The 118,600-nt window shown below is 41.0% G+C and overlaps 6 protein-coding genes across 10 annotated transcripts in view; all 6 read left to right on the forward strand.

Moving 5' to 3' along the window:
- Positions 1-2,848, forward strand: part of dlec1 (DLEC1 cilia and flagella associated protein) — an 11,169-nt gene extending 8,321 nt beyond the window's left edge. For all 3 annotated transcript variants that reach the window (XM_026179634.1, XM_026179636.1, XM_026179637.1), the window contains 10 exons: positions 369-586; positions 714-875; positions 957-1,079; positions 1,180-1,274; positions 1,435-1,522; positions 1,639-1,836; positions 1,925-2,086; positions 2,171-2,321; positions 2,437-2,554; positions 2,664-2,848. In XM_026179634.1, coding sequence (XP_026035419.1) covers positions 369-586; positions 714-875; positions 957-1,079; positions 1,180-1,274; positions 1,435-1,522; positions 1,639-1,836; positions 1,925-2,086; positions 2,171-2,321; positions 2,437-2,554; positions 2,664-2,778 — 1,430 coding nt within the window. In that variant the 3' untranslated portion in view covers positions 2,779-2,848. The remainder of the gene's footprint in view (positions 1-368; positions 587-713; positions 876-956; positions 1,080-1,179; positions 1,275-1,434; positions 1,523-1,638; positions 1,837-1,924; positions 2,087-2,170; positions 2,322-2,436; positions 2,555-2,663) is intronic.
- A 3,269-nt stretch (positions 2,849-6,117) lies between these two features.
- Positions 6,118-48,946, forward strand: map3k22 (mitogen-activated protein kinase kinase kinase 22). Of its 3 annotated transcripts, none has more exons than XM_026179638.1 (18): positions 6,118-6,597; positions 20,083-20,166; positions 22,145-22,189; positions 27,798-27,907; positions 31,369-31,406; positions 35,256-35,355; positions 35,634-35,750; positions 35,961-36,075; positions 37,499-37,632; positions 38,187-38,260; positions 39,849-39,910; positions 41,317-41,388; positions 41,915-42,067; positions 43,235-43,383; positions 43,489-43,620; positions 44,588-44,717; positions 45,974-46,151; positions 46,779-48,946. In XM_026179638.1, the coding sequence occupies exons 2-18, from the start codon at positions 20,148-20,150 to the stop codon at positions 47,005-47,007; spliced, it is 1,857 nt and encodes a 618-aa protein (XP_026035423.1). In that variant the 5' UTR covers positions 6,118-6,597; positions 20,083-20,147; the 3' UTR covers positions 47,008-48,946. The 3 variants fall into 3 exon arrangements, with proteins under 3 accessions (XP_026035423.1, XP_026035425.1, XP_026035424.1); XM_026179640.1 differs by having other exon boundaries at positions 37,514-37,632; XM_026179639.1 differs by lacking the exon at positions 6,118-6,597 and adding an exon at positions 18,270-18,654.
- Positions 48,947-50,634: 1,688 nt separating this feature from the next.
- Positions 50,635-56,162, forward strand: cry-dash (cryptochrome DASH). Its single transcript, XM_026180178.1, has 14 exons — positions 50,635-50,965; positions 52,176-52,348; positions 52,718-52,811; positions 52,896-53,026; positions 53,120-53,268; positions 53,379-53,467; positions 53,572-53,645; positions 53,759-53,848; positions 53,938-54,017; positions 54,111-54,170; positions 54,274-54,431; positions 54,544-54,663; positions 54,853-55,029; positions 55,656-56,162. The coding sequence occupies exons 1-14, from the start codon at positions 50,903-50,905 to the stop codon at positions 55,761-55,763; spliced, it is 1,566 nt and encodes a 521-aa protein (XP_026035963.1). The 5' UTR covers positions 50,635-50,902; the 3' UTR covers positions 55,764-56,162.
- A 66-nt stretch (positions 56,163-56,228) lies between these two features.
- On the forward strand, positions 56,229-59,834 carry myd88 (MYD88 innate immune signal transduction adaptor). Its single transcript, XM_026180179.1, has 5 exons — positions 56,229-56,901; positions 57,311-57,442; positions 58,170-58,347; positions 58,895-58,986; positions 59,095-59,834. The coding sequence occupies exons 1-5, from the start codon at positions 56,592-56,594 to the stop codon at positions 59,247-59,249; spliced, it is 867 nt and encodes a 288-aa protein (XP_026035964.1). The 5' UTR covers positions 56,229-56,591; the 3' UTR covers positions 59,250-59,834.
- Positions 59,835-60,337: 503 nt separating this feature from the next.
- oxsr1b (oxidative stress responsive kinase 1b) lies at positions 60,338-103,826 on the forward strand. The gene is made up of 18 exons (XM_026179642.1): positions 60,338-60,716; positions 69,318-69,430; positions 75,574-75,682; positions 82,332-82,473; positions 89,609-89,664; positions 89,892-90,001; positions 90,340-90,441; positions 90,533-90,666; positions 90,967-91,015; positions 92,337-92,402; positions 92,481-92,603; positions 95,375-95,410; positions 98,946-99,122; positions 99,288-99,343; positions 99,433-99,485; positions 99,867-99,935; positions 100,840-100,904; positions 101,457-103,826. Exons 1-18 carry the CDS (start codon positions 60,647-60,649, stop codon positions 101,529-101,531), a joined length of 1,605 nt encoding a protein of 534 aa, XP_026035427.1. The 5' UTR covers positions 60,338-60,646; the 3' UTR covers positions 101,532-103,826.
- Positions 103,827-104,127: 301 nt separating this feature from the next.
- slc22a13b (solute carrier family 22 member 13b) lies at positions 104,128-109,104 on the forward strand. The gene is made up of 10 exons (XM_026179641.1): positions 104,128-105,835; positions 106,054-106,157; positions 106,593-106,747; positions 107,275-107,446; positions 107,539-107,659; positions 107,741-107,835; positions 107,923-108,137; positions 108,284-108,392; positions 108,482-108,676; positions 108,755-109,104. Exons 1-10 carry the CDS (start codon positions 105,461-105,463, stop codon positions 108,828-108,830), a joined length of 1,617 nt encoding a protein of 538 aa, XP_026035426.1. The 5' UTR covers positions 104,128-105,460; the 3' UTR covers positions 108,831-109,104.
- The last annotated feature ends 9,496 nt before the right edge of the window (positions 109,105-118,600 follow it).

Genomic DNA, 118,600 nt, shown 5'->3' on the forward strand with positions numbered 1-118,600 from the left:
GTGTGCTGGAAAAGGACTTAATGACCCTGTCGTTTCCTGTCTGAGGGACTAACTGCATTCCAGCTTATTACTGGAATAAAAAATATCAAATGGGATTTATAATAGAGCTTAATAGATCAATATATATATATAATATATGTATATAAACAGAGCTTCGGCTTTACTGGTAGCTGCTGTTTTGGCGCTTTTAGGTGTTTTCGAGTGGCTTTCGGTGCTTTTGAGAGTGCTGTCCTTGCCATTGTGAAATCCTATTATCTGCTCATCAGTCAACTGGAAAGCACTTTGAATTGCACTTGCCCGTAGGACATAAATACAGCTTGAAGAAATAAGTTCTAAATGATATAATGTAAATGTCGGCTCGGTGACAGATATTCGTTTGGACTGGGAGACTTACAACGTAGATCAGAACGACGGTAAACTGCTGGACTTTGTGGTGGTGTTTGGAGACGCTTTCCCCCTTAAAGATGCTGATGGCAACGAGGTGCTGAGCAGCGCGCTGAGGCTTTCTAGCTTCAATGAAACAGCATGGGAAAAAACACGCACCACAGTTTCTGAGGAAACAAGTGCTTCTCTCCAAAGCTTGACTGTGAGTATATATTGAACACCATGATGCAGATGCTTAAAGATTTTACCACACATCCTGTGGGAAAACCTCATGAACGCACATTTTCTTCTTTGAATGGCTCGACCTAGCTTTCCTGTATTGATTTCAGGATGTGGAAGAGGAAGAATATATGTCTGAAGATGAGCGTGGGGAAGAAGAGGAGACTTGTCTTTATCCCTCTCTTGGAAAGAAAAAACTCATATCTGTCCACATCAGGCCTCACATGGGCAACCTCTCAGATTACCCCTTCTGCATCACACCGCAACAAATAGTACGGTCGGAGGATTTTAGCCACGTGCTTGTTGTCTGTTATTTCATCTGAGTAATGATGCTTTTCTTTGTAAATCTCAAGGTGATTCCAGCAAAGAGCAGCAGAGCCATCCATGTGTCTTTTACTCCTTTGACCCTTTCTGGGGCTGCTCGTAAGTCCAGATGTGTCGGCTTGGCTCTGGGTTTTATGAACCTAGACTCCGAGGTAAGCTGTTGTGATTCGATGTTAAATCCTGGGAAATGCAAACAGTAGATAACTGTGATCCAGCCTAAATCCTTATACTTTATTGTTGTGTGTAATTCAGCTGGCTGCTTGTGTTCCCGGTAAAGTTGGGAGGGCTCAGGGTTTGGATTTAGAGCCCGTCAGAGTGGATCTACTAGCAGCCGTTCAGACTGCAGCGTAAGCAATTATATTCCTGCTATTTATCCCCACCCGGACACGTAATGCATCCTGCTCGATTTATGTTTCTTAAATTAAAATAAGCTGAGGTTAGGTAAAAGCAGCTCAGAGGTGGTCTGATTAAGTTGCATATCTTCCTCTTGACTTCCTGTCGCTGCAGGCTTTTAGTGCAGGCGGAGGAGGACGATGGGGTGCTGGAGTTTTGTGCTTCGGCCGGTGATTTACTGATGGCAAACTCAAACAACGAGGTAGGTCTGAGAAGTGTACAACACTAATCACCAGTGCTCTGACATGCAAGTGCACACATGAGATGTTTGTCCCAAGTTAATTTTGAACAGTCTATTTTTCTTTTTTTTTTTTGCAGATAGTAGTGCGTGAATTTGACATCACACAAAGCTTCCAGCTGAAAAACACTTCAGAGATGCCCCTGCACTTCAGCCTGGGGACTCAGCCTCCGTTTTCAGTGGTCAAACCAAAACCCAGAGGCCCGACCAGCACCTCCAGGAATCCTCCGTCTGGGGACAATCAGTCTTTAGTGCTTAAGCCACAACACAGCATGCGGGTGAGATGAGTCATGGATGCAGCAGCATCATTAGAATTTGATTTACACAATTATTTGTAAGTGTTGCCCTCTTTTGTTTAAATACTAGGTGAAAGTGGCCTTCCACTGTTCCCTGCCTCTTCTGGACCATGTGGAACAGACAGATGAGGAAATCCCTCCTGGGGTGAAGCTGATCCACGGTGCAAACGGGCAGATGAAGCTGAGGTTCGAGCAGAATCTCCTGATTCACTACAGCAACAACACCCTGCAGGTTAGGGACATCTGTTCAATGCGTGTATAACAGCTCGGTTGGGAGCTGCTATATGACCTCACATAGTCTATTTGCTCTGTGCAGACGGTGCCACTCTGCGCTCATCTGGATCTTCCAACACTGCGTTTATCTGCTGTCAGCGTCGACTTTGGGCTCTGCTATGTGGGCCAGACGCAAACCAGAGAAGTAAATCTGTACAGCTGTGGAGCCCACATGTTCTGGAAATCTATTACAAGTAATCACAAATCAATCAGTGACCTCTATGTTGCCTAGAAATCTATCTTTCTATGTGAAGCCCAAATTGCTTTGCATAGCATGTCAGCCCTACTCGTGTCATTCACCCTGTGCAGAGTCAGTTGAAGGGGACTCCCATGTGTTCGGAGTAACACCTGACTTTGGACTGCTCGGGTCCAAGGAGCACCGCGTCACCAGCAGCAGCCAGTGTCTTCAGATCAGCTTCACTCCCGGGTAATGCAGCAAACCATTGAAAGAATTTTTACTATTGAAATCGTAAACAGTAAAAAATACCCAGCTAGCTTTACGTAACGCGTTCAAAGTGTGGTTATGTGTGTTTCAGTGACGACAGAGAGTTCAGCACTCTCCTGGTTATCCGGTCTCCTCTCATAAAGACGTCTGTCACGCTGCAGCTCCGGGGAACAGGATCCTTTGATGAAATGTCCAGGTCGAGCTAAATAAGCTAAAGGTGTTGAATCTCTTTATTTATAGTTGATCTGTAAGAATATAAATAAATATAAAAGGTCATTTCTGCTCTTCTTTTATTCTTTATGTACAGCGGCATTAAAGTGCTTGCAGCGAACACTAAGTCATGACTGTTTTCATAAAGACATTTAATTACGAAAAGATACAGACAGAAAGATGCAGCATGTTAAGACTCGCAGTAGCAAACTCCAACTTCCTGTGTTTAAATATTAATTAGTGATTTATCCAGTAAAACAGCAATGTGGCTTCTGTTGGCACATAGCCTTGAGGCCACTTCATTGTGAAATAGCTATATAATAGCTACATTCACATGTATCATACAACTCCAATTTTAAAAAAAGTTAGTAAACTTCAAAATCTAAATAAAAGGAGAATTCAGTAGTTTGCAAATGTTCGAACCCATATTTTAATCACAACAGATCATAGAACAGTTATGAAATGTTTAAAACTGCAGCAATCCACAATTTTAAGAAAAATATTGGCTCATTTTGAATCTGATGTTAGCGACACACCTCCAAAAAGCTTGGACAGTGCCGACAAAAGGCTGAAGAATTAAGTGATTCTAAAAAGAAACAGCTGGAGAAACATTTTACAGTTAATTCGGTGCATTTACAGCAGGTCAGTATCGTGACTGGGTATAAAAAGAACATTTCCCAAAAGCCTTTCAAGAAAAACCACTAAACAAATTGCATCTACAAATTCTGAACACATTTCAGAATAATATTGCTCAACTTAAAATTGTGAAAATTTTGAAAATCTCATCATCTACAGTAACATAATATCATCAAAAGATTAAGAGAATCTGAAGAAATCTCTTCTGTGTTTTTTTTAGATGTCTTATGCAGTCTGGAAAATTTGAGGCAGCAGCTAACCCTCCATTTTAGTCCCAGTGGACCTAAAAACCATGCAAAATGCCCAAGAGACAGTAGCCAGAGCAGAAAACTGCCAAAGACACTAGAAAAGCTTTGAACATTGCTTTAAAAAAAGACTTTCCCAGTATTTTAAGGGTTCCCTGAGGTGCTCCTCTTACTGACAGAGAGGCCTCATTGATTCCCAACAAATCGATATCAGCCACAGTTTGCATGTGCATTTTTTCCATTTTTCTAGGAGACCACTTAGCAAAATGTAAAAGCTAGAAGGATAAGCGCCAGTATGTAAACATGTTCATTAAACATATACTCTATTCTAACTGGTTTTCCCAGCACTCGTAAAGGCAAAGGTTCAATACTCAGCAATCAGTTTAAAATTCATTCTGCATGGTTTTTTACACATGAGACACATGAATATTAGTATGATTTTAATATTTCTGCAGATGGCCAATAGACAAAGGTTATGTTATATACTATGACCTATATGTAAGCGTATATGACTCAAGTATATAATGGTATAGTATGTGGTTTGTCTCTGGGGAACCCTCCTGATCTCCAAAATTCTCTCAGGTGATGCTAGAAAAAACCCCAAAACAAATAAAAAACATGTGAACTCCCCCACACTCACAGGCTGTGAGTGTTCATAACAGCTGCATGCCGTGTTCATCTGCAGCACAGTTTAGCATCTACAAGCACTCAAATCCATAGAGAGATGCAAATGTCCAATTGATATTCATTGCACTGAAGCAGTCTTACAGAGAGCAAGGGCATGTCTGATCACAATAAAACACTGCTGTTTGGAACTAATCTGATGCTGGGCCCAAGGTCAGTTAAGCATTCGTCATTCTGATTGTCTCCCTCCGGGTTTTGTTTTTATGCCCATTGTAAATAATTTTTGGTACACAGGTAGCCTTTTTCCCCCCAAGATACAAATGAAATGCACAATGCAAATGCTCAGCAATCAAATGAGAGGCAAACATAGTCAGTGATGTGTGGTTAAGTAGAGCATTTGATCATTTAGTGAGGTGTAATACTTATAATACAGTTAGCAATGTGCTGCCATGTGTGTGTGCTCCTATTAGCTGACATGCAGGGAAAAGATACAGATTATTATTCATGCTAATGGTAAAATAGTATCACAGTGTTTGCAGATGCAAGTGTTCGTGCTCTTTATCTGACAATTTAAAATGCTCAAATGGAGCTATGATGACAGTCAACAGGCACTGTCAACCCACTGAGATCAAGTGAGGGGAGTTAGAAACACTTCAGCTGCACTGATGAAGCAGGCATGTGTGGAGAACTGATCACTGCCCCACCACCACCAAAAAAACAAAAAAAACAAAACCAAACCTTTGCCAGATTGATCTTGAAAATGAGCGTTTTATTCTCAGTGGGATTTTTACCTGGATATGAAATAGTTCATATCATCCCAAATATCAGTGTTTTCCAAGTCTGGATGGATAGAAAAAAAGACTTCTAACAGCTTAGTATGGATACAATGAGACAAACACTGCTGGCCTGTCTGCACACCAGATGTGGAGTCCTGACAGAGCAGCATGATATGAAAATTTGACATATATCTAATCAGACTCATGCTTGCTCATCTTGCATAACCTTTAAAGTGGCAATCCTCAACCCATCAACAGCTGTGTCACGATTTTTGTCCTTTCTACCGCATGCTATGTATCGACATACGGATACAATTAAAATCACACACTGTAGTTAATTAAAGGAAACAAACAGGAGGGGAAAAAGCATAAATACTTCCCCCAAAAAACAATGACATTTGGATTTTAGCTCGTCTTCCTTTGGTTGGGATGGTTGAAGTTTGTCCAATCTGATTATGCCTAATGCCAACTTCATAACCTGCTATGTCCACCATATTGCTCACTACATGTATGAATCAATACCAAGGCTGGTATTGGTATCTGACTCAGTAGGATTGATACTTTGTTTCTATCGTCTAAGTTCAGCATGTAGCTTTAATTATGTCACAGTTATAGCGCAACAACACACAGCAACAGAAGAGGACCCACAGTGCTTTAGAGACAGGCAAAATTTAAAAACTATGTAAAATTCAGTGTTTTAGTGGTAATTAAAAATGTCTCAATTTGCAAATCGATGATGATTAATCTCACAAGTCATAAACACTGCCCTCCCCTACACAAGCTGCTTTTATACGTTAGGTTGGTATCAGATCAATACCAAAAACTTGCAGTATCTCCCAGCATTAATGTAAGGTCAGCTGCCTTTATAAGTTAAAAGTATTGAGATTGCTATCATCACTGTAAATGTGTTTACTTGGCATTGGATCGATAGTAGTATTTGCAGTATAGCACAGCACCTCCGTCCACCTGAACTTTGCGACACAGAGCGTAGGAGCACAGGAAAATACGTATTTGCCCCTGATGTCCACGGTGTGGCGGTACTCTCTGAGGTTTGAAGCCGCTGCCGTGGAAACGCACCACCGGACAGCGTCACCACTTCCTGGAGCTCACGTTGTTGCTGACATCAGAGGCGCAGCTCCGGGGTGAAACTCGGCTCTCTCGCTCCTCTCCGTAGTGTGTGTTGAGACAAGCAAAGCGCAGGGCGAAGAAGAAGAAGAAAAAAAACTTTACTCTGAAACACATCGGCCACTGCAGGTTATTCCCCTCTGTCCACTCCACTCTGGATTTATGCACCTCTGAAAGAAGAAGAATATCTTTGCGCCTGAGTGCAGCTAGTTCTTGTTGTTATTTCTGCGCTTAGTCCAGAGCGCAGTTTCCGGATATCAGCTCACTGTTTTTGGAAGATTTTCTCCGCATCTGTTAGGATTTTTCCGCTCTTCCTGTCGCGTGTCTGTGATAACTTACAGCCCACAATCAGTTCATTTTCAAAAATCCTGCAGCCGCAACTGGATCATGGACACACACAGATAACAAGGTAAGAACCACTGTGGGGTTTTCCCCCTTATTTGGGAGCACCGCTTGTTACTATTATTTCTCATTTATAGGAAATAAAACTCCACGACAGTACAGTAAACTTGCAGATATTAATTATGTTATTATGGGTTCTTTTTAAGTGAGTGCTCGTAACACAAATCACGTGCAGTGCATTTACAGGTAGGCCTTCCTGCAAGTGGAAAGTGTTAGTTGGAGAGCTTTCAGGTGATTTCAGTGCGGCTGTTATGATGCTGAATTTGGATTTGGACAAGGAAAGAGACACGATAAAGTTTTAAAGACACAACAAACTGTTTCTGTTGCAACAAAAAGAAAATAGTGGGGAGGGGGGAAGTTTGCTTTTTGCTAAGTGGTCGTTTCCAGTGCACAGCACAGCATCTAAAGACATCTAAATTGCATGTCTTTAGATGTGACTGATTGCTGGAAAGTCAGTGCCATCATATGTGATTGTAGAGTCATTCATAGCCCGTGTCCTTCCCCTCTCTCTGCTGTCAGTTTTCCAGTCCTCTGTGATTCACTGTGGTTACTTTAGCTGGTGTTTTTCTTGAAAAGAGGAAACCTCAGTGTTCTTGTCCTGAAAAGTCCTTCGTGTGTTACTTTTTTTTGTTTCCTGTCCTTTTGTTTTCGGTTTCGAAGAGATTTTTCTGCCTTCCTGAGGCGGTGAGAAAGCGACGAGGATGCAGGTGAGCTTCATCCAGAGATGGCAGAGCTCTGAGATGATGCGCTAAATTAGATCTAATGAGGCCACCGTCTTCATCAAATCAAATCAATTGGAAGTGCACTCACGAGAAGGAGCCTGAGCGGCACCCTGATGGATGAGTTCATCATCGCTGTGGCGTGCCCTGGAGCTCAGGAATAGCCTTAAACTGAGAGTCAAACTGTCAAGTGGAAACCACCCACAGATATGGCTGGCGTGCCTCTAGCAAAACAAACCACTGTGCTGATAAGAGGACAGAATCCCACAGTGAATGGTGCCAGACACAAACGTGCTGGGTTATTAATTGCATTTTGATGGGACTAATGAGGACAAAGGTCAGGGAGGAGGAAAAAAAACAGGTAGAAAGTCTGTTAAGCAGAGTTTCACAGCGTCCCATTTAATCTGAAAAACCTTTGAGAACTGCATGGGAGTATGTCATGTGCAACAGAGTTTGCTCATGCAGATTGTATTATTATTAATATTAAGACCCCCCCCCCCCCCTGCAGTTTACTTATGAGAAAGTTATGTTCACTCCTTTTAACATCATGGTGTCACCTCTTAGTGTCACACGGGAGGCTTTGCCGGTCATTAGTTCAGCATCACGGCCTCCTTTACCCCACGCTGTCCGCTCCACGATGACCATAAACCCGTGCTATCATATGCTAAATTCACGGGAGCTTCACTGCTTTCCAGATGCCCACTGAGGAAAAGCTGGCCTTTCAAAGATTACTGTGAGAGAGATGACAGAGTACAGAGAGATGGGAGGATTGGTTTCTCTTGAATCCTTGTTTTTTTTAATATATTTTTTTAATATTGCTTGATTACCAGCTGTGATAATATGGCTGCTGTTGTTTTCACCGAGTGTTCATGCATGTGCTATCGAGGCAATGTTGTCCCAGTGGCACCGAGTGTGGCGGGAACCTACTAGAGCAAAATGGCCTGTCAGGGATTTATTGGTATTTTCTTAGGTGTTTCTAACAAGACAACTTTTCCCTTTGCAGACCATAATGCAGAAACTGATGCTTGTCGTGACAATCACATAGTTTATCCAGCAGAGCTGCTCAGAATCCTGTGTCAGTAATACTCTACAGTAGGGCTGTTCGATATAACGATACATATCGGATCAGTTTACGCTATCGTTTGTTTCGTTGTGTCGCAAAATAAACTGTTTACAGCAACATTTTTTCATCGTTTTGATGGTCACTGTAGTGGCTATATTCATTTCTTAAAGTTATCTCTTTCTCTTATATTTAATATAACCACACTAAGGACGGACAAGCGCCTGTTTTTATGCGTAGCAACAACGACGGTAAAACCATCACGTGTCCGCTTGTTTATTTTCCACATAAACCTTTCACAATAAAGCTCAAGATCCTGTTGAGACTTTTCAAAATAAACTGAATCACGTGAAAGAGTATGTAGATTATTTATGGATGAAAAGCAAAAAAGAGCCGTCAGGTGCTAAAAAATAAACCTTAGACTCAAACGTTAGAACAGGCTTTTCCCCGCAGCACGCCGTGTAATAAATACTCACAAAGAAACGGCGGCCGTTACAACTTATGTCTAAAATGTATCGTTTCATGCATCAGTTAAAACACTTGACTCCAGGTACACGACGCCCAGCTGGAAACACTTCACACAAGTCGAGCTGCCAGAGGTTCACAGAATTTACAGAAAATGTTAAATTTTTGTGATTTATATCGTTATCGGGACAGTAGATGTCTTCTATCGGGATATGATATTTTGGTCATATCGCACAGCCCTACTCTGCAGTGAGTCCTGCAGCACATGTTGCAGAGTAGCGTCACAGCTGAGCAGACAGTGCAAAGTCAAACTGTCTTCATAGTGAATCGCAATCTATTTTGTGAAGTGCAGTGCTGCAAAGTTAATAGACAATAACTCCATTATTTGTTCCTATTTCTATACAACTCTTTTATACTGTATGTACAGTACTGTGCAAAAATCTTGAGCTACCCCTAATTTCTTGATATTTTGCAATGAAAGTGCGGCGGGGCAGCAATCTATTAAAATGCGCAAACATGCAAAAAAGTACTGTAAATAGTCACTGTTGTACCTGTGTCCTGGCCCCCTCTCTACATATTGACAGTTTGAACCAGAGCTTTCAAATTTGGATTCATCACTCCATCAGACCTGTTGCCACTGATTTTTCAGTCCATTTCTTGTGTAACATAGCCTCTCCTCTCCGTTTACCTTCCTTAAGAATGGTTTCTTGACAGCCAGTCTTCCACTGAGGCCATTTCTGATGAGGCTTCAGCAAACCGTAGATGGATCTGCTCAAGGTCCAGATGCATCTCTGAGGTCACGCGTCAGGTTCTTTGATGGATTTGTTAAAGACGTGACTTCCCGGTCATTTTCATCTGCTGTAGATTGTTTTTACTTCTGCCGCTTCTTGTTTTGTCCTCTTGTTGTCCAGTTTTGTCAAAAATGTTTAAGAACAAACTGCGCAACATCCTGAATTATGCCAAGTTTTCAGCAAATGACTCATTTGGAATCATTTTCTTGGTGCCAAAATACTATTTTACGCCTGTCACACTGTGTTATCTTTGGCATTTTATTGTGAATTCAGCTAAAGAAAGGGGAACAAATTATGTTTTTCCAGTGTGCTGGTAGTAACAAAGTAACAGAAGATACCATTTTAAAATGTTTTTCAGTTATCTGTTATACTGCATGTATACAGAGTGATTCATAGGTCAGCGTTAAGTGATGTAACAAACAAAAAAAAAATCTTCAAGTACAAGGACTGGACTGAAAATCTGTGAAAAAGCACCAATGTCGAAAGAAAAACTTTAAAAAGGCCTCCAGAAAGCCTGGAGAACTGTTGCTCAAGACCACTTAAAAATTACAAGAAAGCCTTCAAAGCAAAATATAAAGAAATAAGGGGTATTTTGTGCAGCACTGTTTAAATCTATAAACACCAGATGTAAACAGATCAGTTTCAGATGTGTTTCTCAAAAATCTGGTTTGACTACAAAAACCAACCTTTGGTTTGGCAGCTTTTATAATATACATTTAAACTTTGAATGTATGAAGTCAGAGTTTGACGAAGGTTGTAGTCTAAGACATGGATACTGTGTGAAGACTGATGGACCAAAAGAGAAGACAAAGAAAACCTTTTTCAGTTCAGTTAATGGAAAGGTGCAGTTTAAAAATGTGGAATTGAGCTTCGGCTATAGTTTTGTCCTTTTGATTTCCATCATTCTTTAATAGACTCCCCATAAAATCTGAGCTGAGTCCATGTCTGTCAGATTCACTTGAAAGCCAAAATCCTGGCTTTGATGCGCAGAGCAGAGAGAAAGTTTTCAGGAGCACTGCAGTTTTTATTTAAGGCTCATAATAAAAATGTTTAAATACCAACACTGTGACTCTTTCTAAAGAAGTTTAAGTGAACTTGTTGGTCATGTTGGTGCTGTGAAGTGCAAGTCACCATGCTCTGCCAGGTCTTTCTAGTAGATTGGTGAAAGACATCATTCAAAAGTAAAAGACTCATAAAAGCGTTTCAGGCTTTGATGAATCAGTCTGAGGTTGAATGAAACAAAGACTGTGTCGTCTGGTGTGACTAAAAAAGGGCATTGGCCTGATTTCTATGTACTGTATTTGCAAAGTGAAATAAAAGCCACATGGATTTCGCCAACTCTACGGCAAAGCCTGATAGTGGCAGTAACATATTTCCACAGCAGGAACTCGGAAGCAGATCCAAACCAAAGCAGCATATATTCAAATATACAAAGAGATCATGCTTAAGGAAAAATATACAGCCTCAGTGGAAAGATTGACTAAAAATGCTTTAGTGGTTTTGAGACTATTTTCTGTCTTTACCCAGCCAAACCCAGACATCCATGAAAAATCTGTAAATCGACTTCAAGATAACAGTTGTTGCACAGCTCGTGTTAACACGTCATGTTTAAAGAACACAGATTGACGCTGGACAAATACAGGTGTGTAGTGCTTCCTTTGCCACACATTGCTAAGAGTAGCATTACCATTACGTGCTGCTAGTTTGCATAGATAAATTTAAGCCTCTTTTCATTCATCTCGGACACAGTTGCAACATGTTAGGACATGTTCTGTCACGATGTAGTTGCGCGGGGGGGGGGGCAAAAATACGACTCTGATCGAATATAAAGTGAGCCTACGACAAGCAGATATATGGACAAAGTGGAAGGACTTAGTCTGGGTCAGCTTACTTTATCTGTGAAAGTGCAGTAAGGTCCGGCCCCCGCTGCTCCAGAAACCAAGAGGAAGTTGTCCTGATTGAGCTTTGTCTGCACGGCTTTTTTGACCGTAAGGACGATGCCGTCAGCAGCAGCAGAGCCCGAAGCTGCAAGGACAGGCGGCCAGAGAGCAGAAAGTCTACATACTAAGTCATACATGTTGAGGCTTGTGTGTACACAGTTATATAAAATGCTACACAAGGCAGGTGTCATTCTTTACCATGTATAATGGTTTATCCCTATAAACAGAAGTGAGGCCAGTTTGCAGTTTGTTGCAGAGACTTTAAATAAAAATGACTCGGGAGACTCTTGGAACTTAATTATCACTTTGCTTTTGGATTCTTCACTGTCGCACTTATTTAGCCTCTGTGAGCATCAAATGCCCAGAAACGAGACGCTCTTCATGGATAAACAGCTTGCTGGCAAAGCCGAAACGCTTCCTTTAGTCTTCCTGAACCACAGCTGTTTGACATTCTGTCTCGTGAAATGGGTTTAAGTCCACGAGCTGTCTCTGCATGACTGCCTGTGGGTGGAGAAACACAATGAATCAATGTGCTTGTAACAGCATGCCACCTCGTAACGGAAAATACAGCTTACTTTACAGATCGTACAGATTTCTCTCGGGTGGTGAGTAGGGGTCTGGTGATCCAGGGAGTGGATGCATTGTGGATGGCAGGAGAAACCACTCTTTCTTTTGGCTATTTTTAGCCACTGCTGTGCGGTTGATGATAATGGAGGGCAGATCTACTTATCTCCTAGCTAACAGAGCCATCACTATCAATGAGGAAGATCATCTTACGCTGGAATCTGATTGGTAGCACTGGACTGAGTGAAGATAAAACACTGAGCTCCAGTTCATACACCTCTTTAGGTTCTGGTTACACGCCTTTCTCCCAACATTTGTACCGTCTTCTCAGATTGCCGCAAACAGAAGTGATGAAATGAAAGTTTAAACTTTCAAGCCAGCGTTCGACCCGGCAAACATGCTAAACCTTGATTGGTTCCAGATTTATAAAGCCTGACGTTTGCTGGTAATGTCTCTTTTATACCATTGGAAACTGACAGTGTTAAGAAATTTGACTTCAGGAAATTGATATAATGTTGACCTTGCATGCTGAAAATGGTATGCTAGCTTTCGGTGGTTAACCGATCATTTTAACCATGCACATCATCTGTTACCTGTTGCGTTACATCAGTTTTCCCCAAGTTGTATGTTCCAAGATGGTGTGATAAAGGGCTGCATGACTTTAGAACAGTGATATTCATTCATACAATGAAAATCTATTGGTTCTTCTGGAACAAAGTGAGCCATTGCATAACTGAAGTAGAATAAACAAAGATGACGATATCAACGTTGGCCGTTGGCCAGATTTCTATTTTTAAGCTTCGGTGTTTGCCTAGAATTTCGCAATCAGTGCATTCCTATGTAGGATGAAGGGAAAGCTGTTGGGTTTTGCAGCTTAAATGAAACTTTTAAATGGTTGTGCTGCATAAAATCTGCTTGTTTTGGACGTCCTTTTTTATAGTGTCGATGTAAACGTTTCAGTCTCCATCTTAGTTGCTTAAAATCGTGTGCAATATGAAGCAGTGGGTCTGAATGTGAGACTACAAGCTCCTTGGCTAAGCACTTAAGTTAGGCTTAAGTTAGCCACCGATCATTTGGTTTCACACCATAATAATCCTTCGTTTTATAGTCATATGGTATGACCAAGATTTATTAAAAAAAACAACTTTTTGACCCAAAATGAGCAACTGGTAAGGTTCATACTTGGTGATTTCCCCCTACATTTTCCCTCTTAATAAACCTTCTATCGCACTCATTTGTGCAAAGAGATAAGTTTAGTCATTGACCTTCTAGTGCAGCGTCTCTAACTGAACATGCATTTGACGTAGAGCTGGGCGATATGAGATTTCTTCATATCACGATATGTTTTTTTCATTTCAGGCGATAACTATATCTATCACGATATAAGCCAAATAACTATATTTGTAAGATTTAAATGTGCCGTTGCTCACAAGTAAAATGTGAAATAATCAGCAGCTTGTTTTTATTTAAATATTTATTTCCCATAATAAGTTCAACAGGGTAGATGTACTTAAGGAACATGAGACTTTTTCAGATAAATAAAGGCAAATATTGCAAACTACACAAAAGGCAGCCGCTAAAGCGTTTAAGTTTCAAAATAGAACAAACAAAACAGACTAAATTGTCAATTCCACTTAGAAACAAAATATTAATTCTAAAAATAAATCTTAGTTTGTTTTACAGAAGAACAGACAAAACTGACTAACTTTTGTCAATATCAAATAAACTGAGAAGTAAAAGGAAATTCTCAATCTCTCCTTGTTGTATAGCTTAGCTTTTCAAACAGTTTTAACAGTTACATTAGTCTGACAAAAGCCGAATGACGAATTAGCGCTTCCAGTCAGAGACTGAGGCTACGTCCACACGTACACGAGTAGTTTTGAAAACGGAGATTTTCCGTTTCAGTTTTAAAAAATAATCCCGTCCACACATAAAGGCAGAAATGAAGGAAAAGGCTGCTATGAACATGCCAAAGCAGCAGGTGGCGCTAGATTCCTAACCGTGCAGAAATGTTGGCCAATCAGAAGTCTAGAAGCCTCGGTGGGAAAAAGTAAACAAAGCTGGGGCATAGAAGCAGAACAGAGTCGTATGTGTGGACGGACAGTAACTGTGTGTATATGTAAGCATTTAAACACTGCAGAGAGTAGAATTAACAGTAACAGTATTGTAGAAATTCATTTCACCGAAACAATAACGTAGCGCACAGTGTGACGCATGCACCAGTTTATTGTATTTCCAGACTTGCTTTTGGCACAATTTACAGTGCACGCTACTCTGTTTTTTGTCAGACTTGAAATAGCCGAAATACCTTCACACTACGGAACTTCTATGGCTCTTCCGTTCGACAATCTCTCCGGCATTGGAACCATCATCTGTTTTCTCTTCGGTCACGCTCGGTTGATTTTTCTAGTCGGCACACTCATTTCCTCCATTATGTGCTGGCTCCATTACCCGCTGGCTGCTTCCCAAACAAACACACGCGCGGCTTGGCACTTGTGCTGTAAGTAACAAGTCACGCGACGTGACGCTGCGGCTGTGATTGGTTCGGCTCTGCGCTACTTAATTTGGATTGGCTGACCTTTTTTTTTTTTTTTTTTTTTTAAGAGGACAAGAGCGGCGAGGTCTATCGCGATAGAGAAATTAAGCTATCGAGTAAAAGTTATATCGCGATACTTATCGTTCTATCGCCCAGCTCTAATTTGACGTATAAATAATGGCTTCACATCCAACGGGAAATTTCCTTTATTTGAAATACACCGTAGATTTAGTGCTGGAGGACAGGAAAAATCCTCTTCATGTGCTGTAGGACACAATCATTAAGCCTGTTGTTCCACTAAAGGGCTTAGATCTCTTCTCAGCAATAACTCTCCTGAGACAAAGAAAGGGGAACCAAGGTTATGATAAAGCGCTTAGGCCCCACACAGAATGACATTCTCCCACCCACACGTGTCTTCCACCACCCAGAGGTCCTCAACTGTGTCCCTGCATAGAAATCCCTCAGTGGGCTTATTGAGCAATAGGACATAAGGTATTGTCTTACTTCCCAGAATCAGCAAGCATAACCCTCTGACTCATGCGGGGTGGCCACAACACAATCTTGGCAAGCGTTTAGCAGACAGGACACCCCTGCTGCTGACCTTTTTAAAAAGCGTAAGTCACCTAAATAGCCACGTCTCGCTTAATCACCCTGCACTTCCTGCGGGAGTTGCAATTCAGACAGTCCACCGGGTATTATGATGTCAGGCTTGCGATGCATTGTGCGGTTTCATTAACAGTAAAAGATGTTTGTTTTAACCTTATTTTGGATACAGCGACCTCCATTACGACCTTTGCTTTTGTTATAACAGGTAGTACTGTTGCTACACTGTAACAGGACCTTGGATGTATTTTGTCCACTGTTGCAGATCTGTTGGCTTCCAATAACTCCCACATGATTTGGAAATCATTTAGCAGACTCCTGAAACTTGAATGTGTAATTCATCACTGCCTGTAACATCTTGCCTGGATTAGCTGGTGTCACTTTGATTACTTGCACAACATAGGCGGTTTCACGTGTTTCATATCAAGCGTTGTTGGAACTGAAGGAAAAAAAACGGAAACTGTGGAGGTATTTGGGTTTAACGGTGTGTGTTATCGTTGGATGTCTCTTTCTCCCTGTTTCCATTCTTCAATCTGAACTGAGATGACCGTATGATGAGAAATATTACAGGAAGAATAAAAGGGACCAGAATAGCCTGGTGCTTTGCATATCTTCCACAGGTATACTGCCACAACATTCCTTTATCTCATCACTGATCACTTCCTCTTCTGATGTCTGTGGATCAATTTCTTGTTCTGTGATTGTTGGAGAGGGGAAACCCAGCACCCAACCCCGTCAAATAAGAAAAAAATATATCTAGAGGTTGACCTCTGAAATGGTGATTTCTCTGGGACTCCATGTCAAGAGTGATGTCACATATGAGATCATGCTGCTTTGGCTATCAGGCAGCTGGAGGACAGACCTCCCACTTTCTCTAGTCTAAATTAGGAGGGTGTTTCCCTCAGAGATGTGGCCCACTTAGTTACTTAGTTGGAGAGTGATGTATAGACCTGTAGAAGGTTAGTGTACAGGCGTGTGGTTGAAGAGTTTAGCTCTCCTTTGTTATTTCTCTATAAAGCGCCGTTCTCTTATGTAGTGACAAAGGAGAGGTATCTAACAGTGAAACATTAGCCTGCCTGACTGCTGACTTTTCCCTCCATATCTTGACGGTGGAGTGCGTCACAGTGTTTCAGACACTTCTGGAGCATTTGCAGGCTCAATGCATGCTTTTCCTCATAGACCATCTAGCGCACAGACTTGACAGTCCCCTCTCGTAAGACACGTGGCTGCTGAGCAACAAGAGCGAGCGGCGATTAGCATTTGATCTTCAACAAGCGGGGCTGTCACATTACCCGCCTGCCAAGAAGTGTGTGGAGAACTGGGCTTGCGATCAGTGGGTACCACTAGCCTGGCATCATGCTGGGCAGAGGAGGGAAGCAGATGGCCCATCTGGTGACTTGCTGGCATAAAACAGAGGCTGTTCTGTTCCTGTGTGCGTGCGTGCATTTGTGTGTGGCATCAACAGACTGGGCGACGTGGTGTTAGGAGACCACCTGTCTCGTGGCTCATCGTCTCTTTCATGTGTGGTCAACGGCACCGTACAGGCGGAGCTTTGCTCGTATTCCCTTTCCTAATAACGTCCTGGTCTTTACACCAGATGTACCGAACACACTGAATTAGAGCTGGGCGATATGAGATTTTTTCATATCACGATATGTTTTTTTCATTTCAGGCGATAACTATATCTATCACAATATAAGCCAAATAACTATATTTGTAAGATTTAAATGTGCCGTTGCTCACAAGTAAAATGTGAAATAATCAGCAGCTTGTTTTTATTTAAATATTTATTTCCCATAATAAGTTCAACAGGGTAGATGTACTTAAGGAACATGAGACTTTTTCAGATAAATAAAGGCAAATATTGCAAACTACACAAAAGGCAGCCGCTAAAGCGTTTAAGTTTCAAAATAGAACAAACGAAACAGACTAAATTGTCAATTCCACTTAGAAACAAAATATTAATTCTAAAAATAAATCTTAGTTTGTTTTACAGAAGAACAGACAAAACTGACTAACTTTTGTCAATATCAAATAAACTGAGAACTAAAAGGAAATTCTCAATCTCTCCTTGTTGTATAGCTGAGCTTTTCAAACAGTTTTAACAGTTACTTTAGTCTGACAAAAGCCGAATGACGAATTAGCGCTTCCAGTCAGAGACTGAGGCTACGTCCACACGTACACGGGTATTTTTGAAAACGGAGATTTTCCGTTTCCGTTTTAAAAAATAATCCCGTCCACACATAAAGGCAGAAATGAAGGAAAAGGCTGCTATGAACATGCCAAAGCAGCGGGTGGCGCTAGATTCCTAACCGTGCAGAAATGTTGGCCAATCAGAAGTCTAGAAGCCTCGGTGGGAAAAAGTAAACAAAGCTGGGGCATAGAAGCAGAACAGAGTCGTATGTGTGGAGGGACAGTAACTGTGTGTATATGTAAGCATTTAAACACTGCAGAGAGTAGAATTAACAGTAACAGTATTGTAGAAATTCATTTCACCGAAACAATAACGTGGCGCACAGTGTGACGCATGCACCAGTTTATTGTATTTCCAGACTTGCTTTCGGCACAATTTACAGTGCATGCTACTCTGTTTTTTGTCAGACTTGAAATAGCCGAAATACCTTCACACTACGGAACTTCTATGGCTCTTCCGTTCGACAATCTCTCCGGCATTGGAACCATCGTCTGTTTTCTCTTCGGTCACGCTCGGTTGACTTTTCTAGTCGGCACACTCATTTCCTCCATTACGCGCTGGCTCCATTACCCGCTGGCTGCTTCCCAAACAAACACACGTGCGGCTTGGCACTTGTGCTGTAAGTAACAAGTCACGCGACGTGACGCTGCGGCTGTGATTGGTTCGGCTCTGTGCTACTTAATTTGGATTGGCTGACCTTTTTATTTTTTTATTTTTATTTTTATTTTTTTTTTAAGAGGACAAGAGCGGCGAGGTCTATCGCGATAGCTTAATTTCTCTATCGAGTAAAAGTTATATCGCGATACATATCGTTATCGTTCTATCGCCCAGCTCTACACTGAATATATTAGTTCTTTGCAATCGTATTATCCGGTGAATTCAGCCAAATTTAACGCTGGTATCACGACACATTTAGAGCACCCTTGCTCTTCCACATTTCCTTTAAGTTTCAGCTTTCCAGCTTTTTAGCTTGTGTGATGCCAGTGCACTGACAGCAGTACCCTGTCTGTTCCCTTGTTCAAACTCTGTTGGCACTCTGTGACTCTACCCCTCAGGCTGTAAATTGCTCCAGTGGCCGCTTTTTATTGCTTTTATGAAAAGTTTTCTGGCTGACACAAAGAGAAAGTGTTTGTGTCTCTGCAGGCACGCCGGAGCATTTATCTGGGCTCAGTGGGGTAACACAGACTTTGGCGTAGGTGAAAACACACAAACTGGATTTCTTTTGTGTTTTAATTTCCTTTTGTGGCTTGCGTTTGCTATTTTGTTTTCCGTATTAGCGCTTCTCTTCACTGTGGTGTTCTGACTTTGAGCTGGACCGTCCAGTTAACCATGCGATTGCGGAGTTTACGGCAAGGAATTAGAGCAGCATTACTCAGGGATTTTAGCCAAAACTGACATCAAGTGTGTCACCGGTGACTCTGCTAGTGTCAGACTGTAGCCACTGACAACAGTAGCTGTGATTTTTGTGTTGTCTGTGTGTAGCAACGAGCAGCCATTAGCAGCTAGGCCTCTGATTGCTCAGCCAAAAGAACCTTTTAACCCTCTACTGCAAGAAGAACTTGTGTAACTAAAATGTAGTTTTGCTTCATCTAAATACCCAGAGCTGCTAGGTAATATGTGGCTAACATTAGCAATCTGAGCTTCAATTAAGATTGAATTTCCCATGTAGCTAGCAATCACTCATAGCTAGAAGTGTATTTTAGCATTTACTAAAAATAATATCGCGTTACGTTTGAGCTCAATTGCTTTTCTTCAAGCTGCTTCAAGCTGTCTTTAAATGGATGTAAACATAGGTTTAAAAAGGTCTTGACCTTTTTTGGATTTCTGAAGTGTGCACAATACCTTCTATGGCTCTGTGATTGATGCTGTAATGGGGAACACACTGAAGTCCCAACCACTGCAAATATTCAAATACCACAACACCGTTTGGAGCAGCTGAGGCACTAGTTCTTGTTCCTCTTTTTTTTTTTTTTTTGTTGTTGCATAGACTGCATTCAAAGAACAAACAAATGCTTCCTGCAGTCTTTGCGTGAGAAATATGTGCACGTTGGCCTGTTTAAGGGGAACGCTTCAGTGGCCGTAAGCATGAAGTGGTGATGCACGAATACTGTGAGATGGATGTATTTGGCTTGAGATCTACCATAAGCATGCATTTTCACTCACTGTGCTGACTGCAACACAAAATACGGATGCGAGTACAGATTCTCCGCTACTTTGTTTTGGAAATTCTCATGGTCTTTACTTGCGGCAGGTGTTCGGGCAAACCCCCATGCCCGCCTTCACTGATGCCGTCTTGCGGTTTTTGTGGTGGCAGTAAACACACACCGGGGGCATTCACAGGACTATGACTAATGGCTTTCATGCTATTTTTCAGAGTAGAGGATATGTCAATCTCAAGAGACTAGTTTAAATAAAAAAATAAATAAAAAAAAAAGAACAAATAAAAAACACAAGCAGTCACACCGTTGTGGAAAAATAACGCGCTGTGTTGATACTACCACCTGCGTCCTGTTTTGTCTTTGTTTTTGTGCACTCTCAGAAATAATGCTCGCCTCGCTGAAAGAAAATGGCACAGTTCTTGGATGTTGAAACCTTGTTGTTTTTTTTGCCTCACTCTCAGGGTGAAGTCTTCAGCAGCAGAGAGAAGTTGAGCTCCGTGCTCTAGTTCAACAGGGCCACTTCCTGATGATGACAGTAAACATGGGTGAGTAGCGTTTGAAAGCGAGTTGCTTTAGGCTGCACTGTGTACGTACAGAAACATGCTTGCTTACTGGGAATATACACACCTCTCGCTCTTCCTCTGGCAGGAACAGTGCAGAGAAAAACAACACATGTAAAAGCACAGTGTTTTAAAAAAAAAAAAAAAAAAAGAGGGAAAGAAAAGACAGTTATTTTCAGATTTTGCATTGTTTTTTTTTTTTCTGTTGTTCCTCATTTTTAAACCTTTCCTCAGATATGAAGTCTTGATTTTGGCAACTTGAAGGTTGTAGAAGAGAAAAATAACGCCTTAATACCTGTAACAACAGTGTGCATGTTTCCAGTGTACTGTGTTTATTTATCTCCTGCAAAATAAACTGTATAAGAATGTCTCTGAATGCACTCATGCATGCCTAAATTATGCAAAAAAAAAAATTGCTAGCTGTGGACGCAGTGCTGTAAAAAAGTATCCGCACCCTTCCTGATTTTTTTTTTAGTTATTTTGCATATTTGTCACAATCGCATGTTTCAGACAAAGTAAATTTCATGTAAATAATATTAGACATGAATAAATACAACATGCAGTTAATGAAGAAATGAAATGACCATTTTATTTACTAAGGGAAATAAGTCATCCAAACCTATCTGACCCTGTGTGGAAAAAGTAATTGTCCCCACAACCTGAGGAGTGTTTGTGCCACCCTTGGCAGCAAGAACTGCAATCAAGTGTTTGCGATAACTGGAATGAAGTGTTTTACATCATAGAGGAGGAACTTTGGCCCACTATTCTTGGGTTCCTGCTTCCAGAACAAAATGCTTGGATGTGCATTAGAAGTTAGTGAGGGTGATCTCTGCCTATGCAGCTTACTAGGGCTACCCTTGGAAAAAAACCCTGATCTGGTGGTTGTCACACCACATCCTTTTTGACACACATTGAGGTCTCAAAACACATTACAGGAGGTTTTCAAATGCTATCATTATGGGGGAGAAATTAAGGTTCAGCAAAAGCATTGCAATCAAATTTGAGTGTGGACTTTGACTAGGCCACTCCAAAACCTTTATGCTGGTTTTTTATTGTTTGTTTTTTTATTGTTTTTTTTTTGCGTCATTCAGAGGTGGACTTGCTGGTGTTTTTTGGATCATTGTCCTTCTGCATAACCCAACTTGAGCTTTAGAACACAAACTGATCGCCCGACAGTCTCGTTCAGGATTTTCTGGTAGAGAGACGAATTCATGGTTCCATCAATTACGACAAGTCGTCCAGGTCCTGACGCAGCAAAGCAGCCACAGACCATCGCACTACCATCATTATGTTTGACTGTTGGCTTGATGTTCTTTGGTCAGCAGTGTTTTTTTCCTTTGAACTCTCCCATGGAGGCCATTTTTGCCCATTGTCTTTCTTGTTGTTGAATCCTGAACTTTGACCTTAACTGATGCGAGGCTTTCAGTTCCTTAGATGTTGTTCTGAATTGTTTTATGACAACCTGGATGAGTCATTGATCTGCTCTGGGGAGTAATTTGGTAGGTTGGCCACTCACCACTGTGCCAAGTTTTCTTCATTTGTGGATAATGGCTCTCACCGTGGTTCACTGGAATCCCAAAGCCTTAGAAATGGCTTTGTAACACTTAACAGACTGACAGATGTCCATGACGTTGTTACTCAGCTGGTTCTTTAGCTCAAGATCTTTTAGCTTACTTCACTTTTGTCACACGGGTTCTTTTGGGGTTATAGGGTTTTTTTCCCCCAAAAAATGAAATCATCATTTAAAAATTTATTTTTTTTTAATTTGCATTTACACATAAGTGTGACAAATATGCAAAAAATGTGGATGGGGATGAATGCTTTTCACAGCACTGCATGTTGTTGTTTCTCAACAGTAGATTCTCTGAACTCAAAGTATCAGCAGCCAGCATATGCTGTCAATTGTTTTATTTTGGACCTGCTTTCACTGTGATCCAAAATGATGATGTTTTTTTTTCCACAGATGACGGTCTCCAAAATGGATCTGGACAGCACAGAAACTCACAAGGTAAACACCCAGCCTTGATGGAGCTACAGGAATTGTATGACATACTAGGCCTGTTCTGTAAATGTATGTAATGCTTTCTGGACAAAAGAAGAAATCATCCCCACAGTCACGTCAGTGTGTTACGTAAGGTTTTCCACCTGACATAAATGTTGCTGCATGTGGTTGTTCTTGGCATTGGGCTTGGCGTGTCCATGCATCAGTGCAACAACGCGAATGGCTGGAAGCGTTTCCTGATCCAGGTGTTATAAAGATGATTTAAGTTTTGGAAACGGGAGCAGGAATTGTGCGATGCAACCTCTACCCTCTGGCGTTATGGAATTCTCCTGTAGATTTTTTCCTGCTCTTTTAGACAGTGTGCGTCTCTTATTTTAGCGTGGCTTCGTATAAAGTCTTTCAGCTCTGTCGAGAGTTCAGTAAATAGAGCTGCAGCAAATTTCCTAGCTGATTGTGAGCTTTGAAAAAAAAAAAGAACTCTGAAATTCTGAATTTTGCAAAATGTACATAATGCTAAAAACTACTCCCCATATTCAACACACATTAGACTGCTATTAATAGCTCTCCTCAAATAATTGCTTAACAGATCTTTCCAGATCTGTAACAGTAGTGGTGACACGGCTAAGCCAAGCTGACGCAGGCTGAGAGAGGAATGCCACGGCCTGCAGATACTGAATGGGCATATTTGCAAACATTGTCCAGTGAAAAGCCTTTAGCACAGACCTTGTACAAACATTAATTGCACAACCACTGTTGCACACCCACCTACATTACATCAGGGTCATTATTCTTGGTGAAAGATTAACTTCTGAGGTTTAAACATTACATCCATTAGGTGTCCAATTATATCTGCCACGGTTTCGATAAACAGCGAGGTGAGAGCTGGGAAGCCCGCCTTGCTTGTTATGGCTGACTTGTGTGTGTGTGCATGTGCTTGTGTGCTTGTTGTGCGTCAGAGCTCGAACCGTAGTGCTGCAGAGTGAGGACACGTTTGGCTCCAGCCGCTAATCCTGCCGGACGCCTTTGGCATGATGCGTCTCTCGGCACCAGGAAATCCCCTCAATGTCTTCATTCAGGCAGCCTGCATCTCTCACTCTCACACACACGCACACAGACGCTCTGCCTCGCTGGTCCTTAAATACTTTTGGCTTGCAGAAGTCGTATCCTCTCGTAGCTTGTTCTATTTTGTAAGCAACTTTAGGGTTTGGGGGAGTTGTCTCGCTCTACCTTCATCTCCCAGCTTCTGCTCTGCTTTCATAAAACACTCAGCTCGAGCAGCAGTTACGAGAAGACGTCTCCTTTTTATTGTCACCCATCCTGAAGCAAAGTTCTTGCTTTATTTCGTCCACTGCCACTTTCGCAGTTCCCAGAGTTAGCCCGTGACGAGACGAAAGATGCTGGGCGATGATGCAATGGGCAGCAACCGGTCGACATTGTGTAATGTTGCTCGCTCTGCCCGGCTTCCTGGAATTCCCCCTTTTTCTTATGCGTGTCACATTTTGCGCAACACACAATGAGAGCAGATGGGGGGGAGCTGAAGGTAGCCCAATTTATCAACCCTCCCCTCCTCTTCTCAAAACATTTGCAACTATTCTGGGTCACACGTTGCCATGGGGTTCCTGAAGCAGTCACTGAGGCTACTTCTGGCGGTGATGTGTGTTTGGTGTATGTGGCAGTTGCTTTCCACTGTGCTGGTGGTTAGCCTTGGCTGGCCTCAGCCTGGCAGTGGCCGTGGATCAGTTGGGAGTGATGTAATAACTTCACTTATAGGCAGCCATCAGAGCCAGCTCTGTGCACCACCACACATTTCTCACATGCTCTCACTGCCCCCACCCCTGTTCCAATGAACCCTCTCACACTCGTTTCTCCGCTATTATCCATAGGCTACAGAGAGCACAAACACACACACACATATGCGCACACACACACACACACACACACATACACATACACATGCTGGCCTCTGTTTGTTTTGTATCCTTGACTGCAAGTGCACAGGGTAGTCTGGAGCTGTAAGCCTGTAGAGGCTGGACTCAAACAGCAGATTTCACAAGAGAGAAGCAGTGCAAATGAGAAACAATGACAGAGGTAATATTTGCAAGAGTTAGATTGTGAGATTAGTATTTGGATATTTAACAGTTTACATATTTATTTATGTATTGTGACTCATTTTCTCTATTTTAACAGAATATTGTTGGATTTGAGGGATTTTGTGCAAAAATTAGCTTATTCAGCAAATTAATTGATAATGGAAAACATTATCACGAGCTGCAGCCTTGCTCTCATGTAAAATCCTGTCACTACAGAAGGAAAAATAAATATTTTTGCATGCTTAATTTATTTTTTTGTCATATTCAGAGTTTTTTCCCTTGTGAGTCAGTCAAAAAATACATGAATATCCTGATGTGGAACAACATGGTTAGCACAGCTCCGCGTTCAGAACTTAAGACAGTGATTCAGTTCCTTCCTGTTCCGAGAGGACATGCCTGGTCGAACGGTTAGTCAGCCACCGCTGCTGACAGCATACGTCATAAGTACCCGGGTCTCCTATCGTCTTCTCAGGGCAGTTTACAGCACTTTGCATGCGTTTGTGTGATGGTGGCAGGACACATTGTGTTGTTTTACAAGGTTATTTACATAAATAGGTGTTATTTCATCTGTCTTATCTCTAGAATCTCCTTAAGGGAGAAAACTACCAGAAATGACTCAGCTGCCTCATAGTTACTGTCCTTTTCTCAAAAAATAAATAAATAAATAAATTCACCCACACAGGTATTCATAAAGTTGTTAGAACATAAAGGAATATATATTTTTGCCTGATTTCCTGTTGGATATACTGACTTTGCAGTCATTTTAGTGCTTTCAGACACTACGCGATCCAATGTGCAGTCTGGACCATGCAAGAGTACTTCTTATACTGTTGTTGTTGTTTGCTCTGTGGGCGCAGTTTTTTTTGTAGGTGGAATTTTTCTTATCAGTTGACATTATTTAGTTTCTTTTTAAGTGGAGGGACTGGACCACACAGCAAAGAAGAGAAACATGTCATTCACACTTCACTCATGTGGCTAATTTGGAAGTGTCCGCTGAAACTTAATGCAACTAAGTGGCAGATGATGGACTAGGGGTAAACATAAGTGGATAATGAGAGAGCTGCTGGAGCAAATGAGCTCTGGTTGAAATGAAGAATACTTTAAATTCAGGTCAGTTTTGTTTACATAGCGCCTAATCACAACAACAGCTGTCTTAAGGCGCTTTAGATTATAAGGTAAAGACCCTTGACGTCCTGTGAGCAAGCAACAGTGGGAATAAAAAAAAACCCCTCTCTTTTAGCGGGAAGAAACCTCTAGCAGAACCAGGCTCCGGGAGCGGCAGCCATCTTTTCAGACCAGCTAGGGCAGGGGTGTCAAACTCAAATACACAGTGGGCCAAAATTCAAAACTGGAACAAATTCGCGGACTAACTTTAATATTTATTGAAATATATTTATTCCTCCAGATATAAGAATGAATCTTTTCTTATGGACTCAAACACATTTTGCTAAAAAACTGAATATGGAACAAGCAAAGCTTAATACTAAACAATATATATATTAGCTGTATAATACCAGTAGGCCAGCTCTGATAGTAATTTGGTATGGTATGGCCCGCGGGCCAAATTTGGCCCGCAGCCTAATTACATTTGGCCCGCGGGCCAGAGTTTGACACCTATGAGCTAGGGTAAAGAGATGGAAGAAAATAGTCAAGTTGAGAGAAAATAAAAAAAAAAAAGAGATAAAACACACTTTTAATACATTCTTAACTCTGATATTTGGTTGATACAGACTGTGTCATCTGTTTTCACCATTAGCTTTTCCTGGCTAACATTAGCTAAAATTAGCTAGCTGCGTGTTTAGCGTCAATGAGCCCAGTTTGTGATTGAATATCTTGTCTACTTGGTTTGCATTTTAATAATATCCCACTACTGTTACCTTGTTTCATTTTAAAGAGCTGGTTGGTCGATACATCTTCCCTGTTCTCTCCCACTTGTCCAGGAGTCAGTAGGCGAGCTTCGTGCCATTGGGGTTTGTGTAGGTTTTATTGGTTAGTCTCTGTGAGCAACTACCTATGCAAATAGATACAACTGCAGCACCACAAAACCAGCATTAGTCAGTAGAGTTGGTCTGTCACGCTTCATAACTGACACTACAAGCCATAGGAGAAATAAATAGGCCCGTATATGTTGGGAAAGATAGCATGTCATTAAAGGTGCCATTAGTATTAATGGCTGTTGCTTTGTACTCATGTAATATGAACCATGAGAAAATTTACCGTACAGTAAGGTATACCAATTTGAATAAGAGTTACAGAGCGCTCGGTATGAGAGGAAAAACGAAAGGTAGTCTGACAGTGACGTGTAAACTGATGTTTATGCATGAGTGCATCCTGACCTCTGAGTGAACCTGGTGTACTGGCCTACTGTCTGAGAACAGCTGGCCACAAGAGCCGTACAGTAGGAGCAAGATCAAATGCCATCCCAGACCCCATCTGCTCCGTGTGTTACTATGACTCTAGCTTTCATTCCCTGTGGTCTTTTACACACACATATAGACATCTATTCTATTAAAGAATGCGGTTTTTCCTGCAGGTGCTGTTTGTATTGCACTGCACACACCCAGCACAGGTGTGTGTGTGTGCCTGCGTGTGCATTTTTTAAAAATTATTATCATGACTAGACCTTGGATATATCTGAGAGACAGGAAGAAGCTGAGGTCAGCGACCTCTTTCTTATACTGTAATCACCCAACTCGGATTCCATTAAAGGCTTTTAATGGTAAAAGATGACCGGATGCCCTTTTTTGTGAGCACATCAAAAAAGGTGAAGTGAGGAGTAGAAAACTGAGAATTGTTGGCTTTAATACCTTAAAGGTTATTTTAATGACACAAACGGATGTGGCACTTTAGTCCCAAAATATTTCATATTGAAACGTTTTCGACTTTCTCTTTTACCGCGCAGTCGCTTTTTTATAACATTTGTAACTGAAGAAAGGCAGCCTTTATCTGAATTATGCTCCTGAAATATCTCCACTGATATATATGTATTAGACTGCTTAATAAACAAGCTGCAGGTGACCACGTCGCCCTTTTTGACAGGCGTGCATGAAGCCCATACACGTGTTCCATTATTAAAACAACTTTATCTTTTGTGGCTTTTCTATGCTTAAGTATAGCATTAAAGAATGGCCTGCATTGTTATGTTTACCCATATCATCAAAGCGAAAGACTTGAGTCACACATATCTCAGAGAAATATTAGGCAATATTTTTGTTTGTTTGTTTGTTTTATAGAGAGATAATTCTACCCTTATTAGGTATGTACCGAACATAAACTAGATTCTTCTCCATTAATGGAAACTCACACATGAAAACAGGAAGAGGCATGCCAGATGTTGCCTCACTGGCTCTTCTGAGCCGGTACAAACTAAAAACTAAGGTCATGCTAAATGTCAAAGAGCACTCGTGTGTGGCCAGTAAAGTCACCAATAAAGTGAGGTCATTTGAAACAGATAAGGTATTTCTGCTGTACTTCCTACATTTAAGCGCAGAGTGTAGCTGACACATTTCTTCTTTCTTCCTTAGACGACGAGGAGGCACTTAACTCCATCATGAAGGACTTAGCAGCCTTGGGCCGTTGTTACACCCAGCACAACAGCCACAAGCCCAAGAACCGAACCTTACTCTACAAACAGGTACTCGTCGCATCCACATGTGCTGTTTCTCCTTTTATACATTCAAAATTGTTGAAGTGCTGATTTGAATCTATAAGAACTTTTAAAATTGGCTGTAAAATGTGTCTAAATATCAATTTTTTTGTTTTTATTTTGATTGCTCTGTTGCCTGTGTAGTATGGGAATCAGTTTGCTTAGCCATATTTTAGTTAAAGAGCTGAGAGGATGTATAATGCTGCAGTATTTCTTTGGTTTAAAGCTGCCACACATCCTGCTTAGTTACACTACTTTAACCTTATCTGTCACTCTGTTTTTACTCAATACCTCAGCCCTGCTTCCTTTTTTTATTTTATTCACTGGAGTTTGAAGGTTGTGATCTAGTTTTGGAGATGATGAAACAAAAAAGCAGCATATTCACCGCCACAGCATGGTGCAAAAGTCTCGAGCCACTCCTCATTTCTTCATATTTTGCTTCCAAGGAGCCAGTCTTTGGATATCAGCTGCTTATTAAAAAAAAACCAAAAAAAAACCACAACTCCTTTTCAGTCCAGTGCATGACACTTTTCAGAGATTTGTTGTTTGTTTGTTCAGATATTAAACGCTGACCTGTGAGTCATTCAAGCATAAAAAAAACGATGCCTAAGTCGAGGGATGACATCTTAGCGAAGGACTAATTTTAAATTGTGTCTTTAAGCGCTTTGTTATTTAAAGCCTGCCACACAAACACATTATTTGTTCACATTTCTTTAGTTGAATCTATGAAAAATGTCAAAGATGATGCAGTTTGGCAGACATAAAAAAATGATATTTTTCCAGAAACAACATGATCTCTGCATGGTGTGCAGCCTGTCCTTATAATAAATAGTCTTCTCAGAACTGATGGAACATATGAAGGCAGAAGAGTAATGTCAGATCCCTTTGCAGTTGCATCAGAAAGGGCATCAAGCATAAAAACTGTCAAATCAAACATGCAAAGCTGCCTGCTGTGGTGAACCCCTGTGAATAAGTGAGCAGCTAAAAGTAGCTTCTAGATTTTGATACTCTGTGCAGTGTTATCTGGAAAGCATCTGATTCTCAACAGCCAGGGAAGTGCCTAGAGGGGGACCCGGGGAGGCCTGAGCACTGCTAATCTTACAATACCCAACACTGTTGGGTTAGAGCATGGCCAGGATCACTAGTAATGTAGTTGAGTATATTTACATGTTAGTACATGTTTAATATACGTGCACTTAATTGAAATATTTCTATTTCATGTCACTTTCTGTTTTTACTCTTTAATTCCATTAACCCTTTACAGCTGATCGGAGCGGGCACGCTCTGTTTTGCGTAACTATTTTTAAATCCCAGTAGCACTGCAACCACGTAAGCTAGCGCAAAAATTTTTTTTGCATATGAAACCGGAGGAGTTGTACTTACATCTTATGCCATCAGCTTGTCCTAGGTCACGGTTTCCTTCCACATAAAGCTTTGCAAAAACTGCATAAAAAGCGCTTGCAGGAACAAAAACATAATATTCCAGAAACACGCTGTGCCGGTCCGATCAGCTGTTCATAACACTTCCTACGTTGGAATAGACGTCAGCGCGAACTTTTGCATTTCCGCCATTACCTGCCCGAAACCGGAAGTGACGTCATTTTCCCGGAAATGTAGTCTTTTTTACTATCAGGCCCTCAGAGCCTATACTCGTCTTTTTAAAAGTTATCTTTGACTTTATGACTTTCTGTGTCGTTTTTGGGATGCTTAGGACTCATATTGCACTGCTGGAAATAGTTTATTTTGATGCATATGCTGCTTTTTTGCAAATTTGCAGTATAATATTTATTTTCGTTTTTCCTGCAGTGTATAAAAATTGGTGTATTTCAAAAATAAAACTATGAAGACACTCAAAATAAATTTCCTGTGGTGGGAAACTATTTTGTGCAACTTTTTTGTATTTACAGTTTTGAGGGATAAGCCTCTTAAATTTCTCTAACTAGAAATATATGTTAAAAAAGCAAAAACGATTTTCAATTTTTTTTGTAGTTTATTGCACTTTTTTGCAATTTATGTAATTACTATGCACTTAATGAATACATATTATTAAAATCTGGGCTATAATGGTTGTATTGATGTATAGCAACTTGAAATGCTCCCAAAAATGGCTCCACAGCAGGTAAAAATATAATATAAGCTCTGGCGGACTTGGTTCTATGGTAGGTCTTAAAGGGTTAATTTCACTGTTAATTTTTCACAGTTTTTATTATTTTTCTAGTCTGATTTCTTCTGGCCCCTCCCTTCTTTGTTCTTAGTTAAAAGCATACCTGGATAGAAAAAACACACAACAAATAAGAGTCATGGATTGGCCTCCCCAGAGCCTATACGTCAACATTATTGAAGCACTGTGGGATGATATTGAGAGAGGCAGCAAACATCCAAACAAGAGCTTTAAATGTCCTTCAAGAAGCCTGGAGAACTATTCCTGAAAACTACTTCAAGAAATTATATCAAAACTTGACTAAGAGAGTTCAGGCTGTGTTGAAGAATAAATGAGGTCGTACCAAATATTGATTTTTAAGCCCATTAGAAATGTATAAACTCTTATTTTTGCCTCATATAATATATTTCCATATATGCTGACATGTGAATAATGAAATTGCTGGACTAATCACGTTTTCCTAGCAGAACAAAAAGAAAGGAGGTTTGGCTCAAGACTTGTGCACAGCATTGTCTTTCAAGCGTCTTACAGACACCGTCCGTCAGATTGACAAAATCCTTTCCTGATGCTTGGTGGGCTTTTTATATATCTATCTATCTCTCTATCTATATATATCTATATAGAGATAGAGATAGTATTCCGTATTGGAGTATTCCATTCCAATAGTTTCCGGTATTATGTACATTTATGGCAGTTTAGAAACTAAACCAACACATTTTGGACAGCTTATCGTTCCCTTCAGTCACCTTGTGCCTCTCTGAAGTCGTTTCCTCGTGTATCTTTGCGTGTCTGTGGAATGATAATTGGCGAATCCTCTTAAAGCAGCAATGTTTATGATGAGACATAAACAAACAGCGAGGAGCAGAGAGGGTTTCCGGCCGTCACGGTGCTGCTTTCCTCTGCGAGTTGTTGGGGTAAACCCTTACGTTTTTTCTTCCGCACCGATGTGATGACAGCGTTAGTGTAACACCGTTACCTCATGCAGACATGCAGGCTCCTCCAGATTCCTGCTCCCATTGGCAATGACTACGAATAGAAAACAAAGATTTGTCGGGCCATCGTCAGTGTTGAAGGATAATGTTGTCTTTGTGCTGTAGAACAAAATCCGCAGCAAATCCAGCAACGTGGATATAAAACATGTATCATCATAATGCTTTTTGTCACCTCAATTCCTGGTCCAGCTTATCGTTTTCATTTATTAGGCAGGCCAAATCCCACAGACAACTATGAATCATTTTAACTTTCCACTTCCATAACTCCCCTCTGTTGTTATTTTTCCTCTCAACAGGATTTAAGAGTCAAGCTGGAGCATGAGAGAGAAAAACGGTATGTTTGAACCTCTGTATTGTTTTTTCTGCTCTTCTGTCCAAGCCTTTACTCTGTGCTTCGGATCTTTTTTGTGTGTTATGCTTTGCCATGCCTGGGACTTTGTGTCTAGAGGAAATCACAGTTACATGCCAGAGGAGCATAAAGAGAGGGAAAATTTCTACTTTGACATTTAGCCGAGGCCTTATGTTTCAGGCTCGGATGGGCTGTTTAAGAGGGAGGAGAGGGGGGAAAAAGAGAAGAGGGTCAGAGAGAGAGGGAGATCAAAAAGATGCAGCGAGAGCCAAACGTTTGAGTACAATGCGCAGACTTCCAGGCACACCCCAAATTAATGCTTCATCTTGCGCGTTTTCTCCTGCTTTCCCTCCACATTTTTCAGTCACGAGACATTTGTACTCGCTCACACGGCCAGCTTTTCACTTACTCAAGAGGCAGAGCTGGTTACTCAAACTGTTTGGAGACAGTCTAGCAAGCAGTTTTTTGTTTTTTTTGCCTCATAGTTTGTTTACCCAATGGGATGTTTAAAAAAGAGAGAGAGAGAGAATTTCTGACACTTAACTTGGTGTTGGTCTTCATTTTGTCCGCACTGGGATCCCAGCTCTGTCATGCCACGCACGGATGCTAAGTTGGGTCTCGCAGCTCTGGAGGAGGTCCACTGGTTCCACTGGCAGACTCTGACACTCTAAAACAGGGGTCCCCAATCCCAGTCCACGAGGGCTGGTGTCCCTGCAGGTTTTAGATGTGTTCTTGATCCATCACAGCTGATTTAAATGGATAAATTACCGTCTCAACTGTCTTGAAGTTCTCCAGAAGCCTGGTAATGAACTAATCATGTGATTCAGGTGTGTTGACATCTAAAACCTGCAGGGACACCGGCCCTCGTGGACTGGGATTCTGGACCCCTGGTCTAAAACTTTACTCAGGAGCCCGCAGAGACTGAACTGAAGTGACAAACACGATATGTTCTGTTAACACTGGAGGGAAACTGACCAGAACCTACTGCAATAATTGCCTCGATTCATCAGAATATAGACGAGGGGAACGGGCATCGGTTCAGCGATACTGTGATAAGAAAGCCACAGGCTCAGAGGAGTGGGAAAGAGAAGGAAAGCGGCGTGCTCGGCCAGCAGAGCACTGATTCACACTGGGCCTTTTCACTTTTTCACAGCCCTAATTGGCTACTGCTGAGGAAGAGACGAGTTTTTCATGTTCCTGTCTCTGTGTTTCTGCGCCCCCCCCTCCGCCTCGTCTCGCAGTCTTCCCTTTCTCACGAGCTCCCTTCACTCCACACTGCTCTCTCAGAAAAGACAGCCAACAGCTCACTTTAGAAGATGCCATTCATAGACTTGAAAGGAAAATCTCTTTTTTATTTAATGATTTTTTTCTTTCATCCGCTTTGTCGATTCACACCCTCGTCGACCTCTTTCCAGAACAGAAAAGGATCGAAATCACATTAAAACCTGTGTAACTTAAATATTTATTTAACGCAGCTTTAATCAATATTTCTGTATATTAACAGGGGATCGGGTAACTCGAGGTATGCGACAGTGAAAAGGGTCACTCGGAGAGACAAACCCTCTGAGAATTATTAACAGGCTACAGTCAACACCAGCTCTGCAGAGCGTTGCAGGATCTTTCAGCTCACTGTTTTGGTTTTCCACATCAGGTGGTCTTAAAAGCATGACTCGATGAAAGCTAATGTTGCGTTTATGACTAATAGCTGTGGGTTTTTTATTTAAATAAAATAAAAAAGCAGTTTTGCGATTGTGAACTGATTATTTAAAGTAGGGATGTCAAAGTCATTTTACATTGTAATTCATGTACATCCTACTTTGATTTTAAGAGGGCGGGATCAATGAAACAAAGTGATAAATGTGTGATAAAACTGTCTCTGGAGTCACTGTAGAAAAAAATATATATAAAAGCTGTAAATATTTTTTTTTCATTTAATTGCTACTTAATTATTGTGGTGTAATATGAATTGCAGTAGGAGATTTGTATTATAAGAGTAGGTGTAAAACTGTTAAAAGTTCTTATATTCCAGAAGGACGGATTGAAGTCTCTTTTTGGAACGATTGTGGCCCTCGGGCCTCATGTTGAATACCCCTGGTTTAGAGTTAGCAAAACCTTTTTTTCCTTAGTTTAAGCCTCTAAACGGGGCTTAAACTGCAAATACTCTCAGCTAAGTAAGAAAGCAAAGCCTAAAAAAAAATATAACCCTCATAAAAAATTCAGTGAATGGAAACTGAACTGCATTTCTTCGATCTCGATCTAAAATCTCTTTCAGCACAGACCCTACGAGCCGGCTTATTAGATTAGAAGAAGAAAGAAAATAATCTGAACTTCCTTTCATACTCGAGCAGCTACTATCAAGACGATCTGACTGCACAGATCTAATCCCAGGCTGTGCGGTGAATAGCATTATATTTGAGGGTCCTCTACCTAACTCGAGGTATCAGGAGTCCCTGAGTCAGGATGATCGTGTTGTCCGTCCACAGTGGAATCGGATCTGATGGTCTCTCTCTCTCTTTTCATTGGCAAGCACTGAAGGTTTGGGGCAGGAAATAAGAGCTGTAGAGCGACTCGCTCTCCCCCCTACCTCAAGGTCTACAGCCAGAGAGAGAGAGCGGGAACAGAGCCAAACCTTTTTTTTTCTCTTAGTGTTTATATTATTGTGATTTTTTTTTTTTTTTTTCTCCACGAGACAAAAGGGAAAGAGAGTGCGCTGGGACGTGTGAAAGCATTCTTCCAACTCTGCAAACCTCTGCGACTGAGTGTGTCCGCATGCAGAGGAAGAAAAGCCATATCTTTTGGAGCCGCATCCTTGTACAAGCCCCCCAAACCCCCGTCCCCACATCCCTCCAGCTCTTTATCGCACACATCATCACCAAATCTAAACAGAGACGAGGAGTGTTTAGCTGTGCCGCCGCTTGCCTCTGATCTGCAGCCTCCCCCCTTTTCCCAGAATCCATCCAAATGAGGGAACCAATGAGCGGTCATTAAGATAGGCAAAGCTTTGGCCTCTGATGAGGAAGTGATGGGATAAAAACAAGTCCCTTTTATCAGGATACTATAAAGAGATAGTAGCGCTGCAGATTCTTCAGAAGCAGAGAGTGAGGTGGGGGTAGATGGTGGTGTTGGGGGGAGGACAGGACAGGAGTCTCTCTGCTTCTCTCTCTGCTTTATTTTCTCAGGCTGCCTCCCCCTTTATTTTCTCTCACAGACGTCTGTAAATATCTCCATGTCTCTGTATCTTTCACTCTGTCACTCTTTAAAAGACGAGGGAAAGACACACATCCTGCTGCTTTTGCTGCCGCTCCAGATTTTTCCCCCCCTTTCCTCTCAGGAAGTTTCCCATCTGCCTTTGTGCTGGCTTAGCGGAGAGGCCCAATGGTGTTGAAACAGTGGCTGATGCACACACTGATTGGGAAGCACACTCATGCATGTAAAGTTTTACAAACACACATGCGTCTCATATACACACTCACAACAAGACTTTTGCTGATAAGGTCGGTCTCGGACGGGAATACACGTAAGCATACAGTAGATAAGCACAGACATGCAAGTGGAGAGTATGTCTGCACTTTCTGTTTTCACTGCACTGATTAATGCCCTCTTAGCATCTCGGTGGCTCGGCTCACTCCTCTCCTCGACCCTGCTGACCCCCCGTCCGTTTATCTTCTGTTTCCCGCTGCTGTAAAGTAAATGAAAACGGGTTCTTAGAGATTTATCAGGTGCAAGCTAATGCTACAAACCAGTAGCCAGCAGGCTGTCAGCTCAGCTGCAGCCAGACACAACATGACCGTCTTTCTCCCACCTCTGACCCGGCTGGCCTTCTCCTTTTTCCAGAATCATCCTGTTTCAGAGGCCGCTGAAGATCAAAGAGCTGCTGCAGAAAGTGACCGAGGCCTTTGGCCAGCAGATGGACATGTTCTTCATGGAGAAAGAGGTAAGAGAATGACTCGTGTAGCTGGCGTGTTACAGTTTTATCTGTTGTTTTTCGTGACAATCCTCCAGTATGCACTGCAGTACGCGTGTCCTCGAAGTGGCGTTACGTTTGTTTTCTCAAGCTGTCAAGATCCAAGAAAAGCTTTGTTTATTTACATGTTTTTTGTTTTTTATTGTGAAACCCTTGATGTCATACATGTGCTGCTGCATTCACGTGCTCTTGTTGCTGAACAATAGAGAATTGAAGCTCATGTGCTGTGTGCTTTCTTGTCCTATCAGCTGCTGCTGCCCCTGAAGACGCAGGAGGACCTGGATCAGGCGGTGCTGACGCTGGGCTGCAGTTCGGGGACCAATGGGCTGCTCAGGATACTGCTAAAGACTCCTAAAAACAACCATGTGAGTTTTTAAGATGCTCACTTTTGGGCAGTTAGTGGGAACAAAGGTGAATGAAGTCATCCTTTTTAGTTTTTTGTTTTTTTTGCAAAATGAGGAAACAAACTGCTTCCACACACGGTGATGTAACTGAACAATGAGGTAATGCTGTCCTCTCTTCCTCTGCTGAGCCGATTCCCTTTTTTCACTCTCTCCTACTTCCTGTGTTTCCAGTACCTACAGGTGAACAGCAGGGACAAACAGAGCGAGATGAAGTCATCGAGGTCACTGGGAGATTTGAAGGGCTCCTTGCTAAAGGGCTCAGAGAGGGTGCGCAAACACTCAACAGGTGAGCTTCCATGTTTTAAAAAAAGTGTTTTTATGCTGTTTTTATTAGTTGTTAAATGTGAGAGGAGGCAGAAAAGCACTCTGCTGATGCAAAGGTTTCTCAGTCATGTGCTAAAGCCTCAAGGATGACGTATCAGTGTCACCTGACGATGCAGACGGCCGTCAAAGTCGCAGGAATGTTAATGGAAAAGATGGGGCGCATGCTTTATCGGAGTAGAAAATGCAAACCGGAGGTGAAAGCAGCCAAGGACTTGTCATGTCAAAGCAAGGACAAACTCCTGCACTCATGCTAAGCAACTGTCTGGCCGCTGTCTTTGGCCTGTTAGCTTTTTGTCATGTTAACTGTGACCATACTTGGATGTAATATGTATAAATATATAGTAGCTTTAGTATTCAAAGCACATGCATGAGAGCAGTTTCTGTCTTCTCATCTAAAACTGTGCACAAAAAAAAAACCTTTTCTTGTCACGTCACACTTTGTAGTCCCCCCCCTCCTCGTCCCCAGGCATGTTTGGTTTATTTTAATATCAGCTCTGTCCAGAAAGGTCAGCGTCTCGGTCGTATCTCGGCCTCAGACACGCTCAGAATCAAACCGGTGCTCGCTCCTGCCATCACGTTTGCATCTTTGCATAGCAGCTGTGATCGCTCTTGCGAGCCTATCTTCGTCATGTGGCCGCAAGCGCATAAATCGTCCAGAATTATCGGCCCTCCATCAGTTTTTCTCCCTGCCAGCGAGGCACGAGTGCGAGACGAGGCGAGCGGGCCGAGATAGGAGCGCGGGGAGTAGCGGCAGATGAGAGGTGACGGGAGAACGGTCACGGTGTACGGCTGAGTGAAGACGAGATGTGAACCCGGGTACCTCGATGACGTATGGGAGCAGACTGTGGCGTCAGGGGGAAAGAGGCAGAAAAGCTGAACAGTCGAGACAAAGCGGTTGTAATTTGCAGCCTTCAGTCAAACAACAAGACTTTGATCGTATTTCCAACGCTTCTATTCGTCTTAGTGCCTTTTAGCCTCTCTGCGCTGTTTCAGTATTCCTGTCAGCCCAGTCTGCGATAGTTTCAGTAGATCTTTTTACCGTGACAAGGACGAGCGCTCAGTCTCCGCCGCAGCTCAGCCAGGAGAGCATTCGTCACAGTAATTGAGGTTAGAGGTGGCGGCAGTGTAGTTTAGTAAATCATTTCTCGCAGTCCTGGCACTGCTGAACTCGTTCCCATGAATAACACTGTGACGCCGTTTTCTCCCCTCTGTCCCTCGTTCCCATCTCTTCATCTTCCCGCACTCCCTCCACTTCTCAATTTCTCCTCTCGCTCTCATTTACCTCCCCCCTTCCACCTTTTGCATTACTCATCCGCTCAACTTTAATTGTTTCATTCCCCTCTCTTTTATTGGCCGCCCCTGGTGCTTCTTTTCGTCACTTTCAGGTTCCCTCCACACAGGTCGGACGTCCCCGCCGCCAGGCAGCGTCCCTGAGGAGCAGCAGCAGATCGCCCGCCAGGGCTCCTACACCAGCATCCACAGTGAAGGGGAGTTCATCCCAGAAAACCCAGACCAAAGTGTAAGAGTCCATCAGCCGAATAAATGCTTTATGCATTGTTGCTTCTTGAAAAAGTTTGAATAGACTTCAGAAAAAAGATCTTTTTGATGTCTTTGGCAGGTTGACATTTATTCAACCAAATGTAGTTAATTTATTGTAGTTAATGCACTGAAATGGCCAATATTGGCTGTTTTCATAGATTCTTTTCCCATATAATATTTTGAGTTCTTGACTGGAAGGCTGAACTCTTGGGCAGAACTGTGTTTTTGTCGAGATTTAATCGTCTGAACAGTCTTCGGTGATTCATTGTTTACTCTGCTCGTATACTGGATTGCCCTGTATTGTTAGCAGCAGCAGAAGTACTAGCACTAATTTGATTTTACAAGGCTATATAGCCACATATAACATTTCTGTGCAGTATTTAAAGAGGATGTCAGACATTATTCAAACCCCTTCAAATTCTTAAGACGTGAGACGTAACAAGCACAACTCCACCCGCACTGCTTGGTATGCTCTCTCCTGTATGATTGCATGCTCCGTGACCCTCGGTCTCCTTGTGTTATTGTATCTGTCAGATGTTGGATCCCTTTGGGAGTGCAGACAACTCGCTGTCGAGCAGCTGTCAGTCAATAGATCAAGCACTGGACAGGTGAGTCATCATGGAGCGGGTGATTTATAGCCCTCGTCGTTGTGGATTTATACAGTGGCTACTCAAGAACGTGCACTGTTTTCAGCCGATATAGCTGATAGCAGGCTTGAATTCTTTCTTCTTCTTTAATTTTTTTTTGTTTGTTTTAAACCAGTGTGCTCAAAGTTTACTGCAGCTTTTTTTTTTTCTCATGTGGTTTGTCATCCATGTGCATTACTAGAGTCACACATTTAAGAAAATGCATGACTTGTCATGCACATTGGGGAGTGTGTGTGATAAAGGTTATTTTCTGTAGCAGCACTAAACATATTGTTACGATAAACACCTCATTTGTGGGTTATGTGTTGATGTCAGAGGCTTAAAAGTGTTCCCCAGATGTCTGCAGAAAGTCGGTAGATTCTTTAAGTTCCTGCTGTTCCCTAAACGTCTTAAGTTCAGGCTATCAGTAGGAGCTGCAATTTATTGATGTTGCCTAAATGGCTCACATGCTGGTGATTGGTGTGATCAGCTGTTAAGTAGATGGGACGAGGTTGTCAGCCACACATAAACTGACAGATACGGATTCCTTCATTAATCTGTAATATATATATATGTGTACACGTCCTTGTGAGACATGGTTTGTATCACAGAGTGCTTGTGTACACACTTGGATGTGAGCGCCTGTGTTGCAACAGCCAGAGGCTTTTAGCAAAGTTTGTAAATGTGCTAAAGACCAGCGTAGCTTCCCTGCGACCCTTCCTCCGCTTGTCTGTGTGGAAAAGGAATCGGGTCACTTTGCTGTTGCCATAGCGACAGAACTCTTATCTGGACGCCTGGATTCCTCCGTTATCACGAGAGAGAGTGCGTGAGAGACAGACAGAAACAGAGACTGAGTGGGAGATGTGAGAGAGTGAGCAAGCAACATGCTGGAAAAACTGAGCCAGAAAATGAAAAGTGGCGAAAGAGTGAGAGTAGAGTGGGAAAGGCTGAGGAGAGAAAAGAGTGAATTTGAATCAAAGGGAGAATAAAAGCGAGCAAGCGTGGAGCTGACAGAGAGAGAGCAGGACGGAAACAGTTCTACCTGCACGAGGCTTATCAGGGCTCCAGGCTGCAGAACAATGGCAGGAAACGAGTGCATGGAACTTTTCCCTGCGAACGGGCATGCGTGCCCCTTATCCAGGGGTCTCGTGGCCCCGCGCCGCCCTGCGGTCAACAGAGACGTCACTCTCTGTCGGTTCGTCGGGACGGGGCTTGTTGGAAATGTCCAGGGAGGGAGAGAGGTTGGATGCACATACAGACATTTAGTGACATATGTTATATTGCTGCTAGTTCAGTGGCGAGCAGTTTGACTTTGTGAGTCCACAAATCTTCCTAGAGCTCAACTTTTCAAATTTTGCCACTTTGTTGTTTTACATCAGCTGTGAGTGACAGGAAGATAGTTTGAATACTAAAGCCATTCCCTGCGTTTTGTGCCGCTTTGCAGTCGAGCCCCATTCTGATGTATCAGGCCAGCAGCTGTAGCCAGACTTTGTTTGAAGATAAGGGGAAATTAGCAACTAAAAGAGCAAAAAAAATTTCAACTTTCCCTTCATGCTTTCTGTCATTTCAGCCCTCCTTACTCACAGAACACCCGTGACAATAATTACCTGAACCTTAACTTCGAATACAAAGGTAAGAGGGGACAAATCTTGCAGCAGTTTCTCTCCAATTCTAAAAATGTCTTTTTCTCAGCCCCCAGCTGCCAAACAAAGAGAGGTGTAAAAAGCGTGTTCGTTATTTGGAGGCTTTGTCTGTTCTTACTTTTTGCTGTGGTTCTTATAGCTCCACATTCAGTTTTACAGGAGAGGCTCTTGCTTATCTAGAGTGTTTCCCCTTGAAGAGAATGCTAATGAAAGTGGAGATTATATTATTTTAGGGCTGTATCTGTAAAATGAACAATGGGTTGTGGTGAATCTCGGCTGTGTTTCTTAAGTTTGATGAGGCGGTGAAGTAAGATAGTCTCTTCCTTTGCTATCTTCCATACACTCCCCCTGTACAGACCCCTTTATTCACTGCCTTTTTCTGTTTTACCTCATCCCATCTTAATAGATGTTGCTGCCCTGCCGCAGCATGATCACTTCCCCTCTCTTCTCAATGGCCCCCTGCTCATCTCGTCTCTGTCCCTGGGGTCCCGGTCTGTCCTCTTTTCCTTCAGAAGGCAGATCAAATGAAGCAGGATGAGAGATAAAGCCAAACTAGCCTCCGTGAACAGAGAAGCTGCATTGGCTCTCTCAATCTGGCCATTTCTCTTTCCCCTTTCAGCTCCCCCCATGCTGTAAATGAAAAAAAGAGAGTTCTGCACATTGTCTGTGCCGATGAGGGAACGTCATACTGTAGCTGCAGCAGAACTTGAAGACCCACTTGGGTACACAAGCACGTGCTTGCACACACACGCACCACCCTCCCAGATGTAAAGCTGTGTGGCCCTTCTGCTGAGGGCTACAGTATTTGTTTACCATTCCCTGTGAGTAGATTTTTCCTCTCCATCCCACTCTGCCAAACACAAAAAATAACTCCGGTATCCATGGGATACAGCCACAAAAACAGCATGAGGGGAGGCAGTCATCTGACAGAACAGCTGCTTTCAATTCCAAGTGGCTCCGCTCCTCTCCGTTTATTGTGTGTTTGCTGTGTGAGGGGGGAGAGTGTCAGTGCTCTCATGCGTCAGCCCCCCCACACCCCGCCTTTAGTTACTGCTCCACTGTTCAGAGCTAATGCTAAGCTAGCGCACGCAAGCTGCTTTCAGTTTCCGCATTGGCTGCAGGGAGGCGGCCCCGTTCAGCGTGCAAAGAGCCGCGTTCCATTCTGCTGCTTCACAGCTGGATTTGACACATCAGGGATGAGCAAAAATGGGAATGCAGTGTCTTGAGTGCCCGTCCAAGCATTTAAACCGCCATTATTAGACTTAAAAAGTGGATAAACGCATAACTGTGAATCCAGAAGCATTGTTTCTGTCATTTGGGTGCAATGCGAGACTAATTGTTGAGGCTTTATTTTACTTGCTGACACCTCTCTCTGCCTCAATCCTCTCTTTTCAGGTCGTCATGGAAAAGGAGGGACTTTCCCACGCCAGTTCCAATTGCCAAATCGCAGCAAGGATTACGGAGATAGTAAGAAACCAGCTTTGCTTAAACAATTACAACAGCGCTGTTACACAGAAATAACAACAGAACATGTCTATAGAACAACACGGACACAGACCACTCTTTGTCCTGCAGTGTGGTCACAGTCTTCTAACTTCAGATGCATATTTCTTACTTTCAAACAAGATATTTTGAAATATTATCCTCTTTTAGAGAGTTTCTTTGCACCTCGTGGAGATTTATTACACTGCTGGCTCGCTGTTTCAGGCAGCTGCTAGTAATTGCTTACTCAGAGGCTAACCTTGGCTAGCAGTGATTTACGTTTCCCTGCGGTGAACCCAAGCTTGTATAAAAACACAGTGCCCTGCTTCCTGTCTGAAGGGAAGTGGGATGGAGTGGTGAAAGGCAGTCTGCTCTGGCTGGCCTCACGTTTCGGCCAAGAGCAGACTTTATGCACTGCACCTGTGAAGTTAACTGTGTGAAAACAGATTCACAATGCAATCAAGAGTAAAGTGTATGACAAGTCTGATTATGTTCGTTTATGTGTTTTCAGGACGTAGGACACTTCCGCGGAGCTTCATGCCGCAGGAGAATCTTTTTCAGCTGGTTCCCTCCAGCCGCACTCGAAGCTATAATGGAGACAGCACGCTGCAGTACAGCGATCTGCGCTCACTGGGCAAAAGCTCCCAGCGAGGTACAGCCAAGTGTAAGTGATTCACTTGAAATCTTTTGAAACAGGGGGAACGTGTGCTCGACACTGTAAAATAATCTGTAATAGTTGTGTGTTTGGCTCATGTGACCAATTGCTATCGATGACCTCAATATAAATACAAAAAATGGACACGGGCAATCCAACTGTTAGTGGACATGTGCTGATCATTCGCTTGATTAAATATTAGGCATTTAATCTTTGAAAACTAAGCAGCTACTTAAAAAAAAAAATACTGTACTTGCATTCTCGATCGCATAAAACAGAGAAAAGCAGAAACTCCTCACAGCAGAGAGGCTGAAACTGGAGTATTTTAGTGTGAAAGTGACTGAAAAATGTGAGAAAAATAGCTTCCACATAATTATGTGTTGACTAAACTGTTGATTTGCGGTGTTGTTCACTTCCACTTTGATCAGATGGTTCCTAATTTAAACAGAGGAATGACTGATTTCAATGATTCAAGATAAAACTTTTGCAGTTCCACTATTTCAGGGTTGTATCTTCCTTATACAGATGCATTGTAATGTATAATATATATCAATGAGGATAGATGTAATGCACAGTCGTACTGTATGTCACAGGCAGAATTCCCCCCTCATCGTCCAAATTAAGCCGTTTTACGGGCTCACTAATCACATCTGTCCTCATTTAGTCTATACATCCTGCCCAGAAACTGTCTTCATCATAATACCAAAGCTTGGCTCATAAGTCTGTGGTCGATGTGTCCGTCTCTGGTGTCCGTCTCACCCACGCGCGACCAAACAGTCTAACGCAGCCACAGAGAAGCCTGCTGGTTCCAAAACAAAGTCCCGGAGTCTGAGCCTGAGAACGTGGGAGCCGCGCAGATGAGCTTTCTAGGCTTTCACAGTTTGTGTGTCTGTTGGTGGGTTGCGGTTCCACTGCTTGACTGTGATATCTGGGGTTTCCCCAGTCTAAGAAGGGTCTGCAATGGGAGTGATTTAACAAATTGCGGTGTGCTTAACGTCTGGTCTCGGTGAAGTTGATGTGTGATCAGTGGAGTTTGACGTTTGCTTTAGTTTTTTTTATTTTTATAAACATGCTCTCAGATCCGTATATCATAGAGAAGCTGGCTGTCATAGGAGGCTTAGCAACACAATTAATTACTGAGGGGGGGACTCATAGTCTGGCGTTTCATTTCTGCAGCACCACGGGCGCCAGTCAACTGGAGACAGGGAAAGCTGCTGGGACGAGGAGCGTTCGGGGAGGTCTACCTCTGCTACGATGCCGACACAGGCCGCGAGCTGGCCGCCAAGCAGGTGCCGTTTGATCCTGACTGTCAAGAAACCAGCAAGGTGAGGGGAAATATATCAAAACTGTTTGGATTTGCATGAAGTTGATGGCATACGATGGGCTTTTTTAATAAATTGAAGACTCTAACTTTGGTTTTTCTGCTGCAGGAAGTGAATGCTCTGGAGTGTGAGATTCAGCTGCTGAAGAATCTGCGTCACGAGAGGATTGTGCAGTACTACGGCTGCCTTCGAGACCTCGACCAGAGAAAACTCACCATTTTTGTCGAGTTCATGCCCGGGGTGTGTATTCTGCGGGACATTTTAAGTAAATTTAATCACACTCGAGCAGCCCTTAAATTTCGAAAGAACAATTAACGTCTGAGAATGTGCGCGCCGGACTTGGTTTGGCTATAAAGATAGGTACTGAGACATTTTAACACAAACATTAAAATCAAACCCTTACCAGCCACATCTGCTAGAATCTATTTAGAAATGTCACCAGCTGTCAACAAACATGTCCTCCACGCAGTTGATGTCAGCAGAACAGCTCATTTTATGAGATCATATTCTCCCTAAATGAGCAACTTTTTAATGAGCTACTGTCGCCTGCGGACCCTGTCCCCGAGCCTGCTTTTAATATTTCCTGAGCTATTTTTTTTTTAAATTTCCCAGAGACGCTGAGTGTCTTAGTCACACATTGTCTGGAAATTGGAAATGTTTACGTTTCGCCAGAGTTGGCAGAAGCAAGACAGGAGGTGACAGAGCCAAGCTTTTGTGTGGCTGCGTGGCACGGCTTCACTGCTGCGCCTGACCGATAACACTTTAATGGCCCGAGGGAGGGAGGGCCGTGTGTCCCTCGGAGAGACCCCGAGAGCTCCTAAGGTGTCCCGTTGACAGCTGAAAGTGAGGAGGCAGAGGTTTTGTTTTCACCGCAAGTCCTAAAGTGCGTCACAGGTGTTACAGGATCAGGTCTTAGCTCCTGCCGTGTCCCCAGGAGGAGCGGAAAACAGGAAATTGAAGGAAATGCAGCTCACTGGTGCAGTTTGGACTCAAAGTCAGTCAACAGACTTCTGTCAGCACGTTATATGCTTACATTCTTGGTTTTTGGCCTTGAGAATTGGCTGCTTTCACAAATAAACCCCAAACAAATTAGCTGGAACACCCACGTTTTCCAGAAAAATAAGTGTATGTAGATTTTTCTCTAATTTCGCATGCGTGTCCGTCCCATCCATTCATTCGCTCACAGGCTTTCTGTTTGTCTCTGTAGGGCTCGATAAAAGACCAGCTAAAAGCCTACGGAGCCCTGACGGAGAAGGTGACGAAGAGATACACCAGGCAGATCCTCCAAGGAGTCTCCTACCTGCACAGCAACATGATTGTACACCGGGACATCAAAGGTAAATGAAGCCGCAAGCTCGAAAAAGGCCAAGGTTGGATTTTAATTGGATTTGTAACCGGCAAACACTCACACTTGGAAATGCTTTTTTCAATGGGGTCCTATAGCAGTAGCTGCTGCAATAGGCGGGGGGTCAAAACTACAGATTCATTCATTTTCATTCGGGTTGACATTTCCTCATTTGGTCATTCGTCGTCTGCAGAACGTGCCTGGAAAAATGTGCTATTTTCAACTCCCCTTTGAGATATATTAGGCTTCGTGCTGGTGAAACTGGCTGTTCTAAAAATGCTCAGCACCGGACGGAAAGGTTTTGGTTTGGCTGCCCACAGCTTTGGGAGTTACTGGGTCGTTAAGCGGCGGCCAAGAAAGAGGGGAATATACTGTCTGGTGGGGGAAAAAGATAGTCGGTCTCACAGGACCAGGCAGGGCTCTATGAAGAGCACATGTGGGTGTGATCTTTCCACTCAAAAAGGCTCTGCACGTGTAATATACGGTGTGTTCATCTCACCACAGAACATTTCTGTTTTTGCAGTAAAAAAAAAAAGGGACTTAAGCTTGGCACCACACGCACGTCCACATTCACTCCGGACCAGCTGGAAGTTTCTCTGAATTTATTTGCAAAGGCTGGAATTATCAGAGAACCTGTTGTCCTACGTACAGGAAACGTGCAGGCAGTGGAAGAAGCAGCTCGGGGCTGTAAAAAGTAAAGGTTATAGTTTGAGCCTCCAAGTTTCTTCTTTTGCAGCCTGCCAGTTCTTTGGTGGGGGTGGAGGGTGAGTGGCAAGTGGTGCACATTAGTCACTGATCAAACAAGCGGCGTGGCTGAAGGAAATGGGATAGACAGAGCTACATTCGGAAAATTACTAAGATAGGAGGAGAAAGGGTGTTGAGGTTCGACGTGTCTCTTGTGGAGCAGACAGTTTATTTAGTATTTCATTTTCTGAACCCAACGAGGCTTTTTCCTCAGTGTGAGAAAAGTGAAAGAAAGATAAACTTCCCTGTTTGGCGTAGCTGACTAAACGCAGGATTTGTATAAAGACTGCTGAAAGATATGCTTTTTAAAAATAAGTCTGCCAGTATTCAGTTACCCAAACAGTCAAGACCTTTTGCCTTCTTCCGTCAGCTTGAATTGCTGGCACCAATCACTTTTTGCCCATAACAATAATTGCAACTCCAAATTGTCAGCGTCCCTTTGCGTCTGACAGCTCTCGGGAGAGTCCTGAATACTTTCAAGCTCGTTTTGTTTCGATCCACCAGGTGCTAACATCCTGAGAGACTCCTCGGGAAACGTGAAGCTGGGAGACTTTGGAGCCAGCAAACGTATCCAGACCATCTGCATGTCTGGTACAGGCATCAAGTCTGTCACTGGCACCCCCTACTGGATGAGCCCTGAAGTCATCAACGGGGAGGGATATGGGAGGAAAGCTGATGTGTGGTAAGGAAATTATTAGATAGAACTGTATTGATTGAAGGGGCGAACAATATCAGATTGCTGCCGTCGCTGTAAAAGCAAAAGCAATAAAATGACCTTGAGCAATAAATGATATTGTTATCAGTTGCTGCGATATGCACTCTGTTTACTAATACTGTTGATATTTAACACACTGAGGCGTTGAAATTAGAAATGCAGTCGAGTAATAAATGGAATAAATGAACTTTTTTAGTTACACGCTACTTCAGAAACTCACATAAATATGAACTTTAAATAAGGGCTGTATGTGCCGATAGATTAGAGCACTTTATACAGTTTTCTAAGAGAGCGCGCTTACTTAAAGACTTGATAAGAAGCCAGATATACTAACGTATCATTGCATTGCCAAACAGTGTTAACTGTAGATTTTTGTGAGATTCAGCAGTTTTTGGGCCCATTGTTCTAGGGTGTAATTGGTTGCTCCAAGCTTTAGAGAAAGAGTACAATACTGGAATAAGTTTGTTTGGATTTGCGCTCGTGTCATAGGGTTAACTCTGGTATTTGACACAACAGTTGGAGGTGCAAGGTAGACAATAGACACAAGCCGAGCTCCATTCAAATCATTTTTCCTGTTGTGCTGTTTTCCTTCAGGAGTGTCGCCTGCACCGTTGTTGAGATGTTGACCCAGAAACCCCCGTGGGCCGAGTACGAAGCCATGGCAGCCATTTTTAAGATCGCCACCCAGCCTACAAAGCCCACGCTTCCCGAGGGTGTGTCCGACGCTTGCAGGGACTTCCTGCGGCAGGTGTTTGTGGAGGAGAAGTGGAGGCCCACTGCAGACTTTCTGCTCAGCCACCCATTCGTTCAGGGCAGCTTCTGAGCTCCTGTGGATCCCCTTCCCCTTCCCTGCCTGTGAGGCCTCCGTGGCCCCGGTGCATCCCCTCCTCTCCGGCCCGTCCCATCCCCAGGGCCCCCTCCCCTCGTCACCAAGCTCCAGGGCTCAGTACCACTCCCAACTTCCTGTTATCCACCACTAGTGTCTGCCTTGTCGAGACTCCTGCATCCTACTAGCTCCACCTGGACTATTCCCTGAGAGGGAAGGGTGACTGCTGTTAAGACCTCCAGAGTCCTCTGAGGTTTTGCATGGTGTTCCCTCAGGAGGGCACTAACAAGAAGGCAGTCTCACAAGCTCCAGACTGCTGTCCTTTTAACAAGCGCAGGAAAAGTGACCAAGGTTAGAGCAAAGTGTCGCGTCTCAACCTTTAGGTATCACTTTACACCCACTTACTGCTGCAGAACAGCGTCTCGGGATCGAGGAGACGTAATTGTGATTACATTGATCACACGTGACCGTACTGTAAGTTTCTTATCAGCCTAAAGAAAGCTGTGGGCAGAATTTAAGATGGTAAAATATTTTTCTATGATGCATATAAAGTCATCCTAGCAGATGAGATGTCTATTGTCATTCTAGAAAAACAAAATGTAAATGTATTTTTTGCCAACGCCTTACAATAAGAATTTGTAAGTAAGAATGTCTTTTATAACGTCTGCGAGGGTCAGCAGTACCCTGCTTTCATAAGCACTCACAAAAACAAGCCCATTTTAGGAAGGATTGTCAATGTTGCACTTTTTGATATCATGCATTGAAACATTTCCGACGTGCAGGATAATCAGCCGAGGAGATATTTTTCTATTTGATGCATTTTTTTTTTATATATTATTGAGAATTGTGTTTCAGTGTAAAAGAAGAAAAAGAAAAAGCGAACTGTTTTTGCGCATTCGTGTGCAATGTCTCTTAAGCAATACCAACACTACTGTTGTCATTCCATCCTCCCATGCAGCGAGCCTTGTTCCATTCAGAAGTGGCCAAAGAAACGTTGCAGAGACTGAAACCTTTCGATAACTTTTAGAAAACGTGCAGTATTAGTCATGTCTGACTTTTTTTGCCACCTCAGAGCCCCATATAGCCTTTCCTGTGTTATGGCAGCTTTGTGCACAGACCAAATCGGACGCATTAACGTCACTTTTTTTTTTTATAATTTTTTTTAAAGATTGTGAAATTAGACCGAAGGAAGCGTCTTGTTTATATTTTTGCTGTAACTTCACCCCACGCCTTTATTTAGCTTTCCACGCCATCTCGAATGGGTCTCTTAATGACTTTGACGGCACACCGTGGTCTCTGTGACGTCATGTGAGGCGGAGCTTATTATTACAAGTTGCCAAAAAAAACAAAACATTGAGTTGAAAGGATGGAGTGGAATGATGTGTTCTTTAAAGTGGAGATGAAATGAAAGTTTAACTGTGGGGTGGGGGGGTCGATGTCGGAGGTGTCGTGACTTGCTGTAACACACAGGCACTTAAAAGAATGACGATCCAATCTTTTCAACCCTTAGTGCCTTACCTGAGTGTGCTTGCAAACACAAACGTTCACTGCCAAAGCAGAGAGCTTCCTTGTAAGGCGAGCGGCTGTTTAGTAGAAAGCACACGCAGGATTAGCTGAAAATCTTTTATATGGAAAAACCAACAAAAGATTATACTGTACATACATATTGTTCTGCACTTTTGTATGAAATTTCTTTTTACATTATAAACAAAATCTATTTGAAATAGCTACGTTATACAGTAGATTGTACTGTGATTTAGACAGGAGAATGAATGGTTGCCTCTTTTAAGAGAAGGTAGGCAGGATGAACAGACTGGGAGGCTTTCGAATGGGACGGAGTTTGTTTGGTCTGAATGACAAAGCCTTGAAACATGAAATGTATCAAGTCATTGAACTTTTGTACATTTAACTTAATAAATTGAAGGTCTTAAGACTATGTTTCACAATGATTTTTTTATAATTTGCAAATTGAATTAAAAGTTGACTTTTATGACACTTTTTTCCCCCATTAATGTATGTATTTATAGTTGTGATCTCATGATTGATAGATGGATGGTTGAATGCTGAAATTGATATTTTCTTTTGGACTCTACCAACAACTTTCTTATTGGGCTTATGATTTGGCAGCTGTACCTCCATGGTGGGAATCTCCTGTTTCACCACATCCCAAAGGTGCTCTATTGGATTGTGATATGATGATTGTGGAGGCCATTTGGGTACAGTGAACTCATTGTCATGTTAGAGAAACCAGGCTGAGATGATCTGAGGTTTGTGACATGCTGTGTTATCCTGTTGGAAGTAGCCATCAGAAGATGAGTACACTGTGGTCATAAAGGCATGGACATGGTCAGCAGTAATACTCTGGTATCTAAACAATTCTTAAAAAGGCCAAAAGTGTATCAAAAAAAATCCCCCACACCATTACACCACGACTGCGCTTAACTGCTGGGCAGGTTCGATCCATGTTTTCATGCTGTTTACACCAAATTGTGACCCTGTCATCAAAATATCAACAGAAATTGAGGCACATAAGACCAAGAAATATTTTTCTAATCTGTTCTGTTTCAGTGTGCCTGTGTGAACTGCAGGTTCAATTTGCTGTTCTTTTTCGACAAGAGTAGCACTCAGCATGGTCTTCCATAACTGTAAACAGTAGGGATGGTTGTGTGGAAAAATCCCAGTAGATTAGCAGTTTCTGAAATACTCAGACCAGCTTGTCGGGCACCAACAACCATGCCACGTTCAAATAATTTAAACAGCCTTTCTTCCCCATTCTGATGCTCAGTTTGAACTCCTGCAGGTATTCTTGACCATCCTTAAATGAATAACAGCCACATAGCTGATTATATGTTTCCATTCCAAGCAGCTGGACAGGAATAAAGTGGCCATGAGTGTGCATTTTATTTCACCCACTTGCTTAATTCTTTTCTATTTAGATCACAGGTTCTCAAATTTTTCTGAATCTCTTACAGAGAAGAAAATTCTCCATGGATCCCTTCATAATCGTAACGTTAAGGGTATTACGCTTATTACTATTTGTGCTGTTTACATATGTATTCTTACTGGGCACATGTGATGTGACCTATCAAAATCAAAAGTTTCTTTTGGCACCAAGATAAAGTGGATGGGAGTAAAGGACACAGCATGATTGTTTTTGTCATAGATGATCTCCAGCTGTTGATATGTACTTTTATATATTACAGAACAGCTTTATAAATTATTTTGTGGACCTAATGGCTATGGGTGTAGACACATGGGGGTTTTGTGACGTCATTTGTAAGAGGCTCGGTTAAATGACTGAACCTTTTGTAATTGTGCCTTACGTTTTTATTACTTTGTTGTTTTTATATGTCAGTCTAACTGAATAATAGTTAATAGTTATAACAGACACATCCCTATTACATGGTAACTCTGTTTTAAAGAAAAAATGGGATGTAATTTAAAATTGTGTATGTATATTCAATTCAATTAAGACTCAATAAAATAGCTTTTCTTCAACTCTGCAAACTCATGGTTAGGACCATATTTTCATAAGACGGTATAAGAAAAGGCAACACACAAACACACTACTTAGTTATCCAAAGACAATACGAAATATGATTTATTTTTTTAAATGCCAGTATAAAGCCTAATTTGAAAATAACACAATATAAATAGTTAGATAATTTTGACTAAAAACGATTAACACCAACACTGTCGGAGCAGCTGTTAGAAAACCACCTTACAAAACCTGCCGTTTTGTAACGTCGTGTCTGAAAACGTGACTGCCAGAGAGGAGCCGCCGAAGAGACAACTGACGCTAACCCGGGAGGTACAACTCTCTGACACCGAGGTCTCTCTTCCTCAGTGCTTAAAACAAGACTATTGCTGCTGTGGTGGAAACAAAGCAAACATGTCTTCCTCCCGTACAGTAATATGTTTGCTAAGAAACGACTTGCGTCTCCACGACAACGAGGTAAGAACATGAGTTTGTAGAAAAAAGTGCGACGTTGTTAAACTTAAATGTTTTGTTTTTAAAAAAAACACGATTACTTCGCATGTTAATTATTTGATTTGTTGACGACATTAAAGAAATTGTTTAAACATGTTAACGTCGACATTAAAATTACAATAACTCCAATATAGCCTGCAGCCACGTTACAGCGGTATTACTACCGGTACAAGACCTCCAGAATAAAAGCATGTTCCCCAAAGCTAATGATTACACACTTTTAATTTTTAAACTGGACTGCTTTTTAACCCCTATCCTGTTTTAAGTATCTAACACAGTGGTTCATAACCTTTTTGGAGGTACCGAACCCCACCAGTTTCATATGCGCATTCACTGAACCCCTCTTTAGTGAAAATAAAATAAGATTTTTTTCAAATTCAAGACATACATATGTTTTTTACTGGTGCACAAAATGAGCCGTGCATGTCACGGCGGAGGCTCTGCCGAACCCCTGAGACCGACTCACCGAACCGCTAGAGTTCGATCGAACCCAGGTTAAGAACCACTGATCTAACACTATCGAAGGTTATTTTCGTAGCTGCAAAAATTGCATAAATAAATCAAAATTTCGAGTTAGTATCTTGACTTAATAGCCTAAAATTTCGAGTTACGTATCTCGAAACTTCGACTTACTCGAAAATAAATTCCAAATTTTGACTCTGCCCAATGACTGTAGAAAACATTGGTTCTGCCTGGCATTTCCCCCCGGGTGGTGGAAACAAGCTTCCACAAACTTGTGACATCTAGTTACAATTTAAAAAAAAAAGAAAAAAAGAAATATATATAAAACTGAGCCAAAAACCCCCCAAAACAAAAGCATTGAGCATGCTTGCTAACTTTCAGGGAATTTTAAATATTAAATTCAATTTTCGTTTATTAGGTTTTCTTTTCTTTTCTTTTCTTTTTTTTTTATAAAGTAAACCATATCTAGGGTGGTACTGAGTGGTTAAATGTACAGCAACTTAAGAAAGCAACAGCAAATAGAAAAAAAATGCAAAAGCACACAAAATGTATTTATTTAACACAATTCAGTGAGTCACATACTCTACTTGGAGGACAGAAACAAGCCCACCTCTACCATCCATATCAATAGTCAAAGGTGTTTCTATCATAAAATCAAATGTGCTGTTTCACATAATTGCTGCAGTATGTTTATTGTATGCTCGATATGCAGCTTTTCCACTGGGCCCAAAGAAACGCTGAACACATAGTCCCGCTGTACTGCTTCGACCCCAGACACTATGTGGGCACTTACAACTACAGCTTACCAAAGACTGGGCCTTTCCGTCTGCGCTTCTTACTGGAGAGTATCAGAGACCTCAGAAACACACTGATCAGCAAAGGCAGGTAATAAAACTATCACTCACAAGATTTTTCTTTACCTAACCCCACTGTCAAGTTTCGCCTTTGCTACACTGTCGCTAACTCACAGTCTCTATGAAAGGTTTATAAGAGATCAGTTTACTTTTCTATCATGTTATTGTTAACTCAGTGAAGACACTGGCCTTGGCTTTCTAGGATTGAATTGATACGTGTAACAGGATCAGGACGCACCTGGACTTACAGCGGTTATGTTTATATTAGCATTGCTTCTGCACACACTGTTCCCATCACTTTTTCCTGTCAACTAGCACTCTACCCAGGATGCAGCTTGCCTGGCATGGAATGAGGCTTATATATGTGTCTCTGTGTTTATTTTGTGTGTGTGTTTGACAGCAATCTCGTGGTGAGACGGGGTAAGCCAGAGGAAGTAGTTGCAGACCTCGTCAGGCAACTGGGCTCTGTCAGTAGTGTGGCTTTCCATGAAGAGGTGCTCTCTCATATTACAGATAACAGCAAAAGTGCTGTCTGGCCATTGGAGCGTGGTTTTCACCATCATGTGCTTTTTCTACAGGTTACCTCAGAAGAGCTGAATGTGGAGAAAAGGGTAAAAGATGTGTGTGCACAGATGAAGGTCAAAGTTCATACCTGCTGGGGCTCTACATTGTACCACAGAGATGATCTTCCATTCCCCCACATGTCCAGGTGTGAAAGCAGATACAGAGAGGAAGCTACCCTTTTTGTAAAAGATACACTGCAGGTTAAGAAGTGCCTTGTAATATTTCCCTCTGTTTTTAGGCTTCCTGATGTGTACACTCAGTTCAGAAAGGCAGTGGAGAGCGAGGGCAGGGTGAGGCCGGTCTTCTCAACCCCAGAGAAGCTAAATCCCCTTCCTCCAGGCCTCGAGGAAGGAGCCATTCCTACAGCAGAGGACCTGCAACAGACAGGTGAACAATCCACCAAGACACATGTCCGCGCATTTATTCTATGTGTTTATGATTCAGGATGTTTATTATGTCTAAAGAAGCCTAATCATGAAACACTTTTCCCCTTCCAGAGCCTGTGATTGATCCTCGCTCAGCCTTCCCCTGCAGTGGTGGGGAGAGTCACGCCCTGGCCAGACTTAAACACTATTTCTGGGACACTGTGAGTGCAAAATGTGTTTTACATTAGCTGCTGTTTAGAGAACTATGGAGAAAAAAAAATCCCAGATGATCTATTAAAGATCCTCCATGATGTCTGTTTTAAAGGATGCAGTTGCAACGTACAAAGAGACTCGTAACGGTTTAATCGGTGTGGATTATTCCACCAAGTTTTCACCTTGGTGAGTACAAATGTATCACTGCCTCTCTGCTCCACTTTGCTACATGGAGTTTAATGTTTCATTGAGGTAATTCCCGTGATTCTGTCTAATGGTGCGGCTTTGGTATCCTGCAGGCTGGCAATGGGTTGCATTTCACCCAGATATATTTATCATCAGATCAAGCAGTACGAGAAGGAGCGGACAGCTAATCAGAGCACATATTGGTGAGCACACAGGCTGGTGATATGTGAAAATCTATATTTGTCATATTTTATTTTTTCCCTATCTGATGAGCTTCCCTGCTGTCCTACAGGGTAATTTTTGAGCTTTTGTGGAGGGACTACTTCAGGTTTGTGAGTGTGAAGTACGGAAATAGGATTTTTCAGGTCAAAGGTACAGTAAGTTGATGTTTTTATGTTACTTTTATTATTATTGTTGTTGTCTGCATGAAAAGGTATATTTCATGTCACTGTGACTTCAACTCAGGACTTCAAGACAAATCTGTGCCATGGAAAAAGGACATGAAGCTATTTGATGCATGGAAAGGTTTGTGCTCTTCACTCATCCTGCATGAATTATTCTTTGAACTGAAACAGTACGTATAGTATATGAATATAAAGGTGAATTTATGTGCAACTGGAACGTACAGAGGGACGCACCGGAGTGCCTTTTGTTGACGCCAACATGAGGGAGTTGGCAGCGACCGGCTTTATGTCCAACAGGGGGCGTCAAAATGTCGCTAGCTTCCTCACAAAGGATCTGGGCCTTGACTGGAGGATGGGAGCTGAGTGGTTTGAGTCCCTTCTGGTAAGCAGTAGTTGTTTATTATCTTTATAAATTATTTCAAAGCTTAGTTGTTTAAGAATATAATATTCAGATATTAATACAAAACTCATCTTTTTAAATGTTCCTTACAAAGATCGACCACGATGTCTGCAGCAATTATGGTAACTGGCTGTACAGCGCTGGGATTGGAAATGACCCCAGAGAGAACAGGAAGTTCAACATGATCAAACAAGGCCTCGACTATGACAATAATGTACGTTTGACAAAGTAAACACCGTTTCATTTCCTTTTGACATTTGTCTAAAACTTTACCTTTTGCGCTTCAAGACAAAACTGCTGAGTCACCTGTTGTGCAGGCTTTGCTGTTTTATTATTGAGATTAAAAATAGGGCAAAATGTGAGGAAATCAGTTTTGACTCATCGGTTTGCGTTTGTCTTTCAGGGAGATTACGTCCGACAGTGGGTTCCAGAGTTGCAGAATATCAGAGGAGGTGATGTGCACACACCATGGTCACTCAGCAACGCTGCGCTGGCCCACGCTCATGTGACCCTCGGCGACACCTATCCCGCTCCCATTGTTACGGCACCTGAATGGAGCAGACACATTAACAAGAAAGCGGTGGGTGTCTGGGGGAAGGGAAGTAGTTAGTGTGATTGTGTAGTGCTGCTATATTAGTGTTTAATCCATAACTGCTGCAAATAAAAGCGCTTAGATATAAATAGACTTACTCCACTATTGTTTGTACGTTCTAGTTCTTGTACTTCTTATCTACTACAGCTCTAAGGCCTAATTGCACTTTTAACCCACTACATGTATCTGGCAGATATTACTACATGTTACTCTTCAGCTTTATCTAAACTTAAACTAAACTTTCCATAAATAATAATATACACTTATATCTCAGTAAATAGAAAAGCGTCTGCTGCTCCAGTCTATTTTGGGGCCCCTTGTCACGTTGTCACCAGTTCCACAACAAGAGAAACACTTCCCCTTAAAGTGTTTCATTTATTAAAATCAGAAGAGGTCGACACTTTCATTGTGTTGTTTTAGAAAATAAAAAAATGTTAATATAATTTGTGACATAACATTGTTTTTGTGTCTTTTCTACCCAGTGAAATATCTTGCCATCCCTCAGATGTATTTGAAAACAAATTCTACATTTCTTTCCTTATTTTATTTTTAATTGTGTGTATTTTCTTTTATGCAGTTTTAAAAAAGTTTTTTTCTTTCTTTCTTTTCTTCAGGGTGGCACAGGACCTTCACCAAGAGGAAAGAAAGGCCCGTCTCACACCCCCAAACAGCATCGGGACAGAGGCATCGACTTCTACTTCTCCAGAAGCAAGAACCTGTGAACACGTGGACGCTCCACTGATTTAATCTTGAACTGTTTCCATGAAAATCTGTCTGGCACGTTGATGTATTGATTCAGGGAAGCTGAAGAATGAGGATTTGAGGAAGCACATGTTACGGTGCTTTAACTTCACTGATCAGGCCATCAGTTCTGTAGAAAATTGCCACATCAAGGGCCTTCTATGGATCCTTCGCTGTGTTTCCGGCTATGCAGCGACTGTGAAAAACCACAATGTGGTTTTTTTATGATTCAGAATCACCTGTAATGACCTCATATGATGTTTTGAACAGATTACTGTTACTTTGTTCTTGCAGGTTTTCTGTGCATTTATACTTTGTTTTTGCTTTATGTGTGATGGTTACAAAACGGCTATATTAAAGTTGCTATCTGATGCACTAAATCTTGACCTCCATTTATCAGAGCAAGGAAGTCAGTCCGCTCTTTCTGAGCAGCTATACAGATGAGAGTAAACGGGAACAGAAAACGTGCGTGTCTATTTATTTTCAGTGGAGCTCGCTCCTGTGAGAACTTTCATTTATCCTTGACAAGCTCTCTTCTCTTGTGGAGTAATAGTAATAACAATAATGTCGGTGTTTTAAAAATAAAAAAAGAATCGCACTTTGGGTTGTTAGCTCCACTTGGTACATAACACATCTCCTCCCCCCGTCTGTGACGCACTCCGGCGCAAAGACTTCACTTCCTCAGTCAGGTAGGTTGTGTTGTAGACTTCCGACACAACACAGCATTTCAATCACGTCTATCTTTATAATGTTTAGTCTTTCTTACTTATACAAAAAACTCCGTTAACTTAACCGGAAACTTTTGGAACATGGCTTGCGCCGACTCGAAAGTTGACTTGGAGAAGATTCCTCTCGTTGCGCTAAACATGAGCGTGAGGAAAAAGCTGGGACTTTATCTGAACCCCAAGCACACGGTAGCAGCGGACTGGATGGCGCTCGCAGAGGCCATGGGCTTCAACTACCTGGAAATAAAGAACTACGAAGTGTCCAAAAACCCAACCTGTACGGTTCTGGAGAACTGGCAGGCCCGGAGCACAGACACGTCAGTGGGGAAGTTGTTGTCAATGCTCTCGGAGCTGGACAGAGAAGACATCGTGGAGGATCTGCGACCACTGATAAGTGCGTTACTGCCATTCCACTTAGATCCACTTGTCTTTAATAAATAAATGCCTGTCGTCGATTAGGATTGATTTTTTTTTTTTGCATTGATTAGGACCGGTCATAACTTCTGCTTATTCTTAATGCATGCTTGCTTTTGTACCCCACCTTGCCCCTGTCGCCTGGTTCAGGAAATTATTAACAATGAATTCCAATGTTGCTTAAATAGATCTTACACTCTTGACTAAGAGAGTGTCTTTCGCAATATTTGCCCAAATGCGTAAGCGTTAGTGTAATAACCGAGTTTAAACACAGCTATATGTCCATCACATGGAGTCTGCTGCGTTTGTACCTACATTCCCAAGGCATCTCCCTGAACTGACTGCATGTTTGCGCTCATGTGTGCCGTTTTGCGCCGTTTTGTTCCCAGATGAGGATGTCCGGAAGTACTGTGAGAATCTTAAAAAGAAAGCTGAACCCCCGCTCCAGGTTCCTGAGGTCGACAGCTGTGTCCCTCGCACCCCTGAGAGGTCTGGGATCACTGTGGATGATGACCCTGAAGGTGAGCATTTGTATGAACTTACAATAATATATATGCATACACATATGCTCACATTATGTCGAAATATTTTATAAAGTACCTCCCATTAGCATTAACAATAGCGCTTCAAAGACAGCGTAAATGACTCAGCACATGTCCTCTAATCTGCTCATCTTCAGCATCGGTGCAGTATTACTGCCACTGTCACTGAAAAGCTCTCTTTGCTACATTTGGCTGATATGGTTAAGTTCTGCAGCCCTATATGCATTAGTTTTAACTGATTGCAGCTTAACCAGCTACATAACTGTGTTTGCATAATGATTTCCTTCACTTTGTAAATGTAGGCTTCCTTCGAAATTCACAATACTTATTAATATCAACTTATTATAGTTTTTTTCCTTAATAAACAGCACAGACTCATCTGTTATATATTCGAAACTTCGAGACTTTGTAGCTGTTTGTTTTTTTGGGTGTTTTCTGTGGTAAACTATCACAGGGGAAAAAACACTCCTACTTGTCACTTGTCTCTTCATCTGACCATTTATCTGAAGCACTAATCGTGCACTGCTACACGGCCTCGCTGCTCCTGTTTCCTCCGCAGCCTTGTGGTTTTCTTATTATTCTTATGTACTTCGCTCTAGGAGTTTTATGTTGTGTCAGTGATGTCAGTTTCTGATTAATGGCCCTCTGTGTGTGTGTTTGTGTGAAACTTTAACCATTGAGTTGAATCGAGATGTTTTGAATCCAGGGGTTCCCGAGATGTTTGATGCCTTCATCTGCTACTGCCAGAGCGACTTTGCGTTCGTCCACGAAATGATCCGTGAGCTGGAGCAGACGGACTACAAGCTGAAACTGTGTGTGTTCGACAGAGACGTCCTCCCGGGCTCCTGCGTGTGGACCATCACTAGTGAACTCATCGAGAAGAGGTGGGACACTGACACATTTACTAACCTGGTTTTTGTTTGGTCTTTTCAGTTTTTTTGTTTTGTTCTAATTTTAACTTGAAAAAGTGATTAAGCGAATAACGTTATGGGGCCAGGTGTGAGTCTGAAACTCCAAGTAGGTCATTATGGTCCAAAAAAAGCAGTTTACATGATACTGATTTACAGTTTGTTTGTTTTTTTTTGTTTTTTTTGCAATTCAATTTTGCATTTGTTAGTCAGATGCAACACGAATTCCAACAGGCGCAGCCATCAAGCATGCACTAGCGCAGGATGTGGTTCAGACTTGTTTGCCGTTTGGTTAATAATCTGTGTATTCGTGCCTGTGTGTGTCGATAAAATGTAGAAATGGAAAGTTCAGAGATGGTTTAGAAAGCCAGACATAACTAACGTCAGTTTCATCTGAAATTCAGATATTGAAAGTCACCTGACAGAAGAAATCCAATTCTCAGCCAGTCATGTTTCCTGAAATCTCTGTTTTCTTGCTCTCACAGTTTTTGCAACTGACTATAACATGTGACCTTGCACGCAGGTGTAAACGGATGGTGGTGGTGATTTCTGATGAATATCTCGACAGCGATGCCTGTGACTTTCAGACCAAGTTTGCTCTCAGCCTTTGTCCTGGTAATGCACACACACATATATAAATATTTTATATTAAACAACCCTGGTTTAATTTTTCTGGCTTATGCGTGCAGCTTAATCATTTATATTCTTTTTTTTCTATTTCAGGAGCTCGAAGTAAACGCCTCATTCCAGTGATCTACAAGCCGATGACAAAGCCCTTCCCCAGCATTTTACGCTTCCTCACCATTTGTGACTACACCCGGCCTTGCACGCAGGCCTGGTTCTGGACTCGGCTTGCCAAAGCTCTGTCGCTGCCATAACTGTGGAGCAGGTGGTTAATCATATTTCAAAGTGCCTTTTTGTTATTCCATTAAAAGATTATGTTGGACAGTGGCCAAATGCAACATTGGAGGAATCTCATGATTACACTGTATGTATATATTTTACTGCTTCAAATTGCACTTCCTTTGGAGACGATACAGATTCCTGCACACTGTCATTATGAAAGTGAGACTGGACAGTAGTATCCAACGCCAGCAAAGTTCTCAGTGCACAGAGTCATTATCATATTATGAGATTTCCTCTTCTAACAGGGGTTTTGTGTGGCCCTATTTTGTGTTTTATGTGTGTTGCATTGAAAAGAAGGGTACATTCTTTTGCCACTTCCTCTTTTGAGCAAACTTGTTCATGAAATTGAAGCTTAAAGAGGAAGAACTGTTTTGGCTCTGATACTTTCACAAGTTCAGTTCTACTGACAGCTGACACCTGCCTTTTTGTGCAGCAATTCTGTTACTGTGGGATATCTTCTTTTGAGTTTGTGTTTTTAAAATGCTCTTTTTAGACCAATTAAAATAATGTTGTTTTTTTAAATAAACGAATAAAGTTAACGTGGTGTATTATTCAAAGTCTTTGTTTGTTTGTTTTTTTTTAATAAAAAATTAATAATATGGAACTATAAAATTAAATATACCTTTAGTTTCCCTGCATTTGTTGCGACTGTGCAAATCCTGTATGGTATAAAATAAACCACCAGAGGTCTCTAATTTAATGCGGTAAGGAAAACTGTGGTCTACGCTTTACAGTAAACGCACGAACACCCAATCAGAAAGCAGTATACGTGGTTCTGTCCAATCAGAGGCAGGCTCTTGCTGGAGAAACATGCCTCCTCTCACAGACTGCTCTTTGAGAATGTTAATCCCTGACTTTTCCCTGTCAGGTGTTTCAGTTGCCTAGCTTGGTGGTTTGATGTTTTCACATTGTACGCCATTCAAACTATATTATATGATGAATCAGTAGAAGCATAATGTGCTAATTTTAGTGGAAAAGAAGTGGTTTATATTGAGGTAATAAGTTGAACCTAAACCTGTAAGGGCACACTCTGGGGCGATGTCGCGTGGGATCCGCCATTAAAAGTGTGGCGGAAGCACTCGGCTTGTTTCGGCAGTTTTCCGAACCGCAGCACTCAGCGTCGATAGTGTGCCACACTCAATATGTCCGCCAGGAAGGGTCACATTTTCTCAGTAGGAATGCGGTAGGCGGGGCTGCTAGGCTAGTGTCAAACTTTGGGAATGACAGGAGTGCTGCAGGATTCGCAAAGAAGGGGAAGTGTCGCTCTTGTTAGTCCTGTTTGGATTACTTTGACTAATTTTTACGCCCGCTTTTTGGATTCACCACCTTTCTACACACAGAGAGTCCTGCCCCAGCGGATCCCTCAGCCATGTCGGAGGACCTGAGCTCCCAACCCTGGTCCATCAACAAAGATGATTACGAGCTACACGAGGTGATTGGTATGTGATCCTTAGCTTGTTAGCTACGTGTAAACCGTCAGTTTGAATTTCCCCGTGAGCTCTCTCTGAACGCAGGGGTTAGGACGATGAACACAAGCTCGTACCATTCAGATGTTAACCGAACAGAAAGAAGGCATCCTCCTTCTCCTGAGCTGCGTTGAGTTCTTCGCCTTTGGTAAATTGGCCAATTCTAGCCGGGCGGTGTTGTGACTTGGGCAGTCAGAGGAATGCCTCCCCCGAGAGCGATGACCCCGTCCGCTGGGGCTATGACGAAGTCGTAAACGAACGTTAATAACGTTATAGTCTACGTTCTGGAAAATAACTGCTTTCATTGAGCAGCTCTTCATACATGTGAACAGCTAGCTTGATACTTTCATAAATGGACTTTAGCTAGAGGACGCCGTATCTGTGGATAGCAATAGTATTAATTGTGTCACATTTAACCTGCACGATTTATTTATTTCTTTTTTAATAGAAGTGACAAAGTTATTTTTTGGAGGGGGTGGGGCAACTAAAAGTAACCCATGTAAAGATACTGTAGCTAGGCTAAAACTTAAACCCACTGTGTTATTATTCACTCCTATCTCATTTTGTAATACACTAAACACAGGAGCTAAAAGCCCCCCTCCTCAAAAAAAAAAAATAAAAAAAAATACATAAAATAATAATAATGATGACAGGGCAGAATTTGCAGGCTGTAGTCCTCAAAGTTGGGTCAATTCACTGCAAGAGCGTTTACTGAGGACCAATCAGTATTAGAGGGCTTCACAATACTAATCTCATGGCTAACATAAGCAATAATCTTTTAATATTTGCTCTTGTTCCTCTGATACTATTCTAAAGTTTAAAAAAAAAAAGATTCCTGGAGGCTTGTTTCACCTTTCCTTGCAGCGTTAAGAGGATGACTTAATGAGGAGCTTTCACTTGTGTAGTTATGAAAAGTCCAGCCCCACAAATAGATGACCTGTCCTACCTTTGGGCTGGCTTTGTTTAAAAAAAAAAAAAAAAAAAATCTCAAAGGGAGAAGGTGAGGAGAAGAGTGTGAAGAATATAAGCAAAGTATTGTTCCCCCAGACTGGTTCATTTGTGCCTCTGGTTCACTTTTGCCCAGGCAGTGCATGCTTCCTCTACAGGGAATCTGTATGTTTACAGAGGGTCAATTTTACAAGCCCTAAAGCACCCTTTTTTGTATTTTTAAAAGAGCTGAAATTAACTTTGACCCAGTTGTGCCCTCCCCAGTTTCTTGGAAAATTTGTACCGGGTCACCACGCAAGATAACGCCCTGAAATTTGGCATGCCCACAAAGATAAAGCCCTTCTTGTACAGCAATCAGCTCTGCTGTATTTTCCTATGAAGTGTTTTTAACACAAAATTGCTCACAAAAGTTTGAAACTAGTGAGACTGTTTCATTGTTGAACCGATTATTAACTTGGCCTCAGAAAGCGGTTGTACAGTGAGCCTTAGTTTTGTCCCCTCAGATTATTTTCAGGTTGTGTCCCTTAAATCTGAACATGCTGGTTTACTTTGCATGTCATCGAGTTTAAGGAGATAACCATCCGTGTGAGGCTGCATCCTCGGGCTCACACTTTAAACAAGAATATTCCTGTTCCTCCTCAGCTTCAAAATTACAGTCCCCTCTCTCTCTCTTTCTCTTTTAAAAGTTGAAGGAAAGATCTAAGATGCTGCAATTTCCTCTCTTGAGACCAACCATGAGAAGAGCTATTGGTTTCTTTTAAAAAAGCTAAATTTCCCTTTCTATTCTCAAAGCTTGTATGTTCTTCTTTAGTCCACGATTACGCTCTTAAAGACTTCTTATGTTCTTAGCACAAGTGGGAATCACATTAAAGCAAAGTCACACAGTCTTGCCCTCGGGAGTTACATATACGTTTTCATGTCATTGTGAAATAACTTGCTGAGTGTCTTCTTTATCATTTGTTTCATAAAACGTCAGGCAGGAAATACAGAAAAATCCTCATGACACCAACTTAAATCTTAAGGTTGTTTGTTTTGAGACAAAACCAAAGCGACTTGCTATTGCAATTACAAGGTTGAAAATGGAAAATCACAGGCCTTTTTCTTTAAGAACCTCATCTCACTTTCTTTTTAATTTAATAAAATAGACGCTGACTTCTTCGCTGCTGATGGACTTTCAATAGACGGACCAATTGGCTTGGCTTTTCTTTAGTTTGTAGCGCTCAGGTATTCATTAGTGGAGCTAAATTACTACTGCAGATAAGAGCAGGAGCAAGCCCGGCTCCCCTCTGAACCCTCCTCTAGTCCTCATCCTAGCAGAAAGTGTTGCATAGATACTGTATAAATGGTCTCTTTTCATGGAGATGCTGCACAGCTCTCTGCTCGGCTGAGAGGCTCCTGCGTCGAGGATGGCTCTGTATACACAGCGTGCCCATCGAAGCTATTGTTTTCTGTAACTTCCCTGGGGAAAGAGGACTTGCGATTACATGGTTCACACCCACTCTCTCCCTCTGTTAAGGATTGGATCATACTGGACATGGTCCATAGGAAAATAATACAGCTCTCTCTCCGATCCTGGATCATAATTTGGATCATTCATGTTGGCAAATCTAGACTGGAAACTTTCTGCTTCCAGTGTTTGTATCCACCAGCAACCATGTTTCCTCCCTAATGCTTGCTCTGTCCCTTAGATGGCTTTAAAAAAACCTTCAGTAGATACCACAACAGGATCCAACCTCAGGCTAAGATATCTGTAATTTAATGCCATTTTAAGGCTTTAAGATTTAGTTTTTAAAGTAGTTCAAGCTGGAAGATGAACATGGAAGAGGAATATGCACTAAAAGGCTGTAAGTGCTGGACCGGTGCAGTTTCTAGTCATGTGTGACATTTCTCGTTGTACCTTTGAATAACTTGTGGAATGTCAGCCAGGTATGCAGAAGAAATGTAATAAAAGACAACTGACGTCAGGCACTGAAATGGCCTGGTGAGAGCAGGAAAGATATGGTGAGAGAGCCGCTGTCACATTGCAGGCCACAGCTGAAAAGGGGAGACATTGACTCAGGCCTTATTTCGTGACATAAAGTATTCTTGCATACAAGCTGGATTATTTTGTATGTCATCGAGTTTTAGGATGTATTGTATACAAGTGCTATTTTGCACTTGTATACAGAGAACGCATAGGTACAGGTGAGAATAAGAAACCACAAAAACATCATCCATCTGGAAAACATTTTGAATTGACTTTTTGCACTTTCATGGACAGAATAACATAATTGTATGTTTAAAAATTGCTTTTAATACTTGGATGAAAATCCTTTGCAGTCAATCACTGCCCAAAGGCTAAAAACCATGGACGGCATCCAATGCTGCGTTTCCTCAGTTGCTGCTTGTTTTTTGGTCTTTCCACATTCAGTTGTATATTTAACAACTGAGCAGAGTGCTCTGTTGGGTTGAAATCAGGCGACTGACCTGCTCGTGCTCGTTTCTTTACCCTGAGAAACTCTCGGGTCGCTTTTGCACTGTGAAGTGCTTTCTGATCGATTTTGCAGCATTTGAGCTGAGAATGTCGCCCTGTATGCTTCGCAATTCATCCTGCTGCTTCTGGGAGCAGTCACATCATCAATAAACACTACCGACCCGTTCCACTGCCAGCCATACGTGCCTGAGCCATAACATTGCCTCCATTATGTTTGACAGATGATGTGGTATACTTCAGATCGTGAGCTGTTTCTCTACTTCTTGATACTTTTCCCATCCAGTTATATTGTTAACCTTCATTTCATCTGTCCAAAGATTAAATTGGACTTTTTTAAGGACTGTGCAAACTCTTTAAGATGTTTTCTGGCAAAGTCTAATCTGTCCTTGACTGTAACCTGTGCTTTGCACCTTGTTGTTTAACACTCTGTATTTACATTCCATCACTTGAATTTAGACCTTGACAATGTTACTCCTACTTCCTTGAGCATGTTCTTGACTTTGTTAGACGTTATGAAGTTATTTTTCTTAACCATGGAAATAATTCTGTCATCATGCACTTTAGTTGTCTTCTGTGCTCTTTCAAGCCTTGGCCACTGGTTTTGCTGTCTGATAAGTTTATTATGATTTTTCAGTCTAATGACTGGCCTCCTTCACTTACATTGACATCTCTTTGGGCTTCATATTTAAAATTGCAGTGAAAGGCTATTAGATAAAACTCAACACTTTGCATCCACTTCAGATATTAAGGAAATGGGCCTCAGGTAATCACGAAACTAGTCGTGCCTCTGAAAATGGTGGACTGTATATATAAATGGGTGTAATTCCTAAACAGTTAAAACAAAACATTTGTAAAAACCCCTCGAATTAAAGCTGAAAGTCTGCTTTTCAATTGGCCATTGTTTGTTTAGTGGCAAAACTACAAAAATTCTGACCCCATGATCTGTATGTTGGCTCTCATTAAACCCTCATTACAGTATTTAGACTCAAATGGTAAATGCTGTTGCCCCAAAAAAAAAAAAATCTATAAACTTTGATGTGTCATTCACAAATAACAGGGTTATAGTATAATGCTGCCATGCCAAACTCAACTTGTTTTGAGGAAACATGCTTACTGAAAACACTTTCTTCTTCTTCTTTTTTTTCCTTCTCCAAAGATGCTTCTCTTACACAAGTTGTTTTCACGCTGTATGCAGCTGTACTTGCTATTTGGAGGCAAGCGGGTTGTTGCACATACAGTGTTTTAAAACTAAATGTGATGAATGATCTTAAACTTCCCTCTGATGGTAATTAAGACTCAGACAGCTTCAGACAGTAAATGGACCCTTTGGTATATGCAAAATCTGTAGGGATGCTTCCTCTTGACTCAGCACTTGGGTAATTATAGATCTTAATTACTGGAAACCAGGAAGCAGTATCCCCACTCTAACTGCGTTCATACAGTCATTTCTTTAGATGTTTTGGCTACAGTTCAGACAAAAAGATAAAAACAACACCTGAAAATCTTGATTTCTATTAAATCTATATGCGTATGAAAACGCATAGAAATAACCAAGGTAGCGTAACACCATGTCAACATGTCACATTTTCAGCTGCCGGCTGGATCGTCTTCATTTGATTTCGCCTAATGAATTAACTTAATATATGAATTTAATTTTGCCATCAACTTCCAGAACAAGCAAAATGTCGTCGTCGTCGTTGTTGTTGTGCTGCTGGAAATAGAAAAAAAAAATAAAAATCTGAGCCAGAACTTTTGAAGTATTTGTTTTCATTTATGTGGTTTGACAGTAAATAAAGTTGATTCATTTATTTATTAATTAATGCACAAAAAAAGAGGGGGGGGGGGGGGACAGAAGAAGAAGAAAAACTACTGCTTTATATCTGCAGCCTTTGTATCTGTGCCAGACTGCTTAGTAGATTAGATGCTTCAAAGCCCTGGCACTACTGCAGTGCTTGCCTTTTGTGAGTATGGCTCTTTTGTGTGCTCTCTCTCATTCGGGGAGAAAGGTTGGTGATGATGTGCTGTCTGTAAGAATGACGGTGATGTGACTGAGGCTTATTTTGTAAGATCTGGATTTTTTCTTTTTTTGACTTGGCTGTATTCAGTGAGTCATAATAAGGTCAGACTTCTTCTCAAATTGTTATTAGCTTGCTGGCTTTTACCTAATGCATTTCCCTCTGTGTGCATCATAGTATATTTACTTAATTTATGGGGGGTTTTTTTAGAAACTAAAAGATGAGGTATTTAAAAATCCTTTAAATGAACACGTAGCAGACACACGCCTGCTCTGTGAAACTTTGTGCTAAGGTGGGGGAGTTGCAAATAGCAGCTGATAAATTGGACTACATGTCCTGGTGGCTCTTGGTACCCTTTGACCGCGCCTGCTGTTTACCCAACAGCCTTCCCCTTTTCCATGCTCTCCACACACATGCTCTCCAGCCTGTCCAGCCACCCCTGACGACTCACTATTTGTTTGTGTGGAGGAATTTACACTCCACTGTGTACAGGGAAACTGTCTCTCTGTGGTTCTGCCAGGGGCTGAACTCCCATCACTGGCCAGCCTCCAGAGGTTTGTTTGGTATTGGTGCAGGGAGTGGAGGGGTCGGGAGGGGCTGGAGGATACATTTACAGCACTGTTCAGCCACCCCTACAGCGTTCAACGGTGGAGTGATCCATGATTACTTGGACGGTGCAGAGTTGTGCAAGGACAACCGCACATTATGAAGAGGTTACAATTAATAGATCGCACCCACCCTGTAGGAAGTAGGATTTCATATTTTGTGTATTCAAGATCAGTGAGCACTGCTGTAGAGGGATGGAGGGGTGGCAGCGAAAGAGGTGGGGAGAGGACAAGCACTTTTAGTTAGCAATATTTCCTCTGTGCCACTGTTGTTTAAAATACAGAGAAAACATATATTGTAACTTTCTAATGTTTGCAGGTAACAGATTAACATTTGATGGGAACATTTTATTGGAGTTGCAATAATTTGATAAGTAGTCATCAGCTGGAATCGCTTTTTTCTTTTGTCCTTTTCAGTCACCACATCCTTTGCTCCACCTTGCGTTGTTGGTTTGAAGAAGGCAGATACATTAATTATGACAGAAACTTGTACAGGATAAATTGGGATACACAGATTTTGCCATTTTATCCTGTACAGAGCTTGAAAATACGCAGATATCTTGAACAAAAACAGCTGGATTATGTTAACTTCATGTCTGTCATGTCATTAGGGAGAGCATTAGTTTTTAATTTGAAAAGAGTTGGGTTTTTTCCTGTAATATGCCCCCTTTTTAAACTTCTATAAACAACAGTCTCAATGAAAACTCCAAACAATGAGGACTTTGTTAATATTTGGGCATAGCTTAATATGAGGGCACTAGAGGTTAGAAAAAGCATACTGGGGGAGTGGGCCAACTCACCACTAACTCCTTCACTTACCAAAGCCTGTTGCAAGAGGAGAATGTGCTACTTGCATTGGCAGGCGTCACTTATACACGAGAGATCTTGTGGAAGCAACCTTGTTTGCGCGTGCTTGGTGCTAAATGAGAGCAGTGAGGGGGCAGTGAAATTACTGCGCACTATACAGGGGAACATTTACATGCTTTTAGTCCTAAAGTATCATGTTATTCAAGATAATGATCACCCACTTGTGTTTAATTTGCCATAAACTTTATTCAGATTGCAATCTACATTTTTTGTTTTATTGTGCATCAGATTAGTAGTAGGCTAAACAGATTTAAGGGTTTAACGTATGCATTACACTGAAAATGTTGTGTATTGCCAGCTAGAGTTTCTGCTCTGTAAGCCCTGGTTTTTCACTTCAGTAATAGAGCAATGTTAAAAAAAAAAAAGAGGGAGAGGAAAAAAAGGGACTTGTCAGGGATGAAGCTCTTAAGGATATGTAAGGTCAAGCAGTCACTGGCTCCGATCAAGCCTGCTTCATGAGAGAGGATCTGCATGAGCGGATTCATAATTGATGAAAAAAACAGTTAAGCCGTACCAAAGAGAATTTGGATGACATGTCGGAGTATAACACGGTTTAACCTTCTTGAACTCTGAAGGAATTTGAGGTAACAGATAAAAGTTATGTTTATTATCCTGTGGTAGCCGTGAATTTTGGATGTGCTGTGCAAAAGGCTTGAGCCACCGTTCTATTTCTTTTTATTTTGCTTCCAAGGAACCAGATTTTCTTGTAGTTTTCAAAGTGGTCTTCAGCAGTAGTTCATTTTCGGTCCAGTCTTTATATCTTTATACTTTATATAAAAACAATAAATAAATGATAAAGATAATTAATACTCTACTGTGAGTAATTTAACCATTAAAAAGTCACCTAACTCAAAGGATTAACCAGTGTTTACACGTAACGGAGAACTTCACCAAGAACCAATTTAAACTATCTTTAGACGCTTTGTTACTAGCAGCCTGTCACAAAAACGGCTTATTTCTTTAGTTAATCTATGAAAAAATGCCAAAGATAACAGTTTGACGAGCATAAAACAGCATTAAAAGCCTCATCAGAAATGGTCTCAGTGGATGGGTGGAAGTCAAGAAGCCATTATTAAGGAAATGTAATGGAGAAAAGGCTGAGGTTTGCCAAATTACATAAGAACTGGACTGAAAATCAGAGGCAGCGAGTCTAATGGAGTGATGGAGCCACATTTTTGGTTCGTCCTCAGGCGGTGAAGGCTCTGTCATGGATATATATATATCGGTTATTTCATTACATATAAACTCTATGTGCTTAACACAGAAGATAAAGACATCAAAACCTGTGTATGACAGTGCATTGAGGAAGCAATAACAGAAAAACAAAAACAAATCAATCACAAAACCAATGAAATCCCAAATAAAAGTTACTATAGGACAGTTTCCTCCACTGAGTGGCTTGAATCACCGTTAGAGTCGGGGTAAAGAGTTCAGACATCTGGAAGGAGCTTAAAATAAAAAGGAGATGGCTGATGTGTATCAAACGGTGATTAGGATTTCTCTTTGATGTCTTCTGTTGGAAGTTTTCAGGGCACATATAACTTTTGGAAAACGCCACCATCCGTCGGGAGAGGCTGAAAAACATTGCCGGGGAGATGAACTATGACCCACCTTTGAAAGAATGACCGATCAAGGTATTAATAACTTGTTTTCTTGTGCGTTTCAGGGAGTGGGGCCACAGCTGTGGTTCAAGCAGCCTACTGTATACCACGCAAGGAGAAGGTGGCTATTAAACGCATCAACCTGGAGAAGTGCCAGACCAGCATGGACGAACTCCTGGTAAGACACATGACACTGCTAATTAAATGTATGTCAGACTGAACATTTTTGTGACCTTGTTACCTTTCATGTGTGATCAAAGGCCAGCTACTCCCTTACAGCACAAGATTTCATTTAGGGCTTTGTCTCTGTGATCTGTACATGTGGATGGAGTTAGTTCCACCTCTGCTTTTCATTACTCGTTTTCTCCGAGCCCTCCTCCAATCATCCCTGTCACTTCAAACACTATTCTGATTGTTCTCTGAAGGAGGACTCCACTTATACTGCCAGGAAACTATTAGACCACCACGGGACATCTTCCTCAGGGCTGTATTGGAGCCTTCAATACAATCGTTTGCTGCCGCTCTGAACATTTGCTTTATGACTTGTGGTTCAGATTTTAACGGGAAAGGTAGAGTGATTAATGAAGTTCCTCTGCAGAGAGGGGGGAGGAAAAAAAATAGGATTCTTGCTCGTGGCTCCTGTTCTGGCTTTGTTGATGAAAAGAAGTTTCTCACGCAGCTTATGTATTTGTCTTCTTTTTACCTTTGTTTCCCACTTCATAACAGGAAGATGGTTTGCTGACAGTTCTCCTATTTCAAAGCAGGGCTTTTTAATAGCACACTACTTGGCTTGGACACAATCTAGGCCAAACTGTGTATTAACTGTCAGTAATGTTTTTACAGAGCGTGCACACACACTCCAGATTTCAGGTCTTTCAGGTGATAAATGAGCTGATGTATAGACCAGAAGTCTGCTCTGCTACTCATCCAAGACTCTGTGGGGGGAAAAAAACCTGTGGGAAATGAATATTGTGTAAACCTATATGTGTGCATAGAAGATCACGATAAGAGATTGCTGTTAGCTCACTTGCAATACAACCTGAAAAGGATCCTATCCCCCTGCTAGCCCTCGAAATTCTGGAGGATGAATCAGGGGAGTGTTGCTCCCGGATTCTCGGAGCAGGCAGTCACATGGAATACAGCAAGATCGGATTTCCTGCCTACAGTTTCTCCCCTAGCTCCACATCCAGCTGGGTGCCCAGTTAAAGGATTTACTCTGTGAAAGAGCTGCTTTAAATTAGGATGCAACAAGCGTTTGAAATTCTTCCTTTACACTCTAGATGTAGAAGGCCCTGAAGTTTATAATTGTTACTGCTTTTAAAGAGATGAACGTCTTCCTGTTGAGGTAGTAGCTGATTTTATGCTGCGTGGATGAGTTTTCAGCTTTTAAAGATGTTTAAACTCTGTTTTGCTCATTACGACCTGTGATCGATATTTTAGAGGTGTTAAAAAATATAAATTCCAAAAATTAAAAATTGGTATTTCTGACAACAAGCAGTCTAAATTGAACCATTTCTGAGAACTAGATGACAAAGACTGATTTTTGGTATATTTTGCCTTAGATTTGCAGTAGTTGTGTGTGCACGCTGTAGTGACATCGAGTCACAGTGAATGTGCGTGTGTGTAAGGTCCAGAGTCGCTGATAATGACGTAAACATTGCTTCTATAGTGGCTTCTCTGTGTGTCTGCCATCAGTGTGTTTCTGTGGCACCAGTTTGTGAGCCACCACTGTATTCAGTTGGGGACAATAGCTCATTTATTTTTTGCTCCGTTTCAAGGCCATCGGATACTGCAGATACTGAATAGATCATTCCTTATATAGAGAAAATCTAAGTGGCGTGAAGTGGTACTCTGTTTCCTGGAAAATGTAAACTTATTTCGAAGGCACAAGCTGGTGATCAGCCTGGCGTCATTGCAAATTTTTAGACCCATCACAAGATGGAGAGACGAGGTCGGTGTCACTTCCTTTCATGTTGCATCACTTGTGTCACAAGGTCATTTTAAAGAGCATCTTTGCTTCCCTATTTTACCCACTCGTGGTTTAGAAAAATGATGTGTAATTGGCAACCGCTGCTATTATTGCTCTATATATAAACAGTATAATTTCAGTTAAGGAGAGCAGCAGTTTTATTCTTCCGTCAAAGGAAAATCACCAGTATTGAAATTAAACTGTTTTAGCCAAGTTGGACTTAATTTAATTAAGAATTAAATACATTTTTGTTTAACAAATATCAGGAAAGTACGCAGACTTGCACTCACTGGCCACTTTAAAAGATCTCTGTTCAACTGCATGTTAATGCAAATATGTAATCAGCCACTCAGAGCAATGCAACTCTGCTTTGACCTGATAGGAAGGCGGCAGCAACTTGAATAACCACTTGTTACAACCAAGGTATGCAGCAGCGCATCTCTGAACACAACACATGGCAAACCTTGGAAATGGGCTGTAGCAGGAGAAGACCACCCTGGTGATCAATAGAAGTGTTATAGCTAACTATGTCCAAGCCTTTGTGGGTATACTTTGTGTACCCACTTTCTGATGGCTGCATCAAGTGTGCTAATGTGCCACAGGATAAGCTCAAATAATCTCAAACTGTTTTCTTGAACATGGCAGTGAGTTCACTGTATTCAAATGGCCTCTGCAGTCACCAGACCTCAGTGCAGCAGAGCACCTTTGGGATGTGGTGGAACAGGAGATTCACATCATGGCTCTGTAGCCAAGAAGTCTACAGCAACAGTGTGATGCTATCATGTCAATATGGCCGAGGTAATGAAGTAGCCAGTGGGTGTAAGATAACCTTAACTACATGCAGAGCAGTTGTACCTCCCGGAGGCCCATTGTGAGTCAGGGAAAGACCCCGGGCAGTCTCTTATTGAAAGATTTTAAAAGGAAAAACAAACCTGAAATATGAGAATTTTTGTTGTTGTCATGATATAATCTTTCTGTAGTGTTGAAGAGCGCATGTCGTGTTCAAAATTAAGGACAAATGCAGGCGAATTTTCTGTTAAGTGAGTAAATCCCAACACAGTGCCACACTACCAGGTTAATGTTTGTACCAAAATAATTATGTAATAAAAACAGAGTGACTAAGTGTGTTTTGGTGTCATTTACAAGCCTGCAGCTTCTGTCCTCTGCTGCCTCTCTGGATGTTTCATACACATATATACACAAAACGCTATTTATTTTTTCCCCGCCCACATTTTACCAAGACATGCCGCTGTGCTGCCCAAGCTCTGACCCTGAGCTTTTTGTTTAACTGTAATCATTTAAGCATAACGCTACCCAACCCGTGAACAGTAGCCAATCAAACAATGACAGTAAAGATGACAGTTTTTGCAGTGGCACCAGGATTCTGTCAGTAGCATTAAGCCAGGAAGTGAGGGGTCTCTGAGGAGATGAATCATTTATTACATATAAGCTAATGTACATACTCATGCAGCTTATGAATATCACACAGATGGTCATTAGTGTAGTTGATTCGACATTTTGTCCTATTTAGGATACCGAAGGTGCTTCTTCTAATTTCTTCAATGGCTTAGATATTAAAATTATAATTGTAATCTGGTCCAGGTGAACTTATTTGTTGTGCAGAGGTGTGTCAGCTGTGTGCTTTGCAGGTTAGATGCACTGAATGAAACGGCTCTATGCGCTGGCATGAAGTCATCGTAACACCCAACAAAGGCCAGGGGAAAGACTGGTTGGAGGAAGTAGTTTTGCAATTTTTATGATTTCAGCTTCAGTAATCCCTCAACAGAAAGCATATAGAACATGTGGATGACAATGAGGTCTATCAAAAAAAATGTCTGACAACAGTTAATGGTTAGCACAGTGACTACACTGCTCAATTTAGGTTTAATGTTTTGACCAAGTTCCTTTTATTAAGAGGATTGAAGAAGAATTTCACCTGTTGCATAAAGTACAAAGTCAAGGACATTGTAGTTTATGCAGGTAAAGTATTTGGAAGATACTTGAACTACTTTTAAGACAAAACACAACGAGTGAGCATCAAGTATTGAAGGTTGCACAGTTAAAAATATAAAAATTGTGTTTTGTGTCATGAGAGCATTTCCAGGATCATTGCTGCAGAATGGGTTTACAGCCACCTAATCCTCACAACAAAGAGTCTCCCTTTCTCACATCGTCTGCTGGAAAAGATGAGAACTGCCAACTGCCCGAGTACCATATATCCCCTGTTATCTCATTGTTTTTCTCTGCTGGGGTTACCCTGCCTGGTCCACAGAGCAAAGAAGAGGGAGGGAGAGCCTGTCTCACCCTGATGGGGAAGACGACTCGCATGGTTCACTTTCATTGACAGACTTAAATTTATTCAGCTGCTTGATGATCAAATATAACTTAGTTTAAGAAGCCAAGTGTGGGTATGTGGGCTCACCTGTTGGTTAGTAAACTCAAAACATCTGTGAGGTTTCTCAGTGTCTTTTTTCCTTGTTTATTTATTTATTTTCTGGGAAACTTGGGTACTACTACCCTTTACACTCTGTGTGCATTTAAACATAACATAATTTTTGTGGTCCAGTCACTTTGATGCACGCCTGTAGACTCCCTTATTATTATGTCACTTCACCTTCTTAACCCTCTTTTTGACTTCTAAGGACAACACGGCATCGCTCACCAACCCCAGCAATTCTTAGGCACTAACTGAAGGACCCAGAGTCAATAGTGATGACTCTGCAGCAGATGCTTGCTGCTGCTAATGCACATTGTGTAGCTAAGCATTTATGCTGATTGAATATTTGACTTTGATTGCTTACTCTTTGGCTCACAGGCATCTATTGATTGATACCTTAGCTTGAGTGTTAAGGCTTCTCCTTTAAGCACCTTACGAGGGGGGGAGCAACCTATCAACCCAATACCCTAATGTCGTAATTTTTGATAAAACCCCAAATCATCTTAAAACGTTGTTTGCACCTTTTGTATCAACAGTATATTTATACTAATAATATGTTTATACTTGTTTATACTATATGTTCAGATGAAATGGTGTCTATTCTGAATCAAAATTATTAGCCAATCACCAAGGGTTTTTTTTTTCCTTCAACGTGGCTATTCAGCGTTCTGCAGAAAGCATACATTATTTCTGTTTGCACACAACAACGGAATTATTTTACTTACTTACTTTATTATCAAGCCGTGTCACAAACCTCTGCTTTAATGATGGGCTTTAACTTTGTAATACTCAAAGACTATAATATTAAGTTAAAACTGAGGGTTGTCTTCCATTTTGCACACAGTACAGAAACTTTAGCAAAGGTTTGAGCTGTCGCTTGATAAACCAACCAAATTAAAAATATAATATAATATAAAATGCTTAAATTTCTTTTTATTTCTTTTTTGGACACAAACCAAACTTTTTTATTATTTAATTTTTTATTATAATTTTTATTATTTACTCAACACTCATACCAGGGTTGAATGGTGTTTCTCTTGCCTTTATCAGCTGTTGTGAAAGCCGATATCAACAGATGAACAACTGGCAGCTGATCATTTTGGCACTATTTAACTTAAAACTAAAAGGATTTTAAAAGTGGTTGGTGGTCTCCTGACACTCTTCTGCTCGAGTGGTTAATAAGAAATAAGTTGCGGTGGCTCTGCAGCTACAGGTTCATTCACTTGCCGAGCCTTCAAAACCTGCGTGAATCAGTGGTTCCACCCGCAAAGTCGGACAGATTTTATTCCTCTGAGGAAGCTTGTCTGTCCTCGAATGAATTTGGGACTGGTGCTGAAGTGATGGATTAGACCTCTGTGCCAGCATTACCTCAGCTCCCTTCTTTACACACACACACACACACACACACACACACACACACACACACACACACACACACACAGCTTTAAAGCTGTATAAAAGGCTGAGTACAGACTGCGTTGTCTTTTGTTTTTAATCTTTGCAGGGATGTGCATTACACTGACTGTGCCTGTGTCTCTTGTGAATACTGACATCATTAAAATTTTAAGGATCACGCTAAATTGAAAGAATAGCAGCAGCATCAATGTATTTGTCGTGACTGTTCAAGCTTTTCTCATCCTTTTTGGATGAAGTGAAGTTATTATAATTAGCTATTAGGCTCTATTTGTTTTGGTTTTGTTTTTGAGATGAAATCACAAGTAAGACGTATTGAGTCTTATGATAGCTCATCTTAGAGCCGACAACTCTGTTAAGAGCTCTAAAAATGTTTTTCTTGCTCTTCAAATCATCGGTATAGAACCTTTTGGCTCTGAAAATTTCAAGCCATTTTAATGAAGTGTGTGTGTGTGTGTGTGTTAGCAGATTAACATATATTTCATTTTTCTTCCTTTAACAGAAAGAGATTCAGGCCATGAGCCAGTGCCACCACCCCAACATTGTGTCTTATTACACCTCCTTTGTGGTAAAGGATGAGCTGTGGCTGGTTATGAAGCTGCTCAGTGGCGGTAAGTGATGCTCCCCCCCTTATTTATAATCTGTCAACACCTATCAATTTAAATATTTTGATTCCCCTCGGGCAATTATATGTAATCTTGTTCTAGAAAGAAATTACTGTCTGAGAGGAAGATGCAAAGGATCCATTTGTTTGTCCTGCCCACTTAAGTTATGTTATCGGGGTCCACAATTCTTTGGCAAGAGTGTGAGTGTTAGGAAAGCTGGGCTTCTTGCTGTCGGTGATGTTAACTGTGATTGTGGGGAATGTGACAACACTGATCCTCATTGTGTCCCCTGTGAGCTGCAGTTCTTTCCGGGCTTTAATTCAGTACAGTGCTGGAGCTAATGACAGAGCAGAGGTAATAACAACCCACAGGCTGGCGTCATGGCATCCATGTGGCAGTGCTGCAATTAACTAGTGAGAGGAGCGTGAAGAGGAGGCCACCATGGAAGAAGAAAACCTCAGAATACAACTGTTACATCTGGAACTGATTATATTGTTCAGGTTTAATTTCATCAACAACATGTATTTGGGCTTTTCCATCAGGGCTGTGAGGTAGTCGAGATTTTACCTTGGACCTTGCAGAGACAGAAAAGGCATCCAGAGAAATGTGTTTTCTGCCAAACTTTTGTCATCTATGAGAGTAATGAGAGTGATGGTGATTTGTTTACAGTGATGCAGAGACCACTCATCTGCCTCTTCAACCTGCTTTCCATCTCAAACACTTAGCTGTTCAAGCACAAATGTACACAAACACACTAACATACTAAACATTTACACTCCCTTGGTACTCCAGTCCCCCTGTGTAAACAGCGTCCCACTGTAACGGATAGTGCCCAGGTGGCGTGCTTGGCGCACTCAGATACTCGAGTCAGGAGTCCCTTGGCAGCCGTCTTGCAGCTGTGCCCAGAGCACTGTGCCCGCCAAGCGACGCTTAAGCAAACGGCCAGCTTCACAGCAGGAGCAGACACCACTCAAGATGGGCTCTCTCGTTCCCCTTATCCCAGTTTAACAGAAGGCCTTGATGTTGGGTTTTATTGTGCAGAGTAATTAAATGATGGCCATGGCGACGTCTGCCATGGAGACGGACCTGAAATGAGGTCGAGTTTATAGACCATCACTCCACAGGCAGAGCATACCAGCCCAGAGGAAGGCAAGCTTCTGTCTGCAGCTGCTGTGGCTTGATGGAGCGTAAGAAACCCTCCACCCTACAGCTCCACCCTGATTTCTTTCTTATGCTTCTGGAAGACTGATGACAGCTCAACAATCGGTTAGATAAACACTGGACATGTTTTGGATATTTTTTTAAAGACATTTTAAACAGTTTTTGGCTAAAAGTCAAGTTCGTCAGGTGTCATTGCTAGTAGACAAAAATGTTGTTTTACATCCTGCAGCACCTATTCACACTTTCAGACATAATTTATGTTTTCTGAAACTATAACATTAAGAATAAGATGATTTCTGACTATTGCTTATGTTGACTAACACAAAAGGAACTCTAAACTGAGGGTACTTTTAGCTATGGAATAACTTGGTTACTTTAACTATCTTACAGTTAGAATTATAATGGTGTGAGACTGATAATACAGACAAATGTAATCAGCCTCTCAAGTGAGTCTCTTATCCTGCTGACAAACTCCACGGTCCCCTTCTTGGACTGCAGGTGGTGATTATAGTTTTTGTTCTCTGCAGCGTCAGGCAGCAGAGCCCATGAACCAGTTCTCCACCTGTGCAGTTTCTGATTAGTGCTGCCTGGCTGTCCGTACTAGTGCCCGACCACATTAACAGACACTAAAGTTTGTCTGACTACAGGAGAGGATGCTGTCTGAACAAGCAGCTGAATAATATTGAGGACCTCTTTGATAGGAGCTTGGCCAATAAGGCAATAACTTAAACCAGAAAGAGCTGGGCCTAGCTGGTTAGCTTAACTTTATTCATGTGTGTCTCTTAGGTAGGTGAAAATGAAAATGCAGAACATCTGGGACTGAATGCCTTTGGAAAATCTGTGTATGGGAAAAGGGTACTGGAAACTATAAGAGACCTGTTGAAGTGGACACTAATCTCAGTAAGTCGTCGAGATCATAGACGGTGATTTGGAGAATGTAAAAGCCAACGAGCACAGAAGCAGAAAAAATTAGATCACTAAAAGTAGTTTGTAAATTGAAGTCAGTTCTTAGAAACCTTTAGAACCTTTTGAATGCCAAGTGTCTGACTTGGCATGTTCAAGTGCCATTTAGGGGTTTTCTACTCCTAACTGGCAACACGCCTGAGGACTAGCATGTGCTACTGGGATAAGAGTGGCACGCTGTTAGCCACCTTTTGATAAGTAGTAAGTTGGTGATGATGCTTCTTTAGTATATGTGCCACAGTGTTGTAGATTTAATGTTCCCTTTAATGTATTTGAGGTCTAACCCTAACACGGGACGGATCTCTTATCTGACTCTCCCATTCAAGGCTTAACTTGCAGAGTTGAGTTTCAAAGTAGGTGCGCTGCAGGCATAGTTTTTCAGGAAATTCCTGTTCTGAATGTGACATGTGAAGGACTGTTTCATTACAGCGTCGCTTAAGCTGTCACTGACTCAACTCTCAACGAAGATACATCTTCGGAAACCCACAGGGATGGAGTGAGTCGTGCCAAAGCAAGAAAAGGAATGCGTTTCCAGATCAAACGGCAACTTTTCCCGGCCAACTGTACCTGCGCTGCTGCTGAGCTCAATGCACTGCCACCCAAAGTAGAGCCCGGCTGACAGCAGATATGATTGAATTTAGCACATGAAAAAGCTCTGCCGAGTTCGGAGCCGGTGGATTTCTCAGATCGTAGTGTGGTCCTCAGCTGCTGCTAAAAGCTGATGGGGAGCTTTTCGAGGCGTCTCCAGGTTCACGTAGAGAAGACTATGAAATCCAACCCTCCTAAAATTTTGCATCTTATTAAAAGTTTCTGACAGGCTTCTTTCAGTCTGAACCAGTAACCATATTTTTACACCACCCTTGCCTTGCTGCAACCCCTCCCATATGCTGTCGTCACTTTCTTCCTCCAACTTTACTTGGCATTCCCCATTGGCCTTTAGCACAGTTGGCAACAGCTCTCACTTCCCCATACCCTTCCTCCCCCTTTTTTACTCTCTCATCCTCTCTAGATCTCAAAGTTCCTGCTCTGATCATAAGAATAGTCTGCAAAGGTGACGTTCATAGATAAAGCAGAGAAATGGAAAAGTGCTGCCGCTTAGTCACTAAAAATGTGCATGAATGTAATTGAAATAATTATTTTTACAGTGTTTATATTCTCCACAGTGCACTCCACTGTGAAGGCTTAATTTATTCCATGTGATTTGTAAGAACTCGTCCTCTGGATTTCTAACCCATCAGGTGTCTTTCCCATGCAGAATAAACCTTTGGACTGTTAACCTGTCAGTCATTGTCAGTTTGCTAAAACAACCTAATGAGGCATGAAGAGTTCAATCAGATGAATCTGAAAGAGGCTGACAAGGCTGGCATTTAGTAATCCTCCAAAGCCTGCATCATGCTGTGTGTGTTTGCACTTGCGGGACCTTTTCCTCGGGCCACTTTAGTTTAAAAGAGACTTGTCAGCAGCCTTGCCAGGCAGTGGGATTCTTGCACAATTCATGAGATCACAATCACAAGAGAATCAATCTCTCCAGATTTCAAGCTATTCACTTGTAGCCAAGCAGTCAGTTACTCACCAAGCAGTGTTCCATGAGAAACTACTGGCCAACACCTGAAACATGCAGCTCTGAGCATGTTATAAGTGAGATATAATAGCTGGTTTGTCCAGTCACTTGCCAAGCAGTTCTGTGAACGTGCTTTCCTGCAAGAATCTTTTTTAAGGTGCAAGTTTTCTTTACAAAAACAGCAACAGTTGCCTAAAGAGATGCGATCAGCGCGGACAGTCGCACAGACGGTGCTCGAGGCCCTTGCGACCGATCAGTTTAAAGTTAGCCCACTGTATGGAGTGATAGAGAACTTGTACAATCATCCAACCACCTGTCAAGTATTGTTTTGAATGTATGTGGTGGTTTTTCTTTCCTCTGTAAAAAACCATCAGGTACCATAGGAGATTATTGATATTTGACATCTTTAACAAATAAATTAGATCAGCTGAAGTAAATGGACCGCTACTTATAAATTGCTTTTCTACTGTAACTGCACTCAAAGCACTTTTTTACTACAGCCCAATCAAATGCACTCATCCTCATACAAGTGCTTTTTTAAATACTTAAGTGCTTTGTCTAACATTTGCACACACATTCGCACAGGGGGTAACCAGCTTGCCCAGGAATACTTCAACAAGCAGACTGGGGAATTGATCCTTTGGATTGGTAGACCCTCCCACTCTACCTACTGAGCCTCAACAGCCCTGTTAGTGGACTTTAGAGGTTCTGGTCGGTGTGTGTTCTGAAATAAAGACTTTTAGTAATGATCTTTTAATCTACCTCTTGGCAAGAAAGTGAAATACTACATTGCCTTATAATAAAGTGATGCTTTTATTTAATAGTATAAAGATCAAGTGGAGTCATGACTTTTCAAATTCTCTTGCGTAAAAAGCCTGTAAGGTCTGCCACATTAGCTTCATAATCATCCTATTATTCATCTGCTAGCTCATTTGGACTACATAACCCCTGATTTGGATTTGGCTCTGTTCACCTAGCCTCCTTTTCCGCAAAGCTTCCCTCATTGTCAGCTGTCACCTCTTTCCTTCTCTCCTCCATCGAGCCATTTCACATATGGAGATGGAAAACAGACTGAGCAGAAGCTCTGCGAGAGGAAGGAAACTATCTACGAAGGAGGGGAGAAAAAATCAAACCGGCTGCCTTTTCTCAATGAGCTTCAAAGAGCCGTCACATCAGAGAAGCTGCACTCTTCTTTTACTCTCCCAGTTCACTCCTTCACATGCTCACGTACACACCTATTATTTCACACTCAAACACACATCTAGGATGCATTTCCTGCTGATCCTCATGTGTTTTTCTTCCTTGAATTTTCGTTGTTTCATTCCCTCAGCGCTGAATCACATTTTCTGCTTTGCACCGTCACTGCGCGATAAACCCGTTGAACTCATCGCCTCTCCCTCGCTCCCCTCTTCCTCTGCCTTTCTGTCTCGCTGTGTGTACGACTCTGTAATAACACTGTCTAGTCTCAGGTGGCCCATCATCCTCGGCTCCTCTGGGGTAATGCAGCGAGTGCTTGACTAAGTGCCGCAGGCGAAGACATCCTGAAATGATTGAGCAAATAAATATCTTTGCACCTCTAGTCTGGCATTGTTTGTTAAAACACAATCAATTTAACCTGGAATTGTCATGAGCCGTCGCCAGACCTTAAAGGGACCTTTTTCCAGCTTCTGTTTTAGAGTTGCAGGGACAGATGCACAGTGTGGCTGTGTGACGTTTGTGTCTCGCTGCAGCACAATAAAGGTTGTCAGGCAAGTGGCTTTCTTTTCGCTTCTCTGCTTTGTTACCACTCACCAGTGTCGCCCAATTTTCTGTCACACAGAATGCAAATAACTCGACCTCTTTTCAGAGAGGTATTTGGTTTTTTTTGTGTGTTTTTTCTTTTTTTATTTTGTGGAAAGCTGCACAAAGGAGCTTGTATACTGACAGCAGTCAGTTATAGCACTCTTTTATGTAACAGGAGCAAAGCAGTTGGAGACACAGTGACCTGTCTTTTTTGCTCTAATCAGGGCAGGTCAGTTAACACAGCTACTCTGGTTCTCCATTCACTGAAGACAAAAACAACTGTTTGACTCGTACCCTCAAATGATGACATATCCCCCCCCCCATGTGGATTTTGATCCATTTCCAACGCATTCACGTCAGGTTGTGCTTAGTTTTGTCCCCTTTCATATAAGATCAATAATCAAGACTCAAATCACTGAGCTGTGCTGAAATTGATCTTGAAATGTTCCGTAATTACTTGCATCTCTGAAAATATTCTCTGCATATTTTCTGCACATGCTGTACATATGGTGTTTACTTATTGTGATTTGCTGGCCTTTTTTCCAGCACCAATGTGGGGCCGTATTTAGTTGTACTGTTGTACAAAGTATGACTGTGCTATGGCAATAAATAGTTAAAGTTATAATGTGATACTTTACACTTTCATCAGAAATTCAAGCGTAGCTGCTGTTTTCTTATTTGATCTTAAAAATCCTAGCACAGTAGGGATTCTTCTAAAGGTTGGGCTTACCCTTTGGTTATTAATGTTCTGGCTTGTTCCAGTCTCCCTCCATTTCCCCATCTATTGTTTGTTTTGCCATTGCCAAATTAAAAGGTCATGGAGCTGTTTATGGTTAAAGTGCTCTATTTTAACAAAGCTGAATGATTTGTTTTTTCCTTTAATTAAATCAGTTTTACTGGAGCCGGGAGAAAGATCCTTGTGTACCCCAAAATCTAATTTGTCCAAACAATGTAAGATTATACTTTGAGTTATCTTGACTGAATGTCTGCCAATCCATGAGGAAGTATGTGTTTTCATAAAAAGGATTTGGTTTGGAGTAGACTTAACAAATGGTACACGCTGGCCTGCGGTGACTCTGGATCATCATTTACAACGAGAAACGATTTTTCTGACCAGTCTGAACATTGTTGAAAACTGATTGTTAGCAGTAAAGTAAAATGAAGAGTTGCAATGTTTTTGCTTTCCAGGCTCAGTGCTGGATGTGATCAAGCATATCATCTCACGAGGGGAGCACAAGACCGGCGTCCTGGATGAGGCCAGCATAGCCACAGTGTTGAGAGATGTTCTTGAGGGCCTGGAGTACCTACACAAGAACGGACAGATCCACAGGTAACCAGGCCTGTTGTGCTTGAGGGTTTATTGAGCAGAAACGCAGCCCCTGATATTCTCTCCTCTGTCGCTAATAGTGTCATGCTAATAATATGCCTGCTTTGCTACCCTAGGACATTATGTTTTTATGCTGGGCAGTTTGTATTTGTATTGAAGCATATGTGTGAATATGTGTGTAACTGCAACATTAAATCACATCATGCTGTTTGCATAGAAGAGATTCCTGTATAAATTTATGGTAGGCCACCAAAACTTGATGTTTTTGACATGCAGATTTAATTATTAGTCCTTAATATTAATGAATACATAAATCAAGCTCAGACGTCTTTCCTTAAAAGCCATGGTAATGGCTGCTCTTACTGGGCTCATTAAAGGTTTTTATAATGGACTATATCAATCACACATGTGTAGTAGAGCTGTTCTGGTTTAAGTTTCTTAAAGAAACAGAAAAACAAACGTAATAAAAAAACAGGCCTAAACTTTGACTTAAAGTATATTAATAAAATTTTAAACAGCCATAGCTGAATTTTGTGTGAGATGATTAAGGGGGTTAAAAATATTAATAAAAAAAAATTAAGGTTGTGCAAATCTGGTAATTGAACTCAATGAAGTCATTTCTCATAATATAACAATATTGCTAGAGCCTGCTATCCTCGTGCTTTGTTTTTGTTTTTTAAACCACAAGTGGCACAAGTTTATGCCCCTTCTCCATCATCATGGATTTCCAAGCTAATGGGCTGTTCAGAGTCTTTGTACACTGCACTGTCTGAGGTAGCTAGGAAGAGAAAACTTAAACTTGCAAATGCTAGTTCTGTTTCCATAAACACGCAGATGGTAACTGATCTCAGAGCATGCTAGTCTTCCCATCGATCTTCCATCAAAGACCAGAGGTTTATCCACAAGGGGCATGAATAAAGAACCAGAAAAAGCTGGTGACATCACAGCTTGCCCAGCTCCAGCCTTTGTAAATCGGACACTGCCATGAAAATGACACATGCTACAGATTCCAGTGGCTCATACTCAAATAGTTAAATTAATAGCCACCAACTGATATAAATACAGATATAAATATAAAAAATATATTTATATCTACATTGATTAAATAGTTTGTTAAAGGTTGCAGCCACCTGCTGGTTGAACCTTCTGTTTTGAGGGGCAGCCAATCAGGAGAAAGTTTTCTTAGTATGGCATATGAGTTGAAATGGTTTCTTTCCCACAGGATAAACAGATATGCTACAATAAGGTCCAGTGCTTTAAGATAAAGAATCATTTTGAACTTGCTTGATTTTGTTTTAAGAAAATGATATGTTAGTGGTTTGTATCAGATTAGTCATCAGATGAGGCATTTGACTGCGCACTAGTAATGGACACATTCACTTCTGAAGGTCAGAGTCATTGTTATGTATATTGTGACGTGGCAATACTTCACCAGTGGGATGCAACAAATGGGGGGGGGAAGCAGCAATGATTGCTTTGTGGCTTACCACTTAAGAATGATTGTGAATGAAAATCAGTCTGTTCAATTTAGATGTATCATCTTAGTTTAAAAACTGTGAAGGCGTAATCACTGTGTTTTTAATAGGTGCTGAAAAGCATCTGAAAGCAGACTCACAGCTTTCACAGGCTAATGATGATAAAGAGTTTCTCTATGAATATGCAAGTTAAATGTGTCAATGACAGATTTGCATGCCACAGGAAATACCAAAAGCTCCCCTTTAAGCCAGTTCAAGACCTAGCTAAGTCCCTGCACTCAGGCTGTTATAATGAACTCTAAGCCACCATAATATTTCCTACGTATGTAATATTCATTGCTCACTTATTCACACTCCTCTGTTCTCCCACCGGCATTCGCTTAGCCTTGGTCAGGCTACGTGCGTAAATAATGCATAGCTTTTTGCCATGGATAAGTGCTCAGCAGTAATCAGAGTAGAATGCCAATGAGAAACGGAGAGAGGCTTGTTCGACCATGAGCTCGGATGAGGAATGTATTGTCAACAGCTGTGTAGCTGAACTAATAGACAATGATATCATCAGCTCATTAAGCTGCTAATTAGAAAAATACTCTGTCATATAGAAACTACAGATGGAGGTAAAAGGACTTACAATAAACACTGTTTAAATTAATGTGTTAATTAAAAGAAAACTCCACCGCAGCGGTGCCTCTGCTGCAGGATGCAAGTGTCAACTTTCAGCATAATCTGACAGGGTTATCAGTCAGTGCCAGAGAGGGGAAAATGTTTTTGCCTTTTTTACTGGTGTCTGTTGGAAGGAGACAATATAGAATCGCGACTAGATCGTTAATCCTCCACGTCACTCCAGCCCTGGACTGCAAGGTGTGATTTGTGAGAATGAAAATGTAACGTAACTCCAGCGTTGAAAGTTCTTGACGTGAAGAGAGTAAAGGGTGACGAGTTGACGAGCGCTTGCTGATGTAAATATCCACATACGGCCCTGTTTTCACCCCGTGTAAGCTGGATCATATGAGTCGGTGCCTCGGGGCAGGGGTGAGGAAAGAGTCAAGGGGCTGAGGCTTTATGAGACAGGAGGGGAAAACAGAAAGTGTCACATGATACGTTCCATGCAGGCCAGGACTGCAGGAAAGCAATTAGAGTCTTACGACCTGAGCTGTGGGCTGAAGCGGAGACATTTATCACAAGACGGTGAATTGCTTCACCTTCTCATTCACAGCAGTCTGAAAAGTCCCTGATTCAAAGGTGACACTTGTCCTCTAATTTTAACAGCATTCAGTCACCAAACACATAAGAGAAGAATAAAACTTGTGCTTGACTTTTTTCCAAGTTGATTTGTTGGAGTTCAGTAGCTAAAGCCTCCTGGGCAGCAGCGATCTTACTGTTGTGGTGAGCTCTTGGTGTTACGCATCTCTTAAACTTCACTAATGAGGTACATGAGAGGGCTTTGCCGAGCGAATGACTCACTGCGTGGTTTGGGTATGATTAAGTCATGGTGGTCTCTGGTTTGATTTCAAATACAATGTGAAATTCAGGGATATGGAAACGGCAATTAAAGTGGATGCAGAAGAAAAATCATTTTGTTGGGATGATGGTATTCTGGAAAGAGGGGAGGATGGAAAAATCTGCAGAAGACCCACAAGGCACCTAATAAACCTTCTTTTTACTGCCCTGTTAGGGCCACTGTGTGCCTGGCACCGGGATGTAATGTCATAGGAGGTGACCTGGTGGAGATGCAAGGTGCACAGTCTGCCAGATGAGAATGATAAATCTTCTTGACAGTTTCATACCATGGCTGTTCCCACCTGACTATTGCCCGGCTATAATTTCAGCAGGTCATAAATGTGAAAACACCACATGTATCTTGTTCACCATTTAGTATCTTTTGCTCAGATAACACCTTTTAAATTCTGGAAACATTTTAGAATTTGGTTACACTGCATATAAGGGGGCGAAACACTCTACTGAACATATGTCTCGATAACTCTAAGAGTTCATTTTTTTTTCTCTTTAAATTTACTCCCCCCACCCCATATCTGCTCCAGTATTTCTTTGAACTTGCATGGTGCATTGTGTCACCAGCTCCTCTCTCCTCCTCCTCCTCCTTTTCCTTTCCTGTGAATCTTAATGACTGGCCACACTCTGCAGCCCCTTTTCTCAGAGCATCACAATCTACTGCAGTGAACCACAGCCTACACAGTTCCTGAATGAATGCAGGAGGTTCAATTAGATCGTCTTCATCACGCTTTGTGAATGATGGAGAGCTTCACGTGTTTTTCTTTCACAGCAGAGCGTGTTATAAGTGAAAATCCTCATACAAAATTATTTTCGAGGGATTATTTGTTTTCGGTCAATTTCAACACGCTGAACAGGAGCATGTCACGACTGCAGTGGTGATGATGATGTCATATATGGAAATGTAGATGCTGAAGTCACTCTGAGGACATGAGAGAATCATTGCTAACATTACGGTTTCTTTATAAAAGAAGCATTAAAGTTAGGACTGATGTACCTTGAAAAGAAGCTGTTTTGAGAAACAAAGAGTATTTGTCCATTGGTATCAATACATCAACAGTGTTTTTTTTGTTTCATTTTTTCCCCTGTTTGAAATACCTAAGCAGCTGTATAATATTACAGTCACACAAGGAAAAACAGTGGTTAGTGGTTGGAGAGCTAAATTATTGCAATCATGTGTAATAAACGTGCAGTCTCCTTGCCTTTTGAAATTGTTGCTTTGAAGACAGGGACCAGGTCTGCGATCAGTAACGGTCAGTTGTTGTCTTCAAAGTGACTTTGGTGCATCAATACTGCGATAAACTGGCACTAACACTGACTCAATCTGCTCTTAATTTGCAGTTGAATGTGTTGAAATTGGGAAATTACATGCAATCTGTTTGTGATTAACTATGATAAATTGCAAATTTGTTGTTGTCTGCATGCAGAGAAATCCACATTAACTCCTTACATTCAACCAGAACCTCACAGATTTAAGACAAATTCAAAAATTCTGCAAAATGACATTGCATGGCAAGGCATGGTTGCCCTTGTTTTTATGTAATAACTGGTTGCCACCTGGTTTTATTGAGTCGAGTCCCCTGTTGTAAAGAGACACAATGCAGACGAGTTTGATTCACTGGGACATAATGACTCAGATTGCAACTTCTTGCGGCCCTCAAGTACTTCTTTAAAATTTTCCAATCCTCCAATTTTGAATCCTGATAACTTTTTTCCCTTGTTGCCTCCAGCAGGTTGAAATTTTAATGTCCAGTGAAATGTCAAAACAGTTAGGCGACGTTAATGGCTACATATAATTTAATGTCACGTGGAAAGAACCATTTAAAAAAAAAAAAAACTGCTTAAAAACCCACCTTATTTTAATATAAGGAAGTACAAGTAAAAATGTAATCTAATTCAAATATAGTTTTTGAACTAAACACCTCTGTTTTGCTTCTTAGGTCAGTCCTGTCTGCTTTAGCTGTAGTCTGTTTTTTAACTCAGATTAGCAAATGTAGCATGCCAATGCAACAGTCAGCATTGCTAGCACCAACATATTTGACTTGTAGCTGTGAACATGTTAGCTTACCAGTGTTTGTATTTTGCTCAGAAGACTATTGTGCCCAAACTACTGGCTGTACACTCTTAGGCTTAGACTTTAATACTAAAAAGAACCTACTAAGATGGCTAGAATAAATGCTGAATCACAAGCATGAAAAGACACGACTGGACCTTCAGAGAAAGACGGTGACTGTGCAAATGAGGAGAGGTAATCTGAGGATACCTCCAAACCTTCCTTTTAGCTTAGTTGGTCCACTCAGCACCACCTTTCCAGTCCTGTTTTAAATAGCAACATCTAACTATCAGACGTAAAATATTCCTATCCTAATTTCTGAAGTAAAAATGGTCGTCTAAGAAAAAGTAACAAGTGCGGGGAACTATGAGATACTGTGACCTGATGTCACCGAGCTGTTATGTCAGGGCGGCGAAGTGACAGCGGGACAAGCTGGAGAACCACGAGCTCAGACACTTGTATGACAGAAGACATTTCTAACAGTCTGTCTCAAAGCCAGTAGCAAACGCTGTCATGTTCACTTCTCATCCACCCTTTCTGTTCCTCTGCATCTGTGTCCCTACAGTGACTGTTACATAATTGGGCTCCCCTAGATATAAATTCACATTAAAGTATTGAGCACAATCAGCTCTTTCTGCCTCAGCTGTAGCTTAGAGAAGACATTGGTGCAACCAGCATGCTTAGTATCCCAGCCTGCTTCTCGAGAGCTGTTTAATCCATAAAGTCATTTAGCCCTGAAGTAGGGATCCCCATCTTTAACATTCCTAATGTCCTAATATTGTCACGTTCGCTGCCTTCCTTCCCTCTGGTACTCAGCATTTACCCACTCCCTGTCACTACAACATCTTTTGGCTGTGTGGTGTTTTCAGTGAAGCACTCTCACTGAAAGTGGCCTCTACACTCAAGTATTCATCAGCATTTGAACCAAAAATCTAAAGCGTGGCCTACAAACTCTTGGCTCCCTTATGCATGCTTTCTTGGGTAAAACTGTGCACTGAGCTTGTAGCTGCAGGAGAAAAGGCCTGAAGCCAAACTGCCTTCTCTAGTTCCTTGAGTAGTTTTTGATAAACTGGAACCTCTGGACAAATCGGAAAATCTAAAGGTGTAAACGTGCTTCAGCACTCGTCTTGTCTGACTATCTTTCATCAAGAATCATAAGAATCTGTGCAAACACCACATTTCTCTCTGCAGCATTTTCCCCTACACATATTTGGTATTTGGCTTGTTCTTTTACAGTCTTTCTGGATTGAATTATATTCCTAATTAAGTGGTGAAGAGAGCCTTTGTTTCTTGGAAGCTGTGTCATTCTCATCTCAAACACTGTGCTCTGAAGCCTATTCTATTTTTACATTCATTCAGATGCATTTTAGTTTGCAGGCTGGATCCTACAGCATTCGATTTCCAGGCTTTTTACTGCACTGCCTCCATCTGGTAGCAACATAAACTGCTCCGTGACTCCGATTCTGTCTCCTTTGAATCGTTTGTCTGCTTGCCGATGCAATTTAAAGTGCAGTCTTGGGGTGATTTCTGGAAAGCAAATCTTTCGGGTGTAGTAATCTGTACTTGGCATTCTGTGAGCTTTTAGTGTTACAGTGTTAAAATGTACATTGATTTCCTGAGAGGCTGGACAGCACAGAGCACTAGCTGTGGTCCTCAGTGACACTGCTGCTATCCTTTATTTATTTTTATTTATTTTTTTTATATCCTCGCCTTTCGCTTGACCCTTCGTCATTATCTCTGTTGCTATGACAACTCTGTGTCTGGCTGGTGAGGTGGCAGTATTCGTTCTGTGTGGCAGACAGGCAGTCAGGCAGCCGTCCCTGCTGAATCCTCTTATCGCCACCAGGGGAGGCTGAGCAGGGATGAACAAATTAACCACAGACTGTGTCTGTAATGAAGTCTCTCAACAAAAGAAATGGTGCTAAAATTATAAGAGCTAGTTGCTTGATGATGCCTCCTACAAATTGTAAGTGCTTTTGAACTGAAAGAATTCCTCAATACTCAAATTATTCAGACTTTAAATGTCTTTGCATTTTTGATGTGACAGCTGTGTGAGAAATGTTCGTTTCATATACAAATTCTTGTCTTGTCTTCGCAGAGATCTTAAGGCTGGAAACATTCTCCTCGGGGATGATGGTTCAGTGCAGATTGCAGGTATTTACCCAGAAGGCAACAGCGCCTTTCCTCTGCTGTCATTAGTGATTGGAGTTAATGTGCCGCAGCCTCATTTATTGCTCCCCCGTTCGACATCTGAATGTTTCTCGGTGTATTTATGCACATGAGCTGCAGTCTGTGGAGGGAAACACGCTCTCTCGACAATAACATTATTGACTCGCTGCTTTGGGCTATTTGTCTGTTTGTCTCACTTTCTTTTCATTCAGACTTTGGCGTCAGTGCCTTTCTAGCCACGGGAGGTGACATCACTCGAAATAAAGTGCGCAAGACTTTCGTGGGAACGCCATGCTGGATGGCCCCAGAGGTCATGGAGCAGGTCAGTCCTCGTCTAGGAAGGAAGTAGCCGAGTTTCTTGGAGGCACAAACGGCCAATTACAAAGCAGATATTTTTGTTTTGACCTAATTTTAGACCGTTTTAGAAATCTGCCATTCTGCTGCACCATCACCAGTAAGGCAGGAGGAATTAAACTAGCAGATTATTATTTATTATTAAACAGTCTTATCTTGCATTTTATTTTATTTTTTTTATTTTTTTATTTTTTTTTCTACTGCAGTGCAGAACTAGCTGGAGCTAGTGAGGAGTCTGATGTATCTTTTGACTTGAATGAGGTGATGCGGTACAAAGTTGTAAATCACTGTGTCTTTCTTGAACAGGTGAGGGGTTATGATTTCAAAGCAGATATTTGGAGTTTTGGGATCACGGCCATTGAGCTCGCTTCAGGAGCTGCACCTTATCACAAATACCCACCGATGAAGGTACAGTTTAATATGCCTAACAAGCTAGATTATTACTATTTTACCGTAACGATGAATAGACGTGAGTCAAAGTCTTTCTCGTGTCTTTTAGGTCTTAATGCTGACACTGCAGAATGACCCTCCAAGTCTGGAGACCGGCATCACAGATAAGGAGATGGTAAAGAAATACGGCAAATCCTTCAGGAAGATGATCTCACTGTGTCTACAGAAAGACCCTGAGAAAAGGTGCTTTTATTATAATTTACTTGTATACATTTCTTTTTTAATCAAATGCAATTTTTGCTCATCTGCGGTAATTACAAAATTGATTTACAGTCTGTCAGTTTACACTGAGTAGAGCGGATTTACATGTGAAACAAAGCAACCTGTTACTGGAGTCATACTGAGCAGACTTGTTGTTCCAGCGACATTGTTTCACTAGATAAAAAACCTAGTTGTACAACATTTACAAATTTATTATTGGCAGCCGCAAAGCCGAATCAGTCAGGTTAACAGAACTAATTCAGTGTCGCTGTTCTTTTTCAGGCCAACATCATCAGAGTTGTTGAAGCATAAATTCTTTCAGAAGGCAAAGGTAGGTGTTTGAGCTGCCTCCACAACTTAGACCGAATCTTTTGCACAGTGAGTCAGCAGCATCTCTGCTTCAGGCAGCTCTCGAGGCGGTTGATGAGTAAAGGTCTGTGTCCGCTCTAGTGTTTGTGTGTGAATGGCCTCAGCTCAGACTGTGCTGTTCATGACTGGATGGATTGTTTGTTGCTCGCAACGTTTTCAGTTGATAGAAGCAGGGGGTGTAATTGATGAGTCACAAGATGAAAATAAACCAATAACAGTTTGTGCACTTTGTGTACTTTTTCAACTTGTCAGTGTGTCTGACCCAAGCTGAGATCATTGCAGCCTTACTCTTATTATTGTTATGTTTCTAACAAAGGCAGGGATAAGCGGTCTAACGCCAGTGTATGGCTGCTCAGTACCCAAGCAGCTGGAACAACCAGAATGCTGGCTCAGCAAGTCACACAGCCCAAATACAACCTGGTTGGTTTTCTAGCTGTGATCCCTGTTCGCTGTAATTACTACAGTACCGTGAGTGGACAGAAGAGGGCAGACTTTGTCAGTCTTTTATAGCTGGTGTGCTGTTGAGCATGCAGGAACTACTTTTAAACAGCCATTTATGAATTTCTTTTCTGTTCATCTTGTTAAATATTATTTGTTGTTATCTTGCAAACAAGGATACTTAACAAACGTGCTGTAACTTCAGTCATCAGTAAGGCATCTTATTGATTGAGGCTTAGTATGAGATTTAAAAAGACTGACTTGACTCTCAGAGTGAGACTTTGATAACTTGGCAGCAAAACGTTGCCCAGTAGAAGTCTTGAACTCATCAATGTAAAATTAGAGGCCCTTATTTTGATGACCTCAGTGGACTCGTGTGCCATGTTACACCGCACTAGTAGGCGGTTGAATCTCCTTTTGCCACCAAAACTTACTCAGTTCTTTGCAGCGTAGATTCAATAAGACAAGAAGCAGTTTAAGAGGTGTACTTAATAAAGTGTGCATATATGATTCAAATCTAGGTCAAGCTGTCATGTTTAAAGTAAAGTAACTGCCCTTTCATGTGCAGTCTGTAACCATGTCAGAAAGACGGTGGATACTTCCCAGCTTTGAATGCACAGTTGTCTTAGTGATACCTCTGGAGTACCTAATGAATTGACCAGTGAGTGTATACAAGGTCATTGGATCCAAGTGTTGCATGTTTTTAAGACGGGTGTGAAAGATTTTGAATTCAGTCCTAAATTTGACCAGAAGTCAGACCGACCAATGATAAGCTTCCGTTTGTCCTCGTCAAACATGTTTGAATAAATACAAATGTTGATGATGGTTTCTTTCTCTCCTGGCAGACACACGAGTATTTACACGAGAAGTTGCTTCAGAGGGCGCCGACAATAACGGAGAGGTCAAAAAGGGTAAGGCAGCAAAGCTTTAAACCCGCTTCTCTACTGCTATGAAGATCAGCTCAGATGTGTTACATGTGAATGCATCAGGTACGTCGAGTGCCAGGCTCCAGCGGTCGGCTGCATAAAACAGAGGACGGCGAATGGGAATGGAGCGACGACGAGCTCGATGAAGAGAGCGAAGAAGGCAAAGCAGCTGCTGCAGCCATACGGGTAAATGGAACTTCCTCCTTTTTTTTCCCCTCACATGCACATATTAACACTTTAGCTGTAGTCCACGTGTTGTGTTGTGTCCTTTGATCACTGTGCTCTGTTTAAATTGTCATTCTGTGCAGTAGCATGTTTGTCCATGTGTCTCACCTATATATATGTGTGTGTGTGTGTGTGTGTTCTGTCTGATGGCCAAGGAGCAGCAGGTGAAGCCTGTTAGTGCCCCCAGGCGACAAGTGCGCTTCTCCTACCCTCTCGAGCTGCCTGCACCCAGGGTTGTTCACTTGCCACCCTAATACAGATGGCATTCCCCTAACAAGGAAGGACTCTCACATGTTAGCTGGGTTAAGCCTGATGAGGGGAAAAAAAGCTGGATTATAAAGTTTATCTTTAGAGCTGTGATGAAACCGATTAGCAGGTCTCGTTTGAATAGAAAAACAAATCTGCACATAAATAAGCTGTTATCCTTGAGATAATGCTTGGTTTGTTTTTAGCTTTCTGTAACTTTACACCAGTAATTAGCAGACTGCAGGAAAACTTTACTGCTTTGTTTCTGAGCTGAAATCTGGACGTGCTGTAGATCATATGTTTGTAGAATTTGACCCACAAGTCATTCTCATCAGAATCTATTAGTCAGGATTGCAGGTCTGTCTTTAAACAGGGAAAAAAGATATATATTTCACAGGGGAGGAAACCAACTGTAGCTCTCACAGAAGTGTTAGATTTTAATTGGATTCAGAATATCAGTAGCGCTTTGCTTTTGGAGAGCATTATTTAAATCAAAGGCGTGAGAGTTACTGTTCCTGGAAGCCATCTGTATTTTTAATCTGTCTTTTTAAAGTAACTTTCTTTTGTAATTTCTACTGACCAAATCACATTTAATTAAAACAAGGCAGGTAACTTATTAGCCGTGAAAACGATCATTAAGTGCACTAATAACCATCAAGGGAATAAAACAGTGTCTACTCCTTTCTCGCTGCTTTGTAATTGGCTGCTTGATGGCAAACTGAACTTTCACTGGCTCTAAAGCTCGTTATATCTACAGACTCCATGAATTGGGGGTCAGTTATTTAAACTCTGCATATTTTTAATACCAACCTGAAAAACTCCTCTCCACAGCGATGTAATTAAAGATTGTTTGTGCTGTGCAGAGTGGCTTTGTGTGAGTCCGAACACAGAGCAAATGTGATTTCTGGCATCAGTCCAGTCCTTATCATGTCCTCCCAGTGAAGTCTGTTTGTCTTCATTTGGTCTGCAAGGCTTTTGTTTATCGCCACATATTTTTTGGAGTTGGATTAAATATGAGGTTTTCCCCTTTTATTCACAGGTATGCAGTTTGACTTTTAAAAACGTTTTTTTTAATTAACTTATTCCGCTTCTCTGCTTTGCAAACACTAAAAAATATAACTGTGAAATATGTTACCACTCGTTTATACCTCAGTCATGTTTCAGTTTAATTTCATGAGGTTTATAGTGATGATGTAATCTTTCTGGGAAATTAAGCTGAGAGGATTTCTGTGGATAACACAGGTACAAATTAATTTATTGCTGGGTGTAGCTGTAATACAAACCGAGATAGCAAAGTGTGGACAAACTTGCCCGAATCCAGACTTTAAATCACTCTGCTCCACTGAGTGGACTGAAAGTTTTTTGTTTGTCTGGTTCAGGCAAAACGGCAGTTTCTAGGTTTAATAAGGAGTGACGGGGAAAATCAAATCCACTCTTCAGTGTCAGACTTGAGGAGTCAATAGAAGTGAGACGTGTGAATGAGAAGGAGTCAGTGAAGCTGCAAGGAACAGAGAGAGAATACCTGGGATCAACAAGAGACGAGTGTCACGGGTGATTTGTGACAGACAGACAGACAGCAAGAGTGAAAGGGAAGGTTTACAAGATGGTAGTGAGACCTGCTATGATATGTGATTTGGAGGCAGTAGCACTGACAAAAAGACAGGGGGCAGAGCTGGGAGCAACCGGGATGGGCAGAACTAGAAATTAGTACATCAGAGGGATGGCTCAGGTTGAGATGAGAAGTTGAGAAGTTGGAGAGGCAAGGCTGAGATGGTTTGATGTGTGCAGAGGAGGGATAGTGGATATGCTGGACATTGCATTGGTTTTCGAAAAGAGGAAGACGACATAAGATTACAGGATGTAGTGAAAGAGGACATGCAGAAGCTTGGTGTGACGGAGGAAGATGCTAGGGATAGGGTGAGATGGAGGCAGATGTGGCAACCCCTAATGGAAGTAGACGAAAGACGACAAGCGTCAAACTGAGGAAGGATACTGAGTGCAAGGAGTTAAAAATTCTGTGTGATAGGAGGGAGGTTGATGGGTTTCTGTCAGCTTACCTAGAAAACAGAAAAGGCTGTTTTCAGTATGTCTGAGATGGGATTAAAAGTCCTACAACTCATTCCCAAAACCTTGCCTGACTAAAATTTGAACCCACCCTCTCCTTCAGTGTAGTCACTGTTGCTGTTAGAAGTTCTGCTTACTGAAACCAGATAAATCAGCCCTTTTAGCATCAGCCACAATTAGCAAGTATTGTTAGCACTGGTTATTGCTTTTCCCAGTCTAATGATATCTTAAGAAAGTTATAATTAACTGTGCGGACACAAAGGAGGAAAGTAAACGAGTGAGCCTTTTTAATGAGTTTACTTCTTTTGCTTCCAGTGTGATTATTTGCATCCATGTGTGCTTTTATTCTTTTTAATTAATTTAACTCCATCTTGATGAAGTTGTCATCCTGACTGTTGCTTTCTTTTGTCTATTTTTAACAGTCACCAAGAGTGAAGGAGGGATCACAGAATTCGGAGGTGAGTTTAACCATTTTACAGACTCTTTAAATGACCGTAACTCTGTTACCATTTGTGCCGGAGACACAATTCTAACGGTTTCAGAAAGAAGAGAAAGACAAGCTTTTTAAGGATATTCACTGTATCATGTTAGCTGTTACGTTCCCCTGAGGGGTCTAGGCAGGGAGGGGGAAGTAACAAAAGTGACCGGGTCAGAAAAAGGAGTCAAGGAGGCAAAAGGGTTAAATTAAAGAGTTTTATTAAAATAGCTCAACTAAAAGAGACTGACAAGCCGCTATCACCATTTAAGAAAACAAACGAAACTCAAATGTTCGTCAATAAAGCACAAAGAAAGTCAAAAAGAGTGCAGCTCACAAGCTGCAAACACAGACACGCAGCTCACTAGCTGAAAACCACACTAATGGCACTCTGGCCCAGAGCTCACCTTTCCCTGGGCTTAAATCTCCTTAATTACTGACGTGAGTCAGCTGTGTAAAAGGGAAAGGTGGCACCTCAGGCAGAAGAGGTAGTGTGACACGCCCACACAGGCACCTTCAGGAGGAGAGAGGCCCTGCTAGGGCCGTAACACCCCCTCCCATAAATACAAACCCATGGTTTGTCAAATTACGATAACCAAAACAACTAATCAAGTCCGTAACCGCCGCATCAACAAATTGCAGGCTTTCCACCTACCAAACCCCATAGCAACGGTTAGGCATTTCCTGCGGCAGCTGCCAATCCCATCTCAGTGGGTTCACAACATTGCTAGAGAGTGGCCCCAGACCCTCAAAACAGTGTCCCATGTGATAGCCAGGGCTTCAAACCATCACATGTGGAGAACCCAGCAGGCAGCTCGCAGGCTTTACTGAAACACAGACATGATTGTTAGCAAGGGGTGCAGGTCTGAGTGGTGGTTTTAAACATGAACTTTCTCCCCGCAAATCATTTTGAGGACCGGAGAAGTGGTCAACCAGCGGCCGTTCAGGGTTCATTTACCCCTTACACTGACCACAGGAGCCCCTTACACAACTATGCCCCAAGTGTGGTCCTTTGCTGGGCCTGACAACGTTGTTAGTTTGAGAACCATGAGTGACTGTTTTCAAATCAGGCCTTCTTCCCTTTCGATACGCTTTCCGCTTAAGTTTCACACAACCAGCAACCACATGGCCAGGCTTGTGGCAGAAGAAACACAGTTTTGCTTTGGAACTTGAAACCACCACTTTTTCAGCCTCGTTAGCTGGCTCCCTCCTAGCTCTCCAAGATGTATTGTAGTGAGAAGGGATGTCACATTCTACAGCATTTGTTTTATGAGTTGGGGTAAACTCATCGGCCAGTATGGCAGCCTGCTGTAAAGTGGAAACCCTCTGTTCACTTAAATAAAGAGCAATACACTCAGGAACAGAGTTTTTAAAATCCTCCACAAGCATGAGCTCACGTAACGACCCCAAACTGTTAACCTGGCTTGCAGAGCACCACCTACCAAAAAGCTTTGCCTTCTCCCGAGAAAAGTCAAGGTAGGACTGACCCTGTGCCAACTCCAAACCTCGAAAGTTCTGCCTATAGGCCTCAGGCACAAGTTCATAGGCTTGGAGGACGGCACTTTTGATCTTTTCATAAACTAGGCTGTCCAGCCTAGACAGACCAGAGCAAGCTTGCTGAGCCTTACCTGTGAATTTACACAGCAACATCAACCCCCACACGTCTTCAGGCCACTGTAATGCAGTTGCTATGCTTTCAAACACACTGAAGAAGCTCTCAACACTGGATTCACAGAAAACGGGAACCAAGTGGATGTTACTGCTTACAAACGAGCTTCTAGACACCTGTGCACTGATGGCTTCATCAGCCATTTTGGGGGCCGGAGAAGGCTTAGCAAACACACCCTAATTAAGACACTACCACACCCGTCTGCCAACTCACTCAGCGACTACTGAACAATTAACAGAAAACTACACAACTTACTTTAACTGACCAACTTACCTCTTGCCACACACACATATTAACAAATTCAACTTACCCAGTTCCTAAGCACAACAACCTTTACCTACCTATCTTCTGGAGCGTGCTGGGCTCGAGGCAACTTTAAAGGCAGAACTTCAGCGACCGGAGCCCTGAATTGCCTACCCCCAACAGGGAACTAATCCCCGCCCAGGATTACTCCGAAAATAAAAAAGGCAAAATAACAAAAGAGTGCCCGAAAGAAGAACTTAAAACGAAGCTCAGCTGGACACTCACCTAACTAAACTGGGAAGTTGAATCTCTAAAGGTGAAAAAAAAACCCCAGATAATCAAAAACCAATTCCAACTCAAAACTCCCTTTTCAACAATCCCGGACGAGCCCCCACTTATGTTACGACCCGGCTCAAAAGCCGCAACATAAAAAAGGAGACGAATACCAGCGTGTAGGTGAAAAGAGGCTTTATCTTAAACTGGACTATCAGGTTGTCTAAAATGGCTGGTGCCACCAAGGCAAAGACTAGTGAGCTCCCTGGGAAGCTTGCCTCAGGTATGCTTTTATCCACACCTGATTAGGTGTGGCCAATTAGCACCAGCTGAACGCACTGAGCAGATTAGAGGCTGCAGAGGGACGTAACATTAGCACAAAGCATTCACAAGGTATTTGACAGATTACAACAGACGAGGTGAAGAAAATGAGTTTTCTGGGTATGTGTGAGGTGGGTTGCAAAGACTTCAATTTGGAAACCATTGCCTTCACTGTAGTCATCTTGGGAGTCCTGCTTTATTTGGATTGCTTGCAGAGTCCTGTTCAGTTGCACAGACCACAAGCTTCAACATCCAGCACATTAATCTGACTCAGTTTCCCGTCAAAGCTTATCCCTGGAGGTGAGAGTTGGGCTTTCACCTACAAATCAGATCAACCAGCAGTTTTCGGTGGGATACTCTGCAGATTCCAAGCTCAAGGGCGTTATCACACTAGGTCATACTGTCAGTGGATTTTTCTCATTATCTTCTGAGGCGTCTGAGGGACGAACATTTTGCACAAGTGATTTAAACTTTGCCCTAAGACAGCTGGGATAGGTCCCGTGATCCTGAATATGGATAAGTGGAAGGAAATGGATGGCTGGTTTTGGCCACATCAGGACAACCATTACTCACTACACTATAGACTCGCCAGATTTGGCTTCATGTAAGTTTTCTTGAAAATGAAATTCATAGGGTCGCCGTCGTGACACAGTGGATGTGGGTATGTGTAGCTGGTTAATAAGGGGCTTCCAGAGAGTGATCCAGGGGTGCACGAGAGGGCCGCCTAAAAGCGGGGTAGTGGCCGAATTTTAATCGGATAAGTTTCAAATTCCAGTATTGACCTGTATATGACACAAAGGTTTGAGATCATCAAAAGTTTTGGCATGAAATCATCCTGAGAGTGACAAATCTTTGTAGCCAGTTTGAGTATGTCTAGTGGGTGTTAACATTTTGACTTTAAACTAAAAATAAAACCTCATAATCTTCCTTTAATAATAGTCAAACATCACCAAAGTCAGCGACTATCTTAATATACAGACCAAAAAAGTCAATCAACCAATTTTCCCTTTAGGTTTTCCAGACTCCTGAGCCTTTAAGTAGTCATCTCCAGCCTATGGCCGCAGGTCTGGCTGAACTACCTCAGGCTGCAGGTCAAGTTCCGCTGCAGCCCACACCAGCCACCGCTCAATCTACTGCCCAGGCTGCATCTCCCCCACCAGGAGTACCTGCTGCTGCTGTTCCCCCTCAGGCTAGTCTCCCTAACTAATACTTCCCATCATAAGCTTTTATTTAAATGCTACATGTTTACCTATCATTTTTTTTGTAAAGAGGTAGTTTGCTCATCTTTCTTGAAGGTATCAAAATATAGTGTGAAAGTGCAATTTTAGTAAGATTTTTCCTTCTGTTTCCACAGATTTCAGCTGCCTCAGGGGATGTCCAGGCTCCCATTAGTTTGGTATTAAGGTTAAGGTATGTTTGACTCATTTCTCATTGTATTTTTACCTTTCGGTAAACTTTGCGCCTCTCATTTGCATTCTTTCTTTCCATCATCCCTTCAGAAATTCAAAGAAGGAGCTAAATGACATCCGCTTTGAGTTCATGCCAGGGAGAGGTAAGTGTGGCTGTCACAAAGCAGTATACAAAATGTCCTGAGGCAAAGAGTTGACTGTTCGGGGTGTCACATTTGTGCATAATCAGTAGGAAAACCGACAGTTTAACAAATTGCATGAGCTGTATTTGGTAAATTGGCTTTTTGTCATTGCAGCTAGGAAAGCACATGGGTGCAACAAAGCACAAACGAGCTCATTTAGAATGTAAAGTGCTGAGAACAGAAGGTGCTTTTTTTGGTTTGTTTGTTTGTTTAAGCAGGAAGAGCGTGAGTGTTTTGAAAATTATTAAGCCGCGGTCGTGTTCTGTTTAATATTTGCTTTTATTAAACTCTGTTGTGTTGGTCCACCTGTCACAGTCGTCGTCTCATGCTCTGACTTTTCAGACACAGCAGATGGTGTGTCTCAGGAGCTGGTGTCGGCAGGCCTGGTGGACGGGAGGGACTTAGTAATAGGTCAGTGATTTCAAACATTCCCCTGCCACGTTAACAAAATCGCCTTTTCTCACTCAGCATGTTTTTGCTCAAGGCTGAAAACGAGCCTTTTAAAGGGGGATATTTTTAACTCAAGCAGGTCTGCATTACTGCACATTTACTGCATTAAGCAGGCATAATAAAAGCCTTGCTGTGCAGCCACACAGGCCAGGGATTCAAGAAAACCTAAAAACAAATAAGGAATATTCTCTCATGTTGAAATGTAGTTAGTTGTATGATTAGTTAGTCTAGTTAGAAGGTTAGACACTGAAGAATATGTTTAGCTTCTGCTTCCACTACGCTAATTCATACTTATGTGAACAACTGATGTAGAGCCTCTTGTATTCCTAGAGAGATGCGGGTTACAGCGCAGGGTTACAGAAGGGTTTGAGATTACAGCATACTTGTGGTAATTGATACAGAAGTGTAAGATATTTAAGATATTTGTATTAAAACACTCCAAAAAGCAACATAACTAATTCAAATGAAGTCTAGTTGACAGCAATACTTGGCTAGTAATGTTGGCACCCATCTGTGGGTCAGATTTTCAGTGTTACAGCAGTTTGAACAGACGAGTTATTTAAAAAAAAAAAAAAAGAAAGAGACAAAATATAAACATAGCTTTAGAAATCAAAACTGTTTTTGATAATTGGGTATTTTAACACGGCAAGGTGGAGTGTGCCTCAAGTGGCTGTTCCAGGAATTGCCATTTTTGGCATTTAACTCAGTTTTAAACTCCAAAAGTTGCAAATTAGATCAAAGAAATTGAGCAGGTAACAGCATAATGTTAAATCTCACAAAGGCCTATTCTTGGTTTCCGGGTATAGACAGTGATGTTAGGATGTATTTCTTTTCATTCAACTTAAAGATTTCTTCTCTTTTTTAGTTGCTGCAAATTTGCAGAAAATAGTCGATGAACCTCAAACCCATAAAAATGTCACTTTCAAACTGGTGAGTGTAACATTTTCCATACTGGTTAGAGATCTTATAGAATTGAATCTAAATAAACTATAGAAGTTGTGTTTCGGAAATAATTTTCAGCTCTGTGGTGTAGTGGATTACACACTCGCTTGTGGGTTAGAACCTGTGAGGAGAACAAATCTCCTAGCATAGGTTTGGGCACTTAATAAGAGACTGGGACTGTTGTGGATTGCCACACTAACCGGCTTATAAAGAGATCAAATGAATTGGTTCGGCCATCCACAGCAGTCCTAGTCTCCCATTTAGACCTCTTGAAAAAATGTCAGAGATCAAACATTAGAAGCTGCCTCACTTGATATAATATAACAAATGTTTGGAAATCTGTTCAAGTTTCTCGTGCGGGAAACAAAAAAAAAAACGTCTGCTATGTCTGCATATTTTGGTATCGGTCTTAAAAATCCTGTATCGGTCGGCTTTAATTTATTAAAACAAAAAACTCTTTAAAGGAAAACAACGTTATTGCTTTTCTGCTTAAAGATGTTTCTGCTCATCATTTTAAATCCATGTATTTATCTTTTTTAGGCTTCTGGAATTGAGGGATCTGAAATACCAGACGACATCAAGTTGATGGGCTTTGCCCAGCTCAGCATTAGTTAGATGTTCTACCTGGGACCGTGACTTGCCTAAAAAATGTGAAATTAAAAAAAAAAAAAAAAAATAGTTTGAATGCATTTTTTTTTCTTTCCATGGCTGTAAAGAAACCACTACTGCCAAAGAGAACAGTACCATTATTTTCTTTTTCTTTTTTTTTTCTTTTCTTTTTTTGTCACGTATAGGATTATAAAATGCCACCTGTTGAATTTTAGGTGGTCAGCTGAAGTATCAGAACGTACAATATGAGAATCACTCGAAAAAGTTTACAATGTACATGTAGAAGGATGCAATTATCCACAAGAAATGTTTTCATTTCCAATCCCGGTCTCCCCCCTTTCCTATCTCTAATGTGACGCATTTGCACAATCTGAACTAACACCCTTGAACCCTGACAAGTGTAACAATGCCTTATATATTCATCAGAACTACTGAATGCACATTTTTTTGGGGGGTGGGGACATCCCCGGTTACCGTATGGAGCATTACGTTGTCTGAAATGCACAAGTGTGCTTTCAGGTGCAGATGCCAAACTTTTTGCTGCAGCTTCACACGCCAAATAGAAATAAAAAGTTTCACATACTCTTGTTTTGACGTTGCAAAACAAATTACTTCCTACAGAAAGAGATGGACGCATCTTAGTGTCTCGGAGTCTTTGCATTTAAAGGTTTTTCATATTCTTTATATTTTCCTATCATCAACAAATCCCATGAAAGACCAGTTACTTCCTGAAACATCTGAGCAGCAGCTTTTTTTTCAACAAAGTAAATGATACAAGTCTGTGGGGACTATTCAGCACTTAACTGATAGACATTAGCTCTCTGTGTAGCATGTTTGCATTGATTTAAATTAAATACCAGAAGCAAAGTATGCGTAAAACTTTGGATGTGCAGATTACTATTATTATTATTATTATTGTTATTAGTATGATCACGTCTTGGGTTATGTTATGGGATTTAATGACAATAAATGACCCAATAAATTAAAAATTAATGCCCTTCTTTAAAAAAAAAAAAAAAAAAAGCATCAGTGCTTTCCAAAACTCCAAACCGGCCTTCGTGTTGTGATTGATTGAAATACGTGTAAAGTAAAAAGTTTTGCAGCAGCTGAAACCACATGTGCTGTCTGAGCAGATGTGTCCCTCTTGGTGTTTGTTTGTCTGTTTGGAATTGGTTTTAACAAATTCTCACAAAGAAAGAGAAAAAGACTAAAGTGTGTATTTGTTTATGTGAATGGATTCTGAGTACTTGATTTAACCTTTAGTATGTAAATAATGACATTTGGCTCTGATTGGTTTGTTTTTTTTATACTGGGTGTTTCACTCTTGGCCTTCTTTCTCTTAAGACACGATTGGGGTTGTTTGGCTGCGTGAAGGATGACGACGATGACACTGCACATCAGGCTTTGAATTTGCTCGTTTCTTTGCAGGACGTATTATTGCTTAATCTGTCACGTGTGATCATTTGCGCATCAACAGTTTTCAGCTTTTAACTTTCTCGCCTTTTGAAAATATATATTTTCCTATGGCGCTGTCCCCATGCAACATTTCCCCCTTCCAAAAAAAAAAAAAAAAAAAAGATCTTTCGCTGGGCAACAGAAAAAGTGTCTCTTAGTAAGCACCAAGTGTGGGAGCTGTTTACAGTAGCTAGTCCTTTTAAGACGCATCTGAAGTAATACAGCTGCTTTGCCATCGTTTCTGAAAGTGTCTTTAATGAAGATTTCCGTCACTTTTGAAGATCTGAGCCGTGATTGTAAACGTGTTGAATGATCAGAACTGTTCGACCGCGCTCTGGATAATTTTGTGCATTTATGTCCACCGATGACGTGGCTCGATGATGAATGTGCATATCACAGTTATTTGGCACCGACGGCTGCAGAAGGTTCATTTACCGCTCTGCTCTGCTCTTATGTGTGGATCTGAAACGCCAGCGAGGTTTTAGTGTTTCATTTGATGATGTGACAACTTCGTAACCAGATGCCATAGTGAACCAATCTGAATGCATTCGTTTTTCTTTGCTTGCAGATGAAATGTTACAAGGAAATATTTGAACACGTTTATAGTCAAAATACAATTTTACGCTAGCCTTAAATTGAAAATGACCAAGTGTAATTTTTTTTTCTGTGTGTGCGTGTGAAGTTTCTCTCTGGTTTTGAGTTTGACTTTCGCTGTCTTTGAAATGTACTTCCTGTTACTTGTGAAGCTACCTTAAATAAAGATGTACAGGCGTGTCGACCCAGGTTTCCCCCCTCGGAAGGGAAGCGACGAAGTCAGCCACGCAATGTTGTGCATACGTTTTCAAACTGCAGTATTTGGTGCCATTCTCCCGTTATAGTCTGCAGACTGCAGAGAGGATTGGTCTGTATGAGCCCTGAGAGACGTGTGTGTGTTACATAGATTGAGCTCTGCTTTCGGCAGAGTTGAAGATCTAATGGCTTTCTCATCCTTTCTCCAACAGTCCCACTTACACGCAGTCTAAGAATAAACTGTAGCAAATGAACAGATGACCGGTTAAAAAAAAAAACTAAAACAACCCATAATACACTTTTGTCCAGGCAATAACTAATCAAGGCTGTAATATATTTGAAGTTTGCACCTGTTTTCAGTTTAGTTTCTTTCCATTTCATTTCCTCTGATTTTAATTGTTTTGGAGTTCAAAGCATGTTTCTCTTGATTATTTTTAATCAATAAAGAATGAGCATATCAGCCTCCTTTTAGAGGTCTGTCGCTTCTTTTAAATGCACCATTCGCTGTGATTTTTGCAGAAGATGTGGGCAAATTGCACACAATAAACAAAGGCATCAGAACTGATTCTAGATCTGTGCATTGTCATTTTCCTCACGTTGCACCTGTTTCTGTTTCAGACTGAGCTTGCTCCTTTGGTATCAGTTCCTCCAGATTTATTGTCCTTACTATCAGTTTTATTGTGTTCACTTTCTCCTCTCTCAGCATTAAAGGGCTGCATCAGCAGACATGTTTAAAGCAGGAAAGCAGGGGGAGACGGATTCTGTAAGGCTTTGAAAACTTTTTACATTTAGCATAATGAGTTGACCCTCCTGTCTGTGTCTGTAACTACGAAAATACAAATGCTATCTTTGACCTATGTAAGGGAAACACTGTTGAAACAAGGGTCTGACTGGGCAAACATCCAGGTGGACTTTGTCTCTAAATCGCCACTTTGCCAGTTTGGGATGGCACATTGTTGTGTAGGATGAAAGGCAACAGAAGTTATCAAATTCTGCATTGCTTTCTTTTGAGGAAAAAAGCAAGAAACTGAGAATAAACGTGCTTTTTGCTCAGAATTTCATCATATGTGCATCATTATTAGCCCAGAGACAGATCTTGCCCCCCTGTGACCATTTATTGGATAATCAGAAGAAAATAAATGGATGTTAAATGTGAACTGTTAACTGTCCTGAGCTATATATTTAGATCATGACTTTTATAATAGAACTTGTTCAGTTTTTCTGTCTAATATTACAGAAGTTTAATGAGTTTTAAGAGGCTAATGCTGCCATTAGGTGACAAATAAGATGGCATTACTACTATCAAACGTACTAACTAAAAAAAGAAAAACTAATGGAGTGTTGTTATATACCTTTATCAGATGTATGCAGCCGTCATATATCTCTTAAAGGGAAAGCGACATTTTAAAAAAGATTACTACATCAGAAGAGATGGGAGATTTAATGAAGTTAAGAAGTGGATTAATCAGTCTAACCAATGGCCTGTTTTAGTGTTGAAACATAATCAAAACCTGATACTAATGGATCACATTTGGCAGTGTACAGTACATCAGCAGTCTGTTAGCGAGTTGGGAGGTCGTAAAAGCACAGTGATTATCAGTTTAAACATTAACCAGGTCACGTTGATTACTTGTGGCTGAACCAAATCTTTTCTCATTTTCACATGAAGCTCTGAGGACTTAGATGTAAATATGAGCAACTTTGGGGAGATTTTGAAGGAGATTAATTCATTTGGTTTATTTCAGAAACGTTTGGTGGTTGCATTATGCATCCCAAGCATATTTCTAGCTTTTGACGTTATTGGCCAGGTGTTTGTCGGCATGAGCTTCCCACACAACTGCAACACCGACTGGATCGTGGAGCGTGGGCCCAACCTGACAGAAGAGAGGCAAAAAAATCTGACCATCCCAGTGAAGGAGGATGGAGGATTTGAGAGCTGTTTGATGTTCACGCCGGTGGATTGGGATTTGGAAATGATTGAAAAATATGGGATCAACACCACAACAGAATGTGTTAATGGAACAGATTTTGAGGCATCTGGTGGTGCCTCCAGCATTGTGACAGAGGTAAAACGTCCTTAGTGTTCGCAGGAATGTACCTAGTTGTTCCAGGGATTCTGTTGGCTTGCTCTGTATGAGCTGATGACCATCAGAAGAGTAAATCACAGCAAAGCATTTCAACATCTTTTTTTTTTTTATATAAATGTCTCCTCTCGGGTTGGTCCTTTACAAAAGGAAGTTGGTGTTTTGCATGACAATAAAACCGACTTCTTCTCTGCTACTAGTTTGACCTGGTGTGTGACAGGAGCAACTTCATTGAAGCATCACAGTCCATCTACATGGCCGGTCTTCTGGTTGGAGCACTGGTCCTGGGCTCCATGGCTGACAGGTATGGATCATTATCCTTATGTAATGACACTGATTAAATGCAAATCAACACTGAATAGTTTTAGTGTTGATCTTTTAACCCATGTAAAAAATAAACTTGCAGTAGCTTTAATAGTAGTCAAACTGTGTAGTTGTAACTTATTGCTTTGATTGGGACGTTAATGAGGATGCACAGAAACGGCTCATCCCAATGAGTATGATTTGTTTTTCATTCTTGTCAACAGATTTAGTCCAGATTCTTTTTACACGCAGTGATTCAGACTATATCTACACCGTTAGGGTTGACTGCCAAGTGCAGCATATTAAATCAGGTCACCCACTGGACATAATAAACATGATGTTGGTTTATTTTCTAAATTCTGAGGAAAGACCATACACATCATGCTTGCATATTAAAGTCCAGGATCAGTGAAACAGCTCTTTCTTGTCTCTGTAGGTTTGGTCGCCGCTTTGTTGTCCTGCTTTCACTCCTCTTGCTCATGGTTTTTGGTGTGGGAGTTGCTTTCTCACCCAACATCTACGTTTTTATAGTTCTCCGATTTTTAGGCGGAATCTCGGTCTCCGGCATTGTTGCTAATGCATTTGTAATAGGTAGGTACGATGTTTAGTCACAGCTGAATTTAATGCCACAGTGTACCCCTGCATCCTCCCTGGTACCACTGAAGAGTATCTACACAGCACTGTACATGCAAAAAAACCCCAATAATTTCTTGTTTTTTTGTATATTTTTTGCACAAAGTTAAATGTTTCAGATCATCAAACAAATGTTAATATTAGACAAAGATAACGCAAGCAAATACAAAATGCACTTTTTAAATGGTGATATTCACTGTTTCTGCTGCAAATCATAGTACACACACACACACACACACACACACACACACACACACACACACACACACACACACACACACACACACACACACACACACACAAACATGCCAGCAGTGAATCTAATAGATTTCAGCTTGTTAATTTAATTCTATCTAATAATCCAGGTGTATGTTGTGTACAGAAGTACAAATGAGTTTGGCATGATCTTGTCAGGGGACACACGCATGCTAAAGAAGACTGTAAACCAGAAATCATCCTTTTCCACATTTTCTGTTGGGCTGAAGGAGGAGAATGGAGTGATTCTTCCAGGTTTGCGTTGTGCACCATTATCTGCCACTCCACTTTTCCTCTTGGACTGATGCTGATGTCTGGTGCTGCCTATTTTATCCGCAATTGGAGGATCCTGCAGCTGGTGCTCTTCTGCCCACTTATCCTCGTTCTGGGTATTTTCTACTGGTCAGTTGGCACTCCTGTCACATTAAATATTATTACCAACATCGTAGAATAACTTTATAAATAAAATGACAGTTTGTGATCCTTTTAACCAGGATTCTCCCTGAATCAGCTCGCTGGCTCATTACCCAGGGCCGCAAGAAAGACGCTATAAAGGAGATCCAGAGGGCAGCCAAGGTGAACAAGCGAAATGTCTCCAAAGACCTGTTGGAGAAGGTGATCAAACTCTTTGGCTTCAACCAAAATCAAAGAAAATATAATACTGAAGCACACTCACGTAAAAATGTAATTGTTTAGCTGGAGGATGAGACTACAATCAAAAGAGGAAACATGTTGGACATCTTCAGGATATCATATCTGAGAAAACGTGCTCTCATCATGAGCTACGTCTGGTGGATATAATTTTTACCCTCTAAAAGCTGCCACATTTATTTCCTCTCCTTTTTGGGTTGACTAAAAATATCTCTCATGCTTAACAGGTTTGGAACTAGTCTGATGTACTATGGACTGAGCCTGAACGTTGGCAGTTTTGGTCTGGATATTTACCTGACACAGTTCATCTTTGGTTTGGTAGAATTTCCCGCACGTCTGGGCAGTCTGCCTGTCCTCCAGCTCATTGGGAGAAGGATTGGTCAGTCAGTAGTGTTACTTTTTGGAGGTTTAGCTTGTCTTGGGATCCTTGTCATACCAAAAGGTACTTATATGCTTTTTCATTTATAATCTTGAAGATTAATTTCCCTAAAAAAATAGTCCTATAAAAGCTAAATCTGTTAAATGCTATGTCTAGCAGGAAATGTACTCCATAGTATATGTGTAACTTGTTTTTTGTTTGTCCATCAGATCTTCCCATAGTAATAACAGTCATAGCTGTATTGGGAAAATTTTCTGCCACTGCCAGTTTTTCCATAGTCTATGTTTATACGGCAGAATTATATCCCACCAATATAAGGTAAGGCATTATAATAATGAAATGCTCAATTTTATTTATTTATTTTGATCCAGTGAGTTTGATGATTGGTTCATCGTCTGTACTTGCAGGCAGAACGGTGTGGGTCTGAACTCCATGTTGGCTCGTGTGGCAGGCATCCTTGCTCCTCTAATCAGGCTTCTGAGCACCTACCACTACACCATTCCCATGCTGATCTATGGAATCATCCCCCTTGCTGCTGGGGGTCTCTGTTTACTACTGCCCGAAACCCGTAACGTTGAACTTCAGGACCATGCCGAACTTACGTAAGTTACCAAACTCCACTTCAAAAACCAAAAAATCTAAAGGGTTTTTCATAAATATTGTATTTTTTTTTATTTCAGCAAACTTGAGGATGGGGCTGCTGAGGATGGGTCTTCGACTAAAGTGGACAAAATGGAAAAGAGCACAAAACTGTGATTTATATGGTGAATTTATATGGTTCACACCTTTTTACACTCATTTTCTAAACCAGTGCACTGATAAAAAGATTTTGTATACGGTTCGCTAAAATGAGCAACTTCAGCTGAATGTTTTTGGTAGTTACAAACTGTTAATGAATCTTGTTCTTCCAAAAGTTATATAATATTTGATAAATTAGATGTATATGTATAGTAAAAGAAGTATAAACTGTAATTGTTATAAACTACCCCCAAATAAAACTCCCAAACACCAACCCCCTGAAGACTATGCCCCCCCCCCCCCATGTGTGTGTGTGTATATATATATATATATATATATATATATATATATATATATATATATATATATATATATATATATATATATATATATATATATAGATATATATATATATATATATATATATATACATATACACCCAGGGGCGTGCTGGGTGTTTATATATATATATATATATATATATATATATATATATATATATATAATACAAATACAAAGAGCCTGTTTCATTTGTTGTTATCTATCAGTAGTCTTCCCCTTATTGAGTTTCTATCTCAGTTCTTATAGTTTTTATCTGATTTAGTGCTCAGTTTGTATAAAGGAATCAGTGAACTTTTATCTACATGTTTCAACACTGCAATTAATTTATTATTAGACTCAGCTGAGCCCACTCACAGTCCTCAATCCCCTGCGTCCCCTCTGGTAGGAAAAACATCTCTGTGCTTTTCCTGCTATCTCAATGCAGCATTCAGTATTGCTGATCATAATATTTTACTAAAGAAACTAGAGTTCATTGTTGGTATTAAAAGAGGTGCACTGCAGTGGATTGAATCGTAACTGTCTGCTTTGTGCATCTAAATGGGTCGTCTTCTTCACATGAACTTAGTCATGCAGTTCCACTGGAGTCTTTGCTAGGAGCAGTTTTATTTACATTATACATTCTTCCCTTGGGTAACACTGTTGGAAAACGTAGCATACATTTTCACTGCTATGCAGCTGATTCTTTATCTATGAAGCAAGAGGGCACAAATCATTTAATATAACTACAGGTATGTATTAAAGACCTAAGGCTTGGATGTCCTGCAACTTTCTTCTTCTAAATTCAAACAAAATTTTATTTGAACCTAAAAATCTTAGAAACACGACGTCTAAACAAATACTTACTCTGGATGGCATTACCTCAGCCTTCTGTAACACTGTGAGGAAGCTTGGAGTCTTTTTTTTTTAATGAATATGTCCTTCAATCTGCATATTAAACAAGTATGTGGGCCTGATTTCCACCAACACTATATTATTCCAGTGGAGCACTCAGACTGTAGGCTCTCTTGTGGTTTCTAGAGTTTCTAAAAGTGGAATAGGAGGCAAAGCCTTAAGCTATTAGGCTCTTCGGCTGTGGAGCCATCTTCCACTTCAAGAGACGCACATCCTCTCCAGTTGTAATTAGACTCAAAACTTTACTTTTGATAAGCTCATAGTTAAAGCTGGATCATGTGACCCTGATCCATCCCTCAGTTATGCTGCTATAGGACCAGAATACTGTGAGACTTCATGAGCACGTCTTCTACACTCGTCTCTAGTTTTGTTGAAGGTTTTTCTTGTTAAACGGGAGTTTTTCTTTCCCACCTTTGCAAAGTGCTTGCTCATAGGGGGGCCATTTAATTGCACAACAGTGAGCATGATACCTGAAAGTATTGAAATGTTAAGTTTGTTATGAGTTCTCTCTGTGGCAAAATTACACAGTACACATATTTGATGATAGTAGCTGTATTGAGTAATGTGGCACACTCACACAGACTGCCCTGCCCCATCTGCACTGCAGATGTCACCGATTAGGCGATTTGATGAGAATTTCAATAGTGGATACTGTTGGCATTTTTTGAGTAGGGTTTTCATAGTAGCTTAACAAAAAAACAAAATTCAAGTAGGAATATTAATAATATAATGTATAAGGGTAGAACGGGATCTTTACTAAACTACAGTTTGTTTAGCAAAGGTCCTGCAATGCTAAAGTGAAAACTCCCTAAATTATTCGCCTTCCTGTGAGCAAGCACATGGTGACAGTGGGAAGGAAAAACACCCTTTTAACAGGAAGTAACCTCTGTCAGAACTAGACTCAGGAAAAGGATTTAAAAGCCTATGAAGATATTATTTTTACTTTTGATCCTTTCAGCAAATTTTGTATTTTTTTAATGTTACATATTGTAACGATACACTCAGTGTGTGCTGTTTTTATATCCAGTTGAATTGTTGTTATCTTTGTTGTGCCACTAATTTAACTGAACTTCTTAGTTTGGATTAAGTATGGATACTCGACAGCCTGTGATTGTCGCTGTTAAAGCGTTCTTAACAGAAACTCTGTAATGGAAACTTTCCAAAAGATACAGACATTTTATTTTATAAATAGTACTGAGAATTAATAAAGCCAGTTTTACTTTACATAATTTGCTGTTGGCTAAAAACAACACATTTTGACATAATCCCTATTCTAGGAACATATTTCCTGGTGAAGATGTTTTTTTTTTCCTTCCTGTCAGCACTTGAGGTTACCAGGAATCTTTTTCTTGCCATTAAAAATATGTACCTGATGTATGTCAAGTTATGTTTATCCATGGCAGTGATATTTATGTTGCCTCTTTAGTACTTTAGAAATATATATAGGATAAAAAGTTTAGCGTGGCTTTACGATACTAACAAAACAACAACAATAAATTAAAAAAAATCATTGATGTAGCACAAAACATTGAGCTCTAAATAAAAGCTGTCTCTGATCTTTCTACTTTGAGCTTCATCTCTCAGTTGAGCCAATGACTGTACAACAAGCTGTTTTGGTTCTTATGTGCACAGTAATGAACTGTTCATATAGCATAATTTATACATTTAAGATATGTCCATAAATCAGCACAGGCTGAAATCTCACCATTTTTCACAATTACTGTATAGTTATGTGAGGGTTTGCTTGGAGCATTTAAGTGTATGTTATTTTCTTCATTTTAATTTAAGTATGTAATGGAATTCTTAGTTTACTAATCCTTACATTAAGAAACTGTTAGACTACTCTACTGCATAAAGACATCAATTGTATACAGAAAAAAAAGATTTAATTAGAAGAATGTTTGATTTGCAGAAAGAGACAAAAAAGAAGTCGCTTTCTTGAACTACAGTGTAATGATTGAAAAACATGAAGGCCGAAAAAAAAAAGATCAGAGAGCCTCCATATTGTATATACAAACAATTTAATTGTGACAGTTTTTACTTATAAAAAAATTAATAAAATCAAATCCATACTTTTCAGTCTCTCTCCTCTCTCACACACAAACACACCAAAACAGAAAAGTAATATAAATAAAGTGCAGTATATCATAAGGTTTTTACATTTTTTTTGCATTAAATGTTAAACAATACTATCCATTTTTATTCAGTCTTGGTAATAATCATTTGACAGTTGACTAACAATCAGTTTAACCAACAGGCGGGACTTGTCCCGTCGATGTTCAAAGACACATGAAGTACATAAAACATCCAGAGTTGATTTCCAGTGTTGAGCTTGTGTCTGATAGCTGTTCACTCCAACTCTCAACATGACAACTAAAGACATGTTAGTATTCATTAGGATGAAAAACCACATTAAACCTATCAGAGAGATAAAAAAACAAACAACCCCAAAACCAACAGTCTGGTTCTTAAAAACACTGAATGCACAGAAGACCACTAAAGTGCATGATGCCAGAATTATTTTCATATTTAAGGAAAACCCTTGCACAACAACTAACCAAGCCAAGAACACACATGCTGTAGGTGTCAATGTGAGCATGAATGGTTGCCTGTCTATGTGTTAGGCCTACAATAGACCGGCTCCCTGTTCAGAGGGTATCCCACCTCTCACTCTATGACAGCTGGGATAGGACAGACTACAAGGCATTTTTGGAAAAATCCCATTACAGCACATCTCTATCTACAACTATAGTAACCAGTCATTATTTAGATCAGTTACTGTTCACTGGCTGCCAACCCTAAGACCATGTACTTTGTTACAAACAAATTTGTGTCATGAAAATCTGAAATAATTTAAGGTTCATACAACCATGTTGTCTCTGTAAGCATTGAATGTTTATAGAGACAATTATCAACTGCAATCACACAACGTTATTGGGATGTGATAATAAAAGACAACTCGTACATGGACATGTGGCATGAAGGATTACAGATTAGAGGAGGTTTCCATTCAGCAAGGTCAGGTTGATGAATGGTTAATGTGTGGCATCTTCTGTCACTGTGTAGCAGCTTTAGAAATATCCATAAGATTCTGGAAGGAATGGCTTGTCAAAGGCATACACAGGATAAGTGATCTTTACTCAGGGGGAGTGTTTATGTCATTTGCTGAAATAACCCCAAAATATGGTTTGATAAGAGAAAATAATTTTTGGAAATATTTACAAATAAGGGATTGTATTACCAAAGGAAAATTTACTCAAAGCTCAAATATGGTGGTGGAGTTTTTAGAATTGTCCAGTACAGCACATAGAGCAGCTGTTTTCTACAAACTGTTTAACAATCCCAAAAAAGAGATATGTGAAAACTTGAGGATTATATGGCAGAGAGATTTGAGTTGTGCAATTTCTAAAGAAGACTGGTGTAGAATTTTGTCATTCTCTGATAAATATATAAGAGAGGCCAGGGGTAAATCTACTCAGTACAAATTAATACACAGATGGTACTTCACTCCGTCCAAACTTTATAGAATGGGAATCAGTCCCAGTAATATATGCTGGAAATGTAGTTCAGATCCAGGGACATTTATGCATGCTATTTGGAAATGTGGGAAAGTTTATCCCTTTTGGCAAAAAGTATTGGACAAAATAGGAAGGTGGATTGGTTTGATAATACCCTTGTCACCAAGACTGTGCTTACTAGGGGATCGGTCGGTGTTACCTGGGGTTTCAAAATATGACTTTGTGGTCATAAAGGTGGGGGTGATTGCAGCGGCTCGAGTTATTCTCAGTGGAGGAGATGGTTCCTTCCATATAATAGGTGGAAAGAAAATATGCTGAAAATGGTGTTGTATGAAAAATTCTTGGCTAGGATTAATGATGATAGGTTCCCCATGTTTTGTCAAAACAAATCAGAATCAGAATACTTTATTGATCCCTGGGGGAAATTATTTTTTGTTACAGTGCTCCATTATAAACCAACATAAACCAACATTAAGACAAGACAGACAATACGCTAACTAAGAATAGTACAATATATATATATATATATATATATATATACATATATATATATATATATATATATATATATATGTATATATATGTGTATATATATGTATATGTATATATATGTGTATATATATGTATATATATATATATATATATATATATATATATATATATATATATATATATACATATATACACATATATATACATATACATATATATATACATATATACACATATATATATACATATATATATATGTGTATATACATATATACACATATATATACATATACATATATATATACATATATATACATATATATATATATATATATATATATATATATATATGTATATATGTATATGTATATATATATATGTATATATGTATATATATATATATGAACATATTTTTAAACATTGCTGAAAACTAAAAGCTCATACAGGTTTGAATCTGCTTTTTAACAGGCTGTTGCCAGCATCAGCCTCAATGGCTGATCATTTAGGGCAGGAAGGAGGAGGCACTAAAGGAGCTCCAGCGGGCAGCCAGAGTCAATAAGAAAAAAAGTACCAGAAGATGTCCTAAACAATGTGAATAACATGTAACACAGAGAACTTTGGTTTATCCATATGATATCAATGTTTTCTAAAGATTATTTTCCACCTTCAGATAGAGATGGAGACTACATCTGAAAGAAGAAACGTACTGGACATCTTCCGCATTTCATATCTGAGAAAACGTTTTCTGATAATGGGTTTTGACTGGTGCGTCTTCTCAAATGGAAATCACATGCATGCTGTATTCTTTAATAACTAAACAATAAATCACAAAAACAACTTGAAACTAAAAATATCACTGTGACCTCTAACTCTAGGTTTGCTCTAGTCTTCTGTTCTATGGACTGAGTCTGAATGTAGGAATGTTTATCTCACACAGTTGATCTTTGCTGTTGTTGAAATTCCTGCAAACTTGTGCGGTATGACTCTAATTCAGCACTTTGGAAGGAGGCTATGTCAAGCGTGTTTCCTACTCTTTGGAGGTACCGCTTGCTTTGTGGTCCTTGCTGTGCCAAAAGGTATCTTCCCGATCTGAAATCTATTGTTATGATTGAAAGAAAAAGTCACTCGAGGGCTGAGTTTTCCATGTGATTTTCTACTGTTGCCCTATCAGATCTTTCCGTGGTGGTAACAGTCTTAGCTGTGCTCGGGAAATTTTCTGCCACTGCTTCTTTCAGCACAGCCTACGTTTATACAGCAGAATTATACCCCAGAGTTTTAAGGTAACGTCACTCACCAGCAGTGATTCTGGTAACAGCAAGATTTTCTTTTCTTTGTGTTTGTTTTAGTACATAATCTTACAGTGAATTTTACAGCAACAAGTTCTGCTAAGTGTCGGTTTGATTGATTTTTCGAGCTAATCAGTAAAATGTAAAGCATTGCAAAAATCACCCCAGTTTATGTTTGTGCAGGCATAATGGTGTAGGTCTGAACTCCATGTGTGCTTGAGTGGCGGGTATAATCGCACCACTGATCAGGCAACTGGAAAGCTACCATCCCATCATCCCAATGCTAGCATATGACATTGTCCCTGTTGTTGCTGGATGTTTCTCTTTCCTGCTGCCTGAAACCCTCAATGTTGAATTTCCAGATCACACTGAAGTAAGATAAATGCACTATCAGTAAGTGTGTTTCTTCTTCTTTTGACTTAGAAACCCAGTGAATGAAGCAAAGGGAGACGGATATTGTGCTGAAGAAGTTGAAGAACACAAGCTATAATTTTTATTGAAACCATAATGGGACTAAGTATAAATTTGTTATGTTAAAAACTGAAATGTACAGTGTATTAAGTGGCTGATTATTAGTTATTGAAAGAGAATTTCTCAGTTTTTATATTAACTTCTAAAAGTGTACAAAAAATGGATATAGCCATATATTTAGTTATGTTTTTGTGTTACAACAAACATGCTGAGATCCATACACATCATTTACAGACAGAGGAATTGGGCTAAAAGTTAACAGTGTCTGTAATCAGAGCAGTTTTCCACAGATTGCGTAACTTATCTCAGTTGTCTGCATGTACAGAAGTATTTTTTTCTATGTTTTTGTCTCTTGCACTAAGGTGAAACCTTTTTTTTAATGCAAAGTATTTTGTTAAATGCACTGGATAAATAAAATATTGCAAGTTACCGCCTGGTGTTTTGAGTGATGTGTCACCTACTACGATAAAGTGAAGTGGGAAGGAAGTGAGAGGACTGTTTTTACAGCCTTTGGTTGTATTGGTTTAAATATTAATTAGATGTATTTGTGGAGGTAAGAGCTGGGGATGCAACGCTTCAATGAGGAGGCTCTGCTGCCAGGTAGAAATTTAGACAAATCCCAAAACCAGAGGAGAGTCAAGATTTTGGTTTTATTTGGTTTCTTTTTGCTCTTTCCGTGCTCGTGTAAAATTTAATGCAGTTTTATTTTCATTCAAATGTTATGTCACAGAGCTAATCACAGTTATAGTGAACAGAATCATTATGGCACCTTTAAATGTAATTTATGAGCACTCAGGAAGGAGAATGGAGCACCGACAATTCAGCAGTAATGGAAAGTGAAGGAACGTGTCTTCTTTATTATGATCTGTACAGACATAATAATCCTAATGCATTTGCCTTTTCATAGTTTGTATTACCGATATAAAACAAGAACAACAAAAAAGTCCTAAGTGTTATTGCTTTTATGCAATAATAATAAAATCAAGCTAATTTCTGATTTATTTTTTTATCGCACTTTAAACAGTTTCTTAATTTAATGTTAATCTGTTTAATTATTTGCATTTTACAACAGTATTTACAAGAATTATTTTTAAAAGCTGTAAAGTTATTTTGTAAATTCACTTTTAAGTTAAAGTGCATTTACATGTGTGAGTATGTACAGGCCCTGCCCAGTTTCTAAATTTAGTTACCTATCGTTGCAATTAAGTTGTAGGTTATGTCTCGGCACGCTATCATTCATTAACAAGAAGCACATGAACACACTGCAAAGCTTGGACAGGATGGCCTCAAACACAGATTCTGTGCCTTCACCGTCTCATCTGAGCTGAGGATAGAAAGAGAGCCCAATTTTATAATAATCAATCAATGGAATTAGTCAAACATTCATAAAATCAAAATGCCTTGTGGTACTTACATGTCTACTGACTGCTCATGCCTCAGATTCATCATGCACCAAATCAGCTGCATTCTTCAAAAGCCATCGATCCTTGTGTTGAGCGTGTCCAAATCCCTCATCGTAATTCCCCTTTCGTCTGAACAGTTGTTGGTAGTGAAATATGCAGTAGAACTCACCGTTTAAAGGCGCGTAACTGTACATGCTATAAATGAGCACAAGGTTTGTCAGTCATTGTTCAAAATAAAGAGAGTAGTGGGGACAGTTTTTGATTAACAGTCGATGTAAACATCTTTCAGCTACTTCTTAAACATATTCTGGCATATCTCCACTTTTCTAATTAATAGTGGGAAACTTACAGGTGGTCCTAATCTGTACATTGAATCAAATTAGCAATTGCTATGTTATCTGCATCACATATTGGACTAAATAAAATGTTTCAAAGATGAAATGTTTGGTGGCAAATGATAACGTTTAACTGCAAATGTCTATCTATCTATCTATCTATTCTAGTAAGTTCTTATTTTGTGTTGTTTGTAGCCTTAGCTTTGCTAGTAGTTTTATCCTGTAGCCTATATTTTAGTAGTAACCATTTGCCAAGTGGTTCAAGTTAACTCTCAGCTTTGTGAACGGGAGATGAGAGAAAAAAAGGAAAGTCTAAAAGATGCCGACTATAAGAGCACATGAACAAAGATCAGTTAATCACCATCAGTGACACAGAGCAGATTGATATATATGATGTAGCATGCAAAACAGGGCTAAAGTCTTTAAGTTTTCTAAAATTTCACAAATTCTACATTAGCACACAAAAAACAGATTTAATCTATCTTTCTTTATTTTTTTGACGACTTTTTAACCTGACAAAGTCGAACTGAATGGAGTTCATTGCTTAGTAATGATGCAAATGGAGAAAAACATCATTTGTAGCATGTTAAGCTCCACTATATTTACAAAAAATTGTTGTTTGATCACAAACCAACAGTCTTATCAGCACAGGCTAAATATGGAAAAAATTCACAGGGCCACTAAGAAGACTTTCTAACACCCCCCCCCCCCCCCCCCGGCCTGTTTGTGGCTCAACTGCTGTGAGCTCGTTTTTTTTTCCTCATTCCCTAGAGGCTTGTTGAATGAGGATTTGGGGGAAAACAGTCTGTTGTATATTTACAGTTTATGCATCAGAAGACATTTAATAAAATACATTTCCCTGACATAGTTTTCAGAGATATGTGCAGACATTGCAGTTAAGATAACAAACACTGGAAATATGGGAAAGTCTTTGTGTTTGTTTCTTTTATTTTTTGCTTGCCTGGTTTGTGTGCAGTTGCATTTTGGCCAAGTTTTTACATGCTGCAGCATCACATATCTGCAGATCACAAAATACGTGAGTATCCAGTT

This window comes from Astatotilapia calliptera, chromosome 9 (assembly GCF_900246225.1).
Source record: "Astatotilapia calliptera chromosome 9, fAstCal1.2, whole genome shotgun sequence".
Lineage (NCBI taxonomy): Eukaryota > Metazoa > Chordata > Actinopteri > Cichliformes > Cichlidae > Astatotilapia > Astatotilapia calliptera.

Coding starts and splice junctions, on each gene's coding strand:
- oxsr1b (XM_026179642.1), top strand. CDS start 60,647: ATGTCGGAGGACCTGAGCTCCCAACCCTGGTCCATCAACAAAGATGAT. Junction 90,667..90,966: donor CAGAAAGACCCTGAGAAAAG/GTGCTTTTATTA, acceptor GTTCTTTTTCAG/GCCAACATCATCAGAGTTGT. Junction 95,411..98,945: donor AGGGATCACAGAATTCGGAG/GTGAGTTTAACC, acceptor TTTTCCCTTTAG/GTTTTCCAGACTCCTGAGCC.
- myd88 (XM_026180179.1), top strand. CDS start 56,592: ATGGCTTGCGCCGACTCGAAAGTTGACTTGGAGAAGATTCCTCTCGTT. Junction 56,902..57,310: donor GGATCTGCGACCACTGATAA/GTGCGTTACTGC, acceptor TTTTGTTCCCAG/ATGAGGATGTCCGGAAGTAC. Junction 57,443..58,169: donor TGTGGATGATGACCCTGAAG/GTGAGCATTTGT, acceptor TTTTGAATCCAG/GGGTTCCCGAGATGTTTGAT.
- map3k22 (XM_026179638.1), top strand. Junction 39,911..41,316: donor CCTTAACTTCGAATACAAAG/GTAAGAGGGGAC, acceptor CTCTCTTTTCAG/GTCGTCATGGAAAAGGAGGG. Junction 41,389..41,914: donor CAGCAAGGATTACGGAGATA/GTAAGAAACCAG, acceptor ATGTGTTTTCAG/GACGTAGGACACTTCCGCGG.
- slc22a13b (XM_026179641.1), top strand. CDS start 105,461: ATGAGCAACTTTGGGGAGATTTTGAAGGAGATTAATTCATTTGGTTTA. Junction 106,748..107,274: donor TGCTAATGCATTTGTAATAG/GTAGGTACGATG, acceptor GTTGGGCTGAAG/GAGGAGAATGGAGTGATTCT. Junction 107,447..107,538: donor GTTCTGGGTATTTTCTACTG/GTCAGTTGGCAC, acceptor CCTTTTAACCAG/GATTCTCCCTGAATCAGCTC.
- cry-dash (XM_026180178.1), top strand. CDS start 50,903: ATGTCTTCCTCCCGTACAGTAATATGTTTGCTAAGAAACGACTTGCGT. Junction 54,018..54,110: donor TAGGATTTTTCAGGTCAAAG/GTACAGTAAGTT, acceptor ACTTCAACTCAG/GACTTCAAGACAAATCTGTG. Junction 54,171..54,273: donor GCTATTTGATGCATGGAAAG/GTTTGTGCTCTT, acceptor TGGAACGTACAG/AGGGACGCACCGGAGTGCCT.